This window comes from Eleginops maclovinus, chromosome 10 (genome assembly GCF_036324505.1).
Source record: "Eleginops maclovinus isolate JMC-PN-2008 ecotype Puerto Natales chromosome 10, JC_Emac_rtc_rv5, whole genome shotgun sequence".
NCBI classification, from domain to species: Eukaryota; Metazoa; Chordata; class Actinopteri; order Perciformes; family Eleginopidae; genus Eleginops; species Eleginops maclovinus.
The window spans coordinates 2,984,214-3,094,867 of NC_086358.1; the positions used below are offsets into that span (position 1 = coordinate 2,984,214).

At 41.4% G+C, this 110,654-nt stretch overlaps 7 protein-coding genes across 8 annotated transcripts in view; 6 read left to right on the forward strand and 1 right to left on the reverse strand.

The window, feature by feature from the left end:
- The first annotated feature begins 7,143 nt into the window (after window positions 1–7,143).
- Window positions 7,144–11,265, forward strand: gdf10b (growth differentiation factor 10b). Its single transcript, XM_063892573.1, has 3 exons — window positions 7,144–7,648; window positions 8,930–9,819; window positions 9,913–11,265. The coding sequence occupies exons 1-3, from the start codon at window positions 7,360–7,362 to the stop codon at window positions 10,102–10,104; spliced, it is 1,371 nt and encodes a 456-aa protein (XP_063748643.1). The 5' UTR covers window positions 7,144–7,359; the 3' UTR covers window positions 10,105–11,265.
- A 1,693-nt stretch (window positions 11,266–12,958) lies between these two features.
- Window positions 12,959–16,299, forward strand: gdf2 (growth differentiation factor 2). Its single transcript, XM_063893701.1, has 3 exons — window positions 12,959–13,051; window positions 13,129–13,444; window positions 14,439–16,299. Exons 1-3 carry the CDS (start codon window positions 12,959–12,961, stop codon window positions 15,356–15,358), a joined length of 1,329 nt encoding a protein of 442 aa, XP_063749771.1. The 3' UTR covers window positions 15,359–16,299.
- A 3,212-nt stretch (window positions 16,300–19,511) lies between these two features.
- On the forward strand, window positions 19,512–22,291 carry LOC134870445 (retinol-binding protein 3-like). Its single transcript, XM_063892610.1, is given in 3 exon segments — window positions 19,512–20,796; window positions 20,798–21,892; window positions 21,894–22,291. Coding segments are annotated over 3 exon segments (2,772 nt in total). The 5' UTR covers window positions 19,512–19,515; the 3' UTR covers window positions 22,290–22,291.
- Window positions 22,292–23,606: 1,315 nt separating this feature from the next.
- rbp3 (retinol binding protein 3) lies at window positions 23,607–27,029 on the forward strand. The gene is given in 5 exon segments (XM_063892611.1): window positions 23,607–23,640; window positions 23,643–24,799; window positions 25,042–25,232; window positions 25,410–25,552; window positions 26,224–27,029. Coding segments are annotated over 5 exon segments (1,851 nt in total). The 3' UTR covers window positions 26,550–27,029.
- A 739-nt stretch (window positions 27,030–27,768) lies between these two features.
- On the forward strand, window positions 27,769–68,211 carry antxr1c (ANTXR cell adhesion molecule 1c). Its single transcript, XM_063893760.1, is given in 21 exon segments — window positions 27,769–28,402; window positions 39,989–40,060; window positions 42,279–42,350; window positions 42,890–42,971; window positions 43,084–43,114; window positions 43,199–43,272; window positions 43,366–43,434; window positions 44,683–44,763; window positions 45,649–45,709; window positions 46,619–46,717; window positions 47,683–47,752; window positions 53,112–53,190; window positions 55,279–55,374; window positions 55,546–55,584; window positions 55,887–55,988; window positions 56,077–56,244; window positions 58,099–58,179; window positions 65,371–65,482; window positions 65,485–65,647; window positions 65,649–65,698; window positions 65,701–68,211. Coding segments are annotated over 21 exon segments (1,830 nt in total). The 5' UTR covers window positions 27,769–28,238; the 3' UTR covers window positions 65,766–68,211.
- An 18,565-nt stretch (window positions 68,212–86,776) lies between these two features.
- ubtd1b (ubiquitin domain containing 1b) lies at window positions 86,777–98,289 on the reverse strand. Of its 2 annotated transcripts, XM_063893838.1 has the most exons (5): window positions 97,544–98,289; window positions 97,109–97,301; window positions 89,675–89,902; window positions 89,306–89,463; window positions 86,777–89,148 (listed from the first exon to the last, which is right to left on the reverse strand). In XM_063893838.1, the coding sequence occupies exons 2-5, from the start codon at window positions 97,188–97,190 to the stop codon at window positions 88,858–88,860; spliced, it is 759 nt and encodes a 252-aa protein (XP_063749908.1). In that variant the 5' UTR covers window positions 97,191–97,301; window positions 97,544–98,289; the 3' UTR covers window positions 86,777–88,857. The 2 variants fall into 2 exon arrangements, with proteins under 2 accessions (XP_063749908.1, XP_063749907.1); XM_063893837.1 differs by having other exon boundaries at window positions 97,109–98,289.
- Window positions 98,290–98,562: 273 nt separating this feature from the next.
- The window catches only part of mms19 (MMS19 homolog, cytosolic iron-sulfur assembly component), a 17,121-nt gene continuing 5,029 nt past the window's right edge, over window positions 98,563–110,654 (forward strand). The window contains 26 exon segments of the mRNA XM_063893832.1: window positions 98,563–98,793; window positions 99,262–99,310; window positions 99,763–99,863; window positions 100,070–100,155; window positions 100,279–100,353; window positions 100,594–100,663; window positions 101,491–101,619; window positions 101,738–101,799; window positions 102,800–102,886; window positions 103,474–103,548; window positions 103,721–103,798; window positions 104,205–104,343; window positions 105,479–105,633; window positions 106,893–106,971; window positions 107,191–107,316; window positions 107,397–107,478; window positions 107,598–107,695; window positions 107,825–107,845; window positions 107,848–107,985; window positions 108,070–108,219; window positions 108,583–108,673; window positions 108,949–109,051; window positions 109,232–109,306; window positions 109,400–109,526; window positions 109,615–109,721; window positions 109,886–109,942. Coding sequence (XP_063749902.1) covers window positions 98,706–98,793; window positions 99,262–99,310; window positions 99,763–99,863; window positions 100,070–100,155; window positions 100,279–100,353; window positions 100,594–100,663; window positions 101,491–101,619; window positions 101,738–101,799; window positions 102,800–102,886; window positions 103,474–103,548; window positions 103,721–103,798; window positions 104,205–104,343; window positions 105,479–105,633; window positions 106,893–106,971; window positions 107,191–107,316; window positions 107,397–107,478; window positions 107,598–107,695; window positions 107,825–107,845; window positions 107,848–107,985; window positions 108,070–108,219; window positions 108,583–108,673; window positions 108,949–109,051; window positions 109,232–109,306; window positions 109,400–109,526; window positions 109,615–109,721; window positions 109,886–109,942 — 2,448 coding nt within the window. The 5' untranslated portion in view covers window positions 98,563–98,705.

Below are 110,654 nucleotides of genomic sequence, written 5' to 3' on the forward strand. Positions count from 1 at the left end.
ATAAATACAAATAAAATACAAATAAATACAAATAAAATAAATATAAATAAAATAAAATAAATATAAATAAAATATAAATAAAATAAATACAAATAAAATACAAATAAATACAAATAAAATAAATATAAATAAAATAAATACAAATAATATAACAGATAGATGAACTGTGACGATTGCTAATAAATATCAGGTATGATTGCTGTGAAATGACAAGAGGGGTGGCGTGGGATAGGGACTCTATCTTTGTTTTTTTGTATTATTGTCTTTATCATTTGTATTCATGTATATCCTCTGTGAGGACAAGAAAATAGTAAAAAATGGTCACAAACAAAGAAGATATGCATTAGCAACAAATGTGTACGTGAAGATTCAAATAATTCAGATAAAATAACGTCACTTTTAATCCTAAAAACACGGACGGAATCTGGTTTTGTTATCTTCATTAAGAGTATCTAAAACATCCTCACCATTGTGACAAAACAACAGCATTGTCTGGAGGTAATTTACAAGCAGAGAGCTGACAAGGTGAAGCCAGCAAGAGCACAGGTCTGCTGCCGGAGTGTGAAACCCACTGCAGCGTCTCGAGCTTCCTACTGGCAGAGAAAGATACGCAATCACGTCTGGAGTTTTTCCCGAAAAATGCAGCTGCTCCAGAAGCCTGAGATGTGAGGAATAGGTGCAATTTGAGATCGTTGTCAATTTCTCAAGTAACTGACAAACACATCGCGGATGATTGTTCTCAGACTGAGGGGGGGGGGGGAGAGGCCCTCTGAGGAGGAATTGCCAAAACAACTCACTTAGAGAAAATTGCAAACAGTGTAGGAGAGTGATCACCATTTGCTAATGAAAGCTCTTCTCATGGGAGACTCATCCGTCACGCCGTCACACACTGACGTTTGTTGGAGAGTTTAAGGTTGTAAAGGCTGATATATTTTCTTATGATTAAGGGTAGTCCTTCAAACCTAGCAAAAGTCTGCAGCTGCATGGCATCGTGAACTCATTTTTCAGACGTTTGTGTCGCCTGTCTGCAGGTTTTCCAGCCTTTTTGCGCCCGCCTGTCTGCAGGTTTTGAACTCTAGCACCTAGCATTAGCTCTCGCTTTCCTCTTGTGCAAACTCCTTATTCCTTACCATAATGAGACTAAATGTCCTCCTTTAAAGTCAATCCATCTTCTCCACCCTGGATTGGACGGTTTCAGACACAAGGAGGACTTAGCTGTGTTAAAACAGAAAGAACAACCCAGTAAAAGAAAAAGTATTTTCCTAATTGGACCGCTGGAGGAAAAGCTTGTCAGGGCTGAGATCCATCACGCTGATTGCTGGCCTTGTCTGTGTGGAGCCACATGGGGGGGGGGGGGGGGGGGGGGGGTCTTTGCGGGGTTTGTAGGGGTTTTTGTGGTTTTGGATCCTGCACATGCTAGTTGGATCTCCGGAGGGAAGCCCTAACGCTCAGACGAGAGCAGCTCATTACCTCGGTTATTCATCAGCTCCCACCGTCATGGAGAGCCGTGATAAATGAGCAGGTCCTCATGTGTGGATCCGACGGCCCTGTGCCACAGGGTCAGACTGACATCCAGACAGGGGGGGAGGCAATAAGGAAGCACACTTTGGAGAATCAGTCAAGGCTTTCTGGGAATTTAAACACGCTGTCAATGGGCTGTGTATTCTCAGGTAGCTGAGGAGTGGACGGTTGATTTCTAAAAGGAACATCCCATCCATCCAAACTCGTCCCTGGTTGTGTATATCCATCCTCCTAAAAAGCTGTTTCTGGGGCTCATTGTCTTTAGATTTCATAAGGAAAGATGGGTCACAAAAAACACAACTGTTATTAACAGCAGAGTTAATGAGTAAAAAGTTATTTCTGCATTTCTAGAAAGTTTTATGTGTTTGATTTTGAAAAATTCAGCAATTAATTGATTGATTGATTGATTTGCCAAATCTGTGAAAAAGGAAACACACATGCTCTGCCTTTATTTCACACACATGACTGAGTTGACTCGAATAAATAATAATAATAATTCTTTTTTGTTTTACCCGTTACCTGTATATCGTTTTAATGTCATCTTATTTTATTGTCCCGTGAGAAACCGTGCTGTTTTTGATTATTCTGTTGCTGCTTTAACTCCTGATTTTCCTCACGGGGATTAACGAAGGCACATCTTATCATATCTTATCTTAAATAATTATAACTCTCCTCATATATCAGTTGTGTTTTTTTCACCATAAAGTCTGGCACAGGGATTTGCAGTCATACATTTGTCATACAACAAGTTTCCCACTTTCAGCTGCCACTGCTGTTGCACTACTTGCAACCCCAACGCTTGAGACAACTGGATAGCTACCGTGTGTGTGTGTGTGTGTGTGTGTGTGTGTGTGTGTGTGTGTGTGTGTGTGTGTGTGTGTGTGTGTGTGTGTGTGTGTGTGTGTGTGTGTGTGTGTGTGTGTGTGTGTTTGGTTGTGTGTGTGGACCTGTCACTCTTGGTTGAGTGATGTTGATGTGCGCTCAAGTGGCATGACTGTGGCTCTCTATGAGGGAGGTATGGCACAGAATCCAAACTTGAGTAGGACATGGTGTGTGTGTGTGTGTGTGTGTGTGTGTGTGTGTGTGTGTGTGTGTGTGTGTGTGTGTGTGTGTGTGTGTGTGTGTGTGTGTGTGTGTGTGTGTGTGTGTGTTTGCATGGCTTGGCAGACATCAGATGAGGGGATGTCATGCCCCTCAGACTCTCTCACACACACAGACACACACACACACAAACACACATCCATATCCAAAAGCAGCGAGCATGAATGGTCATTCAGCTCCAGCCAGCAGTATGAAAACAAGTCAAAAGGGGGAAGAGGAAGAGGAGGAGGAAAAAGGGGGAGGATGAAGGATGGGGTCCAGAGCCAAAAGAAACACGGTGGGCTCGTCTGTCCTCCCTGTCCTGATGAGCACCCCAGGCAAATATTCTGTGAATGAGAGCATATTTTGGGGGGCTAGACTTCCCATTTTACCCGGCGAAGGAGAAGGAGGAAAGGTGACTCATCCATGATGTCATTCATACGAGATGAAAAATGTTAAATGAGTCTCAATGTGTATTAGAGGACGTGAAATTTGGCCTGCTTCTCAGTCTGGTATTTATATTACTGTACAACAGCAGTGCTTCTCAAGTATTTGCTGTTTTATAACAATTCTTGCTTGTTTGTTTACTCCAGAAAGCCCTTTATAAACAACCGTACTGAAGCATGTATGTAGGACGTTTGATAGAATAGTTAGCTAGCACTTTAGCTAAGTCGTGTACTCACATTAATGCTGCGGATGAGAAGACTGACACCACTTTTTATAACTGTTTCTAAATAAAGTTAGGGTAGCAGCTGCTTAACTTAGCTTAGCTTAGCATAAAAGATGGAAACGAGGGGAACAGCTAGCCTGGCTTTGTCCAAAAGATCCACCTCTAAAGCTCATTCATTAACAGGTAAGGCTATGTCTGGTTTCATCTTTCTTTTACCTAAAGTTCAAGGCAGAAAGTCACTGCTCTTAGCCAAGTAAGTTAGTCCCTTATCAACTCCTGTTTAACCATTACTTGTCATTTTTACACCCTTTTCCGTTTGGATTCAACAAGATAAACCACGTTAATTAGTACAGTTTTAACATGCTGGTAGTTGGATTATTCAGACAGCGTCAGGCTAGCTGTTTCCCTCTTTGTCCCATCTTCATGCTAAGCTAAGCTAATCAGCTGCTAGCAGTAGTTTCAGATTAAGTGGAGACATGTTGAGTGGTAACGTCTTCTCATCTCCGTTCCTGGAAGACTGCATTATGCTGGTGTTCTTAGCGATGTTTTCATTGGATTCTGACAGAGCATTTATTCTACGCTAAGCTAACTGGCTATTGGAATTAGCTTTCTACCTCTCTGCAATAAAGCAGAAAGCAAAAACCCTGTATTTTTCACAATGTGTTTCACTTTTCTATTTAACTACTGAACATGATGAACTGAGATCTTTCCAGCACAGCTACATGGAAGAGAAACTGTAAAGAATAGAGTCTTTATTCCACGGTTTTATTCATAGGTTAAATGAAACTAATCATGGAACATTAGCCTCAGGCTCGTTTCAATATTTGAGCACCTAATAATGACTATTTTTCTTTATACTCTCACATTGTACTTTGTTCAGCAGCTATACCGGTGACCAGGCTGACGTGTGTGGGAAGTTTTAACCTCCTTTTGATCTCCGAATGAAAACCCCCCCGATGATGAGGTGGCATTATGATCATTGAGAATTTACGCTCATTGGATATAACGGTTTTCAATTCAACAAATTATGAGCCTTATCCGTGACATTTTCTCCACTTCTCCCATTGCAGGAAAGCCGTTAAGTGAGAGGTCTTATGTATTTTGCTGTGGGTGTGACATGTACTCTTAGGGGTTTGAATTACCTTTGAAGTGGCGGCTAATCACTGTGGTGAAGCAGATTTGGCTCAGTGGCTACAGCTGCTACACCAGAAGCGTTGAAATTGATCTGTGGCCTTTGGCTTCGGGGCTGACGTTCTTCCTAAAGACAGGGTGACACAATGGAGATTCACAGTCATTAAACATTAAGTTAAATGTCTGGTTTTGTTTCCGAAGACCAGAGGTTCAGCCAATGACAAAAGGGGAATACAATGATAGTCTTACCCTGACCACAATGACTCCAGATAGAAGGTGTGAGCATGAAACTAAAGGTTCTATCCCAACTAGCTTTCTTTATAAAGGTAATTTGACGTCATGATTAATTTTTTTTAGCAACCTAGGAGTTGATTTCATTCAGAGACACTTACGTCAAGGAACTTAACACTTATGGCAAATGGTTATAGTTAGATTTGGTGTGAAAAACCTTTCTCTTTAAGGGGATTTTCTAGTTTTCGAGTTGTATGAGGTACTAATTACCTAGAGTAGACGGTGGTCTGAAGTGGAGTCTGGTGGTGAGAGCCTAGCTGGATAACATTGAGAAATATCAGGTAATAAGGCAATGCTGAACATCTGTTGTAAGTTATGTAAGATGACTACATATTGCTACAGATTTTTGCACAATCATAGATCCAATTTCATTGATAAACTGAAAGTAAATGCAAAAAAATGTACTACCATCCATAGAGTAAACTGTAGGGGAACAAAGAAAGGCCAGATTTTCGTTTCCATTCAAATTTAGTGTGTATCCGTCATTCAGATCCGCCCCATCCTTCATTGATAATAAATCTCTTCCAACAAGTAATAGGAAAACTATGCCTGTAGTTCTTCCATAATCTTGCTGACAGACAAACAAACCAACAAACAATCAACAGGTTTCCCTTGAGAATGAAGAGTTACAAAGAAAGTGCCTGAAGTCTTTATATCTAAACAACAACTTCATATCACTGTCTCCAAAAGGTGTGAGTATTTTCTGATCCGCCTTCAGGTTTGTTTAACCTAAAACTACTACACTATGATCAAGAAAATATGGTGGTCATATTCAAAAGACACCAAAATGTAGCTGTTGGTAGCAGAATGGATGTGAACTGGAGTCTCCAACATCAAAGCCATGCCCTCTATGCCCCCTACCATCTTCCCTGACCTCCTTCTTCAGAGGTTTTGTGGCACCGTAACAACATCAAGCTGCCTTTCAGGGCCCCAGATCCCAAGGGGCCGGGTTGGAAATCAAACCCCGGTTACTGTCGCCTTTGCTTCAGAGGGGGAAGAGTCATTACTCGCACGACCACAAGACGCTGCTTGTCACGAAACATAAGCAATGGCTGTTTCAAGTGTTTGATCAAATGATTAATGTTGTTGTTTTTGCTGGTGAGGACAGCCTGAAATGCCATCAAAAGAAGACTCACAAGAGCAACATTAGTTTGTCTAAGCCCATTAGATCCAATTAGACAAGCCCACGCTGAGTGATAGCTCTTTGGGTGGAGACAGATGCCACGGACAGATGAACGAACTTTAAACACACCAGTGTTTTACAGATGGGGGGGGGGTTCCCAGTCCCAGCAGAGTCCTTTATATCCGATGTAAGACACGGTGGTGTCAAAGAGCCCCTTGTGATCCCCCTCAGGACCAGTAGGAGGTATTTTAATAGTTGTCTGACCCGTGGCGGCTCTTGCCTCCTGCCATCTCCCTCACAGTGAAACTATTGTGCTGCATTAGAAACACAGAGAGCAGAGGAGAGACTAAAAAGACGTCAGAGAGTTGTTTTTCTGCTGTTGGCTGCTTGTCACTCATCTTGGCAAGTTATCAGTTTCCCTGAGGCTGAGATAAGCATCTTCAGTGAAATCCCACACACTGCAACATTTACTCTGGTTTTACGCTTTCTTTACCACTGATTCGACCAAGATTTACAAAAACACATAGTTAACTTGAGCTTCAACTTTGGTGAACTTTAATGTGCATATTTGTGCCATTGACAAAGCCACTGTGACAGCTGTTGAAAATGAGGAATCTAGCATAGCTTTATAGCCGTTTTGCGCCATTAACTTTTATTTAAACCTCTTCTGCCAAATGTAAACCATGTAACAAAAAAGGAATGAGTTGGTGACAGTAAAGAGAGGGTTGGTGAAACAAATACATCTTTGAAATGCCAGAACTCATTGTACCGTTAGCAACTGAGCTAGCAAGCCTCCTAACTGACGCAAGCTAGCTAGCTCAAAGAGTATATTTAGATTTCCTTGTCAACTTTTTATTGTAGTACAGTCACTAAAACAACATCTAAGGAGGAAATACAGTCAAAAGTTCTGTAAATATCAGTCCTTATTCGGGTATCCACTATCCACGTAGTCCAGGCAAAATAGAAAAATGCTAGGTGAGCTATCGTCGTTAGCTCACTGGCTAACTTCACCAACTAGCCATGCAGGTACTTCCCCATATAAACAAGCCTTTTACTGCCAACTATTGCGAGGACACATGGATCAAAGTCACTTTTCAATCCTTTAAACAGAACATATTTATACTGGGTGGAACATCACACCAAGTTATATGGAGATTATTGTCACACACTTTTCCTTATTTTGTTGAACTTCGCAGCTTTAAAACCCCCTGAATTACGGGTTTGTTGGACCACAGTGGATACATGTTGCATCATATGTTTCGTAGTGATTTGTTCTTGGCTAAAAAAAAAACACTCGTAAGCACTTCACCTACAATGCTGCATGTCTCTCGTTGGCTGTGCGCTCCGAGGCGTCACCATCTGTCCTCCAGCAGCAGAGCTCCATGCAGGCGTCCTCCCCTCCTCTCCTCACATTGTAGAAACAGCTGTGGACCGTGAACCGTGGAGTGCGGGTCTGACACGGATTACCTGGATACCGGCATTAAATCTGGGTGGGCATCAAGCTGAAAGGCAGCTCTTCTTTTTTCACAGTTTCTCTTTTTTAATGGAATCATCTTCTACAACTTCAACCATGGCGAGCAGGCTTCTTCACACTCTGCATGTGTTACTGATTCTGGAGTCGAGCTGGGGTAAAATCGTGTCTGAGGATTTTGGGGAAGCCGTGCGTAAAGGTGCTGATGTCCCTCTGGCTGAAGAGCAGCGCGTATTTGCGCACGAAGGCACCAAACGGGACATGGTTTCCATCAACATGTTCAAAGTGTACGAGAAGTACAGCAAAGAACCGCAGAGCCAGAGAGAGGCAAACACCGTGAGGAGCTTCAAAGCTGTCCCGAGTGAGTGAGCACAGGGTTTATAAATGCCATGTTGATAATTAAATATGTGTCATTGCCGGTAGTTTGCATGGTAGAAGGAAGCTTTAATTTATAAACTGTGTAAAACAGATGCCTTTACACTACTAGTCTTTGCTTAATAAGTTAAAAGAATCTGATGTTTTCAGGTTTCTGGTTTTATTTAACACTGAATATTGGCTAAGTTTCCCTAAATACACTTTATGTTAACGTTTATGTTAATCTAAGCATGCTGTTGTGTCACTCAAGTCACAGTACACAGTTGTAATTCATCACAACTTGTAAAAAACTTTCCTGAATCAATTTGAAAATAGTCAAATGTAATCAGCATAAAAGCTCATTCCCATGTACAAAATAATGTTTAATGTACTATGTGCAACACATCCTTGAATGCAACTCAATAATTGTTCAATTTAAAGGAGTGCATATTTCATTTTTGTTTCCTCACTTTAATTTTGTTGCACATTTCGTTACAGATTTGAGTCTCAAAGTGCAAAAAAAGGCATAACGTTCACAATGCACAAAGAAAAATCTTGGAAAAGCATCTGATCCTAATTATTTCATCAGTGCATCATCCTAAACGCAGGTGTTTAGCCAATCACACAGCAGCCCTCGCTCCCATTTGGGCTTAAACATCTTCACCTCTGTGCTCCGGCGCTGTTGTGATTTAGTGATCTGGGGGACGTTAAGCCTGGAGCCCTGTTAGTTCTCCGGTAGCTGCAACAGCCTAGGTGTTAGACAAGAGCCTATTATCACACCCAGACACCGGCTGCACAGCGAAAAGCCTCAGAGGAGCTCTTTCTGCTATAAGCATTTCCATATGCCCACGACAGACCTACTAGACCGATCCAATGTTTGTCTTTCAGGCTGCGGTGGAAGTGTGCGAGACGAGGGTGAACTTCAAGAGTATAGCCGTCGAGGATGAGGCTTTTTTGGTCATGCGTGAGGCAGGCACTTAAGCGTGCCGTGCTTAATATTTTCCATGCTGCATGCTGTCAGTCAGATGTGTTGAGCGACATTCTGCAGAAGACGTACTGGATGTTGTTATTCGTGTCAGTCAAACGAGGGAGTATGGGATGATAGAGGGGGAAGGTTTAGGGCAGAAACTTGATCGCTGTCGTCGTCCATATTGTTAGTTTCTGACGGCGATACTTCATCAGGGATTCAGCCTTTATTGGTTTGGTTTGAAAAGCATTAAAGAAAGGTTGTTTGCTCAGTTTTCTTAGAATAATTTTAACCTAAAAGACCTTATTTCTTTTTCTCCAGGAGTCGTGCACGGCAAAGATGTGTTCCAGTTCAACCTGTCGTCCATGCAAGAATCAGAGCTCGTCCTCCGCGCCTCTTTCCATTTCCTCCATAAGCGTCCACGCTACCACCAGCGACCGTGGCGTTTCCGAAAGCCTCGCCATCCATCCTCCGGCCCCCAGCCTCCCCCCTCTCCGCAGATCCTCTTCCGCGGCTCGTCCCCAAACTCAGCTTTTGAGACACCGCTGGGGAACATAACTCTGGCTCCTTTCAAAAAGGGCTCCTGGCAATCAGGGGATGTAACAGTGGTGGTGAAACACGCCCGGGATTTGAAAGAGCTTGTGGTCACGGTGGAGTTTGACATGGAGTTTGGGGCGCAGAAAAGCCCTCAAAGCCAGGAGCGCGTTTCTCCAGCCAACATGCCGTATATTTTGATATACGCTGATGATCGAGCGATAGATGAGCCTAACAGCGTGGCTATGTCACTCCAACGATACGGGCCTTTCCCCATAGCCGAGGATGCATCTTCCTCATCTTCAGCCTCAAGGATTCGGCGAGACGTTCATCACCAGCTCCAAACCAACAACATCCCCGAAGTGCAGTACAACACCCTGAAGAACCATGAACTCTGGCAGAACACATACTTCCCGGCGAAAGCCAAAGCCGCAGTTAAACCAGGAAGGAAGCAGGGTCAGGAGAGCAGCGAGGGCCTGGGAAAGCCCCAGGTGCTGAGCTTCGACGAGAGGACGATGAAAAAGGCCCGGAGGAGGCAGTGGAGCGAGCCCAGGGTTTGCTCCAGGCGATACCTCAGGGTGGACTTCGCTGACATCGGATGGAGCGAGTGGGTTCTGGCGCCGAAGTCGTTTGATGCGTACTACTGCGCCGGGGCCTGTGGATTCCCCATCCCTAAAGTGAGCCTCTAAAGGATGTTTGCCTTTACTATAACATGTTTAAGAGTTACTTCCTCTTGCATTAATTCCTTCATCTCCCCCTCGCTTTCTCAGGTGGTGCGTCCTTCCAATCACGCCACCATCCAGAGCATCGTCAGAGCGGTGGGAATCGTGCCCGGTGTTCCCGAGCCGTGCTGCGTTCCCGAGAAGATGAGTCCTCTCAGCGTCCTCTTCCTGGACACAAACAGGAATATGGTGCTGAAGGTTTACCCCGGCATGTCTGTGGATACCTGCGCCTGCCGGTGAAAACCAATGGAAACTCTGCATTCAGGAGGACAGCAGCGAGGACAGCTGGGGATAAACTGAGCCGACTTACAGGACTCGGGATTTCTGGAGTCTCAGATCGAGAACTCTTTTGTGAATCTTGTCCTTGTCTCCGTCAAGATTGGACTTTGAAAAAGTTTTTCCCACTTATCTAATATTTTTTAAAGACTTGTTTCTCTCAACCAATGCCACCTTTATTTCCCTTTTCTCCCCCTTCATGCAAAAGCAGTTTAAATAAGTGCACTTAATACACACTTCTATACTTCCCAAACACATGAGGTTTCACTTAAACTTTGATTGTCACTGTCTCTCACTTGTGCAAAAGCTCCTCTTGGCTTAAGGTTTTCATGTAAATGCATGTGTTTGCGAAGTATTTAACATACAAATGGATAAATGAGACCTGGATTCTACTGCAGGAGTTGTGTGAATGCATGTAAAAGCACATTTTGATTCAGTTAAATCCCATCTGCTGCATTTCATCAAGACTTTTGACTATTTTTGGATTATTCACCTTCTCAATTCAAGGTAACACCGGGGTGAAAGATGTAAAAACAATGGCTTTTTGTGGGTAAAGTAATCAGTTTCCGGACACTTTCACTTTTATAAAGTGATCTTGCTTTTAATATTATTCAAGATGAGACTCACATGTTAAAGGGTCTCAGCCTGGACTCTGCTGCCATTTTGGAAACGTTTCCAAGTTGACTAAGCTATACGTTTTGGAATACTTCGCTGCTTGGCCCTGTCTTTAGGATCTGGACTCACTGATGAACTGCTCACTGACTCAGGAGAGACACACAGACTGATTTACACCCTTCATCATTCAACCCTCGTCATGTAAATACTGTAGTTACTAATGCAAACTAAATCGTACCTTTCTTTTGTTGCCCTTGAACCTCCCGTTTTCGTAATCTCTTCCTTAACTATCTTTTAATAGCCACTGTTTAAATCTTGTATATATTTATGACACCTGCTGACAGACGTTGTGTCTCTTGCTTCTGTTACAGCTGAGGGTAAAACAGCGCTCTGCTGCTCCCTGCTGTGCATTTTGGGGAAGATGAAGAGACTAATACATGCTTCCTGTTGCTATTCAAGATTTGCCTTTAATAAATAAAGATGACTTGTACAGTTTGTAATAACGGTAGTTTTCCAAGGTAAGTAAAAAGGGATAAATGTATCTGACCTAATAAGTGTGTTATATGGCTAAAAGTGTATCTGAGTAGAGATGTTTGCTCATAGACTAATGTATGGCTGTAAGGAAATAAATTGAATTGTACATATTGTTGAAGACATTTCCTAACTTTTACAAAAAGCCTTTAAAGCTTCGGATTTGTGCAGGATTACTCTTTGAATTCAAATGAGATTTTTAATGCTTTTATTTTGAAAGTCATTTTATTTTATTACATATTAATTGACTTTATTCTACTTATAATTGAATGATTCTCAAGACATGTGTAAGGCTGCCCAATCTTTATCTACCCTTTTACTTTGACCTATTTTTTAATAAAAAATGAACCTGTTACACATTTTAAATATGACCTTTGAAAGTCTGAGTATATTTTTAATGTCAGTCATGAAAGACTGCTGTTGATTGTCCAATTTCAGGTTTTTCGGACCTAATGTATTGGACCTAAAGTGGCCAGTTTTCCCAACAGCTCTGCGTCAGTACAGTTTCCCTGCTGAGTTTTCATTTCCTCCCGCATGCAGACATTATTTACTGTCTCTGTGCCACTGACTGACTCCATATAGGCCAAATTGAAAGCATTTTTATGAAAAACGGCGTGAGTGACTGCATGACTAAATGGAAGACATTCCCAGATATGCCGGACTCGGGCCAACGTCCCCGGACACACTGGCTTGAGGTTTGGGCTCGGACCCTCCACAGACACCCATCATCATACAGGAAGCAGTGGTGACGACCACCATGTCCATCATGTCTTTGTTCCATGTGCCGGTGGTGTGAAACAACTCTATGCTCTCATGCCTATCATATTTTATAGAGAGTCGCCTTATATTGTACAGTATCTCTGTTAAAATAAATCATGTGTTCTTCCAGATGTGTGGTTGTTTCCTGCATGGCAAATTGCATAACACACTTTAAGTTTCTGCTTAAATATGACCCCTAATTAGTTCCCTTGACTCCTAATTAATGCACAAAGCATAATGGACAAGTAGGAAACACCTCTTTATACAACATTTCAGTCCACTGTCTATTTACTATGAGTATTTCCATTAAAATTCTGCTGTTTGAAATGTATTTTTGTTAATAGCTGCCGTGTGATGTGACCCTGTGAATCCGAATCAATGCACCATTGCATTACTACTCTGCAGAAGTAGGAAACACCTCTTTTTATTGGACTTTTTATGAACATTTGGCCTTTTTTTATTGACTTATTGTGATTTTTTTTAATACCTTGCTTCCCAGAGATTGATACGAATGAGCTACGTCACGCCTGGTTCGCAATATTATATCTCCTGCACATTCACATTAATGATCGTCTGCTCTGATCACATTAGGGTATCTGGACGATGTGCAGTAGATACAACACTTACTCTTAAGAAATACTTATCAATGATGGCAGTAAAGAATGTTTTGTTTCCGTTGGCCTCAACACTTTCACCCTCAAGCTGGGAAAAGGCATCCTGTGGAAACGTCTGCTTTTCAGTAACCTCAGTTTCCAGTGCCTCCCTCATTATCGCTGTCAAGTGTTTACAGTGTCTTCATTAGCAGCCAGCCCTCTAATGATAACAAAGCTTTAAAGACGGCATCGCTGGTGGTGATAAGCCTGGCCAAGCTACTATTTTGGTTGACACGAGTCCCCGTGTTTACTCTGGGAGCATGGGAGCGGACATCAGGACTGTGGTCCTTGCATTGGGGATCTCCATTTTCAAACCTTGCCGTCGCAAAGTCTCCTTTCAGGCCGGGAAGAAGGTAAAGTGTGTGCCAGCTGAGGGTCTCAAAGAGGATCTAATTTCAAAATGCAGAGGTCCAGATCCTTCCTGTTCCAGGTGTGTTTGTGTGTGGTTGTTTCTATCGGCTCCTGCATCTGTAAACCTCTCAATAACGACATCCAGAGTGAGGAAGCTGAGGGATTCTACTCCCAGCTGTCAGAGGAGGACCTTCTGGAGGAGGAAGACTCCAGGATGGAGAACCTCGTGGGAACCATGAAGGAGGGATTTCTGAGGAAACTCAACCTGTCGGACGTTCCTCAGGAGAACAGCAGAATCAACCCTCCTCAGTTCATGATGGAGCTGTACAACAAGTACGCCTCGGACAACTCGGCAAACCCTCAGTCTGATGTCATACGAAGCTTCACTGTGCAAGGTACGCCGATATAACTTAAGTATGATGTGCAATAATCCTTAAATTATAGGAGGGAGTCACTACCTTCGAAATAAATAACTCCTATTGTGGTTTTCTACCCATTTAAATCCCTGTAATCCCAGTTAACACAAATATTTGAAAATCCCTACTTGCCAAACGTGTAATTGAAGTTATCTTGATTGCAAAGCTGGTCATTATTATCCATATTTGACATTGTAGAGGCTTGTATCCCTCATTACAGCTACAGAGAAACAGGCTGGACATCTTTTTACAACCAGTTCTCTGTGTTTTTATTAGTGAGGTTGATTCAGTTTGTCTTAAAGGGAATTTAACTTGATATATAAGGCTTTAATACATGGGTTCTCAAACCTTTGGGCCTGTGACCCCTTTAAAAGGAATCAATATGTACTTGTAAACTCTGTGTTCAAAACAACTTGAATTTTGAATTTTGCCTCATTAGGTTCCTCAGATGTATTCCCCTTGTGGGGGCCCCAATGGCTAAATTTGGGACCATTGCTCTAAAGTAACCCCGACAATTACCATTTATGAATGGTTGCAACACAGTTATTTATAGTCCTATGATAACCCAAGTGCTGCGGCCAAAGACTGAAATGTTTCCTAAAAATGCCAAAATACAAATATGTTAAATATTAATTCACAACAGCTTTATTAAAGATGGACTGAGTTAGAATAAAATACTTGATTGTAAAACTTGTGGGATTAAGTCTGTAGTTCATTGGGAAAGTACACTGGAAGCTAGCAAGCTATATGCTATAGTTCCTAAATGGAAAGTCAAAGCTAGTTAGCTTAGCCTGCTAACGGTGGCCAAAATGTTGCACGTCCTTCTCCTATTGAAGTTTTTGGAAATACATTGAGTTCTTCTTTCATCCATTAATATAGGGCTGATATTACTCAACAAAACTATGTGTATAGAACAGTTTTGGATACAGGAAAATTAGCAAACCCCTCTGACTTCTTCATATCTCTCCAACAGATGTCCCTTTCTCTGTGACAAACGGCACAAAGACAAAGCACAGGCTGCAGTTCAACGTCAGCATGCCCAACCACGAAAAGATCACTGCTGCTGAATTGCAGCTGTTCTTCTACCCGGACCCCAGGTCAACGGTCCACTCTCCAGAATTCAAGACCTTTGTCAAAGTCTATGAGGTGGATTACAACAATTTCACATCCACCACCCGACTGCTGGTGGGCAAAGAGGTGACAGGCTTGAAGAGCACGTGGGAGACGTTTGATGTGACCACAGCTATTCAGAGATGGATCAGATCTGGCCACCAAGCATCTGTTGTTGATGTAGTGGTGGATAGGAAGGACTGTGGGGCTTTGAAAGATGGAGAAGAAGGAGCAGGATGTTTGAATATGAGCCAGTCTGTTGGAGATAACACATCAGCAGCATTGATAGTGTTCTCAGATGATCTTGGGAGCAGGAGAAGGGAAACTAAGAAGGAACTAAAAGAGATGATCCTCCACGAGGAAGAAACCATCTTGCACTCGGGCGCCGATTGGTACAAAGGAAATGAGCTTCCCAACGAAATCCCGGAGGCTCAGCACCCACGGAGAAGGAAAAGAAAGGCAGAGAGGGAGCACTGTCATCGGACATCTCTCAGGGTCAACTTTAGAGACATCGGCTGGGACAGTTGGATTGTGGCGCCCCCAGAATACGACGCCTTCGAGTGTCGAGGCCTGTGTTACCACCCGCTGACGGAAGAAATGACACCGTCCAAACACGCCCTCATCCAGATGCTGATGAACATCAGGAACCCCAAGAAGACCAACATGGCGTGCTGCGTCCCCATCAAACTGGACCCCATCACGGTCATGTATCAGGAGAACGGACGACTCACTATAAGATATCTGTACGAAGAGATGAAGGTGGCAGAGTGTGGCTGCAGGTAGTCAGGGAGGGTCGGTTTGCTCTGTTGGTAGTACAGATAATAATGCTGCGTTTCATTGAAGTCAGTCTGATGATTTTGCCCTCAACTGTGAGAAAAGTATCCCAGATCAGAGGAGAAAAGATCTTTATTTATCCATAGAAGATGCAGTACAAAGTAGGAACAAATGGCATCATAGCATAAGTCACATGAATAACATTTTATAGAACTGTTGTGATATTTCATTGGGTTAGGTCCAACACTGTCCAAAGTGGTGGACAGATTTACAGACATGCTAAGCTGCTAGCATGGCTCAGAATGTAATAATAGTCATACAATGCTTAAATGAAATAAACTGTATTCAGCTTTTTGACATGAAAATAATGCTATTTACAGTGTGTGCTATTCCTTTAATTGTATTGCTTAAAAAAAAGGAAAATCCCAAAGTCTGTGAATAATTACAATAAAAAAACAAACAAAGGAAACAGACATCTTTACATTGTGTATTTAATAATGGTAAAACATGTACATAAAAGCTTACTCGTACACTGTCTGTGTTTAATGTGTTTTAATAAAAATAAATGAATGTATGTCAAATGTAAAAGAGAATAAAAATAATGAAATAAAAAAACTGAAACCGTATTTTTTTTTAAAACCCGTTGATTTAATATATCTCTTTTATTGCTAAATACAAATGAAGTGTTTTCTGTGATTAAAACAGCTCAAACAGATCCATCAGTAATGTACAGAAGTGCTGTTTTAATACTCATTGCCACAAGAGGTTTATTTGCATTGGTCACAAGTGGAAAATGACTCCCTGCCTCCTGAACACATTATCCTAGATTACTGCTCTGGCTTTCTCTTGGTTTTAATGTCATACTGTATTTAACCATTGTAACTGTAATTTGTTTAAATTAATATATACATTCAGCAGTTGTCTGTGAATTATCACCATATGACTTGTAAAGGGTGTTTATTTTGTGCATGCATGCTAACTTGAACGTTTTTCATTGTACTGTGTGTCATGATGTCTACAGTTTGTTTCTGAGGCTTTTGTAAACTGAAATGAATAAAGATCTCTGTCACAATATGACAGTTCATTTGTGTTATTTTTTACTGAGTGCAAAATAAATCTATATCAAACATCAATATTCACTTTTAGGGATCTTCATTTGAATAAGCATCACATTTCAAACACTAACTCCTATTTTCACAAGTAAATACTGTAAATAAATACTGTTCTCTGCAGCGGTTACTCCTGCACCGCTCGTTGGAAGATGTGTCACTATCTCCTCTGAGCATTGACTGTCAATAAGGCGTCAAATGTTTCTATTTCAATTAAATGCGAACAACTGCTAAGTTAGTATACTTATCTAAGGTGTGAAAAGTTATGAATATTGTCTGCATGAACTGTTTTCCACCCATAACACACACACCAAATCCAAAAATAACTCTGCTTCTGTTAATGGGAAAATGCATTATGTGAACTTTTGTTTATATATTTGTAGTCAGTGACACGTCCTTATCTCTGTGACAAAACCATTAAGGGGGCAAGTTCATGTTGTAACTTCTCAAAATGACCCAATAGCACCATAACAAGGCAGGCTATCCCATTTTAACGTCCAGGAAAATAAGATGCTCAGTTGACTCATAGGACCTAATGATCTTCCCCTAGTCAACAACAGCATGTGACAACAGAGCCAGTTTGGATTAGCAGTATGACATCTCGAGCCTGTGTCAATTTACTGTTTCATTACCTGGGGGCAACAACACTGTAAACACCAACACCAAATGATGACCATGAGACGGCTAATGTGTTAGCAAACGGCTAACTTACACATTGAGTTGACACTGAGAAACATTAACTTGTGTGTGGATGTTCACCTGCCCAATGTAAATCCAATATTCACTCTGCTTTTACCTCTGTTTTGCTCCTCTTCAACTCTTGAGGGAAATATCTTCAGCTGAATGCTACGCTATATTTGAAGAAACACACTCCTCAGTGTCAGTTTCGGTAATTTATTGACAAGGATGACGACACCCTGAAACAGAGTAATGCAGCAAGATAAGCTGACAAAGTATTACATCCATGCAATTTACTCAACACAAATATATACCACGAAACAACGAGTATAGTAGTATAACAGTATAATATATATATAGTATAATATAATAGTGGAAACAGTCTTACATGAATGAGTGGACGAACGTCTCAACTCGAGGCGGAGTGAATGAACAATGTTTGAACTAAAATGGCCGCTCGGCACTCCCGGGTCAGAGCACGGCATAACCGGGCAGCGACAGCAGTGACACTGCCCTCTAGTGGCCGGCGATAAACTCTTCAATATTCACAAGCTAATTTACAAGCTAGCTGCTAATGGTGGCTATCTGGGCTTGGTGCTGGGCAGTAGCTTTTGTTGTTTGGGCTTTTACCATGAAAACCCATTCCAGCTGTGTCTGGAAATAGAAGATAGCTTGAATTAGCTAGTGTGTAGCTGGTTGAGCTACTGCTAGTTATACAAAGAGATTATTTCAGCTAGCTAACAGAGCAGCCCTACATTCAGAGAGTATTTCTACAAAACAGTTTTGGTAGTTGTGGTGTTTCAAGCAAATTAGAAATTCAGGGATTTCAAAATCCAAACCATTAGTGCAAATATTGTTGTTGTGGGAATTGATTTGATTGATTTATTTAAAGCTTGAGGCAGTATGAAAGTTAAGACGTTAAAGACACATTAACGTGTGATTCTGTTCACCTGCCCAATGTATTCACCCTCCTTTTACTCCTGTTTTATTCATCTTCAAACTGTAAAGGGAAATATATTGTGCTACGCAATGCTGTGCATAATATGCTATATTTATAAGCTAATTTACAAGCTGTTAACCTTGGCTTTCTGGGGCTTGGTGCTGGGTAGGTAGCGTTTGTTGTTTACCATGAAAACAAATCCCTGCTGTGTCTGGATATACATTTTAGCAGCTAGCTTGATCTGCTATCCAAAGAGATTATTTCAGCTAGGTAACAGAGCAGCCCTACATTCAGAGAATATTTCTACAGCTAAACAGTTTTTGGTAGCTGATGATATTTCAAGCAAATTAGCAATTCAGGGATTTCAAAATCCAAACCATTAGTGAGTACATCGTGGGAATTGGCAGAAATTGTTTTATTAACTAAAGCGTGGGGCGGTATTAAAGTTAAGACGTTAAGAGCTCTGAGAGCGTCTAGTATTTGTGAGGAGAGGACGTCTGGGTGCATAACTCTGAGCTGCAATGCTTTCTGGATCACACAGGGTTCATATTGATGCCAGGTTCTGTGTACAGAATTAACACTTCATTCAAATATAGATTACAGTTGTTAACTTAGGACTTGCATTTACAATTCATTTACATCAAGAGTTTCATTATCAACCAAATGATACGTTTGACTTTTTGATTAAAAAACACAAAGAACTATATAAGGAAATATTACTGTTCCAAATAGGAGGATATAAAGGAGAATAATTCCACTTTCAGTTCAGATAAAACCTTTCCAATCAACCTTTTGTCCTTTTATCCAGAGTGTGGATCTGTTTTTACTCAATTCTGATCCTGCATGTGTTTTAAGAAGGCTTTGCCACGTGTCTACAAACTGTGTAATCATGTCACCAGTGGAGCGACCCAGACGTGACCTTTAAAGCCACAAACCACCAAAATACACCACCATTAAGCTTTTGTAACAGACAAGGGAGAGAGTGAGAGAGAAGGAGAGTTTCTGCTCAGGGTTTTGCATCAATCAGCTGTAAACACATGTCTTACTTATCTTTCCAGCCTGATAAGAATTCAAAAGAAAAGGTTGAAGGGGATTGAGGAAAACAATACAGTATTATATTGTGAATACAGACAAAGAACAAGTGATTACAGTACATGGCAAAAACAAGTAAGAACCTAAACATGTATTGTTTGTGTGGGAAAAGAGAAAAAAATGCACCATTTACCAATTTTTGATCTGTCTGACATTGTCTGCTGGCTGAAGCGTCACAGATAAAGCGATTAAAGTGATTTATTGGGGACAAAAGCCTCTTATGTGGATGTTGTTGTTGTCCCAAAAATCCACAGACATGTCAATGTTCCCTCCTCCAAAAAGTAATATCCCTCCACGCAGACATACAAACTAAAGCATCCGGAGCAGATCTCTTTCCATCACTGACGATGAAGGCATTAGTGATGGCGCACCACACACCACCGCTGCTATTGATGCTACTCTTATGTACTGGCAGCTCATCATTCCAGCCTGCTCTGGTGATAGAGATGGCCAAGATCCTTTCGGAAAACTACTGCTTCCCTGAGAATCTGGTTGGTATGCAAGAGGCCATCCAACAAGCCATCAACAGAGGAGAAATCCAGCAGATTTCAGACAGGAAGACTCTTGCATCTGTGCTTACAAACAGAGTACAAGCAGCACTGAACGACCCACGGTTGATTGTTTCATACGAGCCTAATGCCGTCCCAGTGATGCCACAGAAACAGCCCTCTCTCCCCACAGAGCAGTTAATCAGGCTGGTGAGAAACTCTGTCAAGCTGGATATCCTGGACAATAACGTTGGATATTTGCGGATGGATCGGGTCATTGGGGAGGAGACAGCGGCAAAGCTTGGATCTCTGCTGAGGGACAACATCTGGGACAAAGTTGCTAACACCTCTTCACTGATTTTGGACCTGAGGTATAGCACAGCTGGAGAAATGTCTGGAGTTCCCTTCATAATCTCCTATTTCTCGGATGCTGAAACCCTCATTCATGTTGATAGTGTCTATGACAGGCCTTCGAATATAACTAAAGAGCTGTGGACCATGCCGTCAATAAAGATGGTAAGATATGGAAAGAAGAAAGACCTGATTGTGTTGACAAGTAAGCGCACCATGGGGGCCGCTGAAGCGGTGGCATATGCTTTAAAAAACCTTAAGAGGGCCATCACAGTTGGTGAAAGGTCTGCTGGTGGGTCAGTTAAAGTAGAAAAGATTAGGATCCCTCAGTCGGATTTCTACATAACAGTTCCTGTGGCAAGATCAGTCAGTCCAATCACAGGCCATAGCTGGGAAGTAAGTGGCATTCCCCCAACGATCAACGTCATCGCCAAGGAGGCCGTCGCAAAAGCCAAGTCTCTTTTGGCTGTAAGGGGGGCCATCCCAAAAGTTGTGCAGAGCATCGCAGATATAATCGAGAGGTTTTACGCTTTCACTGACAGAGTTCCAGCTCTACTTGAACATCTGAAGTATACAGACTTTTCCACTGTTGTATCTGAGGAGGACCTAGTAGTCACACTCAACCAGGACCTCCAGACTGTGTCCGAAGATCCCCGACTGATGATCAAATACATGCCAGACAATACGGAGGATGAGGACCCTGCGTTTGATAACGTTCCAGAAGATTTTGACTCCCTAAAAGTACTGGTAGATACAACGATCAAAGTGGAAATACTCTCAAACAATACTGGGCTATCTCCGCATTGACAAGTTCTTGAAGTTGTCTGAAGGGACTAAGCTAGAAACGATCCTGGCTAAAAAGGTGTGGGAGCCCCTGAAAGACACTAACAACCTGATTGTTGATCTACGCTCTAACACTGGTGGTTCATCTACATCTCTAGCCCTCTTACTATCGTATCTGCATGACTCTTCCCTGAAGCTTCACTTCTTCACGATATATGACCAATTTCAGAACACAACCACTCTATATGACTCTCTGCCTCAAATGACAGGTCCTACCTACGGCTCGAGACGTGGGGTTTATGTGTTGACTAGCTACAACACAGCAAGCGTTGGGGAGGAGTTAGCTTACCTGATACAGTCACTGCATCGTGGCACAGTCATTGGGGAAATTACTTCCGGGAACCTGATGCACTCAAAGACATATGAAATAGAAGGAACAAATATTGCTATTACTGTGCCTTTCATAAACTTTTTAGACAACAATGGGGAATACTGGCTAGGAGGTGGTGTGGTACCAGATGCAATTGTGCTAGCAGAGGAAGCCGTGGAGCACGTTCATGAGATTTCAGATTTACACCAAGGACTCAAGTCCCTCATCGAGGGAACGGGGCAACTGTTAGAAAAACACTACGCAATCCATGATGTTGCACTGAATGTCAGCAAAGTACTGTTGAACAAATGGGCTGAGGGAATGTACTGGTCAGTGATCGACTTGGACTCCTTGGCCTCTCAGTTGACGGCAGACCTTCAAGAGACTTCGGGTGATCACCGCCTTCACGTCTTCCACTGCGACGTCGAACCAGACCCGCCTCATGACGTCCCAGGGATCCCTACTGCTCAAGAAGTCGGACAAGTAATTGATTCTTTGTTTAAAATTGAGCTCCTGCAAGGCAACGTTGGCTATCTAAGGATTGACATGATGCCAGGCGTGGAGGTGGTAAAAGCCATTTGGCCTCAGATGGTGAAACAAGTGTGGCGCAAGATAGTAAACACAGATGCCCTCATTATTGACATGAGGTACAACACTGGTGGATACTCATCAGCAGTTCCCCTCTTGTGCACCTATTTCTTTGAGGACAAACCATTGCAGCATCTTTACACCTGTCTTTGACCGCACCAAATCTACCATGACAGAAGTGATGACCTGGCCTAAAGTCAGAGGTCAAAGGTACGGATCCTCAAAAGGTGTCTACATCCTCACCAGTCACTTGACCGGGTCAGCAGCTGAAGTGTTCATCCGCTCTTTGAAGGACCTGAACAAAGCCACGATCATCGGAGAGCCAACGATCGGAGGATCTCTATCAAGTGGAACCTATCAGATCGGGGATAGCGTTCTGTACGCTTCCATCCCTAACCAGGCTGTGTTCAGTGCAATCACTGGGAAGATGTGGAACGTCTCCGGGGTTGAACCTCATGTCGTAGCCCAGGCAAACGGAGCTCTTTCTGTGGCACAGAGACTCATAGCAGCAAGGCAACTGAAGAAAAAGCAAGGAAAATAGAGCATGTTTCAAGGTTTCAAGGTTTCAAGGTTTTTATTTGTCATATGCACAGCAGATACAGCGTATATGTTGGCAATGAAAATCTTATGTCGCGTGCTCCTCCAACAACTCAACATGCATGGTGCAAAAGATGTTGTATTCTACTTTCCATTCGATGTCCAGTCTGTATGTGTGTAAAGTGTGTGACTTAAATATTCTCTACCAAAATCCCGTTCCCACTAGACTTTTACATTCAAGCTGTTTTGTACAAAAAGACCTGCACTGAGTGAGTATGAATTCAATGTAGAGTATATCTCATTTAAGTAGTAAACTAATTAGCTAAGCATAGGAACAAACCTCACATCTCCTTACTAAACTCTGACCCTGAGGTGTTTCTTTCAGTAAATTAATTCATCACATTTTGTATCCATAGCATGTGAAGTTGTCTTTCTCTCTGTTTTTATTTATTACATTTTTTAACATGCAATGTGTTTCAATCAATATTATTTTTGACCCATTTAAATCCATGATTATGCAATAACACGTATGTCATTATATCTGACCATTTCTCATTTCTTTGCTTAATGTCTTGGGTGGTTTTTCAGTATGCTGTATTGATGTTTCAGCTTTGATTTTCACTGTACTACAAATCTACCAGCAGAGGGAGGTAGTACCCAACAAACCTAAAATGAGTCTCACTGTTCACTTCAACACCACTGCAGAAGTTATTAATGTGTACCATTCATGAGACAATAAAACCATGCTGCTGTTATAAGACACATGATTTGGGGTTTAATTTACACACCAGCAAATAAAAGCAACACTTGAAGAAAAATCAATTAACATCTTTAAGTTTTGTGTTGGCGTTTGGGTTTTCACATGCTTTATGTAAACAATTCCTTGTGATTTCTTCCTGATTTATAACACAAAAAGTCACACATCAATGACTTCTACAATAAGTACTGATGCCAAGGGGCTTAATAAGTGAACCCAGCAACTTTAATCCCTTTCTCGATATTTGACAGGTACAAAGGTTGCCTTATTTGACCCAGGTAACTTTAAATAGGGTTTAAAATACCTTGTGTAAATGTAAGACGTTTATCTTTGGCAGCACGTCCTTGTTACTACACCTACACTAAGTAATTAATGCCTTGCAGAAGCACTCGGGATAATGCGATTAGAGGTTTATTGTTGGGCAGATCCTCTTATGTGTGGGGTAACAGAAACCACATAGCCTAAACAGAGCCATTTGACAAAGAACCTTATCAGAGACGGAGGTTCGGCTCGGCAACCTCCACTTCCCATCTACTCGCTTTTTGGCTTCAATAACTTGCAAAAATGGTGAAGGCTATCTTCCTGGTGGCACCTTTGCTAGTTTTGGGAATGTTTTCTTTATCAATGCCTCGTTTCCCCCCAGCATCATCGTAGATATGGCAAAAATCATTATGGACAATTACTGCTCCCCGGAGAAGCTGGCGGGCATGAAGGAGGCGATTGCAGCAGCCGGGAGCAACACAGAGGTCCTCAACATCCCAGACGGTGAGTCTTTGGCTAGAGTCCTCAGTTCTGGAGTCCAAACCACAGTCAGTGACCCACGATTGGAAGTCACCTATGAGCCAAACTACATCCCTGTGGTTCCCCAGGTGATGCCTCCCTTATCCCCTGAGCAGCTCGTTGCCGTCCTGCAGACCTCGATCAAGCTCGACATCCTGGAGGGCAACATCGGCTACCTGAGGATCGATCACATCCTGGGTGAGGAGGTCGCTGAAAAGGTTGGACCTCTGCTTCTAGACCTGGTGTGGAATAAAATCCTGCCAACCTCAGCTCTCATCTTTGACTTGCGCTACACCGGCAGCGGGGACATCACAGGACTCCCCTACCTTGTGTCTTACTTCACCGAAGCCGAGTCCGAGATTCACATTGACAGCGTTTATGACCGTCCTTCCAACACCACAACAAAGCTGAGTTCCCTGAAGACGCTGCTCGGGGCCAGATATGAAATTACCAAACCCCTCATTCTCCTCACCAGCAAAAACACCAAGGGAATCGCTGAGGATGTGGCCTACTGCCTCCAGAACCTGAAGAGGGCCACCATTGTGGGTGAGAAGACCGCCGGGGGCTCTGTCAAAGTAGATAAGATCAAAGTGGGCGACACTGACTTCTACGTTACCGTGCCTACCGCAAAGTCCATCAACCCCATCACCGGCTCATCGTGGGAGGTTACAGGCGTGACCCCCGATGTGGAGGTCAACGCCGAGGACGCCCTCGCTACCGCCATCAAGATCGTCAACCTCCGTGCCAAAGTTCCCGCCGTCATCGAGGGATCGGCGGCTCTGATTGCCGACAACTACGCCTTTGAAGATATCGGGGCTCATGTTGCGGAGAAGTTGAAAGGGCTTCTGGCGAGTGGCGAGTACAGCACGGTCGTCTCCAAGGAAAGTCTGGAGACCAAGCTGTCCGGTGATCTGAAGACCCTGTCTGGGGACAAGAGCCTGAAGACCACCAGCAACACCCCTGCCCTGCCACCCATGGTGAGACGGTTGTAGAAAGGACTTAGTTTTGGTTGTTTCTGTCGTTCATTGTAGGTTTTAATGTCAAAAACAGTTGAACAGCTTACAGTTCTACAAATGCTAAAATGCTTGTTCAAAACCTTTCCTGAAGTAGTGGTTTATTGTTGCATTTCTGTGCTGTAGTTTAACAAAGACCCACGAAAACTCAATGTTTCTGAAGTCAAATCAACAGGGGATTTTGCTGGACTGTTTTTTTCTCACAGGATTATTCTCCAGAGGTGTTCATCGAGCTGATCAAAGTGTCCTTCCACACTGACGTATTCGAGAACAACATCGGCTACCTGCGCTTCGACATGTTCGGAGACTTCGAGGAGGTCAAGGCCATCGCCCAGATTATTGTCGAGCACGTCTGGAACAAAGTTGTCAACACTGACGCTATGATCCTCGACCTCAGGTGGGTAATCCTGTGTTAAAGCTTCTCTTCAAAACACAGTCTGTCTATTCAGGAAAATAAATCATCCGCTGAGCTCTGTGACTTTGTATAGAGGACTTCAAAACATCTTGTCTTTCCACCCCAGGTAAAATGAATCCAGACTTTCTATGATTGTTCTAAAACTGCTTTTGTTTTCAGGAACAACATCGGTGGCCCAACAACAGCCATCGCAGGATTCTGCTCTTACTTCTTTGACGCCGACAAGCAGATTGTGCTGGACAAGCTGTACGACAGAACAACCGGGACCACAACAGAGCTCCTGAGCCTGCCTGAACTCACTGGTAATTTAAATATATATGTATTAAGTCATATAAAGTGGAGCTTTGTATTCAGATACAACTTCCAAATGGCCAAACAACAGCTCTTATGAAGGGAATCAGCTCACTAAATGGCCGTTATAAGTGGCTTTCTCTACCATTCTGATGCTTCAGACAGAGAAAAGTGTGTTTGTATGCAACTTGGATATGTAACTTAAGTTACTTATGTAAATGATAGACATTACGTAACTTAAAACTAGTCATTGTGTTGAGTTAATGTTTTTCCTGGCTGAAATTCTTTGCTATATTTGACTCATCCGTCCTTTATGAACTGCTCCCTATAAGGACATTGTTGGTCGTTACATTACCTAACTTCTTTTTTGTTCCAGTCAAAATGACAACTTGAGTATGATGCATTTTTAATCTGTATAATTGATTCATTGAGTTGATTACATCATCATTCAATCAGCTGATAACATTTACAGTGGGATCCAATAAGCTCCAAAGCTCTTTAGATGATACCTTGATTGGATAAGTGACTGGCTTTTAAAGGCATCTTGGATTAGCATGAAGGCTATATTTTCTGATGCCTTCCTTCAATTCACCGTTGACCCTTTTAACTATCCAGCAATCCCTCCCCCTACTCGCTTGCACATGCTTTTAACCTTCTGCTCCAATCTTTCCCTCTTTCTAAGGAACAAGATACGGCTCCAAGAAGAGTCTCATCATCCTCACGAGCAGAACGACTGCCGGCGCCGCAGAGGAGTTCGTCTACATCATGAAGAAGCTCGGCCGCGCTATGATCGTCGGAGACACAACCGCCGGGTCGTCCCACCCACCCAAGACCTTCAGTGTTGGCGAGACCGACATCTTCCTCAGCATCCCCACTATCCACTCTGACACCTCCGCCGGGCCTGCCTGGGAGGGGGCCGGCATCGCACCTCACATACCCGTCCCGGCTGAAGGCGCCCTCGAAGTGGCAAGGGCCATCTTCGACAAGCACTACGGACCCAAGAAGTGACCCACATCCTGAACAAAGCCAGAGGGGACTTCCACATGTCGCTTTTGCTTTGGCAGCCAAATAGGTTCACGATTTATGAATTAGACTCAAAATGAAGAATGTAGATAGAGTTCAATGTGTTGTTCATTATCTTAAAGCCTTGTTAGCCTGTTTTTAACCTGGGGCAGATGTTCGACAGCAGTTCCAGTTGTTGTCTTGGTGAATGAAGGTTTTCAGAATGAATGGTGCTGAAAAGCTGACTCATTGGGGAAGCGAGTATGAATAATTACGTGTCAAAATCAGTTGTAACATGAATATAACCTTGAGAAACACATGTTTGAGGAGCCACAAAGGAATTAAACACACACAAAGGCTTTTAAACTATATTCCCTACCCATGTATCGTGTTGGTTTGTGTTGGGAACTCTGTGGAAACACTGTACGTCCATTCTGCCATGTGGGCCTACTTGGGTTGTATCAAATCCAGCGGTGAGACACAATAAAAACAACCACTGAAATACAAAAGTGTGTGTTGGTCATGTTTTACATCAACAGAGTTATTAGGAAAGACACAGCAAAACATGTTCTTAGTCACCATTAAAGTTGAACGTATTGTTTATATTCTAGTGAGGTGAGATCTTTAACACACATATAGGAATAGTGTGTGTATTTCCTAACAGGTTGATAAGGAGTTAAGACCTCTGTGGGTTAAAGAAGGAGAAATTAAAAATGAAAAACAACATAATTATAATCCAATTCCTCTGTTTCAGCAACAACACAACCGAAGAACAGTGTGTGAAAAATCTCTATGTGTGTAAATCACAACAACATATTTGTGTAAGTACATCTTTTGTACTCTGTAAATATATTTTCCACACTCCTCTTGCAGCCTCTGGTTTATGATGGGGTAATTACAGAGGCTGTTTCTGTTCATGGCCACTGCTGCTCTAATTAACTGGCAGCAGAGGTGCAGGGAAAGCAAACAAACTTGCGGTGATTAATGAGGACAAAATGCTGGGAAACGACTTAAATGCACACATTGGTCAAAGGTGGTAAGCCTAATGTATGACAATATGTTGACGCTTTAAGGAGTGACAGATTCATCGTCTCAAATGCCTCGCGAAATGCGTCGGTGTGCCACGTGAGGGAGGCGCAAAATGGGATCTTGACCCATTTTTTCCTCCTTCTCTCTCCTCCTCGGTTTGAAATATGAAACCTGGACCATTTCAGCCAAGTCTGTCCCCGGGCTCCCAGTTCCAACACTGCTCTGCATTACCCGGCTTCATTTGGCTTTTAGACACCAGGTTTGTCACTTTGACATTACATTTTCATCCTTTTTGATTTTTACACACCACCCATTTCATCCACAGTGACTCAATTACCCTCCTCCACGCGAGTTTGGATTTGTTTGCTTTCTGAAACTTTTTCCCTGCGTGTGGATGCTGAAATATCCGTAACTTTTTTCTTTAAATCATTCCCATTGAGATACAGCATCTCTCCGGGTGGCTTTCCTAAAGGGACGCTGGTGGCCATGATTGCAAACTGAGCTCCAAACAAAAGAGAAGTGGAAAGCATCGCCTGCATCCTTTCTTTTGTCTTTGTTGCATCTCTTAATTACATAACTGTCTCTGGGATGTACAAAACACTCGACAGCTAGTTTTCTCTTTTCCTCCACAAAGGAATTAATTTTTTTCTGCACCGAGGAACAACTATGGCGAGACTTCTGTTGACCATGCGTCTTTTTCTGGTTTTATTCGGATTATTTTTGCTCTCTGATCCATGTGCAAGAGCCGAGCCGGAGCCGGAGCCGCAGGAAGAGGAGGAGGAGGAGAGTTCCTGTCAGGGAGCTTTCGACCTGTATTTTGTGCTTGATAAGTAAGTGGAAGCAGCTTTAAAATGTTTCATATCCATGGAGACCAAATAGGAATATCATTGGCATGGTAATACAGAGGATTCCCAGCTGCAGGAAGCTATAGCAAAAGCACCAAAAACAAGCTGACATCTGGATGTCTTTGTCGTGTTACTGTCTCTTTAAACGCGGTACATTGATTTTACACAGGTTGGTTTCATGCTTTTATTGAGGACTAGAACATATGACGTTTATTTTCCAAACAGGGAGTGAAAGTACATTTACCCAACTGTACTCAAGCACAATGTCGAGGTACTAATATTTAAAAGTTCTGCTACTTTGTACTTCTACCCCTCAGAGGTCAATGTTGTACTTTCACTCCTACATTTATTTAATACCTTTAGTTGCTAGGCAGATTAGGGTTAATGATGGTAAATATAATCTCCCTTAAATCAGACTTTAGTTCACCTGCAGTAAATCCAGCAGCTACCCTGCAGTATACAAAGCCATTCAAACTAGCTGCACCTTTACCAGCTCTGAGAACACTTTAATTATCAATCATTATAAAACATATCAGAGATATTATTCTGAAATGGACCAATCACACAATGACTACTTTTACTGTCGCTACTTTAAGTACATTTAGAGGAGAGTACTTTCTACTTTCACTGGAGGAACATTTAGAATACTTTTACTGTGACAGAGTATTCCTACACTCTGGTACTTCTACTTTACCCAAGTACAAGATCTGAGTACTTCTACTTTACTCAAGTACAAGATCTGAGTACTTCTTCTTTACTCAAGTACAAGATCTGAGTACTTCTACTTTTACTCAAGTACAAGATCTGAGTACTTCTACTTTACTCAAGTACAACATCTGAGAACAAAAGCACAAAAACAAGCTAACATCTGCAGATGCTTTCCGTGTTACTGTCTCTTTGAATACAGCATATTTATTTATCCAAGTTTGTTTCATGCTTTTATTGAGGGCAACAAATATGAGGCCTGTTTCCCAAACAGGATGTGTACTATACCATACTTTTAGCTTTAAATTCGTGTTAAAAAGTACTAAAATCTAATGTTTAATGCTATGGAGTTAGCAGATTAGCACAGCAGCTGCAGCTGTGCGTGCACGTGTGTGTGTGTGCGCATGTGATGACGCTGGAAAGGAGGCTGACTCCCAGAGTACAGTTTGCTGAATAAGCAAAAAACGGGGTGACGATGTGTATGCAGCAGGAGTGATATCTCTCTTTTGCTGCAGGTTAAAGCACCCTTCTTCTCCCTCCACATCATCTGTCACTCTCCTGAAACTGAAAAAATCCCTGCAGTTATTTTGATTCCCACCCGAAACTAAAGGGATTTTTTTTCTTGCTCTTTGCTCACCGTTCACGCTTTCATTTCCACCCTCCGTCCGCCCACATAGGAAAAATGCTGTGGTTTGTGTGACATCTTAGTGCTGGACTTCAGCCGGGGGGGAAAATAAAATGTCAGAGGAAGCAAGGGAAAACTTCTGGAGTCCCTGCCTTACTTTGAATTCCTCCACTGCACACGTTTATATACTTTCAAGTGCGGTAAATGATGTTTGATCAAACATATGGAGTACAGGAGTTGCCAAACTGCGCGCAAGTGTTGAATTAAACTCACTATAGCTTATTGTCGAACCATCCTCATTTTAAACCACTGGGCCAAAGACCTTTTGCAAACAATGAAAAGACAACCAGTGTCTGAAGGGAAAATATGCCAAGAATCTCAGAATATCACCCAAAAAAGACACCAAGACTGAGAGAATAAAAGTCATTATCCTTCATTAAACCATCATTTTGTGGTCATGTCAGTCCCCAATACTGCGATAACTCTATGCAACTGTAGATAGGCTCTTTCACATAAAGAAAAAACAGCTTTATGCACCACTACATTTCAAAAGTGTCCCACACATTATTAGACGATGGGTGCAAAAGTTGTATGTGTTTTCCTACGAATTACAAAACTGCTATTCCATATACTGTCATAATTTCAAAGGGTATTGCAGTATCAGCTCTTGGCCTTCCCCTTTACATTTATTAAGCACTACCTGGAATGGGGAGGGGAGCCAAAAAAAAGGACAGGAAGCAACAACATTTATAGAAAATCTGGTCCTGATTTAGAAAACCTAATCTGGCACGCACCCACCTTCTAGAGCATTTTTAGGAGGGGATTTTGTCTTTGAGGACATGTTACAGAGAAAAAGGAAGTGTCTTGAAGTTAAGCGTCACTTGTTATGCCACTGCCTGACACATTGATGGTCCCCAGTGGGAATCAGTGACAGTATAAGTGCCGTTTTGTACCCTCTGTACTTCACAACTACTTTGACATTTTTCCTGGATTTTAATTTCTGAGTAGAAGTGGACACCAAACATGTAGCTGCTCCCCAGATGTGCTTCATTTGGCCCGGTGGTAAACACTGACACATGGTGTAAATAGGGATATTTTTTTTACAATGTCAGATGCTATTGTTAGCTGGTCTGCATGCTTTGCTGCCCAGGACGTGAATAACAAGCCTCAGACATCAGTTGTGGACTTCAAATAAGAGGAAGCTCATTAGAGACCTACCTCAACCCCCCCTAAACAACCTGAGTCAGGCATGAGTAGGTTTTATAAGAAATGGTCTGAGTCTGAACTCAAGGAGGATACAGGTTATTTAAAAACTGATGGCACTTCCTTCTTTATAGTAGGTCATAAAGGACCATTTTTGGACATCTAGCCCAACGCTGTATTGCTTATTTAGCAAAAAGTCCCCAATGGGTGTTACAGTTATTAGAAAATCATGTCAAGCAGAACAGGAGGGAAGTTCATGAAGTGAGTGACGCAACAGATTAAATTGAGCCAAGGGAAAAACAAGGCTGTGTGCTTCTATACTTTGGCCACAGAGGATGCCATTTATCTACGTATCACTGGTTGAAGCTGTTTTAATGAGTAATAGCTGCTGCCACACATCTTTAAGGAAGTATATAAATAATGGACAACTGTGTTAATGATCATCAACGAATAGGACTAAGAGTGTAAAGACACGCTAGCAGATCTGAGAGACTGCACTTCACTTTGAACTAAATGCTAACGTGGCTAACGTCGCTCACATGCTGTCGTTTTGCAGGTTTAATGTTTGTGCTTGTCATTAATTCATTCCAGATTTGTCACGAGGATGGTTAGGAGATTTGACAGTAATTAGGAAAGAGTGCTGCGTTGGCTCATAAAATTGACTCCAAAGACATTTATTGCTTTTTTTGGGGGCAGATGATGTCACGCTGCAACATTGGTCGGTTCTGCTGAGACACACGGGTGGCTGCAGTCTGAAGGGTAGAGGAGTTGGCTCATATGGTTGCCAGTTTGAATTTGGGACATCTGGGACTCGATTTGGAAAATGTTTGTTTAAGTAAGACGCATTATCCTCTGCTAGTGACTTGTAGATCTACAGTATATATGCTGTACTGCAGTTTTACAATACACTGGAGGTGTCAAAGGGGGTGAGGGGCAGCAGTGGTTAAACTACAGCTTGGGGTGAATTTGACTTATCCTATGCTACACCATTCCACCAATTGCCATAGAAATCTGGCCAATACTTTTCCTGTAATCTTGGTGGCAAACCCACAAACAAATGAACAAAACAAAGCTTCATACAAAACCTCCCTGACGAAGGTAACGATGGTGTTGATTGAAAAAACATGTTTGGCAGAAAACCACACCCTGCCACTTGCAGTTCACGATGTGAGACGTACAACACCATTTTAATGGTTTCTCCACTACTGTAACGAAGACTAAATGAAGTCACACAGAAGCTTAGAATCTTCGGCCATGCTAGTGTGTCTGAGAGGCTGCACTCTTAAGTCCCCAGGAAGAATGTTGTGTCCCTCTTTTGAGGCCAGCTGGCTTAAAAAGACCTTTCCCCATGAACGTGCATCAGGAAACAGGTCTATCCATGTAAATGCTAACAGCATGCTAACATCCACAATGCCAACATGCTGATGTTTAACACGCACAACGTCAATCATTTCAGTTTAGTCTGCTAACATCTGCTAGTTAGCATTACGCACAATATACAATGGAGGTTGATGGGAACGTCATAGCAGTTTTGCAAGTATGTGGTCCTGAAGTTATTCTGGATTCATCCTATGGGAACCATTAGCATCTGTAATGTAATGGCTATTCCCATACAATGGCCTCTATTCTTCTACTTTTACTTCGATGACACATTTGGTCTGGGCCAAAGCAGTGGACAGACCAATCGACTGACTGAGAGATGGTCTGTAGAGCCATTGCTAGCTTTGCAAATCTTCAGGACCTTGAGATGATGTATTATGTGGTTTTCTTTGAGCATGCCGTACAATTTAGATAAAGGAAACTAAAGCCTTAAAATAGTCACTGTGACCATGTGTTGCATGCCTTTAAGACCTTGTATTTCTGCATATTAACAAGCAAGGGTGTATATGCGCTGATTCAGAGTGGGTGGGTCTCAGCTGGCTCTTTCATAGGGAACACAGAGCCAGAGGAAGGGTTATGGGTGTGTGTTAATATGGGACATAGAGGAATGCACCTTTGGGCCAAATGTTAATGTGTACCTCTGGATGAAGACAGCGTTTAACAGTCTTGTTATTGTTGATTTAGGCTGATAATTTGGTACATTAGAAGCACATTAGTACTACCATTGTAGACTTCAAGGAAGGGAAAAGTACTGTGAACCAATCAGCCTTGTAGTGGGTGTAGGATTTGAGTTGTAGAAGTGGTCTTCTGCCACTCGACAGGCTCTCTTCAGACATCTCTCTTTCATGTTTTCATCAGACTCCCATTGTCGCTTCAATCCATACAAGTTGCCGTACTAGTGCTGCTATGAATAATCATTCAGTTTTTTATCTGGCAGGCAAAGGCCCAATCACACAACCAATCATAATGTTGTTGTTGTTGGGATGTAGTCAGTTAGCGTTAGCGCACCAGATTGGCGTTAGGTCATGCTCCCTGAATCCTGACAAGTCAGCGGAAAACTAGCAGCTGCAGTCCATAAATATTTTGGATTTGTCTAGGAGAGGAATACGTGCTTACTTTGGAATGACACGAGCTCTGTGTTTTGTCATTTTGTCTTTCGCAGCGTGCTTTCTTTACGCCAAGAAATGTCTTGTTAAATTACATCTTGCTGTCTGAAATCCCCCAGAGACCAAAGCAAAACAAAAAGTCTTAAAGGAAATGAATGCCACTTATCCCCTTGGTAATATCTGACAAAGTGCCTTTTAAATGCTTTGATCAAGTCAGAAGTCTCCTGACACACATCTCACATGCCTCTCCAGCAGCTTCTGTTATCCAATCGTTTTTATTCCAAATATTTCCTCCTGATTTTGGAATAGATGTGCAGCATTAGCTCAACAGTCACGCAGTAAAGATTTGACTTCTGTAAAAGGCTGTTAAAGTAGGTTAGTGGTTTTAAACAAACAAATCCTTGTGCCCAGTCAGTTAAATTGGAGCGCCATCATTGGCTGCAGGATGGGGTGGTGTGGGTAGGCCCAGCTGGAATTGCAGACAGAATCTTTAGTGGAGTTTTTTGTGCAACATTTTTCCTTCTCCATCCGACACTTTGAACCGTGAGAACGAAGATTAGAGCCACTGAGACTTCAGACCGATGAAACATTTTCCCACATGCCGTCATGCCATTGCCATTTGAGAGAAGTGCTTGCTGGGTAGTTAGAAAAGGACTTGGTGGAGAAAGAAAGCATGACATTAAACAGCTGTAATATCCTTTGATAGGGTTACATGATTAAAGGCATGCTTAACAATTCCCTTGGAAAATGGCTTAGAACATTAGCTGTTTGATCCTCAGAAGTTACCTTTAAAAATAGTATTAATTATTAGGCTTGGCCATAGCAGGGAAGTTAAACTCTCAAACATGTTTAGAACTTTTATTCAGAGTCTTAGAAGTGGCTTGGGTTTATAACCAAGTTAGTGAGGTAGTATTTCTTACCCAGGACCACCTTGTGATATCGCTGCATGTCAACTCTATTAACTAACATTCATTCAGACTTGACATTCACTGTAATATAACTAAAAAATATCTAGAATTCGACAATTGTAAAAAAGTATTGCCTGTTTTTTCAAAGGTTCAGCATGACAAACATTTGTATGTATCTAACCTCATATCTTCTGTGTCATTTCCTGTCAGTCTATCTATCTCTCCTCAAGACCAACTTTATGCTCTCCTCAACACATTCACACACTCTCTACAATCTTCCTCTCACACACACACACACACACACACACACACACACACACACACACACACACACACACACACACACACACGTAGACAAAGACACACACACACCGTCTGATTCATTGTCTGCAGAACCAGACATTGTGAAAACCGCAATTCAGCAGAAAAAGGCATCACTACCAATGACTGGCGGGGATATTTTTGTTCTCCAGGTCCTCTCAGCCCCGTGGGGGACATTTAGCAAATTCCTGTGTCCTCTTGTTATGCCCTGTTTAGCACCGTTGAACAGTAATGATGCGTCTGACCTCCCTTTGTGCTGACAACACAAACTGCCCTGGATGTTACATGAACTGATGTTGTATTAAAACTATGTGTAATTTTAGCCAGACGTAGCTTAGTTTGGAGCAAAAATGTTAACTTGTGGAAACAAGCTGTGGAGTTGATTGAGCCATATGCAATAGCTGAATGGTTTTCAATTAAGCAAACCCAACCTCAAATATTCCCCTCTGGGAGCCTTAATGTCTTAATAATGAATCCATTTTTACCACAGAGTGTGGACAGTTTGATTGTTTGGTATTAAGATACATCTGCATTGACCAACCAACAGTGAGCAGTGGTTTCATTGACCTTAACACCCACATGGAAATCGAACCTCAACTCAGTCAATGAAGGAAATGACTGAGTTGATAGTAGAGAGATAACAGGGAGTGCCAGACTTATACAGGGTCATGATAAGCACCTTAAAACCCTGATTTCAAATGGGCTGCCAAGCTTTTAAATGGAGAATTTACAGTAAAACTCTTAAATGAAAGGAACTCAGAAAGCGTTGATCTCCACCAAAGCCAAATATCTTGCAATGGTGACCAAGGTCTAAAATCATTGGTGTATTGTCCTAGTAATCCGGATTCACTCAAAACTTTGATAGGTTCTTCCTCTGCCAATGCTTAACCATTCCACCAAGTTCCATAACATTTGGGAAAGTATTTGTTCCATAATCCTGCTCACAAACATGAAACGTAACTAATGCACATGGATTTAATCAGACGTCTGCACCTTGCTCTGATAGTCCGTTGTTGTCAGTGCTTCATGCTGTTTTGTGTGCAAGCATGTATTGGCGGAAGCAGGTCGGACGTACAGTTTCATCAAAGCATGAGCATGTTTCTTTGGCTGGAAAATGTACATTAGAGCCAACAGATGTGTCACAGTGTCTCACTCCCAGTCAGTGGAGTTTTACTGTAATCTGTCTGATAAAGCTCTTTATCTTTCCTTCCTTTTCTTTTGGTTCTCTTTCTCTCAACCCCTTCTGATGGCATAAAGCCAGACACGTGCTCTTCATCTTGTTCCCAGAATCTGTGCGATCAAGAAAACACTGTCGCTCGGCTTTTGACGATTTGCCGTGACATAGCATCAAACTGCTGTTGAGGCCTTGTCCGCAATTTGCGAAGCCCCTTCACATCATAAAACCTTTTATCTTCTGTGCTCAAAACCCCAAACCGCTGAACTTGAGGGCTTTACTGTGAACATAAAATTAGATCAAAGGATTGAAAAGTGGGAAAAGACACCACAGATTTATAGAATGAAATCACCCACTTCCTTTCCCAACGCTGTTTGGACAGGTGAGTGAAACTGCAAGCTAGGCCTCGGTCCCACGACTGCAGCCACCTCACACAATTGAGCTGGTCCAATGCAAACAAGAGCAATCGTGGTTCAGAAACAAAGATAAGCAGCTGAAAACCAAAGGTGGGGAGTCCTCAAATTCACCCTGGTGTTAAATAAATACTCAAAAACGATCCCCACACCTCGACATGACAGGAAAGTTCCCCCACTTTTTCCCTCTGTTGCTGTAATGGAACAATTTACATAAGACATTGACTCCTGGCATTTCTTCAGGTCAGCCGCTGTGTGTGTGTGTGTGTGTGTGTGTGTGTGTGTGTGTGTGTGTGTGTGTGTGTGTGTGTGTGTGTGTGTGTGTTTGCAATCCCGCACATTTTATTACAAATCAAAGCCAGATATCTCCCCCTCCTACACCTTGAACTTTTATATTTTGGGAGGATTTGTTGAGCTTGTAAGGTCTTGTCCTCTTTCTTCGCACAGTCAGCTTTAAGTGGGGGAACCAGTCATCACATCAACAATAACTGAGGGAATGTTTTGGTCGGATGTTTAGTTATCCCGCATTCAACAAGACCAGGGAAATCACCGAACCTACAAAACAAGGATATATTATTTTGGATGCTTTTATTGAATTTGGAGCAATGGTCTAGATGTTTGTTGGCCCAAAGGAACCCAAACCTGAACCAAGCTTTGACAATTTCTTGGTGTTTTTTAGTGGCTTTCCTCTTAGCTACTGATCAATCACTCTGTTTGCTTTCCTTGGATTTTAAGACGATGAAGATTGAGTATGATCTGGCCCTCATTTCAGCTACTGTTGCTCTTGCTGTTTCTCCTTGACATGTTTGTAGCTGCAGAGTGTTTGGTTTTGGGGTTTCACATGCCAAAAGTTTCAACATCTGTGAAGTAAATGCTCGTCAACAACTCTATTAACCTCTTGTTGATTTAAATGAGCCTATGAGAAAATGTTGTTGGTTCTTTAAAGTGAAAAATTGGTGGCTAGAAGATTAAGAACCCTCTAACATCATCCAGTCCACCACACAGATCATTCAAGGTCCTGTTTGGCAGGATAAAAAGCCTTGAATGATTTAGGCATGATGGGAAAGTCCCCGGTATTCCCAGGCTATGTCTTCCCCCAAAGCCCGGCCAAATAATAACCCCTCCGCTGCCCAGCAATAACACAAAAACACCATAGGGTAAAACTTCCAAGAATCACAATTGCAAGGCAAATCACATTAGTCACAATTAGTTTCCATTTCAAGTTTTGGCCCAAGAAGCAGTTTCTGATTTCCAAGAAACTCCTGACTTCGGTTCGGGTTGTTCCTTTATCCTCTTATAACCCAATGCTCAAAATACATTGTAGACAAAATCTCATTTACTGAACAAATGTTTTGCCTTGGACCCAAAGCCAGAGAAGCCCATAAGCTACAAAATACTTCATTCTGTTTATTATGTCTAGACATGATTCTCAAATAGTTATATTTTGAGTGAGTGCTGGGAACTCATACAACCGAAAAGGTAAGCTAGGATAACAAGTCAGTGTTTAGTCTGGTTCCCATTACATGCTGTTTCAAACTGAACATTTTTTGCAGTCAACAATGAGGGTAAACCCCCTAAGAAATGACATGCATATGGTTAGATTTTACAGACTCCTTAGAGAACTCAGTGGAGCTTGGGATGAAATGCAGCAATAAGCTATTTAGTTCCTCTCAACCTAGCGTACCGTTTTTGCACAACTAAACTAACTCTTACCATTGGGGTACTTTAAGTTAGAGTAGTAGAAAGGTCTTTTAGTTTTGTTCTCAAGGCCTTGTAGTGCAGCGCTACACTCATCAACCAACCAGTTTGTCAATGTTTTAACTTGCAGTATGCTAGCAAAGACAGCCCTCAGCATGTGCAATTAGGCAAACACTCACACAAGCAATCCATAATTACACTTTATTGGATGTCAGATCACTTGCTGATTGGTTGAAGGACCAACATAAACGACACAAAAGGCTTAGAAACTGACAGCAGTGTTCAATAACCTTAATACCTCGCTCAGATTTGACCACTTTATTAACATAACACCTCAGAAGGCTGGGAAAACAGGTCTTATCCAGCCGGGATGGAAACTCTCCAATAAATTGAATTGGAGCTAATCCCTGTGGACCTTCTGTCCTCTTCAGAGAGAAAGCAGGCCACCTTCAGTGCAGTCTAATGCTGTTACAGTTGTTCAGTTAGTTTACACCTAGAATAACATTCAGTCAGCCTGCCACTTTATTCTAAGTAAGCATCAGCCTCTAAACAGGCCTCTAGCTTTACCACAGTCAATTAGCTCATTTCCCATGTGTCATCGTTCCGGAAATCTCGTTAGCTAACAGATGACCCGCTGACTGGTTACATCATGCCGGAAGCCTTCTCTCTAAAGGCTCCAACTTAATACAATTGCTGTGCATAAACACAGTCTGCTCATAAGGAAATTAAGGTAGCTGCATAAGGAGTTTTTTGGTCCAGTTTTATGGAGGTTCCCCTGGGGAGGCCAGGACCAGCCTTCAGGGCCTCATTCAGGACACAGGAGGGTGCTAAATGACCCACCAGGCCACGCCACCAGCCTCTTTTACCTCAACAGGCCCCTGATGTATTGTAGAGGCTAATCAGGTTAATTGATTTGGGATACTGCCCCAGTGTTGTCTGTGAAGAAATCAATGATTTGACACAGAAATAAGAGAAGCTAGACCCCCCCACAAAAGGGTTTATGCTCTCAGAAATGCATGTTTCTTGTGGTCAAATGTTTAAATCAACCTACAGCTTAAAGATACTCATGCTGTACTCCTTAAATCCTACAGCACTTTATTTTGGGACGGGTTTTTAAAAAACTGCATTCAGTGATAGTTTCAGTGCTTTGCTATTTGACGGGCAAAGATACGTTAGCAATATTAAATGTTAGTTTGTACAAAGGACCCTGGGAACATGACAATGGGATGTAGGGATTACACTGTTTGTAATAAACAGGATGGTCTATATTCTTTATTAAATATGGTCTTTTCCTCCAAGTTTTGGTGACAGATGATGATGTACTAGCTTGTTATCTGTTGCTAGCTACACAGCTAGTTAGCATTCTAGCTGTTTAGCTACAAAGAAATACAAGTTATTATCCTTCTGTTAAATACACAAGAGACAATATTTGTTTTATGAAATAGTTGTGACAGAAAGTAAACTCACTGTAACAAGTGAAGCCGTTGTGTTTGGTACAACAGGCAGCTTGTTCTTGCTGTGGGGCTAATGTCTTTACCCCCTGTCGTTTTTGGCTAACAAAGCTGCATATCCCTTGTTTGACTGCTCTACCATATGGAGGTCAGTGTGTGTCTGATAGACAGCTTAAGGCTTGATGTTTTTGATTTAAATTCTAGCTGAACAAATCCTTTTTATCTCACACACACACACACACACACACACACACACACACACACACACACACACACACACACACACACACACACACACACACACACACACACACACACACACACACACACACACACACACACACACACACACACACACACACACACACACACACACACACACACACACACACACACACACACACACACACAAAGAAATAACAATTTTACAAATGCTATTCCTTAAAGCTCCCTGCTATCTTAGTCTGTGCTTCGTAGCTCTTAGCTGTATTTTGGTTTGCATTTAGCCACTATTTTGATTGTTGTGTGTTAACCAATGTGTATGCACTTTGACCGTATAACTCATAACTATTTTTGTTTTATCTTAGGTCTGGGAGTGTGAAGAATCACTGGAAGGAAATCTACGACTTTGTGGAGAATTTAGCGGAGAAATTCAAAAGGCAAGATACTCTTCATTCATGTTAAAACAATGAAACCTTCAAATATGACGGGAAAACTGTGGATTTACGGAAGTGTAATGTATACTTTGGCAGTTTAAAGGACATCCAAAAGTCTCTCAACACTAAAAAGCCATTTTGCCTCTGTGCCTGGCTTCCTGAGATGTAAATCACTGAGGAGAAACACACACTTTACGCAGCAGTTAGCCCGGTGGAGTCAAATAAATATATGTCCCTACAGCTACAGTTGGCCATATGCTAAGTCACTTAGCTGGCAGGCTGATGTTTAACTGTGTGTGTGCAGAAGCTGAGCTGATATCTGGTGTCAGTGGGTCAGCTGCAGTGACTGCAGGCAGGAAGGTCTTTGTGTGTGAGCAGCTTCGGTTTTATAGCTTCTTTAGATTTAGATGACGGCATGCTTTCAATGGACAAAGCCTTAAGTGTGTCAATCGTTTCCCCTAAATGTGACTCAGATTTGACATTGTATAACAGGGAGGGAACAATAGGAAGCACTGTTGGAATATTGCACATGTCTTGAAATGAAATAATCAATCACCTTTCTTTGTATAGCAACGTTCATACATTCAATATGACGGGAAAACTACAGACTTTCTTTCATAAAGGAGGAGGAAACATCCGATAGGAAGGTTGAGATGTAGAAAGGATGAACACATACTACCTTAACAGCATACCTACCTATACGTCTTCTGTCAATTATAAAGGCTGTTAACGAAGGTGCTGTAGCTGCACTGGAGTTATAGCGTAGTAGCTAAAGCTTCTTTCATGTGATAATCCAGCCTTTGCATCCTTTTTCATTTATTAAACATCACATATATTTAGTCCACTTGTCAAACATGCAGCCCAAAGTATTTTCACATTGTACTGTAATTATACTGCAAGATGCCGGTGTCCCTTTTCACTCAATGTGAGCTCATGGGCAGAACACAGATCAGTGAGTGCAGTCATGTATTTGTTATGTAAGATAAGATGTACCTTTGTTGATCCCCAGGAGTTTATGCAGCAACACATAGAGAAAGAAGCACAGTACAGATTCATTAAAATTAAAGGATCAAATTAAAATGATTTACAGGTGAGTAACAGTTTTAAAACAAACTGTTAGAACAACAAATAAGTAAGAATGAAGTGGACATGTTGCTATGAAAACAAGTGAGGATACTGCAGATATGACTGAGGTGTTTGCTGCTATCATGGCTGAAATATGAGCGATATTTCAAAAACAATTCAAGATATTCAAGCAGAAATTCATCTCCATTTTAATAAGACATGTACCAGTACAGTACGTACCTATGCTACTATCAGTTGTCAGTGTGTTGCCTCCCCGCAGTGTCCCTTTAGATTCTGAGTATCTATATATTTCCCTGTGAGATAAAGGGGAAAACATAGATCAGTTATTAGCATTTAGAGCAATGTCCCAAATTGACCCTGTATCCATTTAGGCAATTACAGATTCTAGATAAGACGGATGTATTTTCTCCTCTCTAGGCAAACATTTTAGGGATATTTCAAAACAATTCAACGTGTCCTTCAGCTCGTGGGTGGTTTTGTTTTGTCCGTGCCACTCGAAGGCCACAACAACACCTGGAGCTCCGTGCTGCGGATACAACAATGACCCAACACTTTCAAACGTTTCACCTCCAAATCTGCATTCATTTACTTTCTCTCTCAAACACTGCAACACCTATTCAAAAAGACTTCAAAAAGTTGTCCATGTTTGTGTGTTTACATTCATGCAATACTTTCCATTTTCACCATCAAACAAAAAGTACCAAAGTTCGTCCACATCTGAGGATGTTTGTTTGCATGCTAACATTTGAGTCACTGTCACGCACAGAAACAAAACGCACGCTGTGACTCTCCTGTCTTTGTTTGTTGTGATGCATTCGAGAAGCAAGTCGTACACATGTTGCAGCGGCCCCAGAGGCAGGAAAGTCCACAGTGAGATATTTACTGTTTAAAAGGAATCCAACTTTATTTGTGTGTCTTGAAAGTAAATCAAGTTTTTTATGATTCTTTCGCAGAATTCCTGTAACTCTCGCAATGTTTCTGATTAATCACAGATGTAGAAATGATACTTAAGTGTATTGGATGGTGGGAAATCATCTACCAGCCATTAAATTCTGCCGAATTCAGTCCGGCATGTATCACCAGTAATTGGATCTGCTGGGATTTTCTTATGAGCTGTTTTTCTTTTCTGTTGCAGTCCCATGCTGAGGATGTCCTTCATTACGTTCTCCTCCAGAGCGTCCACCATCATGAAGCTGACGGAAAACAGGTATACTAATCAACGCTGTAATGTGTTGTGAATAAATGTTATTGTTGCGCAAAATGCTCTTACACAAGAGGAACAATCATCAAGTAAACTCACTGTTGCCCCAGAGTGAAGGCAGATGCTCTCTGAACTGACATGAAGCAGAAAACTGGCCCCCGTCACGGTGTTGTTGCTCAAAGCGAAATGTTATTTTGTGAGAAGTAATATCGTAGAAACTGTCTGCAGAATAGTCTCCATCTTGCTTTCTGCTACAAGACTGTAAGTAACAGAATCAGGGGAAAACTGTTGGTATTTTATCAATTCATCTAAAAATAAAAACTATACTCGAATAAAATGTCGTAAATCCATCTTTCAAAAGTCTAAGAAATTAGGATTTCATTCATCGTTTTTTCTGAAGTGCAGTGAAGTTTTCTTTTATACTACTTCAATTAATGTCACAAAAGCGGAAAATAGTGTGCAAACCTGGTCTAAAATAATAACGAACCAATGTCAAAATGCAAAAACATAGATGTTGCATAGATCAAAACTCTTCCTGTGTGCAGAATGGAGATCAAAAAGGGTCTGAACGCTCTGGAAAATGAGAGACCTGGTGGGGACACGTTCATGAATCTTGGCCTGCAGAAGGTGAGCCTTGTTGTGTCATTCAACACAGAGAATCACATAGTCCTGCTTTCAAACAGTGCTTAAACTAGTTTAAATGTGTAACTTTTGTATGAAAATGTCTTCTTCTTCAAAGGCAAACGAGCAGATAACCCAGGAGAACTTCGGTATGCATCGAGAGACTTGTTTCAATGCTTTCTTTAAGCTAAATTCTGCTTTATGCTGAGGTTATAAGCATGTACTTTTCATAGGCACGGCCAGCGTGATTATTGCGCTGACAGACGGAGAGCTGCAGGAACATCAGCTCATCACCGCACAGCAGGAGGTATCAAACCCAGACCTGCAGCTCCCGATATATCAAGATTTAAATGCTAGTTTTCTGGAACTTATTCCCTTTATTGCTCGTGTTTTTCAACAGGCAGAAAGAGCCAGGTCTCTCGGAGCGATTGTGTACTGCGTCGGTGTTAAAGACTTCAACGAGACTCAGGTAATGCCAATAAAGGAAATGTGTGACGCCGCTTTTACACGTTTATAGTCTGAAATAAAGACAGTACCATACATGTGCAGAGGAATCCAGACTTGTGGAAATGCTGTCATGTTGCGTCTTCAGTGCAATCTGGCAACCCATAATTTAAAGTTTCCTGAAAGCCAATCCAATACTTGTCTCCTTGGGCTTCCTCTCTGGATGCCAACACGCAAAGTTGGAGTGGAGAAATGTCTGTAACTTGAATAATACTCAACAATTAGCTTCAATATGATGAGGAGAGGATGTCTCAGGGTCCTGGATCTTAATGTGAAGGATATTTGAGAGGATACGAGGCCCGGTCTCTACTACAAGATGCATTTGATTGATTGTAAATATACATGATTGTGGATAATGTGCTATCATTACTGGTTTTACAAAGTGTGTGTGCAGTTCTTCATGAGATCTTACTGTCTATAATGTCTGAAATTGTGACACACCAGTACATTTTGGGCCCCTTAATGAAATGTCACGTATCAGCAGTCATGGTTCCATTACATTTTCACGCAAATCTTAAAAATAAATGCAAAATTGTGCATTTTAATGAACAATTTAGGAGCTTACAAACTAGGGAGCTTACAATACTTGTGTTAGAAGTTGGCAGTATATGCTTCACTACAGTAATCTACCCACAAGAAGAGAGTAGAAGAAGAAGTTGAGGTTGTGATCTGGAAAAAAAACAAACGAGAGATCTCTAACTTTGTTTTAATTGGGTAAATGTTAATTGATCTTTTATGTCAGCTAGGATAGGTAATGTTTCCTGCTGTGCTGAGAAAAAGATAATAGAAATAGATATCTTTAAAGACGCCCAACGACTGATCATTATAACTCCTTTGAAACATCTGTCCAGGGACGACAGATAAAGAAAGCCTCTTCGGTTATTCTGCAGTGTTTATGAATGGGCTTTTTCCCTTTTAAGATGGCTACGTCACAACTGATACAGCAAGGTTGTTTCCATAACTAAATCTAAGCACTGTAAAGCAAAAAGAAGAAGCCAAAGACATCTGAAGGGAGCGTGTAATCGTCTTTGCACAACGGAGGAAGTTGTTGTATTGTTGCTGTTGCGTTACTTTAGAATGGCATGCATGGAAACAGGGCTAACGTCATCCACCTGTGAATCACAATTCAGTCAATTGTTTAACCAATGTTTTGTGAATGGATTCCTATTGAATGTGATTTCTCCCCTCTCTATCCTCACCTACCCCTCTGTAGCTGGCCACCATAGCTGACACCATCGAGCATGTGTTTCCTGTGCTGGGCGGCTTCCACTCTCTCCGAGGAGTCATCGATTCGGTAGATAAACTCCTCTCTGTGCAGGAGACTCTTCCTGTAGCTGAGTCCAACAGCACAGATCCACATCCACTTATTAATCTATGAGTCCGTCCTGCGTTTGGACGATATATTTTATTACTCCCTCGGTGAAAACGTTCTGAAGTTTGGATACACGGAACGCTTTGTTCCTTATCAAGAGCTTCATTGTTTTGCGCAATGCAAGAGTTGAAAAGAAATACTGATTTGACACAGTTTTAGTCACAGTTGGTAATCAAACAGACTGAGCACTATTTTTTTACTTTAACTTGAAGTCTTTCTTCATAATTTGGAGAGTAAATTATAGGCTAAATGAGCCCACTGCAACGAGTATTCCTCATGAAAAAAGAGAATATTTCCCCCAGATTCCCGTTGAGTCCGGTACAAAATAGTATAAACTATATAAAGCATAAGCCCTGCCACACTTAGTAACGGTTCCTTACAGAGAAACACAAATAAAAACAGTTTTAATACAAATTACCTTAAAAAATAGTAAAAATGATGCAATTTTTTATTCAAATTGAACTAAAATGTATGAAATAAGTTTATTTATTCCAAAATAAACACAAATTCTAAGTGCAACTCTTTCATAAAGTAAGCTTCATTTAACTAACTCCCTAAAAGAGGTTTTAAGATGAACACATTTGACACACAACACTGATCTCCTGTAATAAGGTCAGATGGAAAATCTACGTTTTATGTTTTGCATAATGATTTCTTTGTGTGCAAATCAAGCATTACAAGTTTTACGAAATGAAATGACTCCTTAGAAAGCCGTAGAACGTCTTTATGGAGTTCTTGACGACCAAGTGTAATTTTTGAAGCTGTCACAAAGATGTCAGCTTCACTTTCTCCTCGTTTTTCCTCCAGATCATCAAGAAATCCTGCATTGAGATTTTGGCGGCTGAGCCCTCCAGTGTGTGTGCAGGAGGTGGGAACACACACTCCACACACACCCACCCACACACACACACACACACACGCCATCCACCCATCATCTCTTGATCTGAGTTCATTTCTCCTCGGTGTCCAGTCTGCCTTTTTTTCGCACTTCAGTAATGACGATCCCAGACATGTCCTTATATGGGCGTCCAGGTCACTCACAGGAAGTGTATTGGCAGTGGGATTATTAAAGGGTCTCATTAAGAGGGTTAACCGTGAGAGAGGGGCAGGGGTGGTATTGAATGTCCTCCAAGATTATTAAAGTTATTAACTTAGAACACCACGTTGCTTTCCTCTTGCATTTTGTAGCAACTAGTCATTTATTCTTTACATTTGGCACTAATATGCTCAACTTCAGCCCCATTTACTCTATATAATAATGTTTCCAGTGTAAGGCCTATATTTCCAGATATCTCTGTGCTGTTTTATTCTGGTGACGCAGTGAAACGTTACGTAAACCCAAACCCAAAAGAGAACACCATTCAGAGTTTAGATACAGAGTTTAGGGCGGCAGTGTCTCAGTCAGTAGGGACTTGGTCTTGGGACCGAAGGGTCGCCGGTTCACGTCCCGATCGGACCAAAAAAAAAAATGGAGTGAGCTGGTAGACCTCCTAGGCCACTGCCGAGGTGCCCTTGAGCAAGGCACCTAACCTCTATCTGCTCCCTTGGCGCCGGGTACCTGGCTGTGTGCATGTATTTCCTTCCTGTGTGTTTAATGTGTGTCAACACAACAGAGTAGAGAGAGGCAATTTCCCTGTAAGGGATTAATAAAAGTATGTCTTCTTCTTCCTGGGATTCAGATGTGTCTCATGAAAATGGTCCATGATGTTCAACACATGCCGTATGAAATGTAATGTTGTTTGCCAGAGAGCGTAAAAACGATCAATGTGTTCCCCAGAGTCTTTCCAAGTGGTGGTGAGAGGGAACGGGTTCCTCCACGCCAGGAACATCAACCAGGTGCTCTGCAGCTTCAAGATCAACGAAACCGTCACAGTCAGTGAGTGTACACACACACACACACACACACACACACACACACACACACACACACACACACACACACACACACACACACACACACACACACACACACACACACACACACACACACACACACACACACACACACACACACACACACACACACACACACACACACACACACACAGGCTTGTCACTGTCTCATAATTCAAACCTACATTTTCTAATATCAGTTTCTGTTTGGGTCATTTTCAGTCTTTTATTCGCTGTATGAACCTTTGTATTTCTCTTGTCATTGAGGAATAGCCTCCTCAAAACACAGTATGTTTATAATGTGAATCCAAAACATGGGATTAAAAATGCAACCATTAAACTACTTTTGGAATAGATGATGAACAAAACTACAATTACCTACTATTTGAATAATCAAGAAGTCCTTTTTTTCTTGCAAAAATGTACAACAAGTGTGTTTTTAGTCTCTAATTTCTGGGGATTTCCTGCTTCTTTCTCTTTTAAATGACATTAAACTTGGGTTTTAGACAAAACACAAGATGTACAGACATCATGTTGGACTTTGAGAAAGAAAAACTACTTTTTTTAAAACTATTTTCTGACATTTTAGACACCACAGCCGTCATGAAATAATCATGAAATAACTGCCATTAATCAAACGTGAAAATAATCGTCCTAAAGTGGATCCTCAGAGGAAGAAACCTCCTCATACTTCTAGTTTCATGAAAGGGAAATGGCTCAAATTCAAATAAAACATCATCTTTTGTCACTCAGAAATATATGAATAGTGTTTGTCTTTTGAAGCACATACAGTATTTAGAGATAGAAATCAAGCTCTTTCTCCTCTGAAAGCACACGTCTAATGAGTGTCTATAGTTTAAAGGAACACACACACACACACACACACACACACACACACACACTGATGGTCGCTTATTTATTAATTGAAATGTTGTATTTCCCTCCTAGATGAAAAGCCGGCGAGTGTACAAGACACATTCTTACTCTGTCCAGCTCCTGTCATCGAGGAACTTGGAAAGTAGGTGCCTCTTTTTATCGTTTCTTATTCATCTGTGTCACACACACACACACACACACACACACACACACACACACACACACACACACACACACACACACACACACACACACACACACACACACACACACACACACACACACACACACACACACACACACACACACACACACACACACACACACACACACACACACACACACACACACACACACACACACACACACACACACACACACACACACACACACACACACACACACACACACACACACACACACACACACACACACAGACCATAAGAAGCCTGCCATACATTAACTGTTTTTTACGATACCCATCCGCAGCTGCATTCTTCTTCTCTGTGCAGCTAAAAATATAGAGAGGCTCTGAAGCCAGGCCAGCAAACTCAGTGGTAAACCTCCATGCGTTTATCCCGCTGCTGTCCTGAATTACAGAGAGAAGAGTCGTTAATGCACACCATGGCACTTCAGTGATTGCACATAGATCTACAGGGTATCTAAAGTAATAAAATAATAATAATTCAGAATAAAGAGGACGCATTCTGCTCATTTCCAGGTTCATTTCAGTATGTTGTACCATTACTGGGACATGTCTGCATGCTTTAATGTTCAAAAAGCTCTTTATGTTTCTCATACTGCCTGTGCTGCAGCTCCTCTTTTCACCCTCTGTCTGAAACCAGAGCCCAGTCTGCTCTGATTGGTTGGTTGGCCAGCCGGCTCTGTTGTGATTGGTCAACCGGTTAGAGCTGTCCCGCCCCCTTAGCCTTATCATGTACAATGTGTTGGAGCGCTAACGAGTGTTCCTCAGTGAATGTCACTTTAAAACTTGGCTTAAAGAGATCTTCTATTATGGTAATAGCTCCTCCATTATGTTCCCCCTCAGAGGTTACAAATCCCATCTACAGTTGATATTTGCACTGCCAGTCATGTGGAGAGAGAGGGGAATATTTAAACAGACTGCTTCAATCGATACCTCAGCAGAAGGGTCATAAATCTGAGGGTTCATCACCTCCTTTAAACTTCCTCTGTACATCTTCCCCGTTCTTACTTTTACATTTTCCATTCGACCCAATAACACTTCTCTCCTCCTGACTCTTCCTCCCCTCCCCCGGCCTCACTCTCGGTGCCACCGTGGCTCTCTCTTCACCCTCCCTGTTTTCCAGCCCCCGTCTGGTTGGTCATTTTTCTCTCAGTATCTGTGTTTTATTTGACTCTGCCACACACTTCTTTCATCCCTCCCTGTCAGCCTCCCGCTCTCTCTCAACAGTCAGCTTGTCCAGGTCTGGATGATCAAAGCCGTGTAGCAGCTACACCGGCCTTTCAAGTGTGCGGACATGTGTTTGTATGCAGTGAGATGCTCTGCAGGGAGGAACACTGCTCCAGTTAGGGCTGCAGGATTTAGAAAAATAACTAAATGCAATTGTTTTGAATGATATTGCACTAGCTTAAGAGTTTGAGTGTGTTATATAGGTTTTGGTGCATGTAAATGGTCTATAAAGGCTAAAATCTCACCCCCCCCCTGCCTGATTTGCCTCCAACAGACTCCTTTGTTTACTTCTATAACATAGTGACATCCCTATGTAACACTCAGGCTTCTATTGGTTAGTGCTCCAACACATTGAACGTGATAGGCTAAGGGGCGGGACATCTCTAAGCGGTTGACCAATCACAACAGAGCCAGCCAGCTATCTGTTTTACTGCCCATCTTTTATAACTTTACACTGTGTTCAGTGTTAGAACCTGTTCTGTTTGTGTCTCTGGATGATGCATGATGCTGTTTATTGTTTGCCAGTTACACAATAGAAGAAGGAAAAGTAGATAAAAAGCAGGATATGTCACGCTCGTTAATATAGATTTGTTTTCTGAGCTGGAGAGACCCTCACAAACTAATGAGCAGCAGATGGACTCTAGTGAAGTGCCTGCTAAGTCCAGTGTGTGTGTGTGTGTGTGTGTGTGTGTATGTGTGTGTGTGTGTGTGTGTGTGTGTCCTGTCTGTTTTACTTCCTTGTTTACCAGCTGTGAGACAGGGCACTCTACAAACTAACATTTCCTCTGAAATACTTTATTTCCTCCACTTCCTCAAATCCACACCTGTGTCAGTTTTCTCTGGCTCTTTCTTCCCCTTTTCAACGTTCCAGGTTTCTAGGCTTTCTTCTGTCAGAAATACACCCAATAAATGATTCCGTTATACAGCTGGCAGTGTGTCAGAGTTTCTCTGTAACTAAAACCAACTGTGAACTGATTTTACTGCGGCCAAAGCATGATGTATGGTAAAGTCAAAGAGCTTCACTTTCCAGAAACTAATGAGAGGTGTTTTATGATACTTTGTTCTTGTACTCCTCTACAATTCAGAGGTAAATGGTGTTCTTTTAATCCACTACATCTATCTAGTTGCTAGGCAGATTAGGATTAATGATGGTAAATATAATCTCCCTTAAATCAGACTTTAGTTCACCTGCAGTAAATCCAGCAGCTACCCTGCAGTATACAAAGCCATTCAAACTAGCTGCACCTTTACCAGCTCTGAGAACACTTTAATGATCAATCATTATAAAACATATCAGAGATATTATTCTGAAATGGACCAATCAAACAATGACTACTTTTACTGTCGCTACTTTAAGTACATTTAGAGGAGAGTACTTTCTACTTTCACTGGAGGAACATTTAGAATACTTTTACTGTGACAGAGTATTCCTACACTCTGGTACTTCTACTTTACTCAAGTACAAGACCTGAGTACTTCTACTTTACTCAAGAATAAGATCTGAGTACTTCTACTTTTACTCAAGTACAAGATCTGAGTACTTCTACTTTACTCAAGAACAAGACCTGAGTACTTCTACTTTACTCAAGTACAAGACCTGAGTACTTCTCCTTTACTCAAGTACAAGATCTGAGTACTTCTACTTTACTCAAGTACAAGATCTGAGTACTTCTACTTTACTCAAGAACAAGATCTGAGTACTTCTACTTTACTCAAGTACAAGATCTGAATACTTCTACTTTACTCAAGTACAAGATCTGAATACTTCTACTTTACTCAAGTACAAGATCTGAGTACTTCTACTTTACTCAAGTACAAGATCTGAGTACTTCTACTTTACTCAAGTACAAGATCTGAATACTTCTACTTTACTCAAGTACAAGATCTGAGTACTTCTACTTTTACTCAAGAACAAGATCTGAGTACTTATACTTTACTCAAGTACAAGATCTGAGTACTTCTACTTTACTCAAGTACAAGATCTGAGTACTTCTACTTTACTCAAGAACAAGATCTGAGTACTTCTACTTTACTCAAGTACAAGATCTGAGTACTTCTACTTTTACTCAAGTACAAGATCTGAGTACTTCTACTTTACTCAAGTACAAGACCTGAGTACTTCTCCCTCCCCTCCTCTCCTTCTATGTTTTCTTTTTTCTTGTTCTTGATTGTCCTCATAATCCCCTCCTCTCCTCCGAGTTTGGAAAAAACAATTCCAAGAATGTCATGTGACCTCCTCTGGAGCCTGTTCCCATCTAGATCTTCAAAACATGTTGATGAAAAGCACTTAACCCCCCCCCCCCCCCCATCTCTCATTCTGTGGAAGTCCAGGTGGATGTAAATGAGGTCTGGCAGATGGAAAAGCAGCAGACCGTTTGACCGATAAACCCACCTATACTCAGAGAGCTGTCTGTCTGGTTTCTGAAAGAGGAGGGAGGAGAGAGAAGTGGTTGAAGTTCAACGTCAACAGCAGACATACCTTTCTGACAACAACCAGCTGGGGTTGAGACACTGAAACAGTCCTTAAGATAAAGTAGAAGCACGCTCAAGTTCATGTTTCTGATGCACCCTCAAGCGGCAAAAAAACATCTCAGATCTAAGCTAGGGTCTTAGTTAAGCAGCAACACTTGTGTGCTAGTATAATATACTTCATAATATAAAAACACATATATGGTGATATGATACGATGCAGTACTGTGAGATCAATCATCCCAGGGTCTTAAAAAGTAACTCAAATTGACTCCAATGATTCTGAAATGGACCAATCTTTGAGAACCCTTAACATTAAGATGCAGGGGCGGAATGTATATCTACCCACACTGCAGTATTAATTGAAGGTACTTGTACTTTACCTGAGTATTGTCATTTTAAAGAGGCCCTATTCTGCTTTCTTGGGCTTTCCTGCAGTGTGTAATACAGGTTTTAGTGAATGTAAATGTTCTGCAAAGTCTAAAATCCCCCCAAAAAGCCTTATTTTTTCACTTTTCATTCTTTACTCCCTTTGTGTCACTGTCTGTTACTTTCTTAAAGTGTAACTCTAATGCATTTATGGGGTTTCCCTTTCCTGTAGAGTCTTATACAGGTTTTAGTGCATGTAAATGGTTTGCAAAGGCTCCAATCCCAAACTCTTTTGTTTACTTCCGTAGTGACATCACTATGTCACTACAACGGTTCTATTGGCTGAGGCTCCAACATATTGTATGTGATAAGGCTAAGGGGCGGGACCAGCTAACCAATCAGCGCAGACTGGGCTCTGGTTTCAGACAGAGGGTGAAAAGAGGTGCTGCAGCACAGGCAGGATGAGAAACATAAAGAGCATGGAGACATGTCGAGAGGACAGAGGTTATACTTTGGTTGAATTTACATTACATAAAGAAGGACATTTGGCAGCTGTGAGTAGAGATTGTGTAAGATTTCAAAGCGTGAGGGCAGGGATTGTTCACATTCCTGATAAATTAGCACGGCCTCATGAATTGGAAAAACCCACAAATTGCCCAGAACCATAAAAAACAACATCTTCTTCCACTTCCATTTTATTATGGAAGTGCATCCATCCCACTTTGGCCGTGGTGCCTGCCGTGTGTCTGGGCAATTCACACCATCACACCTTCAGTTTGTTTTTCCTCCTCTGGGGTTTTTAACCACGGTGGAAAAACGTTTTGTGTTTGGTTCATTTGGGCTCAGATTGCTCAATTACAAGTGAAACGGGGCTCGTAAACAAAAGCCACTCGAGTCATCACAAGTAGATAATATATTGGATGCCGATTTGGAGATCTGGGGAGTAAAACCTGGGTCCTACCATTAATCCAGACCTCTCTTTGTTCTTCTCCTCGAGTCCCTCGTGTCCTCTGGTTGTTTCCTGTTGGTTCAGATTACATTTTCACTTCCAACAAACTACCTCACAGTTTTAGTGACGTGATACAAAGTGAACCCGAGTTCAAACTACATCACTCTTAGTCAAACAAACCTGGGGAGGAAGCGCCTCAGTCTAAATAAACGGCTTCAAACATGCTTGTTGTTGCATCCCAAAGCAGTTCTGACTGGTGCTGATACATGTGTTTTCTTTCAGGGTGATTTATCTGCAAGTGAGCATGAACGACGGGCTGTCCTTCATCAGCAGCAATGTGCACATCACCACCACAGAGTGTGTAAGTGGAAGCTTTACTATCATTCAATGTGTGGTTTAGCAAAGTCATCCAAGAATGAATCAGTACTGTTTGCAAAGATCCTCAAAATTGTCAGATATCTTTCCCCTCCTGTTGTGAAATGCAAAAAACTATAGGCCTACCTGAGTATAGTGTTGTGTCGTCTAATTAAAGACTATATTATAAGACACATGTATACCCTCAAAAGAAGGAGAACAAAATAATGAGTTATGGATTCCAAAATATGTTAAAAAAAAATCAACAAAAGGCCTCAAATAAAAACTGCTGCAAGAAGCTCAAAGCACAGCGGAAACGGGGACACTAAAAAGTGATGCACATGTCATTGAAATGACTCGAGTAGCTACGATAGCTAGCTGCTAGCTTACATCAGATCTGCAGTAAGATCATGGGATCAACAATTAAACAATTTGGGTCCCAACAACAGAGACAGTTATCCAGCTTTACGATCCTGAACGTCACCAAGCGCTCCGGTCCCAGCTGTGTGCGTCACTTTATAGTGTCCCCTGGTTTCCGTTGTGTTTTGAGCTTCTTGCAGCGTTTTTGTATTTGCATTTTACCTGCTGAGGAGGGAGATGCTCTTATAGTCCTCAGGGTTTACAAATGCATATGTCAGCGTGAAGCAGGGTTAACCAAAATTAAACAAGCTGCAATTTAAAGATATTTACCAAGATAAAACATACATGCTGGAACATATGGAGCAGCTTGACACCCAGTCTTTGTAGAGGTTCTGCCCTCTGTCCATGTGACATCACTCTCCATGAGAACCCTGTGTTGTGGTCCATGATGTACAGAGCTCCATCAGACATACCATTGCAGTTAGCCGCCTCACGCCGCTAAGCTAAACCATATAGGCTGAACATCCCTAGGGAGGCTTGACAATAAATGATGGGTATGCCCTGCTGCAAACCCTCCCAAAGTGCCATTTAAAGCAGATTTACCCTTTGTAGTTAGCCCACAAAATGTGCACTAGAAATATAGCATTAGAAAAACATGCATTGTATGTGCAGCAGTGACAGGATGCAGATGTGGTCACCGTTAGCGGTTTGCTGAACCATTACTCTACTAATTCTGTCTAAAAGTTTCAGAAAACTTGCTGATTGGGACATTTCTGAGAATTAAAAGTAGTGACTCTTTACCACGGACCCTGAATCGCCCCCTCCCGTCCCCACTGTGTCCTTGCCCACAAGACAGATAGGGGAGAGTGTAACCACATGTGATCCTGCGCTGTGGAGCTGTAATGGGAAACATGTCTCGTCTGGTTTCAAGAGAGCAGAGATGGATTCATTCAGGAGGATCACACAGTTTACACTAACACCGCGTAGAGAACAACAGAAACAGCATTTAACGCCACAACGGACAGAGAAAGTATTACTATACTGGACAAACAACATCCTCTGATTCTAATACTACTTCTACCTCTGTTACCTCTCCTGTTTACTTTGACTACGCTGACTTTTACAATTTATTTTGTCCCCTTTTCTACTTCTTTGGCACTTTCTTTTTTAGCACAAATTCGAGATGCACCAATGCAATTTCTCTGTCATATCGATTTGCAATTACTTAAAGTCTGTCAGGACGAATCACATTGTCTTTCTTTGCAAGATTAACCTGAATACAATCAAATTCACAATATGAAATGCAATACTCAAATCATTACAGGTGCGATTTTGTAAAGTAAAGTGTAATTTCTTTTCAAAATAGAGAGTTGTGGGGCTGCTAAGATGTCCTATCTTACAAATGGTATCATTCAGACCTAATCAAGTATCTTTACATGCAAAAAATATATAATTTTACAGATTACATTCGATGAAAATGCGATTATAATTCCTTCGATATCGGACATCATATCAGTCAAAGAAATAGCATCTGTAAATTTGACCACCAAAATATAGATAATTAGTACAGATATCTGACTAATCAGCTGAAAAATGAATAGTTTTCATCGCTGGAGGATCAAATTAGTACAAACCTGCGTCCAGCTGGGTGCATGTGTGTGCAGGTAGTGATTGTTTTGGTGCATTTATACTGTGCGTGTGTGTTAGTGTGTGTTCTGATGTTGTGTGTCCACAGTTTGACGGGACCATCCTCCTGGTCACGCTGCTGGTTCTCTTCCTGCTGCTCGCCCTGCTCTTCATGTGGTGGTTCTGGCCTCTCTGCTGCACCGTGGTGAGTAACGTAAACTACAAGCAGGAAGAGAACACTTTAAATTACCCCCGAGCTTCAAAGGGGTTTGTCTTCAAACTCAAAAGCACTTTAGGGGTCCCTTTAAAGGAATCATTAAACCCTTTAAGAGGTCCTCTGAGGTGAGAGGCTAAACAATCTCTTATTGTTCCTCAGGTGATCAAAGAACCTCCTCCTCCACCTCCTCCTGAGCCTGTGAGTCAACACACACACACACACACACACACACACACACACACACACACACACACACACACACACACACACACACACACACACACACACACACACACACACACACACACACACACACACACACACACACACACACACACACACACACACACACACACACACACACACACACACACACACACACACACACACACACACACACACACACACACACACACACACACACACACACACACACACACACACACACACACACACACACACACACCCTACTAAATGTCATGTCATCATTTGTGTTTCAGGAGAGTTCGGATGATGAAGACGGCATGCCCAAGAAGAAATGGCCGACTGTGGATGCCTCTTACTACGGAGGGAGAGGCATCGGGGGGATCAAGAGGATGGAGGTGAAAAGAGGATACATACTAAAACCCTTTATGTGACCTTCACTGCTTCGATTTTGCATTATATTCACGCACTGTTCTCCACCTGCAGGTGCGCTGGGGAGGGAAGGGCTCCACCGAGGAGGGAGCTAAGCTGGAGAAGCCGAAGAACGCCGTGGTGAAGATGCCAGAGCAAGAGTACGAGCCGTACGAACCCAAACCGAAGAAACCTCACAACAAGAGGGCGCCTCAGGACCGGAAGTGGTACTCGCCCATCCGGGTAAAAAACACACTCTCCGATTCCCTCAGGAACAACACACACACTTGTTTTATTATTTGACATATCTATAATGGCTGTTATATATAACACATCATGACCATGAACAAAAATCAACATATCAAGTGACAAGGGAAGAAACACACGCGCAGAGAGAACGTGTGTGTGATACCAATAACAAAGAATCAAAGAGCCAGAATAGAAACACGGTGATGTCAATAAATGTAATAAAAATGTTGAACTCTTGATCAATGTTAGTCTGTGACCTAGAGGCTATAGGGCTAGGGTCTCAAAAATCCCAAATACAGACAATATCGCACGTATGGGAAGGGTATTAAATGGTTATATAACTACCAGTAGTACACACACACACACATCAGTGATTCAGACCGAGGAACAAAAAAAACCTACAACTTTTCAAGTGACAAAGGAAAATCAAAGTTACCGAAAAATAAAATAAAATAACTGAATAAATTAATCAATCATTTTCAAGTCCCTATGTACTTTGGCGTTCAAATACTTCCAGTAAGATACTTCACACGTTTGCTCCTCTTCTTTCCTTTTGCTACGTTAGGAAGTCTTGCCATTTCTTTAAAACAGTTTTGAACTATCTGGATATTTAGCAAACAGGGCACTTGTTCTCCGACTATCTGAGAGAAGGCCTCCACAGTAGACAGATGTATTTATGCTTCTCGGTTTATAGTTTAACCACTGTGCATTTTTCAAGCTTTTCCCCACTGAGTTACAAATAACTGTGGAGCGGCAAAGTATTCTCAACCCACAGCGAACCCCTCAACAACATGAAACGCACCACCAGAGTTTTCACAAGGCAGCAGGGAGGGATAAAGCCTATTCGGGACATATTTGTGCAGAAAGAGTTGCATAAGCACAAACGTTTAGCATCTATCAATGTGCACACAGAGCGATATCCTGCTGACAGAGACGAGTAATTAGAGCTGGAGCAACACTGGCCCTTCATCAGTAGCACTCGATGCTATCTGTAGCTACCTCACAGCTGTAAATATGACACAGGCAGGACTGCAGAAAAGCACCGCAGTGATTCATAGCATACACTGCTAATACATCCTAGCTAGTGTAGGTAATTTATACGCTGACTAGTGAACGTGTTGAGGATCCTTTAATGGGTTGTTGTTGTTGTTGTTGGTTTAAGATACTGACTTCCTTCCTCTGAAGAAGGGGCCACCGAGGCTCAGGAGTCTGGAAAGGAAAAGCGGGATAAACATTTGGAGGAATTGCATTCTGATAACCTTCTAGGATCTAAATCATATCTTACTTTATGTCTGACCTCTTATATGCATTATACCTGCTTTTATTGTATTTATTGTGATGTACAGTACCGGTCCTCACCTGTTCTATGTTGAAAACAAACCCCAAAGTCACACAGATGAAAGCGACAGTCTACCAGTAACTCCCAGGTACAATTACTGTCAGTTCCCTGTCCAAAAAGGCTGATTGACGGCAAGTTTAAGTGGAACATTTTGCTGCCTCTTCCGTCAGCAGCAGCACCTTCAGTGTGTGTTTCTCCCTTCTTGTATAGTTCATACAGTGGCTATGGATAAGAGCCTCACATTACCCCACTTCAAAACATCCAAACCCTCCGTGTCAGCAGACGTGAAGCAAAACATTGTGCGGTGACTCATCAGAGGAAGCAGCCGATCAGAGGAATCAGCAGCTGTAGTGTTTGCTTGGGTTTAAAAACCTGCTCACTCTCTCACATTAGAGGAGCCGAACCACAGACCGACCGTCTCCTGATCCAGAAATAGCATTAATACAGATTGATTGAATAATGGATGGCGGTGTCCAGATGTTTAACCTCTCCTCCCTCTTCTTCTTCAGGGGAAACTGGATGCTATCTTGGCGCTGTTTCGCCGCGGCTACGACCAGGTGTCCCTGATGAGACCCCAGCCCGGGGACAATGTGAGTATTTCTTATTAGTATATCAATTAGCACTAGCATTAGCACTGGCTATACTTCCTGGTGTCCTTACACATGCAGTCACAAAAACAACAGAAACAAACACTCATCTTATGTAATAACCAATCACCTTCTGCTTCAAATGAGTCTTTTTTGAAGTGTTTTATACCTGTAACGTAACCCTTAAGTACACCTGGTGACTTCAATTAACTACAATTGCTGCCTTGGGGTTGAATGCATGGATGTATAATAGGAACTGGATACAGCGAGACAAAATGGCGGGAGATTCTCAAGAGCAAAACGTCAAAAATTACCCATCATGCCTGGCTGTCGAGAGCATAGAGCATGTGCAGTTGAGTTTCCCCTTAAGCCCCGCCCCCAACCTCCTGCTCTTGGCTCGCTAGAATGAATGGAGAGAGAAAATACATCTGGATTTAGCTTTTAGAGCATTTTACAACTTTAAGGACCTACTGTTTATAATAAGGGATATAAAAGGGTTCATACTGGGTAGTTTATTTGGTTTGAAACAAATGATCCACCGATTTACAGACGTCTATTTCCCAATGTCAGTCAATGGGAAAAAGTCTTTCCGAGCCACGTGTGTGACGTCACGGACCGATGCGGAAGTTGTAGTACCCGCTGTTTGGCCACTGCCAATATTTTCTCAAAGTCCGGAGCACTTCCTGGGGGCTTGGTAGCATGCCTCCGCCATACAGGAAAGTTGCCAAATTTGAAGAAAGTGTTTCAAAGATTTTGCATTTACCACAATGGGACACACCTGGGTGGCCTTGACGTTCAAACTTTAACAACCAAAATCTTGCCAGTTTCTACTTGAGTCAAAGTCATTGTTTGTGCAAAATCTGAAGACATTTCCTCGAGGCGTTGTTGATTTATCGCAATCACAAAAAGGCGATGCACAGACTCATGTTTCAATCTCATATACCAGTGTTTAGCTCTTAAAGGTCATATCTTTAAGGGGGTTTTAGTTTTTAAGTGACCTGTAACCTCGTAAAATAATGTGGTATGAATTCTCCTTGGCATTGAAAGTCACATTGATAGTTTCCTTATTGTAGTTGGTAATGAAACTACATCCTTGGGTGAAAATATTTATCTCAAGGACAAAAAAAGTAAACGGCTGAGTTTTGAAGGTTCCTTTGTCTGCCTCAGTCATCTGCATTCATGACTCATCCCGTCCTCCCTCCTTCTCTCTGTCTCCCCCCTGCTGGCTCACACCTCCTCTGGCTCTCCTCCACCACGATAACCCAGCCTCACACCTGCTTCACATTAAGCGCCATAAAACCGGATAAAAAGCAGAGCCGCGGCCGGACACATCCTCGCTGCTCGATAGGAGGCTTTTCCCGATGTGTTCGTGTCTGAGAGGGATAGTAAAAAAAAACCTCTCCTCATATCAGCCACATGGTTTCAGTTCTAATGTCTGGAGCCTTTGTTTTAATAAAGCTCCAGATAAGAAGTTCACCGAGTACAGAGAGCTCTCCAGGGATGTTAAATCGCTCTAACGCATTCAGGAAAAGTTTGAATGTGTAACACCTTGGGCTGATATTATATTGTTTCCACTTTCACTAATCCTGATTGGCACTTCATTCAGTGGTGCAGAATCAAACCAAAAAGGTCTAATTATTACCCCAAAACACAACGACTCAATCAACCGTCTCACAGTCAAACAGGGCTGGAAAGATGACAAAAACAAGGTTTAATCTACTTTATATTCTACCTTACTTTAATGGATCATAACATATTGTGTATGGGATAATATGTAGATTCTCGAGCTCAAAATGAGACCGAACGTATCTTTGAATCTTGTTTTTTAAGCTACATAAAGGCCCGAAATGTGGCCTGCAACAGACAAGGTAAAGCTAGTTTTTTAGCCTAGTTGTCACAGTAAAATATGATATATATGATTTAATATAAAAGGTTTTAAAAGCATTGTGAATCCCTGCAGCCACCAGAAGTCCTTGAGCACACAGAAAAAATATAAGCCGTTAGCATACAGTAGCTAGCCAGATTAGCTTCAGAAACACAGGCATGATTTGCTCATAATGAGGAATATTTACTACTGTTTGTTTGATAGGAAAATGTTAAATATGTTCAAAATAAAATGCTAAATAGGACAGTGGTAAACATTGAACGTGTCATTGCGAGCACGTTAGCATGTAGCATGTAGCATGTGTAGCCTTGCAGAGCTGCTAACATCACTGTAGTCTGCAACAAATCCATCCTGACTTGTAATCGCCTCTTTTTGAAACCGCTCCTGCTCTCTCTCAATATGCCCTCCTCCCTTTTTTTATCCCTACTCTCCTTGACTCTCCCACTGATGAGGGCCCGTCCCAGGCACTAGTTAAACTCGTGCCTTATTAGCCGAATATTTCCAATGACCGTCTTTAACGGGAATTCCACATTTAAGAGTTGTTTTTTCTTGGCACCGGAGACAGGATTTGCTTTAGCCTGGGACAAATCAGACCCTCACCATTACATCTTCACCAAAGCAAACTGGCAGTGTGATGCTGGATTTGATTTCTTCAGTCAACACATTTCTCTAACCCAGTTAAGCTCTTAGCGCTGGCTGCATGGGTTAGCTTCACATGACGCAATGATTCTTTTCCACCGTCTCCTCCTCGAGTCTTCCTGTGGTTTGTAACGATCCAGCAGGCCGGCTCATTTCCAGTTTAGTGTAATGTTTTATTTCGGACATAAAGAACGGAAACGAGTGTGGGTCAACCTCTTTCATTTAGGAGTCCTACCCTAAAATTCTCGGTTACATTTCCTGCTACAGTCAGGCTTACACGAGTCCAATCTGGATCTGGATTTCTTCAATTTTCATAGCCTTTGCTGCGTTACTGTACAGTGAAGCCATTGGAGAGCAGAAACAGTTGTAGTAAGTTATTACTGATGAATATAATGCACCAAAACAAAGATATCATCCTGCTGTGTACTTTACTGAGTATTAGGGTTAAGTATGCTCACATTTACTTGATTAGGGTTGGCAAAAGGATGATATATATGTTCAAAACCATCTTTAAAATGTCTAATCTTAAATGTTTTCTATATTTTTATCGATCATAATATTGGCTAGTCCTATATTTATTTATTTATTCTTTATAATTTCATTGGAAACTATTCTGAAAATAAGGAAAAACTTCATTATCAAGTATTTTATTCTCTTAGGGGTTTACAAAAAATTCATATAAAAAATGCATTTATTGGTCATTAGTTAGTTAAGTTTAAGAAAACATTTGCCTTGGTACTTAACTCTCTCTGTCATCACTAAATATGTATTACAGCTGTGAAAATTGGTCTTAAATGTTTAATTTCAACATTATTTAGGACATTAAACACCCCAAACTCTCACAGAAAACCCTCCCTACCGCCGTCTCTTCTCCCAAACCGGTCCCCTCTTTGTCTCAGAGGAAGCACAGTTTGATTTCTGGGCCAGATTTTCATTTGGGCTTTGCAATTACTGCGGCGAGTAGCGTCTGCGTCAAGTTCTGTGTGAAGTGTAACCAAACTTTTCCCCCGAAGCTGCAGGGGTGACGTCGTCTCGCACACATGTGGCTCCTTCTCCCCCACCTAGATACCAGAATCTGGCACGGACTGATTTTTCGTGACTCGGCACTCTCTGATTCAGAACTATTAAAATTACAGAGTTTGGTAGCCAACACACGCCAACACACACACACACACACACACACACACACACACACACACACACACACACACACACACACACACACACACACACACACACACACACACACACACACACACACACACACACACACACACACACACACACACACACACACACACACACACACACACACACACACACACACACACACACACACACACACACACACACACACACACACACCTTTATCCAGCGATGAACTCAACAACCCCTCGTATTGTTTGCTCAGTATAGGTTCTGCACTGAATGACAAAGAGCACAGTGGTTTTGTGTGTGTGTGTGTGTGTGTGTGTGTGTGTGTGTGTGTGTGTGTGTGTGTGTGTGTGTGTGTGTACATCCATAACCACATAATTCAGCAGTGATAGCCCCGGGTTAAGATCACATGGATGAAGTTATCTACATTTGAAACCAAGTTAGCAATTTTGAGAGCGTGTATGTCATCAAACCACATCCATTACACTGACGTCAGAGTACAGTACGAGGTAGAGCTAGTCTCTCTCTCACAAACAGACACACACACACACACACATGCACATACTGTAAGCACACTGCTCCCAAGGGAAGCATTTAACTGGCTAAAAGAGATGAGGTAATACCTAAAGCAGACAACTTCCAGGGCTGTCTCCACCAACGTGTCTCACACACACAGACACACACACACACACACACGCATATACGTTTTGCCCAGGCCTAGACAATTTTATGACCTTGGTAAGACTGTAGACAGTGGAGGAGGTCAGTGTGAAAAAAATGAGCGTGTGGCTTATTTTAATCCAGGGAAATGTTCATGGGTTCAAACCGCAGCTGGGCGCTAAACTCAAGTCCTTTTTTTAAAAACTCCTGCTCGCCTAATCATAATCAGGATCAGAAATAGTTGGTTTATTATTATATTCATGTAAACATCAAGAAAAGTTAAAGTATTAATGTGCAAAGTGTACTTAACAACAAAAACACATGTGTATATTTGAATAAATACTACGATAACAATGCTAAAATAAACCAAAGGATTGCTTTAAATGTACAGTTACAGTATTATTCCTGCAATGAGATCGTACAGTTGAATAATTAAGCACGTTATAAAGCCTCAGTATACTCAATTAGAAAACCAAGAGGAACAGCTTCACTCGTTCCTCTTTCACATCTGTAGCCACAGCAAGCAACCAGTTAGCCTAGCTTAGCATTAGTCACCCAGACTGAACAAAGAAGATGAAGCCAAAGTGCAGCGAGAGTGTGTGCATGTTTCCCAGAGAAATGTAGTCTGTACACATCTTCCCCTCGGTTAGAAAGGCCACAAAAGTATTTGAGAAGAATCTCATATTTTAGTTTTTTTTAAACGACGTCTAGGAATGCCAGACTGGATAAGTGGCGACAGACCATAAACTGTCGGTCACGGCTTCATTCTTGCTCTGTTTATGCAACTTTTTGTTTTCGCTCAAAGCAGATAATTGAACTCTTGGGATGAATACGATATTGTGACGGACTGGTTATCATGTTGATGTTTTCACGTGTTTTATTGTTTACATTTTACAGACTAGAGGAGGGTAACACATGCCTCACTTCCGGGTGAAAGAACAGCCCCGCCCACTTTTCGGGGAAACCAACCGTTCTCATTTGAATGGCGCTCAATACAGATTGTGAAGTTTTCAGCGATCACATCAACTAATTAAGATAACCGCGCTTTCTTTAATCTACAAGAAGCTCAGTGATGATGGTCAGACAGGCAAACTATTAGAAAATCTCATTGGAGATCGATGATCAGCGTCGATTGATAGTTTAATTTTCACTCTGATGCATTATTTCCCCCCAAAAGTGGGCGGGGCCATCATTTCGCCAGGAAGATCCTCATAGTTCCCTATTGATTATAAATTTAAACTGTAACTATCTGACCATCATAATTGGGCTTCTTCTAGTTAAAAACGGGGTGATTTTTCGATGTGATTGCCGAAAACTTCAGAATCTGTATTGACCGCCATTCAAATGAAAGCGGATGTTTTCCCCCAAAAAGTGGGCGGGCCGTAATTTAGCCAGGAAGTGACGTAGGCGTTACTCTCATCTATGTCAGTGAACGTTTTGATTGACAGTTCTTGTGAGTTGTGGCTGTGAGGTGAGTGAGAGAGTGTCCTCTGATTGGTTGGTTGTTGAGAGGGGAGGTTCCTAGAGAGGGAGACAGGTGAATGCTACGAGAGCGCTAACGGAGTACGTGTGAGTGACCATTCTTTCTTGTTTTGGCCAACAGTAAACCTGTGTTAGGGGTTAATAAACTCACAGACAAAAGAGATACGAAGATTCCTTGTATTCTTATAGAGAGACCCTCCAATACGTGTATTTTAGAGGGGATTGTGCAGTAGAGTTAGAGACGTTCGGGTCGAGTATATGGAACAGGACAAGAGTGGTTGGCTGGAGTAGAGGGCAACAGTTCAGAGTGGGATCTTGTAGATCTGCAAATATTCTCTTTCTGGTATTGTTGTCTCTCTTAATCTCCAAAGACCTTTTCTTTTCCTTTCACTCAACACGATACATCCAGAATATGGTCCCGTCTCGCCCATCAGTAAATAAAACCCCTTCCTCAGTTACGATACTTTGTCCATAACGTTTAAGTCGGAAATAGCTGTTCTCATTCCACACAGCTTTATGAATTCCCCCCATTTTCCACTCTGTAAACCCTTGATCCTGTGGCTCCAATCACTGGTTATTAGTGGATTAACATTACTTCACTTCGCTCCGGCTGCAAACCACTTGTAACTACAGAGCAGGGTAGGGTTACTATGGCAAGAAAGACCTCTGTGAACTTGTGGTTAGTGGTAATATTTTACGAGCAGCTCAGGATGGAAATGTGATTTCTGACGGAACCAATTAATCTGTTTCACAGCCTGATAAGTCAACGGTACACTGTTAAAACTTTACAACTCGACTCATACACCCTAACCCTTGGTACCATAAAACCTGATCTGATATTACTGTTTGAGCTGAAGCTGTGGACCAATAGGCAGATGGATTCATCCCACGATGCAGTGCCCATTGTTTTCAAACCTCAATAGTCCGAAATGTCCTTTTGGATCGAAGGCTATTTGTCTGACAGCCTGAAGTGGCCATTGATCCAAAGGCTCATTCTTTAAAAATATTCTAATATGAAAAAAGCATGACTTTCTCTCTTCATAACCCCAACCCTAGTTTGACCTACCTAACACCTACCAATATCACACCCAACCAATGAAGGGACCAAATACTAGCCAACCAGAGGTTAATTAGAGCGGGTGATCCCAACCCTGGAGGTAAAATCAGAATGGGAAGGTCCTGTTTGTTTCAGAACACTGGGCCTTTGTTTTTGAATTAATGGGTTGCCAGACAAGCGAGCTTTAGGTCCAATAGGACTTCTTTTGGACGTTCGGAATAAAGTTCTTAAGGAACAACGGGCTGTCCTCATTCCAAGAGCCACCAAAAAGCAAGTTGAAGTCAATGTATTCTTCTGTCTCTTTCCTTTCCTTCAGGGTCGATGCATCAACTTCACCAGAGTGAAAGATGAAGCCAAGGCTGCACCGCGCACCCCGATCCACAAACCCTCCCCCCCTGCACCGGACTACCGCCCTGTGGCCTCCCCGCCGTCTCCCACTGTGGCCAGCCCTCCTGCCAGATCACCCCCGGTACCAGGACAGGTTCTCCCGGGACCACCACCAGCCCGCACTCCACCGGGGCCTCCCTGCGCACCGCCATCGCGCCCCCCGCCCACCCTCCGACCCTGAGTCACAAACACAAACCTTTCCCACCCCCCTTACGCACCCGCTTTGACGTCACAGACTTACCGCTCTGTTGGCCAGTTCGCTGCCAAAGATACTCCTGCTATACGCCAAAGATCAGCAGTACCTTCTATCCCAGTCTTCTTTAATGGGAGTCAAGTCCAGCAGTCATTTAGCAGTATTAGTCTACGACCTAGCATACAAACGTGGGAGAAGGAGAATGTATAAATACCTTTGTCATTATTTTGTGCAAAATTAAGAGTAGGTCGCCCTTCAAATCTTGGGAAAAACCCAAGTTTGATTTGACATGTTGTCCCACAGTGATTTGGGGAAATATATTACTCAATGTTGGGGGTTTGTTTGATCACGGATGATTGTTGCTGGACAGCAAAGCATGTAGGGACAGGAAGTCCAAAGAAGAGGAATGCAATGGATGATGCAATGGATGAAATGTCTTTGTTGTCTTTATCAACTACTGAGGCCATTGATGGAAGAGCTGAGAGAAATGCGAGTCAGCACCTTGAGACGGACGATTGGCTTATTTCTCCTTTGCTGTGACGGTGAATCAGAGGTTTTGGGAAGTAGTTTCACAGAAGTGTCTGTTTGATAATGGTGTTGAGGAACTAGGATAACATCATATCTGATTTGCTTTTTTTTTTTTTAATGGTCAAATTGTTTTCAGTGCCAAATTGATTCTTAAGCTTTTTGCGATGTTTAGTGTTAAGAATTTCCCACCTTTTTGATACAGAAATGTTAAAGTTACATGACTTTGTGTTCCAGTTTGTGTACCATTCAGCCAGAGGGAGGTGTACAGATGTTATATGGAAGGGATGCTTTTACAATATGTGTTTGAGATGCATTTGAATGTGGTTGATATCTTTGAGGCTTTGGATTTTCTCCTTTTAATTGAATTTAAAATACAGCAATATATATTTTTGGTATCTGCGCACATAGACTGCTGGACAACTACAGTATGTATTCCTTTTTGTTAGCATTTGAACATTGATTTTGAACAATCAGGTTAACATGTCTCATCACATTTTTTATACATTATCTGGATACTGTACTTTGATACCAATAGGTGTGTTTTATGTTTTCAGTTCATCATCACCGGTCACATTGCAACTGCAGGGCAGTTCAAAGAGCATCTAATTTATTTTACTCCCCAGAGAAATAGAGGAGAGTACTTGAATATTGACAAGGTGTCCAACCACGGAGACGGACACTGTGCACAGAATTTAGAAATGCAACAGCTAGCCAGTTAAAATCATACAAGGCTTACCAGCGTTTTACAACCCCTTTGTGAACTCGTCAAAGTTAATTTGTTCATGTTTCGCTTTTTAAAAGTGTCATTATTGGCATGCATTACGCACTTTTGCTCGTTGTTAGCAGGTGAAAAAGCGTCGCTAGCAAGTGTACATGTTAGCATTGCTACATGCTAAATTGGGCCCTAAATGAATCCATAAAATGTTGACGTTAGTGTCTGGAAAAGAAGTTGAAAAATGCTGGTATTCCTTCTACATCCAGGGCCTTCTGGAGGTTTCTCTTTGTTCATTTGTTTATACTTTTTTTTTGTATGTACTTCATTCAGTATTGTTGCATACCGTTGTGTTTCTACATGCATTCATTAGCGCTCTAAGTGCCTTAAAATTGAGCAACAAAAAAAAAAGGTGCGTTTGCTTCATTAAAGTGTCCAACCTTCCACGTTAACGTTTTACAATTAACTTCATTTGACTTGTTAACCAATATAGCTCAGGTTAGTTAGGAGTTGCTACGAACAAATCAAATGGATTGTGATGCCTTGGAATGTTTGCCCTAATCCACCTGTCTCAAATGATTTCCAATTTCCAATAATGCTCATTAAATGGTCGTTTTCAGCCGTTTTTCCCTATTTTTATAGTTCCTTCAGCTGGGAAAATGGGTTAATCGCACCTCCATGAGTGTGTTGGTTCAATTTGTAAACACTTTGTGTATGATTAACACTCTTTGGTAAGGAAAAATAACCTTAAAAAGTACATTTGTTACCAAACTTAACAAATGTACGTACTGTAAAGTAACTTCAGTCAAAGTGTTGATGTAAAGACGGTTAACAACCCATTGAGCCAAATAGGGCCTGATAAGGGCAATTTAATCAGCTGATAGCATCCAAAGCGGGTGGACAAGCAAATATGATATGGATAAAATCAATCCTGGTCTTCTAGTAACATCTACCACCGGGACTTTATTTCCCAAAACCCTTTTCTGTCCTGATCAGAGTATGTGAATATGGCTGGTAGATATTCAACTTATTAATGCACTTAAGAGGTGGATTAAGGTTTAAAGGAAATGCTGTTAAGAGGTTTTTCACATTTCTACAATGTGCTAATTCATTTCACCTCTGTTGACACTCCAGAAAGAATGTATAAATGCAGCATTGATGCCGGATCGGAGCTCAATGTCTTCCCTCATAAAGAGGAGATACATCATGTTAATCAGTGGGTTTTTACACGTATAAGCAGCAGTGCTGAAGCTGATATGAAAGACATGTATGATTTTGTCTCATTGATTCACATGACTTTTCTAAACAGTATCAATAAAGGTTGAATCCCAAGCTTCTACCTGAGTCTGTGTGTGTGTGATTTCTGCTCAGACTGGTGTGTGTAATACAGGATTCAGTGTGTGCATGTCTAATTTCCCTTTTGCAGCTCCACTCCTGCAAAGTTTGGACAGTAGATAACTGAAACAGTTAGCCCTGTATGCACGCACGCACACGCACGTGCACGCACGCACGCACACACACGCTTTTTGGCAAACACCATGAGTTACAAGGCCAGGAATTTGGCCATCGTTCAGAAAACTGTAACACAAAACAGGGTTGTCTTCAAGTCAGTAATCACATTTCATTGGGATACCTGTTACTAAACTATGTTTGCTCTCTTAAGCTGTACAGTTTCCCCTTACTCAAATGATTCTGAGCCTGAAATAAGTCCCTTGTTTGCCTTAAATAGGCCTTTTTTACGGCAAATATTTTAAACCACAGGTGTAATGATACCATTAACGATGGGCTCTGTCGTATTAGTTTCCACTCACCTGCACAAGTAAAGCCCTGGACGAGTAACACCATGATTAATGGGATTAGTTACACCTGTGTTTGACAGGTAACTACTATGAGGAAGGTCTTTAAAGCAACTAGTAGTGTATTCTAGATTGCAGGAAGGTATGTGATGGCAACAAGAGGCCTTTTTAATGGTATTTTTGTGGACAAAGCGAACTAAGATGAACCCACTTTCGCCTGCAACGTACCTGCCTGGCATGAGAGGACAACGTTAGAAACTAACAGCTACATCAATGCTAATGTTGCTATATATTAGCATAAACAAGCAATTGTTTGCTAAAAAGTTAACTCAAAGGGTGGAAATATGAGGTGTGCTCACAGCTTGTTTCTGCTGCACCTTATTGGCAATTAAATATTGACATTGCAAACACCCTAACTTCATACGAGACACTTACCATGACAACCTCCCACGATGCTCTACAACACCGAACACTGTCTTTTGCTCTGGTTTTGATTGAGAGCAGCCTGGATTAATGTGTGTGTAAAGCAACCAACAACTAGGTACATTGCGTAACCTTGAAAAAGCATGTGGTTTAGAAGACTTTTCCTCATCCTTTAGTCCTGCTGAGGAATCCTTCCTGATGAATGGAGCGGTGCTTTCCAGAACATTTCCAAGAATACTTCTTTCCTTTGCTGTGGCTACCGTCAGGTCACTAGCTCAATGCTAACCTTTTAACCTCTACCTCCCAAACCTTCAACAGACTGCAAGAAGGTGGGAAAACATGGCACTTGTTGGACCTGAATTCAAGTGTATCTGAGCCAAACAATCAAGGTGTCATATTAATAAACCTTTGTGTAAAAAAACACATCTGCACTGAAGGAGTTTCAGATTCTGTTTTTCTGGTTGGTAATGAATTTAATACAGCACGAATAGCCATGAGCAGTTCCAGCTGGATAATTACTGTGGACTCTGCGTTTTTCCCCCTCTGCATGCAGAGGAGAGAAGGATGTGGGATGTTGAAAGGGGAGGGCTGGATCAGAAAAACGGAGAAACAAGAATGGAGAAACTGAGGCAGTCGGTCCTCCAAACAGAGCTGAACAAAGCAGAAAGAGAGAATAACAACTGCTGGGACTCTCCCTCACTCTGTCCAGCTCTCACAGTGGGTTTAACTCCGTTAGTTAGTCTCACTGTTTTGTATTTGTAACAATCCTGCAATGTTTCCAAGATGGTGGAGTATAGAGTGGGCATGTAAGTTAGCATCTCCTTGGTTCTCTCAACAAAAAGCAATGTGACTTTCCATTGAATTTTGGAATATTAACAGCAATGTTATCCTGCATTGCTGTTAGTCTGTTATACTTCCACACATTAACTCATGACTTTTGAAGAGTAAATGCGATCGCTGGAAGTAAATAGCTAAAGTAAGGCTATGAACAAGCTACAATACCTCACATAACTTCAGCACAACTGAGCTAACGTCATATTCCTGTTCAGTACGATGACCTATTGTCCTTTTATTTAACAACTTGTTAGCGACAGCCTTTTCAAGACTTGTTAAATCCTCAAAAAACCAAGAACTTGGATGTGAGGTAACCAAAAGTGCTGAAACGCTAACTTATTAACAGGTTTTATGACTCATCCTGCAGAATTGATTCAGGGAAATGCCTTACTTAAAACGATTCACTGGTTTAACTATGTTCATCCTAATCCCATTATTAGAGAACAGTACATAGTGAGTACATTTCACACCCAAAATTCTGTAGAGACAGTTTCTATAAAGAACTATCTAGTAGAGAGAGGCTGCCTTTGACTTTGTTGTGAGTGAGGGAAGACTTGTTCTGTTTCTGTGCTGCTATTTAGGAACATAAAACTGAATGTACTTGTCAGTGATACTGTTCACTAGCCATGATGAGCTCCAAGACATTTGTGTTAATCCTACTGGCTAGCTTGTAAGCTAATACAGGTCTTGTAAACGTTAGCATGTTAGCTAGCTAGTTCAACAAGCTAGGTAACGCCAGGTTTCGGTGAAGTAAACTCACTTCAAGCACAAAAGTTACGTGTAAAATACTGGGCATGAAAGAGGTTGTTCTTATATGTAGAAAAATACAATCAGACCAGAAGACCTGCGCTCTGTTCCCCCCTTCCTTCTATCCTTGGCAACATGCTACATAAGCTAGCTAGTACTTAAGAACTCTGGTCTTTTTAAAATGACAGCCAACTCAAATGTCAGGCTGGGACTTTTTCAAAGATGTTTGTGGCATAATTTATTTCAACAAACAAAAGTCTGGGTACACATTATTCAATGGCTCTGCAGCCACATCACAGCAATTAAGCCAGCTCTCCATTTTCTGTCTGGTTTACAGATATATGCAGACAATATTTGTGGGAAGTAAATTCCTCCGTCAACCACCGTCGTGAAGCAGGCGAGGCTGACGGGCAAAGCCTCCTCAAAGCATATCATTATATATCAAAACTACAACAATATACAGACTTTTAAATACCGTACCAACGAGAAATGAGGGAGTTATTGCTGTTTGTATACGAGGCCCGCTGCATCATTTGTAGTAGCTGACATGTTTACTGCTGCTTGGGCTTCTCTCTCTGTAATATTCATTACAAGGCGTCCATTTTTCTTTCTATTTCTCCAGTGCATCCATTTCTTTCTTTCCTGCTTGCTTTTTTTTTTACTCCCTAAACTGGAGAAAACCGAAGGCCCAGAGGAATGTGCTGATGGCTGAGTGTTTCATCTTGGTCTCACATTACCGCCCAGACTGAACCTCACTGACACACACACACACACACACACACACACACACACACACACACACACACACACACACACACACACACACACACACACACACACACACACACACACACACACACACACACACACACACACACACACACACACACACACACACACACACACACACACACACACACACACACACACACACACACACACACACACACACACACACACACACACACACACACACACACACACACACACACACACACACACACACACACACACACACACACACACACACACACACACACACACACACACACACACACACACACATCATTGTGCCTGTATTTGGATGCCCCTTGTTTCCAGGGTAACTTGTGTGAGTGCAAACAGCAGGGTGGAAAGATGGAAAGCTGTCCTGTAAGCACATGGGTTTTTTTTTTTCAAAGTTAAAACTGAGTTTATATGGCCATCTGATCCCTCTATATGAGCTACATCGGGGAAATGTGTAATGTTTCCTAAACTTGGCTCATTCAACTCTCTCTCTCATCCAATAAAGGACAGTGACAGTGCTTATAGAGGGGCCTCTTGCACATATAAAAGCCTGAACACGGTTTCATTACTGCATGATGCTATGCTTTTGGAAGCGTATATATTGTGCAGGGTGTTTTTATCCTAATAAAAAGGGGGAAAACGGTCTCAATTGTCCCAATGAGGCCACTTCTTTTGTCAATGATGGGATTGATTTTGTTATTATGGTTGATGCACAAGGTCTGAGATGGCTGTACAATAGTGAAAAATAATTTGGGGATAAGAGGAAAAAGGAAATACAAACTGGAGGTTACAGAGATAATCATTAGATATTTAATTGTTTTTTATGTAAAAAGTTCAATTGGGATATTTATTTTCTGTTAATTTACTCTGTTTGTTTTTTATTCCTTTTTTTTCTGTTTTTTTTGTTGATTTTCCCCTTTTTTGGAATTTAAAACATCCAGAAGATGCATTTAAAATAGTGGTCCCAATCCCAGCTGGGATGGGCCAAACCGAGTTGATCATAAATGACTGCCTCGCTAAAGGTTTTTATATTGACAGCATTTGACCTCCTACAATCCTGTATTATTCTATACATTGTCTTTATGCATAAGATGCGTTTGTATTCTCCTAAACAGGATAACCAAACAGTCCCTCTGATTACAGATCCAGCCGTCACCTGGCTCCACTTACTCACCTGCTCCTCATTTCCCTGACTCAGTATATATATATATGGCTTCATCTCCACTCTTGTCTTTCCCAGATGGCCATACGTGTGTCCACCTGGAGCTAAAGCATTGTTCTGCCCTACCCATGCTTTGATGAATATTTGTTAGTCCCCTTATTGTTTTGTTTGCCTGAACTGACCTCTAACTGGTTTTGCCGTCCGTTTTTAACATGCCCTGTTATCTTCTACCAGTCTGAAAATCATACTTTTTGTTTCAAACTTAAACATTTTCTGACCTGTAACAGTTTTGGTTCAGTTGCAGGTTTTATCAGTGTCGTTTTCAATGAAAGAAATCCCCAATAAAGCCACTATACACAACTTTCCCAACCCCAAAGCACAGACCAAGGAGACGTTTTTTAATCTAATCTCAACATGGGTTCATTTTAAGGGAATTCAATCAAACATTTCCCTTTTAACGCCTTAAAATGAGCTTTGTATACACCAACAATCCAAGCTGTTTTTAAGGGTTTGCTGCCCGAGTCTGTTGCTAAGCTCTCAGCCTCCAAGGGGAAGAAATCAACACCATTTTTGAAGACGACATTTGGGAATCGCAAATCTCCAAGCTATCAAATATGCACGTCATTGATTTCACATTACTTCTGTTTCTGGCCATCATTTTTCAAACTTTATGGCTTTTCCGTGGCTGTTAAAAGAGGCTTTTCCACAAAAACCCAGGACTCATACCACCTGGCTGTCAACTCTCAACCAAAACAGTTGCAGCTCTTCAGTAATTTTCCAACACTGAATATGTTGTGGACTCTGGAAAACCCCAGAGTGCCACAGAGTCACACGACTCATGTTGCTGCAAACTTTGTGTGGGTTTATGCAAGGGTCACTTTGATTCATGACAGTTCACATCAGCTTTTCATTTGTTTCACTTTGAAAATGTTATTTGATTTTCTAGTTTTTCTTTTCAAAGGAGTTTGGTCACAATTTCTGAGAGTCTGGCTGTTTTATGTGTTTAACTTAGGGATAACACGGTTTATATTTCAATTGAATAAACCAGTTTCAGTTTTATTTCCAGTAACATCTCACTGTTTATGCATGCAAAGATGCCTCTGCTGTGATAACCCTCCAAATAGCACAATTCACAAACAAGACAGACAAAAACAAAGATGAAAAGGAGACACATTCCCGGCAGCAACAACACAGTTACAGAATTTGTCCTACATGTCTGCATGGGTTCAATTAGACGTCATGCAACTTCCTCATTTTATAAGGAGGCATAAACAGTGTCATTACCAGGCTGGCTTTGTTTTGAATTGGTGTACGTGCGTGCTTCGTGGTGTCCGTCAGCCGGCTTGTTATGTGTGTCTGACAACACCACGGTTTTATTGGCAAATGTATTGTTTACTTGTCTGTGCGTTACACAGTATATTCGAGATGTTGATGTTTATCAGTCTCTCCTAAAATTGGAGGGAGTTTACCCTCCTATAAACCCCGCCCACAAACAGTCATGCAGTTTTGCAACCATAACTAACTAGACCGTAACCAGACACCGCAGGTCTTTGAAGCTTCGGATTTTTCTGCCTGTTGACCCCGAGTGCATGGAGCAAACCTCTGCATTTACAGAGTTCAAACCCAAGCAGTAAAATGCAATTAAGCTAACTACCATAATGCCCTAGCAGGAACTTGTACTCAAAGACTTTAAGCTCATTATTTTTCACACCAGTATCCCCATTGACTGTAACAGTGTTTCACACAGTTCTTATTTTGAAACTAGTCTGCTGGAAACATTAAACAGTCTGTAGGAGTTTTTCTGTCAACTCACTGGGTTGGCTCAAATTAGCGAGCAGCTGATTAAGTCTGCTTGCGACAGTCGTCATTTCGGATGATGAAATCGTGCATGGAAACTTTGAAACAGAATCCACTTGTGGAGAAAAAGATTCCTGGTCAAGCTGTGGGGGACAATCATCAGCAATCCAGAGCTGCACAATCCAAGGCACTTAGGCACTCCTGCAATGCTCAATTTTTGTATATCTGATGAGGGAGGGGCTTGGTAACAATCAAAGGCACATGAAAACCAAGTCACCAAACAGTTAGCTGGGAGTTCAAGCACACATTTTTGTACTGAAGAGTCATGGGTCACTAAAGCGACCTATCTAGTCCCCTCGTGAGTTCATGTCCCTCTGTGGCCGCTAATGAAGCAGCGACCGTTGAAAAAGGGTTAAAAAGAAATGAAGCAGCCAGGACAGTGCCAGCCCCGCTTTGCCGAGCACTGAAAGGAATTACAGTTCTGTGATGCAAACGTGGCACCAGGAGCTGAACCTCAACCGCACCCCCCCTACACACACACACACACACACACACACACACACACACACACACACACACACACACACACACACACACACACACACACACACACACACACACACACACACACACACACACACACACACACACACACACACACACACACACACACACACACACACACACACACACACACACACACACACACACACACACACACACACACACACACACACACACACACACACACACACACACACACACACACACACACACACAGCCCCAGGGGCAACTTGTGTGGCACAAACCCCCTCCATACCTCCACCTCCTCTCCTCACATGTACTCAATAAGCAAAGTCGTGCATGTTTTCACTCCATATCTTACTTATCTGTTATCTCCAGCTCATGACCTGACCTTTGACATCTTCGTAGCACCATAACAACTTTGAAAAACCTGGTTCTCTGCAGCCAAACTGGAAAACATTGTTCTCTTGTACTGCACGTGCTACCAAATGATTAGAAACTGGACCCTTCAGTAAAGAAACATCCAGTTTACTTTGACCCAGACTGTCTCCAGTAAGCATTATTGTACCTTAACACTGTTATTACCACACAAACCCCCCCTTGACCAGGAAGTGGGAATAACAAGAAAGATAAACAGAGCTTGTTCCAGGACTCCCACACACACATATGGAGCTGGTTCGCAGGGATAAAGAGAAATAAGGAGGGGCGGCTGGAGCTTTAATGGAGCTTCAGAAACAAGCAGAACATGGAGATAAAGCTTCAATAAAACCAAGAAAATAACGTTGTGTAAAAGGTGTTTCACCGTGTGAGGGGACTTGGAGAAATGTGGGGAATATGGAGAATATATCACATTTAAACTAGCTTAATAGCAGCTATAATATGTGGTAAAGTACAGCCAACAATCAAACATAATTGAAGTAGTTAAGAGAGCGTATGAGAATGATTAGGTTAAGGACTGAAGCAGATGGTTTTTATCTATAAAAACAAACAAGGCCCTCCTCATGTTAGAAGTACACGTGTCATTATAAATACTTTTCTTCTTAAATGTTTTGATTTATTTGAAACATAGGACAAAAAAGACAACAAATGACAGTAAATATATAGAAAATCCCTTATTGTAGTTCCAGTATATCCAGTTCCCAGGCCAACCCCCTATGGACTTCGCCACCACCGCACAGATGCAATAATATCTTTAAAAGTCAAAAAGTGCTGCTGTTAAAAAGGATTACTTCATCAATCTTGGGTGAGACCTTTTTCAAAAAGCCTCAGCGGTAAATACAAACATTAGCCTTTTTCTGACCCCCCCCCCCACTAATACATTTCAAACAGTCCCTCAAGAGTTTTGAGACGTCTCCAGTTGTACCACAATCGCCCCAAGAAATGAAAACCATATCCAGGTTTTTTTAAGGCTTTGGAAAGATCTGCAGACGCCTCACAGTATAAAGAGACACTGGACCAGAGACAGGGAGGGCACGATGTGATCCCATTCAGGGACCGGATACAAGTCCCACACTTACATGGTGGGCACATTATCCTGCAGAGCAGCCAGGACACCCACAGTCTGGGATTTCTTATCCAACAAAATGTGCTCATTTGCAAACTTTCTGTTCCCAAAAATTCAAGCTATATTCCAGGCCTGGTTTGCATTAGTCCCCTTATCCCATGGAGTGGTGCAGTGATGACGTAGTTATGTTGGCTGACCTGGAAATTAGCATTGCCAGGGCTCCCTCGACAAAAAAAGAGATGGGATTTTTCCATTTGATTTTGGAATATTGCAGAAAATAAGATCTGTGGTGAACACTCGTTTATATTACTGACACGTGTTGTTCAGCAAGATAATCTCCACATCTTAACACCACTTTATGACTTTTGAAGAGTAAATGCAGTCTCCAGAAGTAAAAAGCTAACAGGCTATGAAGGAACTACAGCACAGTCACATAGCTGTACATCAACACTGCTAAGCTAAAGGCGGCTAATGTTGGGCTATGACGGAACAACAGCACGGTCACATGACTTCATGTCACCACCGTTAAGCCAAAGGCGGCTAATGTTGGGCTATAAAGGAACTACAGCACGGTCACATGACTTCACGTCACCACCGCTAAGCTAAAGGAGGCTAATGTTGGGCTATAACGGAACTACAGCACTATAAAGGAACTACAGCACGGTCACATGACTTCACGTCACCACCGCTAAGCTAAAGGAGGCTAATGTTGGGCTATAAAGGAACTACAGCACGGTCACATGACTTCACGTCGCAACCGCTAAGCTAAAGGAGGCTAATGTTGGGCTATAAAGGAACTACAGCACGGTCACATGACTTCACGTCACCACCGCTAAGCTAAAGGAGGCTAATGTTGGGCTATAAAGGAACTACAGCACGGTCACATGACTTCACGTCGCAACCGCTAAGCTAAAGGAGGCTAATGTTGGGCTATAAAGGAACTACAGCACGGTCACATGACTTCACGTCACCACCGCTAAGCTAAAGGAGGCTAATGTTGGGCTATAAAGGAACTACAGCACGGTCACATGACTTCACGTCGCAACCGCTAAGCTAAAGGAGGCTAATGTTGGGCTATAAAGGAACTACAGCACGGTCACATGACTTCAATTCACCTCACCTCACCACCGCTAAGCTAAAGGCAGCTAATGTTGGGCTATGACGGAACAACAGCACTATAAAGGAACTACAACACGGTCACATGACTTCACGTCACCACCGCTAAGCTAAAGGAGGCTAATGTTGGGCTATAAAGGAACTACAGCACGGTCACATGACTTCACGTCGCAACCGCTAAGCTAAAGGCGGCTAATGTTGGGCTATGACGGAACAACAGCACTATAAAGGAACTACAGCACAGTCACATAGCTGTGCATCAACACCGCTAAGCTAAAGGCGGCTAATGTTGGGCTATAAAGGAACTACAGCACGGTCACATGACTTCACGTCGCAACCGCTAAGCTAAAGGCGGCTAATGTTGGGCTATAAAGGAAATGCAGCACGGTCACATGACTTCACCGCTAAGCTAAAGAGGCTAATGTTTGACATGATGATATTGAGTCTTCTCAGTGAGCCACTTGTTAGCAACAAAAATGTAAAGCTTTTGCTAACCATATACCTTATGTCAAGAATCAAACTAAAAAGATGTTCAAAAAACCTTTGACTTCAAGAGTGCTTGAATGCTAACCCATTGTTGGGATTAGGACTCATTTCTTTACCGTTTATAAGCTTACTTTGTTCTCATAGAGGGCAAATGGAGAACTGTGTGCCTCGTGAAACTTTATCTTGTGTTTAGCTGCTGTAATGCAGCGTGGACGTAATGAAGAGGTTTATACGACTGTTTTCACCATGTTTAAACAACTGTGTATACACTTTCTGACATACCCAACTAGCAATGCTTAAACAACTTTTTTATTTCTTGACCAAAGTGATGCTTAGTGGGAAACACACAGGGGCTCTACTGGTTTCAATGCTACCAATTTCGGTGTGAAGCTGTCACCAGAAGAGAAGAAAGGGAGATTTATTGACAGAGAATATTGGATCTAAGTGACATAAATGATATTTATAGTCAAACCTCAGGCTGTAGAAAAAGTGTAGGTGACTGCATGGAAAATACTGCTCTGTATTATATAAAACCACACATAACCCCTTAAACACATCAAGCTAAATCTTATATAAGTACTCCTGGAATGAATTCCTTATGTATGGGTGGAGCCACTTTAATCTGAATGCATTACTGTAGTTAAGTTAAATACCATCCACTGAGATATGGAACAAATACAGGCTCTGTTCTGCACTGTAATCTTATTCCTGCCTCTCTGTCAACAACAGAAATATACTGCTTTATCCAATTTGTCCTTTTTTTGCCACATCATTACAGAAATAGTTTGGGTTTTATTCCCAAGTGTCCAACTTCTTTTTGGATTGACATTCATTCAATCATCAAACATGCATCATTATATTTACTTTTCACACTTTAAGTACGTTACTGATAACCCTTACTTATACCTACAAGTACAACTTACTACAAAAATATATACATGTATGTATCTAACTTACATCAAATAAATAGGTGTCTTCATCAACCACAAGTACAGAAACAAAAACCTTTCATATATTCATCTCAAAAGCATATTGAATGGATGGGTATCACTTGGTCTGGGAGTTTTTGCGATCCATCTTTATGCGTGCAGGAGACACATAGCTCTGCATTTCATCCTATGTGTGCTTACAGTCAGACGACTCACGTGTTTCTTTGATATGCTTATTACCTAGAAGCCGCATATAGTCTGTTCTAGTTCAACTATCATGCTGACAGAGAAACACAAGCGGCATCAAGCTCTCCTTCAGACCTTCAGATATCTGCACCGACCACAGAAAGAAAATAAACAGCGGAGCAACCTCAGAGGACAAAATCGAGTGACATAAATTCTGTTTTTCCACTATCCTGACATGTCATGCGGTTTGGAAGAGGCATTTTGTTGACCAGCAGTAATTATACTATATTGAGAGAGAGAGTGTGTGTGTGTGTGTGTGTGTGTGTGTGTGTGTGTGTGTGTGTGTGTGTGTGTGTGTGTGTGTGTGTGTGTGTTGCCCCTCTTCTGGCAAATCTAAATTTATATTGTGTGTTGTGAAGAGAAATATCTGCAGTCATCGCAGTCTGGTTCACTGACTGCCATCATTACACCACAATAAACCTTATTTATGAGGCTGGACTACAAAGTGCCTCCTGATAATAAAAGAGCTGAATGTAAGGCCAAAAATATATAATTTATTAATCATAAAATGTTTGAGCTGACTGGTAATGCTGTATTAGGTGTTTTCTGGCTCTACTTCACAGCACATTATGGTTTTAATAAGACTAAGATTTATATTTCAACATTTTTCCTGTATTATGTTATGGAAATCAGGTTGAAATTGATCCAAACATGGGAAATTCCTATTCTGTTGCAATGCTTTATCATCTAGGGTGTGATCTGCCTGCTTTGCACACACGCTTATGGGAGAAAATCAAACCCGCACGCCAAAAATGAAAGTTATAATTTTGGTTTGGTTTGGTGAATTCCTTCATTGAACAGATTGCTGTTTGGCAGCTCACACGAGTCTCTGTTGAGTTTCTGCCTGCACGATTCATTCTTCCCATACTTGCGTCTGTATTATAGTTCAATAATCAAGCAGCAAGACAACCAGACCCGATGTGATGGATTGCTTTTCTCGAGCATGTTTCTGTTCTCTGCAGACCAAACGGAAATGATTGGCTTCCTGGAAATTAAGAAAAGGAATTCAGATTTGGTAAAGCTAATGGTATGCTTTACTTGCTAAGTAGTCCCGGTAATTGCTCCTATAGTCTTACTTGGTCTATTGTTAGCTTAAATTAGCAAACTTTAGACAGGCATTGCTATACAACTCTTACTCTTGTTTGCAATATTGAGAATTTGCTCATCCCCAAACATTGATACTTGAACCGACAGTCAACAGACCTGAAGATGACCGCTGCTTCACTTTCTACTCTCTACTTTTGGTAGGCTAAACCTGCCGTTGGATAAAGCTCATATCAGCATGTAATACCTGAAGTACACTGGGATATTCTCCTAAACTTCAGTCTGGTTCAGTGGAAGCCCTGAGACGTCTGCTCATTACAGCAAAGCTGCCAAGGAGCGTCCTGATTGGCCGCCGGGCAGGGCTTGGAAATGAGGAGATGTTTTCTTTGGCTCTGGAGGATTTAGTCAGCGTGTCTCACCTGCATGGGGAGGGGGAGTGTGTGTTTATGAGTGTGTGTTTGGCTTTTTGAATTAACTAGCTTTGCAGGGGAGTTCATGGTCAACGTGGGTCTCAGACGTGTAGCAGGTTTCTGACAGTCAGACTGTCTGATCAGTGTGTTGATCCTGAACAGAGTGCAGTTAATTGGCTTACAGGCTCAGAAATATCTATGACTATTCATGGAGAAATATGTGTTTTAAAATTAGCATTGGAGAGAGTGTAGACATGCAATTTAATATACCTTTTGATGTTAAATCTTGAATAAAAAGGAGAATTTCTGATGCTTTTTGACAGACAAAGTTGTTTTCTTATAGTCCATATTCCATGTTTTACTTACTTACTTTTAATCTGAACAAAACAACTATTCAGCAAGTGCTATCTCAATTAGCTACTCTTGGTTAGCTAACAAACATGCTAAATTAGCTAATGTAAGGGGCTGCAAAAGTTGTCAACATAACAGTTTGGTTCATAATGACCTCAGACCTTAGCCCGTCTCACTGCCCCATCACACACACATTCCCACCATGCTAAGCCTGGGAAAGCTTGTCTTGTAACACCTCTCATTGGCTCTGCTCCCACTGGGTGCTGTGACGTGTCAGTCAGGCCATGGGGTGACCAGGTTTACAATTGTAGTTACCTTAAGGGTATTACGTGACTCACACACACACATGATAGCATTATGTGAGGTTTAGGGGACACCAGGTGAGTTGGGTAAGTGGATGAGAGTCCAGTGAGAGCAGGGGTTAGCTTTAAAGCCAAGTAGTCCCAAGAGCACATGTATGCATGCAAACACACACATGCACACACAACATCCAGCCATCCCTGTGCTGAGAGGATTTCACTTCGTCATCTATTCTCGTTTGGGTGTCTGTTGTTCTGGACAAAGGTTTACGTTGCATCTCAATCCTCTGTTCTTATCCCACAGAGAGCGCACACACACTCTTCTCATAAACAGCCTGATGACTGACCTCCTGTTCCAGTAAATCAGCCAGCAGATTACTGTAGGTCCATTAACATCAAGTACATATTGCGCAGAGGTATCAGCAGAAATAATAGGGAGGTTTGTTATAAATGCAACACTTCTTCAGAGGCTGCAGAGTAGAAAACATGTGTGTTTCCTGCTAAAACAACCAAGATATATGCAAAAAATATCCACTTCTGAAGTGTTTACAATTGAAGGTCTACCCAACACAATCATCAATAGATCATCGATTTTTCATCTGTTGGTCATAAAGTATTCGAATAAATCTAGACTTTATGCAATCCGTAAAAACTATTTACTTTAAAGTAAAATGATGATCAGGGAAACAGAACAAATGTCTCCTTGAGGTAAAGGCTGGAAAACTGTCTGTGATGGAAAAGAGTTTGGAAAGGCAGGAAATTAGAGCTCTTGCTTTGAACTCAAACATGGCATGGTTGCACAAGCAGCAGCAAGAGACTGTTCTGTTACTCAAAATCATACAGTAAACTAACTTTATTGGTTTTTGGTGCTTTGCTGAGATACTGTAGGGAAGGAAATTCCACTAATACTACTAAGGAAAATGTAAGTAATGCTCCAAGCTGGAGATTTCTCCGGCCTGTATTATTTCCAAGCCGCAGATATCTGTTGCCACTGCTGTAAATATTAGAAAGCAACTTTTTAAAATCCAAAACACTCTTAGTTACCAAATAGTCAAATATCTGGGGACCCAATTATGCTGTTCAATGGAAAGAATGTGAATTCGGATCCTTAACTGCACCTTGGCCGGTAAAATAAGGAGTATTTTTATCTACACGTAGCACTAAAAAGGTTTGGCTGTTTTGAGGCTAATGCAATAGCATTTACAATGGTTTGGCTAATTGAAAGCTAATGTGTAGGTCTCTTGTTTTTAATAAGTTTCTTGACGGTTAATTGGAGTTATTTAAGTCACTTTGGTGAAAAAGGATCAGCTAAATGTAATGGTATGTAACTGAGTGCTGAAGGGATGATGTGGGAATAGCTCTCCTAGTAAAAGTACTGGGGCTAACACAAGCTAATGCTACTTACATGTTTTGTTCATGAAGATAATCTTTGTGAACTTCTATTTTATGATTTTTGGAATAAAGCAGTCAGTAAAAGTACAGATGCTAATGTTATCAATCACTTTCTGTCTGGTTTCCTTACAGATTTCCATGTATTTCACCAGCAAACAATCCTACTGAGGATTAGCGTTAGCTTTAGTGTTAGCACCGTAAGCTAACGGTCAGTAGAACCCAGAGAAGCTGTAATTCCAGCCTTTAAATCGGGGTTTTCCAACATTAATGGGAAATTAAAGTTTAGCGGAGGTGAGGAGTAAGTTTGCTGGTCCAGCTTTTGTTTCTTTTCTTTTTTGTTGCAGGGTTTCTATTTTACGCTTATTTCTGATTCACCGCTTCCTGTGGTTCAGACTTTCCACCAAACTGACAACAGCATTTCATCTGGGAAAATGTACAGCGTGGTTGTAACATAACTTTGCAATTCACTGTGACAAGCTGGGTTTATTCTGTCTTTTGCAGAAAATGTTCCTAGAAAAAAAATGGCTTATTTTTCCTTCATCACTATCCTGAAGAGTTCACAAAAGGGGCAAATCACTTTCTCACTAACAAGCAATACGTCTTAAAACAACACGATTCAATGCAGCCACATAAGAAGGAAATAAAGAGATGAAATGATGAATTATACACAAACATTAACAAGTGACTTTATCTTGGCCTCAATGTAACAAATAGTAGCATTTGAGCAATTTATTCTAATGTAACTTCCTCAAATTAAAACAAAAACTTGCACTTCATTTGGGATCATTACTGTAAAACTTTATGTGTCCACTCTGGTTTTACTGCACACAGAGAAAAGGAAATCGGACACCCATAAAACATCTTGGCTGACATCTTCAAATGAAGAAAGGACAATGTAATGTCCAAACCCTTCTCTCTCTCTGGTGTGGCGTCAGGGTCATCTGGGTCTGTCAGTCGGGGGAATAAAGTTTAGAATAAGGCTGACTGGGCGAGCGACCACAAACACAGCTCTCCCTGTGAAATTCCTCCGTCAATAGGGGCTTTTTCCAGGCCCAGTGCACCACAACCCTCCCAAGACCCAGAGACAAGATTGCATTGCTTGAAAAAGTTCCCTGTCCGTGAACTGAGAACATAGTATTAGTTTTGAATCATCAGAACAACAATAGGCAGTATTTTCAGAGTACAGTGCCAGTAAGGAATGCTTCTTATGGCTTTTTTACTGTGACACATACTGAAGAAACAGTGGATCTATTTTCGGATCCAAATAGGTACTTAACGGATGTCTGATGGATTGTGGTGTGTTTTGTTTTAATCAAAAAGGAAAACTTGGTAAATGTCGTATGCAGGATGCTCAGAAGAGTTTCAGCATTGCAGATGGAAAGAGTGCCACCTACAGACACTTCCTCTCCTCTCTAGAAAGACAGTCCCATAACACCCAATCCATACTGTCTAAATCACAGGTTGCTGCAGGGAAATGCAATCCTGAAACATTACATCGATCACGACATTCTAGCTAGGATATGCAGAGGTCTTCTGTATCCATGTTGAATTATTTAAATGTGTGACGTTTATTAAATTACCTAACAACAGTCATACTTATTCAACCTTAAAATACCCAAGTAGTTTTGTTGCATTTCTGTTTAGTTTTGTGAGTAGTCACAGCGTAAACATGCAAAAGCAGCCATGATCCTGGAGAAAATCTATTTCCTTTTAAAATGTTATTAAAAAGGCCATTTATTTTTAGGTCCTTTTTATTTACAATTTTCAAATCCAGTGCACGAGTAACACTGCCGCCCACAGCTTCCAGTACATATGCCCATAAAGCCACCTTTGATTGCAGCTACTATGTCCACACCCTTATTTTGAACAGGTCTAAAGCCATTTGGACAAGTTTAGAAGCAATTTCCTCAGCTCATGTGCTATAATTCTGGTTTTCAGCCCCAGCGAAGATGCAAAAATGTGTCTTTATGCAAACTAACTTTGCTTTGGTCCATACAACGCTGCTTTCAAAGAACACCCACAAGGTAAATCATCTGATACCTGAATATATTGGAGAGTACAACCAAACAAGGCTGTGTGTGTTTCATTTCCCTGCATACACTCCCAACACTCAGTTCATTAGGTATTTACACAAGAGCAGAGCTCCACCTTGTGGTAAACATAAATACAGTTCTCTTTCAGTGAGATTTTTTGCCATTTCTTTGCTCATTTTAACTTATTTCCGACTCGTTTTTCAGGAAGAATAAATACAAGACATTTTTCACACTAAATGTTTATTCAAGAGTTTAAAGATAGATTAAAAAAGGGAAGATACCAAGTGTACAATAGATTAATGGTGTCATTCCATATCAAGAAATGTCCATGTCATGACTGAATACACACAGTTTAGGGACATTTTGAAAAATATATTTAATTTCAGCCAGTGCTCTATGGCTGTTTTTCTGTGAAAGCTTGATTTAACTGCAATACCTTCTGGGAAATGTAGTTTCCTAGTGGTATTAGCAGTGGCGGCGCCAGAGTATTTTTTCTGGTTCAACTACGGTGGGGCTAACCCATACAGCGGTGGGGCTCAAATCAATGCCATAATACCAATCCGAATATATATTCAATAAAACAACACCCTCCCACAGAAACACACACACACACACACACACACACACACACACACACACACACACACACACACACACACACACACACACACACACAGTGTAGTTAATAGTTACGTTGTCCTAAAGCCATATATAGTCTACCACACAACAGCCAAGAGTCAAAACACATCTCCAACAAAGTAAGTCTGCTAATTAGGCAACAACACTGCAGCAAGGAAGAGCACCACCACTACCCAAAAAATGTCGGCAGACGAAGCAGAAAGTTGCATCCATCTCAACCAAACATTCAAGCCAGCTATATGTGCCAAACCAGGCAGCATTGAAAGATCTCTGCTGGTTACCTATTAGCCGTGAGGGGTACATTTTCCAGAAGGGGCGCCGCGGTCCCTCCCCGGGTTGTTGGCTAATGTCAGTGGTAGCATAAGCATCATGGCCAGAGTCCGTGCCCGCAGTGGTTGGCTGTGGCAGGCCATGCCAGTCCCTTTCCTTGTCTTCGTCCTCTTCCTCCTGCTCCATCTCCTTTTCTTTTTGCTCATCTTCGTCCGGCCGAGCCTGGCACATGGAAGACGCGGGACCGGAGTGGTCGTCTTCCCCTGCAGGTGTCAAAGGTGTGTCCTTATCCGACACGCCCGCCATTGCCATCTGTTGTTCTGTCCGACGACGTTCAAAAACAAATGTATCCGTGATAAAGTTTGACCTGAGCTTAATAGGCTACGAGCACAAAAGAACTTCCGGTTAACTTCCGTGTCTTGAGTGTACGCTCGACTACTTCCGGTAGGTTGTGTTGTGGAGATTGGGGACGCTAATTTAGAGTAGCTGCTAATAATTTGATTGACAAAGTTTAAATGGGAGTGGATTTCGGGTGAAAGAGAGGCGGTTGGCGTATGAACGCGTGAAAAAGACTGCACTCCATTGTTGTGTAGCACTTTACGAAGTGTTACCAAGAGTCTGAATGAGGCTATTTAATGTCATCATGTTGAACATTAGCCGCCTTTAGCTTAGCGGTGGTTCCTTCATAGCCTTACGTTAGCGCTTTACTTCTGCAGACTCACTTTACGCTTAAATAAATGTTTGCCACAGATCCTATTTTCTGCACATTTTCCCAAATCCAATGGAAAAATCACATTGCTTTTTGTCAAGGGAGCCTTTGAGATGCCAATTCCTGGGTTGGCGTACCAAATTAGCTCATCACTTTCAAACTAATGCACACCTTTAAGTTCCTGTAGCTCTTTTACATTGTGAACTTGTTGTACCTTATAGTTTGAAATGAAATAATGGTCACTTCCTGTCACTAGAATGAAAAATGTTGACAGATGAGGACAAGTAGCCATCGTAGCTCACTTTAGCGAGGAAAGGACAGGATGGATTGATATCAGCAGAGCTTTTAAAGACACCCTAACCTCCCCACAGAGGGCTGACAGCTTAAGGACACGGACAGAGGAGAGTTGTGTATGTATTTTTAATGTTTAGATATAAACTCTGTGAAAGATGAGAGCTTGGAAAAACATTTCAAAAAGTGACAAACATTTGAAAACAGAGGTGACAATAGGCATCAGATTGAAGCAGGATTGTACCTGTGGATTGACCTTTTCTTTAACGATACTCAGAGCTGGTGATCTTATGAAGTCTGTCGTCAGAAGGATATGAGGTCTATGTCTAACGTATTGCACATACAGAGAGAAGCGATTACAATATCCCCAGAAGAACCATTTGTACAAAAAACGTTGTGAAATTGGAAGGAAAATAAACAGAAAAGTTAAATCAAACATGTTTCGATTTAGTGAGGTATATTTTACCCCTCTGATTATACTGCTTGAGAATTATATGACAGGAGCGGTGAATGAAAACACATCAACCCGTACACTGACGCTTTATACCACCCTTTGAGAAATATACCATAACGTTTTCACAAAGCAGGTCCTGAGTCTTAATCTCAAAGGGCCTGGATATGTATTCTGGGATGTAACCTAAATCTGACTCTAACATGACCTGGAAGAAGCGGAGTAGGGGGTGTTGTGTCATAAAGTCTTAAAAATGTGAAAGTACGATTCTCTGAATGAAATTGGAAAGCAAAACATATACTTCATTTTGGCTGCAAGAGGCAGAAGTGCACCACTAACCGGTGTCTTAATAAGTAACAGCCCAAAGAAAGGCATCAGTAATGCCACATAACCTGTGAACATACAATATAAGATCCTGACAAAAAGAGCAAAGGATTCTCCTGACAAAGCTATTTTTTCCCAGCCAGTTCACAATTAAATTACAATAATGAATGGATTTTTTCAGTCAAACAGGGAGAAAACTCTTAGGAACAACAGGCTTAACATGATGGTTTTGTCTCAGGGTTTCATTATAGATAACAAAGAGAGTAAGCCTGTTTAGCTCAAAACACTGTCAAATCAAATGCCTCTTTTTCAGTACTGCCTGTTGCATTGATAATCAACTCCTCCAGCTCTTTGTTTTCATTCACCACTCCCTGCAGTCTCCTGATGGCTGATAAATCCCACATAGAAGAAAGCTTGAAGGCAGACTCACAGAAGCTGCCTGTATGCTGGTGAAGAAACATTGCGTGAACAAATGGGATTTCTCTCGACGTTATCGGACAACATCGAATATTAAAAAGGCGAATGAATACTGGGTTTACATTCATCAGGGGGTGAGGAAAAGGAACAACAGGCCCCTTAGTAGCTGAAGTGACTACATAAAGGCTGTGCTGCTGCCCCCTAGTGGTCAGGGGGGGGATCAATAAGTGGTTATTAATGCAGCTTTTAAGACCAGAATTGATGCATAGGGAATGAGAAATTCACTATGATATGATTGACTGCAAAGCTACGACCAGGAAACAGTCTTTGTTAGCTACTGAAATGGGCCAAATGTATATTCCTTTTGCCCCAACACACACACACACACACACACACACACAAACACACACACACTGTTTTGTCTGCAAGATGCATGAGATTGTTAAAAAAAGGCAGCAGTTATAGCTTGGATTGATCTAAGAGGTCCTTAATCTAAAAAAATACACAAGGCTTCAGCCTAAGAACTAGCGTCTTTCAGTTTTTCAGTTTCTTGTAGAAGGCACACAAACTACCACAGAAGTATAGTAATAATCTTCCAATGTGCAAAAAAGCTCAGTTTTTTATTATTTCCTCAATAAAAAGAGAGGAAGGAGGAAACAGTTCTTCCCGTTTCTGTGGAGGACGCAGGATTTCAATCCATGAGCGTCATAGTGGAAATGGGCTTTTAAACAACGCTCTGCATTTCCTCCATTGGCACTTTAGTTAGTGCTGATCAAAGAAAAGGGCAGAGTGATGAGCACATGTGGTCTGCTTTGAATTCAAGATGGTTTCAAAGACACAAGGGGATGAGGATCTGCAGAGTGAGTGTGAATTCACTGAAAAAACCCTCAACATACAATGACACATGGTGGGTGAAAGAAAGCAGCACGAGTTTCTCCCTCAGGTTTCCAAAAAATCCAGCAAAAAGGAGGCCCCTCTTGTCCTTAATTGTCCTCCACTTCTTTATTCAGAAACAGGCGAGGAAACAGGCGATGAAACGGGGGAAACAGGGGTGACGGGGGTGAGTTTTGGGGCTCGGAGGGCCTGCGGGTTGACAATGACCTGGATGACAAAGTCCTTCTGGATCTTAGTGTCCTGCAGCCGCGTCTTGTCCGTCAGCAACTTCCCGGAGAAGAACCAGCGCTGGTGGGCGGCGTCAATGTCCTCCTGCGCGTGCAGCTGCTTCTTCAGCAGCCCGATGGTGTCTGCCATGCTGGCGCTGAGACGCAGGTCCGTGCCCGTGGACAGACGTACCTGCAGGGAAACAGGAAGTGTGGGGATCAATAATGGCAATAACATATTACATTTGTTGGAAGTGTGAGGGAAGAAAATACATATAAGAGACTAAACTCCCCGTAAAATAAGAAAAAACAACAAACAAAAAGTATTTTGGGATGTTTGTGAGGAGTACCTTGAGCTGGAATTCCTTCTTGGGAGCAGCAGGAGTGTCGGGGCCGTCGTTGGGGTCGTCGTCGCTGCGCTCTGAGATGAGGTTGACGGGAGGAGCCAGGCAGTAGACGGGCAGCTGGTAGCGGTTCCCCAGTTCATCGTAACACTCGGCGAGGGTACCTGGGTGAGGGGGGGGTGAAGCAAACTGAGTGACTCTTACAGACTTTTTCAGATACGAGTAGACAAAGGGTTCACATGACTTCACGTCACCACCGCTAAGCTAAAGGCGGCTAATGTTAGACGTGATGACGTTCAGTATTCTCGTTTTGGTGACAGATTGGTAAAATGCTGACTCAACACCAGTTTTGAGGACTCATTCCAATGTCCTCACCATGTGGCAGTGTGATGCTGGCTCCGTCCACTATAGCCTGGGCCAGGTCGTGGTCGTTGCACTCCAGGGCGACGGTCGCAGCTTTCAGGGCGTCCCAGATCTCCTTGCGGCCCTCGAAGGCCGGCGCCGTGTCCCAGAACTCGTCCCGCTTGCTCCGCAGCTGGCCCTCGGTCATCGGGTAGTCACTCTTCCACTTGGGACGCTCTTTCTTCAGAGGCTCGTTACGTCCTGAGAGGGGAAGGAGAAGCAAGGGATGATCGTTAGGAAGTGAAAAAGGTCTGAGATTTATTTTGGTTTGAAAACATGTATGCTCATATGTAACCATTTATCTTGAGAGGGATTTGTTTTGGGACATGTTTGTGTCCTAAAGTTTTGATATTTCTTTACATTTGTGTGTAATTATGGACTAAGATCTGGAACAACCTTTTGTGATCCTATAAGCTCCAGTATAGAAGTCCTTAGAGACACTCAAATTATTCAAACTTAGGTGAAATTTCATTACATGAATAAAAACACACGCTTTGAGGTCTGTGTTTTGGACCCCTGCTGTGAGTTTGTAGATTTCTATGACAGAGGATGAATGCAGAACAGGAAGCAAACACGCTCAACATAAAAGAGAAGCTGAGTTGACATAGTTGTTTGAATGCAAAACATAGTGCAAATGTATGATAGTGACAACGATTGTATAAATCCAACTAAGCTATCACATTTGCATGCTACTTTTAATATGGGTTTTATGTTGCTGATGCTCATGTTAGGTAAAATCTGCTGTGGGTAATTATAAAGAGAAGGATATACTGATAACAAGCTCTTATCCTCAGGACAAAATCTAAAGTGATATAACCCAGAACATCAGCAAAACAGGACTGCATTTATGATGTGCAAAGTACACCAGTGTTCTTGTCAACAGCTGTCTCTTAACTATATATGCTGTCTGATGTCTAATCAACATGTCAATGCATGGTAGATTGACCCCTTAAAGACATCCCTCCAAATTGTCACTAATAGTACAAAAACAGTCTGCAAAAAACATCTTTTAAGTGACGTGATAAACGGAGTGATGTGATAACCCCTAAACCTGTTGCACACCATAATGCCTAGGTAGGTTTATGAGTAACAAAATGTTCCCATTAAATCTCCATCCTGTGCTTTCATCTCGTATCATAAACAGCACTGGCAGAGGAAGAGAAATGCTAGCCGTCACCCACCCCACACCCAACGCTGTGTCATCCCAATCTAAAATTAGGAGGTCATCCAGGGTTTGCAATATGCATGTGTAGCTTATATCTGTCCGGTAACCGTACCTGTGTTCCCCACCATTCAATATTAACACAAAGCACGCCCAGGCCAGGAGAGCACTCACATTAGTGGAGGGCTGAGGACCAGCATTAGGACGGGTAGCTAGCCTTTCTGCTCACCACTCAGCAGTTAGATTTATTAACTATGTCTTACTATGAGCTAAAGTCAAAGACCCCACAATTTACTGCACCTGGAATAGACCCTTTGCTAAGTCCCACCCCTCGAATGCAGACTGGCCAATCATAGCGGCCATCGAAAGCTACACAACTCAAAACAACTGCAAGAGTTTATGAAGCAGATTTGTTTTTTAATGCTATGAGGTAGTGATAGTAAAACATGCATAGTGCACTTTTGAGACTGATGCTTGGAGATATAGATATTCTCTGAAATATGACCTTTCTACCTTATCACCTCTGGAGCTCACATTAGCAGAGAACGCTAGCACATCATTAACCAGCGTTAGCATGTTTAGCTACAAATAAATCTATGCTAATGTCCACCAAGTATACTAAAGCTGCATTTTCTTTAAATGACTCTCCAGTGAATAAAAACTTACCCTGCTTTACAGGAACAGTGTTGCTCCTTCATTTCATTTCAATAAACTATGGTTCACTTTTACCGTCCACTGTAATCTGTAGGCTTTAGCATCAGCATCAGTTTCTATCGTGTTTTTGCTCATTAATCTGTTTTACATCCTGGATCTACCTTACTGTGGACCAGTCTGTCCACTCCCTATTGAAAATGTGATTTTGCTTTCCAATATTCGGTAACGTTTCTTCAGTGGGTGCAGTAGGGTCAGTGTGGGCTACAGGTTAGCATTGAGAGCTAAACTGAGCAATAAACAGGTTTAGCAGAGTGTCAATTGTCTGGTTTCCCATTTTCGGTTCGACTAAGGGTAGTATTTTAACAGCAAAGAACTACCCAACTGTCAGTCACTCTACTACTTGTCAAAAACGTCACACTAAACGTCTATTCCAGATGTCTGAGACAGAGGAGTGGAGCGATGGAAAGTATGAAGGAGACAGCACACATACAGGAGGTTGCATTTCTTGCAAACTAATTATTTATAGTGCAGGCGGCTTAGGAGGACCAGTTTGGAGGACGCAGGGTGGTGTAGGATTAGCACTCGGAGAGCAGTGAATCCAAAGTGAGGCGAAGGAAGAGTCACTGCCACTCAGACAAAGTGGTAGTGGACATGTGGCGTCTACGTGGAAGACAAATAGGGATTAAAGTGGAGTAAATATCCTCCTTAAGGGGTCCATATATTCAAATGCAAGACAGACAGACGGCTGTATAAACCAGTCATAACAGTGCTTATATCCAGAACTACAACAGAGGCATTCCACTAAGGAGTTTTGCCATCATCTGCAGACCTTTTTCTTACTTTGTCTGCTCAATGCAACATCTGGAAATTAGGGGAAAATGTCCAAAGTGATCACATTTAATGTTTTGTCCAACGAAACAGTACAAAAACTAAACATGTTTAGCTTACTGCGACGTAAAAAAGGCAAGAACAAGCAACAAATGCTCATATTTTAGAAATTGGAGGCATTAAACGTTGGGATTATTCGTTTTAAAATAGACTTAACTATTTATTCACCAGCAAAATATACTTTTTGCTGCCCAGCCACTGATCGATTTGATTACCTAGAAGAGTGCCATCATTGAAACCAGGAAGTGCTAAAAGCGAACTTTTAAGATTGGTGCCAAGTAATTGCTCAAATGTAAATAAACTAAAGGCTTAAAGAAAAAGGGAGGAGTACTCAAATTGTAGCCCACAGCAAACTCAACGACTCCATGGCAAATTGATACTTCCTGTTTACAAGGAAGGGAGGGTCGTGTGTGCAGGGCATGGATGTATAAAGGGAACGGTGCAGGGGCAACTTTCTTCCATTTTCCCTGAGTGGAACATGGATTGTGTAACTTTAAAAAGCCCCTGAAATAAAGCTAAATGCATCCTCTTCTCAGATAAGAGGCCTTTAGGTCATTTTGAGGCCCCTCCACTACAGAGTTAGTCAATTCACCTCAGTCACAATTGTAAAAATACAAACATTAAAGCTCATTTTCAGGATCATATCTGGTTTCTGTGCCTCTATGATGTTTACGTGCTTTAATGTTCAAAAAGGTCTTTATTTTTACATGCACAACGACTACACCACACCACAGGAAGGGGAAACCCCCACAAAAGCATAATAGGAACTTTAAATCAAAGTGTGCTTCTTAGTTTGGATGTGCATGTGAACAATAAGGATTAAAATGCAATTCAATGCACATTTTCTCACCTAGAAACTTGATTTAGCACAAATGTCTTTATTTAAATGTGTGTATAAAAAGCAGGCAGTAACAAAAGGAACTGATTCAACAAAATCTAAGTAAAACACACCAAAACAAAGACATGAAGCAATGCATAACAGACGCATTAGGCAATATGGGGGTGTTTTCATCCAGCTGTGCACATAAAAGCAGGTGCCACGTGATGACTCTACAGAGAAGCATGCAGGATTTATGAGCGTTAATGAATATACACCCTAAAAACCAAGTATGAGGATCATATCCGGTTTCCTCGGTGCTGCAGGATACAAACAAAACAACACACCCAACAACAAATAAAAAGGTGGCTCTGCGAGGCTTAGCTGCGGCTGGGAAAACTATGTTCAATGTTTCCTTGGCGCTGCGAGGACCTTTAACACATTCCCCTGGCATGAGGCGATTAATGGAAGCAGGGTGTTTTCTGTGTTCCTCTTTAGACACAGACGTCAGTGAGCAGGGGCTTTAACCGGACACATTCTGGACCTGTGTATGACTGGATTTCCTCAGGGCTCAAAGAACACACACCCTCATGCAGTAAAACACACACACACACCTCGTAGCGTGTTATCTTATCGCTGCATTCAGCTTTCTGCAACTACAGATAAAGTCTCTGCGCCGACACGAAGTCCTTTGTAGCATCTGTAGCGTTACGTTTGAACGCCTTTTCAGAGGAAACAAATCTTATTTAATCTGTCCTGTCATGAGTTCTGACAAGACTGCACCAAATATTCCAAATTCTCAGCTGTTTACCAGAGCCTTTTAAACCTCGACATTTCCTTTGAAGCGAGCAAACAGAAAAACTCTCAGCCTTACTTTATGTTTGTAAGCTTATGATCTCACGGTTCATTTCCACAGAACATCTCAAACTATGCTTTTGGGATTAGGTTTGTATATTCCTGGGGGTCAATGGTCTCTATATTGTACCTAACGAAGCACCAAATACAGCTCCTTATGTGACCTTATTATAACACAGAACAGTAACTTTACTCATTCATTGACTGAATTTTGAGGCAGGTCCCAATATTTGTCACCTAGCTGAGTGCTACGTCTTAAGCACATTCTGTCCCTTGATTAAAACAAACCACCACTTCCACTTTATGATGGTTATAAGCATTAACTATAGATATAACTTTAAGCCGGATACCAATATGTGAGAATTCAATAAAGAAAAAGAGAGAGAAATACCAAAACATCCCAAAAAAAGACTCTTAATTTGACCAATTCCGTATAAATCAGAGCTTTTTAGACATGTTGTTTGAACTTGTTTTACCAGAGTTTATTCCAGCCAGCAAATTTGTTTTGATTTATCATTAAGATGTGACCTAAAGGCAAAACTACAACTAAAAAAACAACTTGATACAGAGTCAATAAGGACCAACCCTTTGCTGCTTGGGAAGAAGTGAACCTAATCACCCGAAACTGTTAAATAAAAACCACATGAGCTTTCTGTGAATTTGACGACTCTCTCTCTCTCACATGTCTGCCCCGTGTGTGAAGGCACGTAAAGCAGAGTAGATTTTTCTCCTGTAAGAGGGAAGTCATTGACGCAGCAGGACATGATGTGACTTGTTCTTTTTGATCCAAGCCCGGTCTAGCAGGGAGTTTCTGTTGATACCAATCAGGGAGGAGAATTACCAGCAGCCCCTGCCAAAGCTCGGGGAACATTGGCTGTGAAGGCTCTGATATTAAATAGTGTATCCATTGGGCATTTTGGCAGGAAACAAAGATAGATTCATCATTTTGACGTTCTTATTCTGCTCTAAAACTGTATCAGCTGCTCGTTTGGGATACTCCCTTGATACTGATGGGAATAAAGCTGGAATAATTGTTAAAAAACGTCCAGTCTTTCTGAACTGGAGACAATGCCTGTTGGAAAAAGACTGACTGAGAAACTTTCCATCAGTGAAGTTGGATGAAACAAACGGGACAAAACCTGCATCCAAATGAAAACCAGACACTCGGATTCCTAAACAGTCACTTTGAAAAGAGAACAGATACGCAACACGCTGAACTTAATCACCTCCGCCATGAGTCAAATAATCTCTCTTTTATATGTGGATTTATGTTGCTGGAACCTGAAGGTTGTTTCCCATCCTGAGGGAGATTAACCTTTGTGTTTTCTTCCCGTCAACGGAACAACTTTTGTCCGTTTTTGACTTTTTATACAGCATGTAGTATTAATGATCACCTGATTTATCATCATGATTGTATGAAATGTCTCTACTGGGACATGTCTCCATGCCTTAAAGCTCAGAAAGCTCTTTATGTTTCTCATACTGCCTGTGCTGCAGCACCTCTTTTCACCCTCTGTCTGAAACCAGAGCCCAGTTATCAAGCCGGGATTTTAGGCTTTGCAGACCAGGAGCATAGCTGCCCACTGCTCCTAGAACTAGGATGGGTTAAATGCAGAGGACTAATTTCACTGTGTGTGCTCTGCTGTGTGCATGTGTGTGACTAATAAAGAGGGTTTCATCCTCCCATTCTATCTACATACACACAAACCTATATAACATACTACAGGAAAGGGAAAAACCCCACACAGTATAATAGGGACTGTTTAAGGTTGTATCCCATCCTAAATGAGTTTAAAACATTGATAATGTGCGGTTTTGTAAAGCATCTCTTAACCCAATAAACATTAACCATGTTCATTGTTTTCTGGGGTCAAAACTGTGCAGAAATTCAGAACGTTTGCCAATACAGCTGTGTGGCGCCTGCGTCATTCAGTTTAGTCTCGTTGTAAATATAACATTTTCTCCGCTAAGAGCTTAAACAGCAATCCAAATTCCATCCGCCACCATCAAAGACAAGTGTAAGCGAACAAAACGAGGCCAGTGTTTATCTATGGAAGAATGTTATCTTCCCGGTAAGGTAGATGAAAGTAATGGACATGGCCTCAAGTCTCTGGTGTGAAAAATAAACTTCAAAAATCAGGGTGACCTCAGCCTTGCCTTTTACAGAAACAACAACAACCCCCCCGCTTGGTCACTGTGTCCACATTGAAAACTGCAGAGTGCCGTTCAAAGAGGCTCCCATAATACCACTTTTAAGATAGCAGTTGCACCAACAAGCTTACCGGTGCCGGATTAAGTGTGAGGTTTGAGATTGTTGGGTGAGAAAATTGCTGGCCTTGTTATTGGTGCAGAGTCAGGGAAATGTGGGCGTACTGTGGGTGAGTTTGGCTTTTAATCACAGCTAAAAGCGGGTCTGGGATAGGAGAGTTTGCCTGGGTGGTCAGCGTAAACAGCACAAGAGAGAAACAGCACGTTTCGCGAGCTGGCAAAACAGGAAAGAAACTACTCTGAGTAGAAAAACAGCACGAAAAAGAGGCTGACCATTGCCCTGCAGAGAGGAAACACACACTAGGCAAAGCTGAATGTAGATGTACAGGTGAACAGTGACTGCATTGCATTAGCACAGTTACAACTGTATAGTCCTCTGGTTGTCTGTCAGTGTCCCCACAGAAAAACAAAAGATGAGCAAGGAGGTGAAACCCAATCACACGCTGACACTTGAGATGCTTTAAGTCTGCTGCAGGAGTGAAATACACCTGGATACATTGAGGCTCAACCACTTCTGGTGGTGATTTGATCATTGTGTGCACTTGAATGTGTATTGGGTGTCTGTAAGCTTCATTTGCATGCAGTAAAGCAGAAGTAGACCAAAACTCATCTTTTTTTACACACTCATTAGGCAAAATGTGTGAAAACCAGCATCCTGTTACTGTCAGTCAGGATAAAAAGTCGAAGAGAAACTTATAAGTAGGGATGTTGCACGAATAACATTTTTAAAATAAGATATTTAGGTTAAGAACACAAGTCTTACCTCCTCGTCCACCATTCCTGGAGGATCCTCGGCTCTGTGTGTCCTCCCAGCCTTCCCAGTATCTCCCCACACATCCTCCCATGGTCAGAGGGCTGCAGACGGTTTCCACTAGCTGAGAAGGGGGCCCATCGCGGAGGAAGACGATAAACTAGGTCCAATGAAGAGGACGGGTTGCAGGTCCAATGTTACAAGCCTATGGGTCATCCGTAGCGGCAAACACAGGGACGTTTTGATAGTCTGTTTTAAATACCTGCAAAATGTTGCTTAAATGCGTTTTTCTCTTAAGTGCTGTCTGAGTGTGGCACGACCCCACAGGATTTAAAACTAGTCCCTAGACAAAGAGTTTGCAAAAAAGCAAGCAGACAGCTACAAATATCAAAACATGTTTTTCAAAGGTTAGAATACACACAGCAGCATGTCAGATATTCAACTTGCCTGCAAAATAAATGTTGAATTCCTCCTTCCTGAAGCTAACAGGCTAACAGGGCCAACCACGGATGTATAAAGAGAACAGGATACTCCGTTCACTCCAATGAGAGTTGCTCAGTGGCGCTTGAATCCCAAAATACAGCGACTGTAAACTCGGAAAGCACCAGGATCATCCGGGACCTTCTGCTTTCAAAGCCTGCGCAGTTGAGGTTTCCCTTTAAGCCCTGCCTCCAAGCTCAGTCAAATGAATGGAGAAAGAATAACTCTCAATTCATCTTTTTAGACCCTTTAGATTTAAACGAGGGCTTGAGAAGTGTTCTTGATGGGTAGTTTATATAGCTAAAAAAATGATCCGTTGATTCACAGAGTGTGGAAAAAGTTCTTTCTGGACAAAATGACGTCACGGAAGCTGTAGTACCACCGTTTGGACACTGTTCCCATTCATCAAAATAGGCTTCAACGGTCGGCGCACTTCCTGGCTAGCTAGCTACTACAACATCAGTAAGCACACACTTCCGCGCACTTGTGACCATTTCTCAGTACGTTTTGGTTTCCTCCAAAGGTAGTGGATGATTTCAGTTTCCCGCAGACCTCGTTAGATCGCTTCAATTGTTTTGTGGTCTCGTCCAGATTTAGATTTTTCGACCACAGACGTTACTTCCCTCTCTGCTGGAAAAAAGGAGCTAGAGCCACACAGAACTTTTCCACTCATGCGCAGAATCACGCAGGCAGGTGCTGGGTTCTCCTGCGTCAGGACAAAAAGCAATCAGAATCAGAAACAGATTTATTGACAAGTAGTTTTACACAAACGAGGAATTTGACCTGCTGTATTAAGTTGCATACATAAACATAGTTTAAGAACATATGTTTGAGTGTTTTTTTAAGGATATCTGTAATTTCATTTAAAGTTGTTAACAGTACTGTTGATGTACTCTTCAAGGTGTATTGGAATTCGGCCAGCACCTGAAGGCGTCACCAAAAAATACATTTCAAAATTCCGATTTAATTAATTTGATTTGATGTTAATCAACATACAAGTAACCAAAATAGCATTCATGGCACCAACAAAATTCATTAATGGTATGTTTAAGAAATAAAAGTGTTTGTTAAATGTGTCACTGTTCAACTTTCCGCGCATGCGCAATGTCAGATCAGTTGCCGGGGCACGATGGCTGCGGACGATGCGCTGCTGCTGTCTCTGGTGGAGGAGTTTGTCTCTGGACTGCAGGACAGCAAAGCCAAAGATACAGCAACAGGTAAAGAACACTTCATCATAAACTCCTCTGCATGTTTACAGATCACCAGGTTGTGAAAAACAAGCCTTTAAAGCTTGCTGAGCTTCAAGGATGCGCAACACGGCATGGTGGGAAACTAGCTAACTTAGCACCACAACATCCTGTGTGCTCTTCAAACTGAAGAAACAAAAACAGACATTTTTGAGCTAGTTTATTCATTTTAACTCGCTCTTAGCACACCCTGAATACACCCCTCGTGTTACATTGTGCTGTCATTGATTTATAATGTGATTTTAGATGTTAGTTAAGTGTGTTTTCCACGCATGCTAGCTGCTGTGTTTGTGTTCATTGAAAGCATCCTGTCAATGAACTCTGCACCTTTGAACCTGCCCATACTGCTAGTTAACCTGTAGTTACCTACTAGATATAGCTTGCTTATGCGTACATATTTGTAGTTGCACAATTCACTAAACTTGGCTTTCTGTGCAGCTGTCAAAAATGGAGAGTTTACAATTCTGCAGCTGGTGGAGGCTCTGGGGTAAGCTATCAACATTTGTGTTATTACAGTGATAACATTAACAAAATAAAAGCATTATCATTGTATGACTAAAAACATAATCCTCTCTGTTGGTTTAGTATGACTTTGTATAATAATACCACTTTAATACACTTTTTTCTACATTGTTTATTGGTTAAAAAATAGTTTTGTGACACAATTTCTACTACTTAGTATCTGCTCTTATTTTGTAGTTTTAGAATTTCTCTTACCAGGTTTTTGTATGCACCGTTATACACCAAGGCAAATTCCTGTTGTGTGAAAAGCTACTATCATTCAGCAGATATTACCCAGTCAGACATGTACACAATATGTCTCAGTAATTAACTTTAGCGTGTCTCAGATTTCTATTCATTGAAACTCAAGAGTAGTTCAGCTTTAATATTAGCAGATGTCTTATAATTCTCATTCTCCTTTTTCCTCTCCTGTTGTAGACTGAGTCTGACCAGCTCTCAGCCTCACACTCGAGCCAGAGGAGTCCAGCTCCTCTCTGAAGTTTTACACGAGTGCTATGGAGCTCTTACCGAGAGAGAAGGTGACTCACTTTGTAATTTACTCTCGATATAATAAGCAATACTCACATGGTATCTAGGTGCAAAACCATCATCTCAGTGCCTTTTATTGCTTGAGAATTTAAACGTTGACAACCAAGTCATTGCCTTGCAGGAGTACATGCAACATATTCATGTGACGAGGTATATTATAATATATGTTTTATCTCCCTGATTGTGTTCTCCACAGTGGAAGTGCTCATCGCCTTCTATGAGAACCGTCTGAAGGACCATTACGTCATCACTCCTCCTGTTTTACAGGGGCTCAGAGCGCTGGTGGGTGTCTGCCTCCAGTACACCTTCAGTGACGGAAAGATAATCTGACTTTTGATTTTGAAAATTTGTTGTATAATCATTTTGAGAAGCTCTGACTCGTGTGTGTTCCTGACTTTTGTCCAGACAAAATGTACCGTGTTGCCTCCTGGCTCGGCGGTGTCCATGCTGAGGTCTTTGTTCCAGGATGTTCACGTTCAGGTGAGACTTCTACATCATTTTAACGTGCCAAAGACGTCTGTTAGAGGAGCCTTAGCAAATACTCTTGTTTTTTGACGGATTGAACCCATGCAATATTTAACCACACTTAGTATTTGATCATATTGTTCTTGTTTCCTCCGTGTCTGAGCACTTCCTCTTTTGTTGGTAAACGTGACTCCTCTTGAATCGAAGGCATTGAGGGTAAAAAATGCTCACAGAGTCTGATTATTTATCCCCTAGTCTTTGATGCTGACGGAGAGATCCTGCGTCTACAACATGCTCATCAACCTCATGGCGAGCAGAGAAGCAGGTTAGTCTCATACTGTAGTTAGAAGAGAAAAACACCAACAAGTCCCCATAATTACTGCTGGACAAAAGAAGAGCTTCTCTGTTAAAGTAGAGACTGAGTCAGGACTCTCAGCAGTTTGCCGGCTCATCACTGTGGTTGTTGCTCACCTGTAGGTACTTAAACTCTCTAAGACCTGCAATACAAGACAGAGGTTTCACACCTTCTTCTGTTTAACAGTCGAACAACTTGCATTCACTACATGTTTTGCATAGACTAACTGTATAGGAAGCAAATAGAAGTGTGACAAAGAAGTCTTTGTGTCTGGCTGCTGCTACTTAGCACACAGGAGGACAGTGTACCCTCACATCAGACTACCCTTTCTATAGTGTAGTAGAATACACATTTTAAAAGCCCTTTAATTATAGTTTACTGTGTGTCATTAACGAGATAAAAGAAAACAAATGGATTCAACAGAAATGTGATTTTTTTTCTCTCATAATTTGACTTTTCTTTGGGTTTTGAGTTTTTTTTGTAAATTGAATTTTTTCTCATAATTTAGTTTTAGTTTCAGATTTTCACTTTTTCATGTATTTAGTAAAATGTATAATTAAGGATATTGGGATGTGTAAATCAAATCTGATTAAGCAGTCTTCAACGGTTGTAGCTCTCAAAGTACATCGTTACAACTTCCTCAGATTTTCAGGAAGAGGTATGTGGTGTAGTTTTGGCGGTCTGTCCTTCATAGGAATTTGTCACCACTCAAAACATCATGTGGTGAAATGGTATCTCAATCAGCCGTCTTACAGACCTTGAACACACCTGTTTATTCCTGTGTGACCTCTCCTCAGAGCTGAAGGGCTTGGGACCAGACTTTGTGTTTGGCTTTGTGCAATCAATGGACGGAGAGAGGGATCCTCGTAACCTGCTGCTAGCCTTCCAGATCGCCAAAAGCATCGTCCTCCGAGGTTACGATCTAGGTGAGAGTGCAAACACGCACACACATACAAGTCTTTCTGTGTCTCTGAGCTGTATTTGAACTGTATTACGATCCACAGTTAACCTGTAATTAGCCTAATTTCCTGTCTGCTGTCTCAGGTAAATTCACAGAGGAGCTGTTCGAAGTGACGTCCTGCTACTTCCCCATCGACTTCAGTCCAGTAAGTCCCTGCTTTGTTTACTCAGCTGCTTTTATCTGACGACAGCAGGGAGGTCAGCAGACAGCAAAGTCATCAGCGACTTCCTGTGACCTCAGGCTAACTGTGAAAAACCACCATAACACACAGCGTCTGCCTCCTCGTCGGCTCATACACATTCCCCGCCGCAGCTGTGCATGTTTGTTGACTCTCTGGAGAAAACCTACATGACTCCACGCTGCTAATGTGATGTTGGGTTTTTGTGTGATGATGATAATAACGAAACAAGCTGTAGAAATACACGGTAGGTCTTTCCCAATGACGGTCAGGTTTTCTGTCTTTCGGATTTAAAAACCGCCTTAAATATGGCACTCTTATATAAAAGGTAAAGCTGTAAACTGTCTATGTACACAGATGATGATCATTCTTTTTATTTAAATCTGGATTTTGCTTTCCTCTCACTTGGATAAGTCTCAAAATTAATTGTTAAATTTGCATCAATGCTTCACTACTTTAACATGCAAGTAAATATATACAATTAAATAACGTCCAGCAGTGGCTCAGTCAGTAGAGCTTGGACTGGGAACCGTAGGGTTGCCGGTTCAAGTCCCCGAACAGACTTGAAATATGGAAAGTGGACTGCTACTTGGAGAGGTCCCAGTTCACCTCCTGGGCCCTGCTGTGGTGTTGCTCCCCGGATGCTGCACAATAGCTGCCCACTGCTCCTAGTACTAGGTTAAATGCAGAGGACCAATTTCACTGTGTGTGCTCTGCTGTGTGCATGTAGGTGACTAATAAAGAGGGTTTGATCCTCCGATTCTATCTATCTATCTTCTAATAGGTTGATAGTGATCTTAAAACATTAAGTACAATAATTCATTCAAAACTAAATAAATGAAGGAAAATAAAATACATTTACAGTAACAAAAATAAAACTAGTACTTTATAAATATCACCTTTTTTCTGAAAGGAATAATTACTCCATATAAAATGTGTTGTTAATTTGTCACCCTCCCCCCCCCAGCCTCCCAACGACCCCCATGGCATCACCAAAGAGGAGCTGATCCTCACCCTGAGGGACGTCCTCACTGGGACGCCTCGATTTGCAGAGGTAGGACCATCATTTACATTCAGTATTTCAGTGCAGCAGATTTATTGTGACCCAGAGAAGATTTAAAAAAATATGTTTTCAAACTTAGTCTGGATTTTAGTCTCAGCAACTCCTGAAATCACATTTATTACACAAAATATAAGTGAAAAGAATTAGAATATTTATGGATAAAACAAATAAAATAATACAAATAAATTAAATGGAAAATAATAATAATAATAATAAATAAATAAATAAAAATAATATTAATAATTACGTAAAATTAATTTTAAAAAATGAATAAATAAAATAATAATGAATAAATAAATAAATAATGAATAAATAAAATAATATTAATAATTACGTAAAATTAATTTTAAAAAATGAATAAATAAAATAATAATGAATAAATAAATAAATAATGAATAAATAAAATAATATTAATAATTACGTAAAATTAATTTTAAAAAATGAATAAATAAAATAATAATGAATAAATAAAATAATATTAATAATTACGTAAAATTAATTTTTAAATAAAATAATAATGAATAAATAAAACAGCTTGAAAGATGGTTTTATTTTCTGTTCTTTACTTTTTGTTCCAGTTTCTGTTGCCTCTCATCATTGAGAAACTGGACTCTGATGTTCTGAGTGCAAAGCTGGACTCGCTGCAGACTCTGGTGACAAACCTCCACAGCTTTCACTCATGTTGATGCTATACAGATGTTTCCTTTTAAGCAACACGGTTACTCGCTACAACGGCATTGCAGCTTCTGAGAGACACTGAACTTTGATGAAGATATTTAATGTAAATGCCTTTAGTTTTATCTTTACACTCTTGGTATATTTCAGACGGCTTGTGTTTCACAATACGACCACAAGGACTTGGCAGAATTCCTCGATGGACTGTGGGCGTCCCTGCGCAGAGAGGTTTGTTTCCAATAAATATGAACAACAATATTTCACTTTTCTTCAGAATTTCACTTTTTTTTTGGCAGTATTTAAATTTTCCTTGGGATTTCACTTTTTCTCAAAGTTTCAATTTTTTTTTTTTAATAGTTTGACTTTTTTTTTCATGATTTCCCATTTTTGTTTTTAAGAATTTCACTTTTCCTCGGATTTAGACTTTTTTTCAATAAATTGAATTTTTTCTTATAATTTATTTTATTTTTAAGAATTTCATTTCTTTTTCATTTGAGTTCTTTTAAATAAAATATCCATTATAGAAACATATCAAACCTTCCTTCCCGTTCATCCAATGAGACTAAAGTGAACACTGGTGTTTATATGTAAGGAACGGACTGTCGATAAAGGCTTCCTTGTTGTTTCCTTGCAGGTGTTTCAGACATCGAGTGAGAAGATCGAGTCTGCCGGCCTCGCCGCTGTCACCGCAATCACTTCCTGCTTGTCTCGCTCCGTCCTCAACTCTGACTCTGAAGACTCCCTCACCACCTTCCTGGAGCTCGTCCTCAAAGGTGAAACGATGTGAAATCAAGAACATTTTCACACAAATAACACTTGATTTGAAGGTAAAGAGTAACACAGGTGAAGTAAATACAGAGGTTAGTGTTATTAAAACACAGGTTTGAAGATGAAATAGCATTTAGGAGAGACTTGTTAAAAACAATGTGTGGGTAGAGTGACTATGAGACGGTGTGTGGACGTTAAAAGTGTTAAAGTATATACAGTGGGGAGAACAAGTATTTGATACACTGCTGATTTTGCAGGTGTTCCCACTCAAAGCATGAAGAGGTTTGTATTTTTTATCATAGGTACTCTTCAGCTGTGAGAGACGGAATCTAAAACAGAAATCCAGAGAATCACATTGTATGATTTTGAAGTAATTAGTTTGCATTTTAAGCAGGGTCTTAAGACAGTCTTTAACCCAGTCTTAAGACCCTGCTTGCCCCCCCCCCCCCCAGCGCCGCCATTGCTTCTACATGCTTTGTAAGTGGGAAAACCTGCAAAATCTGCAGTGTATCAAATACTTGTTCTCCCCACTGTATGTTACAATGTGGTTTAGTGCACTGCCTAAGCAGATGTGCAGGAAGTTAAACCACAATGACTGTTCAGTTGTCTTATTTTTAACCTACTTCTTCCATAGTTTACATGTCGTGTTTATAGCTAATGCAAGGTACGATGCTCGCCTCAGGGGAAGGTTAGTTTCTTGCCGAAGTGCAATAAGAGTTACACATCAATACCACATCTCTAAAGGCTTTTATATTAAGGTCTCCTAAAAGAAGTACAAGGGAGGTCTGTTTTTGTTAATGATGGCTTTACAGTTCCTTTACATACATGAACAAAGGAAAGTGTTTGACAGATGAACCATTCCTCCACAAAGTATTACAGTGTAAAAACGCATGAAAAACTAAAGTTGAATTTGGACTTTTTTCTTTGATTTTCACTTTTTTCTTCATCATTCTTTCCTAAATTCCTATCAGCATGGTTGATTGCACTCTTAACTAGTAAGTTATTAAATATTGAGTCCTTTTGGAGAAAAAAGCATCAGCTTAATATAATCGTTATTAAAGGTCAGAGTAAATCTGTAAAACATGCCGACTGTTCTTGTTTCTTCGATGTTTTTTACTGAAAGTGTGATTTTTGTTACAGACTGTAAGCACCACCTGTGTGAGCCGGACCTGAAGCTGGTTTGGCCGAGCGCTAAGCTGCTTCAGGCCGCCTGCAGCGCCTCCATCAGGGCGAGCTGCGCCATCACAGCCGCCATCATGCCCTCCCTCATCGAGCAGTACACCAGCAGAGCGCAGGTAGAGGAGGGAAACCCATCTATATTTAACAAAGGCAACACTACTTATTCTATTGTCTTGAGGTTATTCTCCTTTCATTTCATTAACATATTTACAAACTGTGTGCTGTTTATCTGCACCTCAGTCAAAATGTAGGTATACAGGTGTTAGAGTGGCGGTTTTTAGTTGATTTGTTTAATGAAAAATGTAAGAAAATGCGGTTTTCACGTTTGTAAGGATGGAGATAAGCTGTTTTATTTGTTCTATATTATATAAAAGTGAATATCTGGATGCTATATTTTGGATTTTTAACTGATAAGATACCATATTTTAAATTACTACCTTCAACTCTGGGAAACTGGGACATTTTTCAATTTATTTTTGAAACATTTTATAGACCAATTGACTATTGGATGGTCTATAAATAATATTGCTGTCACAATATCAGATTTTCACTCCACGGTTATCGTGGCCAAAATAATTCACAATAACCATATTATCGCGATATCTATAGAACATTTTAACAAAATAATAATAAGGCTATCAGTCCTCAAACTCATCAGGTTAGTGTGCATTTGTGTCGTACAAAAACAACAACAACTGATGTCTTCTTGGATTTAGTATTTTGGAGCAACTGTTGTCCTCAGTGCTTTAAACCCTGGCCTCTCTAACAATTCTAAAGGACATCATGCTTTGCTATAAAGCAGGCCAATGATTCAGCGATGGCTTCATTCTGACATGCACTAGCCATGTCCGCTCTCCTTTTCTTACCCATTGACTCAAACACCGTTAGCTGACCTGAATCCCTGGCTCTGTGTCGCTTCTCTGACACTGCCGAAACAAATAACCAGGGGAGAGAAAATACTGTTTGGTCCAGCGCCGTGATAACTAAGCTTTAACACAACTCAGACCGTACTGTATTCACCGTCTCTGGGCTAGCAAAGTAACTGCAGCTTACTCTCTGTACCGGGGCGAAGTCTGCAGGGCGATGTGAAGGTGGGTGCACAGGTTGGTAGCAATGCCCCCTTTTGCGCTTACTGTTGCTTGGCACTTCTTGCAGACTGGGGTCTCTATCTCCAACACCACGTTTACGAAATCCAAAAAACTCCCACACTCGCAAAGCAACTCTTTTTGGGTGTGGGAGTGTCTCGCTCTCCTGTGTAATCTCCTCCGACATGGTTTTGTGCGAGTCCACACAGCACAGCTTGTAAAACACAACTGTTTCTCTGTGTGCAGTGTTCCCACAGACGCAACACGACTGTTTCTCTCTCTGTGTGCAGTGTTCCCACAGACGCACATTACTGGAGGTGGTGCAGAGATTCATCCAGTCAGTGAAAACCAGTCAGACTTCAGAGAGCGGTGAGTGCTTTTCTGGGCAGTATGGATCAAATCGTTCCAGACATTTACGGCACATTTAAATATGCAAACCACTGCTTTCACTTCCATGTTGTGCCACAAATGTGATACTAAAAGGGTTTCTACCCTCTTACTGACCCTGTTTAGGTTTCATTTGTGCATAACCTTGGAGAATTCATTTTTAACTCCTCGTTCTCTGTTTTGTTTCCTCCTGCTCATCAGAGGACAGTGTGTTCCTAGCTTTCCGTCCGTCTCTGTGCAGCATGGTGTTCTCCGCTCTGACGGAGAGCAACTCCAGTCTGCAGATCACGGCCTCCTCTGTGCTCACATCACTGGCTCAACAACCAGGTCAGAGGCAGACCAACTGATGCTCACAGCCTGCAGATGATTTGAACAGAAATTCATCAGCCTTTTTATAAATCTCTCAGGTCTGCTGCTGGACTCTGACATCGAGCTGGCTGTGGATCACCTGACCAGACTGCTGCTGACTGAGGAGGACGACAGAGTGAGGTCGGATCCTGTTGAACGCACTCCTATCTGTCACTCTGGTTCCTGTAATGCCACTTCTCTGTGAAAACTTTAAACCTCGCTGGTATTAGTCTGAGTGTTTGTCCTGTTTCTGCCTCCAGTGTGGCCGTGGTGGATTGTGCCGGAGCTTTAGCAGAGCTACACCCTGCAGCCTTCATCAGTAAATTCATCCCGAGACTAAAGACAGAGATGTTTTCTGGTGAGAGAGAAGCTCACAATCATGAACAGGACATACTCTAATGTGGTTTACCGCTTTGAATCACACAAGGGACATGTTTTGACTAACACTTTTTTATCCATCTTATTCCCTTTCCTCTCTTCTGCTCAGAGCCGATGGATCAGGACAACAACAGAGCACTTCTGAGCAGCTTTCCCATCATGCAGTGCGGCAGCGGTGTCTCTCCGCTCTGGCTGCAGTGTCCAAAAAGCCCAGTGTGGTCCAGGAGAGCACGCCTGTCCTGCTGCAGGTCCTCAGCTCTGCACACACAGGTAATCTGCCCAGAAACAGGGCACTCTTACCTGATTGGTCTAAGTTTGAGCTAAATATTAGTCATTTTTCTGTGTTATTTCCAGGTGTTTTCGCGGCGGAGGAGGTGGTGTCGGCGTGCCACAGCCTGCAGAGGATAGCGGAGCAGGTTCAGGACTCGGAGGAGACAGGGCGCTGCTTCCATGACATCATCATCCCGCGCCTGCTGTCTCTGGCTCTAAAGGCGGCGCTGCAGGGTAAAGTCTCAAACTTCTGAGGAAGAATCGTGGACAATCTTTGAGATTAAAAGACTGAAAGAAAATTTTTTCAATGAGGTTGAAACAACATAGGAAAGTTCTTCCACTAAATTTCATATGAATTTTAACAACTAAAATCTAATTACCTACATTTCTTTCTTGCACATTTTCTTGCCATTCTTACATATAATCTCAGAGAATATTGGACTTTTTTTTTATTACAAATGTGTGTTTTTCTGTTAAATACTCTTAAACTATCAGACTTGAATAATCCTGTTGTATCGCTCTTCTCGTATTTGTGAGTCTGTGGATTATTTCATTGTAAAATTGTCACATTTTGTACTTCCTGTTGATGTTTTGTAGGTGAGGATAGTCGTAGTCCTCTCCTGGAGGAGGCGGTCCTCTCCGCCATGGTGCCTGTCATCAGTACTTCCTGCTCCAGGCTGCAGCCCACGTCAGTACCAACTCTCTCCTTTACATTTAACACGTTAACAAACCTTCACAGTCAAATTAATTAGTCCTAAAATACACAGTTACGATCTTTATGACATCTCTATGTTAGTATTGAAGTATCACAGTTGAAGCACTCTCTGAGTCAATGCAGTTTCACAGGATGTTTCTACTTCCTGTCTGCTTCGCACCTTTTGTCAGTGTCTCAGATTGTTTTGTTGGAGTGTTTCTCATGAGGTTTGAGTGGTTTCCTCTCCGGGTTTTTTTTCGTGTTGTCAGGTTGGCGCTGCAGACGGCATCGAAGGCGGTGTCTCTGTTCCTGGACGGAGACGTTTCATTTCTGCCTGACAACTCCTTCCCTTCAAACATCCAGTTGCTCAAGGTTTGTATGCTCATGGATTTAGGAATATCTACTGTTTTTAATGATCCGAGTTAAAAAATACTTCAGAATCATTGAAGCAAATACAGAGATTTTTCCCAGCATTTCCCCATTTTGATTTGCATCACTTTTTAACTGTCTCCTGAAAAGTGTGTTTATTGAGGCGTGTTTTTCCCCCAGCAGCAGCAGGGGGGCTCCTGGCCTCAGTCTCAGATGGTGTGCCTGCTCATGGGATGTGTGTGTTCGTTACCTCGCAGCGTGAGTCAACTCGCACACCGTTTTTCACTCAACATCTTGAAAGAAAACGTGAGTTCCTGAGGCTGTATTGTGCTTCTTGTTTACATCCTGCAGGTGGAGGTTCCTCGAGTGGACGAGCTGCTGTCAGCGCTGGAGGAGATGAGCTGCACCGTCCTCCACCCGCTGTCCTACACTTCGGCTGCTAAATGCCTCGCTGGCCTGCTGAACAAGAAACCACAGGGTCAGTGTGTGACGAAAATCTGGCTTTTCTTCCAAAAATTGAGAGCCCTAATTGATAATTGGATCCTCTCTGTTTGGTTTCTTCTCAGGTGATTCTCTGGACAGCCGGATTCAGAGCACAATGAAGAGGGTGTGCAGTGAGCTGGACTCTTCCTCTTCATCATTACACACTCAGGCCTTCACCCTCCTGATCTGGGTAAGAGGCGCTGTCTTCAATATGTCTGCTGACTGTTGCATCATTATTGTTTTTTTCCAATCAATAAATGAAGTTAAAGGGATTGTTTGTTTGAATTATGAGAAGTGTTGTTGGGAACCTATAGTTTGCAGAATCAAGTGCAATAACATTGATTTTATCTCCAGGTTGCCAAGGCTCTGCTCCTCAGATACCATCCTCTGTTCACCACACTGACTGACAAGGTAAAACATGCAGCTATTATTATTATTATTATTATTATTATTATTATTATTATTATTATTATTATTATTATTATTATCATTATTATTATTATTATTATTATTATTATTATTATTATCATTATTATTATTACTATTATTATTATTATTATTATTATTATTATTATTATTATTATTATTATTATTATTATTATTATTATTATTATTATTATTATTATTATTATTATTATTACTTTCATTATTATTATTATTATTATTACTTTCATTATTATTATTATTATTATTATTATTACTTTCATTATTATTATTATTATTATTATTATTATTATTATTATTATTATTATCATTATTATTATTATTATTATTATTATTATTATTATTATTATTACTTTCATTATTATTATTATTATTATTATTATTATTATTATTATTATTATTATTATTATCATTAATATTATTATTATTATTATTACTACTTTCATTATTAATATTATCATCATTATTATTATTATTATTACTATTATTATTATTGTTATTATTATTATTATTATCATTAATATTATTATTATCATTATTATTATTATCATTATTATTATTACTATTATTATTATTATTATTGTTATTATTATTATTATCATTATTATTATCATTATTATTATTATTATTATTATTATTATTATTATTACTTTCATTATTATTATTATTATTATTATTA

Excerpts from the sequence above, each read along its gene's own strand:
- gdf10b (XM_063892573.1), top strand. The coding sequence starts at position 7,360 with ATGGAATCATCTTCTACAACTTCAACCATGGCGAGCAGGCTTCTTCAC. Across the intron at positions 7,649-8,929 it reads GAGCTTCAAAGCTGTCCCGA|GAGTCGTGCACGGCAAAGAT; the intron begins GTGAGTGAGCAC and ends CTTTTTCTCCAG. Across the intron at positions 9,820-9,912 it reads GTGGATTCCCCATCCCTAAA|GTGGTGCGTCCTTCCAATCA; the intron begins GTGAGCCTCTAA and ends TCGCTTTCTCAG.
- gdf2 (XM_063893701.1), top strand. The coding sequence starts at position 12,959 with ATGGGAGCGGACATCAGGACTGTGGTCCTTGCATTGGGGATCTCCATT. Across the intron at positions 13,052-13,128 it reads CCTTTCAGGCCGGGAAGAAG|GTGTGTTTGTGTGTGGTTGT; the intron begins GTAAAGTGTGTG and ends TTCCTGTTCCAG. Across the intron at positions 13,445-14,438 it reads ACGAAGCTTCACTGTGCAAG|ATGTCCCTTTCTCTGTGACA; the intron begins GTACGCCGATAT and ends TCTCTCCAACAG.
- ubtd1b (XM_063893838.1), bottom strand. The coding sequence starts at position 97,190 with ATGGGAGGATGTGTGGGGAGATACTGGGAAGGCTGGGAGGACACACAG. Across the intron at positions 89,903-97,108 it reads CAGGAATGGTGGACGAGGAG|GACGTAACGAGCCTCTGAAG; the intron begins GTAAGACTTGTG and ends TTCCCCTCTCAG. Across the intron at positions 89,464-89,674 it reads CAGCATCACACTGCCACATG|GTACCCTCGCCGAGTGTTAC; the intron begins GTGAGGACATTG and ends CCCCTCACCCAG.